Raw genomic sequence first — 102,228 nt, forward strand, 5'->3', positions numbered from 1 at the left:
GGTTCGAGACCCACTGAGTACCAAGTGGCGTATTTATTGATTTTTACTTGATAATTATTTTTATTAAAAAGAGTAAAATGCCATTTCTGTTTTATTTTATTTTATATAGTTCCCTCGTCCAGCAATACGGTACTCAGACTCCCAGTTATATATTGGGTACATACCTCTAGGGGCGACTATAAATGGTCGCCCCAGATATTCGTTCCAGCGGGGGGGGGGGGGGGGGGGGGGGGGTGGTATGTTACTCTAGGTGCAATGTACCTGTACCTCTAGGGGCGACCAGTTGATGGTCGCCTCCAGCGATACGTACCGCTGGGGGCGACTGTTGATGGTCGCCTCTAGCGGTACGTACCGCTGGGGACGACTATTGAAGGTCGTCTCTAGCGGTACGGAGCTCTGGGGGCGACTAATTGATGGTCGCCTCCAGCGGTACGTACCGCTGGGGGGGACTGTTGATGGTCGCCTCTAGCGGTATGTACCGCTGGGGGCGAGTATTGATGGTCGCCTCTAGCGGTACGTACCGCTGGGGGCGACTGTATAAAGTTATTGTGCAACAAAATCTTGGCGCGCTTGTGCTATTCTGCCAAGGTTTTTCGTAGAGGCGACCATCAATAGTTGGTACGACCATCAAAGCGGTACGTACGTACCGCTAGAGGCGATCAACAGTCGCCCCCAGCGGTACGTACCGCTGGAGGCAGTCAACAGTCGCCCCAGCGGTACGTACCGCTGGAGGCAACCATCAACAAACCTTTGCAACAGTCGCTGGGGGCCACTATTGATATTTTATATAGTACCCTGTTGATCGCCTCTAGCGGTACGTACGTACCGCTGGGGGCGACTATTGATGGTCGCCTCTAGCGGTACGGACCTCTGGGGGCGACTAGTTGATGGTCGCCTCCAGCGGTATGTACCGCTGGGGGCGACTGTTCATGGTCACCTCTAGTGGTACGTACCGCTGGGGGCGACTATTGATGGTCGCCTCTAGCGGTACCTACCGCTGGGGGCGACTATTGATGGTCGCCTCAAGCGTTACGTACCGCTGGGGGCGACTATTGATGGTCGCCTCAAGCGGTACGTACCGCTATGGGCGACTGTTGATGGTTGCCTCCAGCGGTACGTACTGCTGGGGCGACTGTTGACCGCCTCCAGCGGTACGTACCGCTGGGGGCGACTATTGATGGTCGCCTGTAGCGGTAGTACCGCTGGGGGCGACTATTGATGGTCGCCTCAAGCGGTACGTACCGCTGGGGGCGACTATTGATGCCACAAGCGGTACGTACCGCTGGGGGCGACTATTGATGGTCGCCTCAAGCGGTACGTACCGCTGGGGGCGACTGTTGATGGTTGCCTCCAGTGGTACGTACCGCTGGGGCGACTGTTGACTGCCTCTAGCGGTACGTACGTACCGCTTGGGGCGACTATTGATGGGCGCCTCTAGCAGTACGTACGTACCTCTTGGGGCGAATATTGATGGTCGCCTCTAGCGGTACGTACCGCTGGGGGCGACTGTTGATGGTCGCCTCCAGCGGTCGCCTCTAGTTGCCACGAAAAACCTTGGTAGGTTTCGAGAGGTCCGGGTTCGAGACCCACTGAGTACCAAGTGGCGTATTTTATTCATTTTTATTAAAAAGAGTAAAATGCCATTTCTATTTTATTTTATTTTATATAGTACCCTCGTCCAGCGATACGGTACTCAGACTCCCAGTTATATATTGGGTACATACCTCTAGATCGCCTCTAGCGGTACTATAAATGGTCGCCCCAGATATTCGTTCCAGCGGGGGGGGGGGGGGGGGGGGGGGGGGGTTTTACGTTACTCTAGGTGCAATGTACCTGTACCTCTAGGGGCGACCAGTTGATGGTCGTCTCCAGCGGTACGTACCGCTGGGGGCGACTGTTGATGGTCGCCTCTAGCCGTACGTACCGCTGGGGACGACTATTGATGGTCACCTCTAGCGGTACGTACCGCTGGGGGCGACTGTTGATGGTTGCCTCTAGCGGTACGTACTGCTGGGGGCGCCTATTGATGGTCGCCTGTAGCGGTACGTACCGCTGGAGGCGACTATTGATGGTCGCCTCTAGCGGTACGTACCGCTGGGGGCGACTATTGATGGTCGCCTCAAGCGGTACGTACCGCTGGGGGCGACTGTTGATGGTCGCCTCCGGCTGTACGTACCGCTGGGGCCGACTGTTGATGGTCGCCTCTAGCGGTAGGTACCGCTGGGGGCGACTGTTGATGGTCGCCTCAAGCGGTACGTACCGCTGGGGGCGACTGTTGATGGTTGCCTCCAGCGGTACGTACCGCTGGGGGCGAGTATTGATGGTCGCCTCTAGCGGTACGTACCTCTGGGGGCGACTGTTGATGGTCGCCTCTAGCGGTACGTTACTTAGGGGCGACCAAATTCCGTTTTGAATTTTTCTCTCGTGCTTTTATTGAATATTTAAGCAAGGCTAACCCATTACCACATTAAGTTTTGATGTCGAACCATTTTTGATAAAAATGCAATGCTAACACCATATTGAATCTTTGATGAAAATTGACTTTCGTGCCATTTCCTGCATTAAAAGCAAGGCTAACCCCTCACCACATGAACTTTTGATGAAAATTGACGTTCGTACCATTTTTGATTTAAAAAAATGCAATGCTAACCCCTTACCATAATGAATTTTAGATGGAAATGTACTTTCGTGCCATTTTTGATAAGGGTACTATATAAAACGAAATAAAATGGCATTTTACCCGTTTTTATAGAAATAATTATCAAGTAAAAATTATTAAAATGCGCTGCCGGGTACTCAGCGGGTCTCAAACCCGTTACCTCTCGCTTGAGCGACTACTGTGCATGTGGCGAGCCCTCTATTGAATGATTAAACCTGTGGGTACATTCTCTCTGTGCGAAAATAACAGAATTGTTTAGTTGACAAGGGTTTGGGTAAAATGGCCATGGAAAAAAAGAAACAGAGCAACATCTTTGGAATTTAGGGTTATTGCTCGAAAAGAAGTTGTGTCTTTTTTTTCCATGAACATTGCTTCATTTGAATTGTTCACGTTTAAAGCACTATTTATTGTTTCTTTCACATCAAAAGAGGTTTCGGAGTCGTTTGGAGAAAAGTTTTTTGTTGAAAAAAAAATGAAAGGTAATAAAACTCAGAAATATTTCAAATGTCACACTTAAAAAATATAGAGCTTAGTTGTTGCACTTTGCAATTTTATTAAATCCATTCATTCCAAAAACCTTTAACTAGAAAATCATTTTTAATTATAGGAAGAAATAAAACAAGACAAACAAATCCAGTGTTGACCTTGTAACAATCATTGAAAAAAAAATGCAATCATTTCCAAAAACCAGAGCGTGAATTTTGACACCAATATTAATTTGGACAAAATGAAACAATGTTTAAAAAAATTGTAATGTCACATGCAGTTCAAATTATCTTTCGTAACTTTGATTAAACATACTTGTACATACTTTGAGCAGATCTATTTATATTAAAGAGGGCAATAACGTCCGAGTTTTGCAATTTAAAAATAAGAGGGATGGCAAGTCTATTTAAATAGAGTTCTCGTCTACTGTATATTTGAAGTATAGTTTAACAATAAATTGTGGGCTTGTGATAGATATGGTAGACATTTTTGAAAAACCAATTCAAGAATGTAAATTCTGAGTTCTGAAAAGAAAAATGAATATATCTCCTTAAAAGCTTTGAAAATGGATTTTTATCATGGGGATAACGGATAATTTGAACAAAAATGTGACATAATTTTCTTTTCTTTATGAGAAAAACATGTTTTGCATTCAAATATTTTTGTTTTAGACAGTTACATACCCAGTTGAAAGAAAAGAAAGATACTTGAAGTGAAACATGATAATATTTGACACATACGTGCAGCTGAATGAGAAATTAAAGTAACTATTCAGCATTTGATTACAAGTACATGTTATTGAGAATATTTTAGAAGGAATTTCTTAAGAAAACATGATAAAGTTCAAAGAATGGAATATTGTTTTGAGAAATCATCTTTTGGGAAAATTTTATTTAAAATATATTCTTTTTTAATTCTGGCAAAAAAAATTAGATTGCTTTAAACTTGCAGGAAACTTGCCTAAGGGCAAGGCCCAAAAAAATAAGTCTTCGGTTTCTTGCCCCAAAATTGGTGCGGCAATGCGGCATTTTAAAATTTTTACTAGTTTTTTTCTTCAAATGTCGGCTGATGACTGCAAATGGTGCCCGATTAAATTTAGTGCAAAATATATGTGAGCCCAAAGGGGCAACAAAAAGTTTATACTTGATCGTAACCCCATCTAAAAACACGTTAAAATTGTGCAGCAGCAGGATTCAAACCAGTGAGTTTGGCGGTTTTGAGACAACATCTTACAATGAAAATTTATACTAATTTTGCCAATGCGCATGGCTACGATGACACGCGAGCGCATACCAGAAACCGGAGGCTTTTTTTTTGGCCTAAAGTACTCGAGACCAAATTCCAACATGATTTCAGGTCAGATATTCCATTCCACAGATAATCGCGTCAAACATGTGGGGGAAATCGCGATCACAAATGATAACTTTTTTCCCAATCAATAAACCAGTAGTTTTCGCTCAATCTTCATAATAATGGTTTTTTGAACATTGATTGAAACTCATCTTACATTGTAGGGCATTTCTGAGTCATTTGGAGGCAAGTCCTATTTTGGCAAAAATTTCATAAAAAACGTAAGGCTAACCCTTTGCAATTTGTTGAGTTTTGGTCAAAAAAACAAGATGACTTGAATCTAAAAGAGCGAGCTTTGAAGAAAGTTTAAAACTGCAATACTGCAATTTGTAATGAGTTTTGGTAAAAAAAAATACTTGAAACTAAGAGAGCGATCTTTGAAGAAAGTTTAACACTTCACCTTGAAAAAATACATTACAATACAATGGCAAAATTATCTCTAGGAATTTGGTCTTAGGGCACACAATCACCCCCTCTTGACCAACTTAGCCCCGCCCTTTATCAACTACTCCTTACTTCCCACACCAAATAAGCAATGCTTAGAATCAAGAATTGAAGGCGACGTGTTGACGCATCAATGGCGTGCATCGTTCTATGAAACGTGGGTAGAAGCAGACGTCCCTGATATGCATGCGGTTCAGGATCCAGGTCAAGAATCGTTCCAGTCCGAGACCGTAGCCTCCGTGAGGACAGGTACCGTACTTCCTCTGTGGAGGGAATAAACACAAGAAATCTTCATTACGCACAAATTTGGTTAAACTAGATAGTGAGGTACCTTAGTGAAAAAATCGTGACACAGTGGACAAAAGCACAATTTTTTCACCAAAGCATCTTCATGGTATACCTTTTCGAAAAAAAGACGGACGCAAAAAATTGGATGATGGGAAGGGCATGTATGACGTCATAATGACGTCATCAGCTAATTATTACATGAAAAAAATATAAATTTATAATAATCTTCAGAACTGCAAGCATTACAGCAACAAATATAGTATCAAATTAAAGGGGAGAGCAAGCTCTTTCATTTGAGTGGTATGTCATGGGGATGGAATATAGTTAAGGGTGATTTTGTGGGTCAAAAAAACCTTTTTTGGTCAAAAGACTAAAAGGCTAAAATCATGGAATTTGGGTAGTCACATTGACACTTTGTTTAAACATGCAAACAGTATGTGGTATTGTGAGATGTTGTTTTTAAGTTCGAGAGAAAAGTTCAAATTCTATGCCAAAAGAGTTTTTGTAATTGATTATTAGTATCATAAATATGTTTAAACTTGTTCCAGAGATAAGCAGAAAAGTGAGGCATTCTTATAGCGAGCTACATTAGTAACAAAAATGCTAAGGATCGTTACATGGTATTTAAAAGCACCATTTTTTTCACCAAAGCTTTGCCAATGTGTTACGATCAAAAATAGGGTAGGATGCAAAAAATCAGATGACAGGAAGGGTACTTCATGACGTAATAATGACGTCACAATATACTACCGAGCTTGTACAGTAATTAATTGTAGAAAATAAGGTCGTGAAGCGTTGTGATAAAATTCCAAGTAATTAATTTGACATTTTTAGGGTCAGGGAATTGAAGAGTGATATAACCAGTGACATTTAAGTAACAATAAGCTGATTTGCTGTTGCAGTGACGTCACTATTTTCAAATTTTCTTGAAAAATCTGAGCATTTTTGATCATGGACAAAAGTGCTACAATGACGGTATTTGTCACGCAGAAAATAAATTGTGTGAAATTGTGCGGCTCCTTGAATTTGGTCTTTACCACATCCATTTGTTTTGACCATTTACTATAGCTGGAAGACGTAATATTCTTATATGTGTTGTATATTACGGGTAATGAGGTATGGGTTAGGAGCCAGACAGAAAGGAAAGTGGTAACCTGAAACAGATTAACAGAGTGGCCGGAAATGGTGATGGTACGTCTTTTAACAATGTATTACAAACGGGGGCCGCCCGATAGTCCGAAGGTCCAATAGTCCGAAGGTTCTTTAGTCCCAAGGTTCGAATGCACAAAATTTCCATAAGGGGGGTTCGTTAGTCCCAAAATGAAATAAGGTTGGTTACTCCGAACATTTGATGCAATAGTCCGAAGGTTCATTAATCCGAAGGTTCATCAGTCTGAAGGTTTATGTATCCGAAGGTTCGATAGTCCGAATTTAGAATAAGGTTAATCAGTCCGAAGGTTCAATAGTCCGAAACGAAAATAAGCCCGCGGGAACGGGGGGTGCTGTGGGTGCTGCAGCACCCCCAACTTTTTGGATTGGGGTGCTGAAATATGCTTCAGCACCCTATACTCCCGGGCAAAAAATGTGTTCCAGCCAGCAGTGTTCTACGACGTTGAAATTGCGCCGCTGCGCTATACATTATGCTTGCTCTAAAAATATCTCCTTCGTTTTGTTCGTTTCTAGTTTTGCTGCGGCTAAGCGCGGCGCTTCGAACGTCTAGCACAAAGTAACACTGTAAAATATCAGGAGGAGGTATTTTTAAATTTTTTCTGGCAGTGCAGAATCGATATTTCTCTCAATGTATCTAAAATCATGACATGTCTATGATATTTCCGCCCTGATGCTTTGACCCCCCCCCCCAAATAACCTCGGCCATGACAATGGTGGCAAAGTTGATTATGCTTGCCACGATTTTTTTCATTCGATCTTTGAATAGGGGCAAAGTTCATACATTTTCCCTGAAGGTTTTTTTTTCATTTAAAAGTTGCATTGACGTTGCTAGCATTTTGTACTCAACATTAACAAATATCAAGGTTCACACACATCCCAACCTAATAGGAGTGGGACGGGCTTCCATTGAAACTAGTTCCAGTGTAGTTTCGTTTTAATAAACAAGCTATTCATGTGTTACCCTTTGCAAGTTTTTTTCTCATAAAAACTCAGTAGACCGATAAATCCTAGCCTAGCCCCAAACTTGCCAAAACATAAAGATCTGTTAGTCTTTTATATTTGCCATTCCCTGTAACAAACAAGTAACACTGCAAATATATCAAGAGCTACATCGTTTAGGCCTATGTGAATATTTTTATGAACAGAAATTCACCCGCTTCCAGTGGAACCATTTTGTTTTAACTTGAACCAAAAAACACCCTTTCGGGTTTTATAAGTTTAAGTATATACTTCAGTATATTTCAACACAGTGCATCCAGAATCCAACATTTTCAGCAACAGTATATTCTAAACAAAAAGTGAAATAAATTGTCTTTATAATCTCAAAAAAAAAAACGTTTGCTAAAAAAGTCATATGAAAGTGGCTAGGAATCGCCTCATATTGCACAACAGAGCATCCATATTCCAAAACTTTCAGGGGCCCTTTAAGCCTCGCCGTAAGGGCTTTGCGCTCCGCGTTCACATTATTTTTTCCGTCCTTCAGAAATTCCAGCACCCCTTGGCAAAAGTTTGTTCCAGCGGGCTTGAAAATAAGGTTCAATAGTCCGAAGGTTCGATAGTCCGAATTGACAATAAGGTTCGATAGTCCGAAAAGACTCTACGATGGTCCGATGGTCCGAATCGACAGTAAGGTCCGTTAGTCCGAATCAACAGTACTAAGGTCCGATAGTCCGAAGAGTCATACTGACGAACCGTATTGCCCATTGGGACAATCGAACCTTATTCTCAATTCGGACTATCGGACCTTTTTCTCAATTCGGACTATCGAACCCTATCGTCTATTCGGACTATCGAACCTTCGAATTATCGAACCTTCGGACTATTGAACCTTCGGACTAACGAACCTTTGGACTAATGACCCTTCGGACTAGAGAACCTTCGTACTATCGGGCTGTAACCATTACAAACACAATACCAGTGCAGCAAGTCATGTCCTGCAGTTTGTAAAGGTTTTGAACTATAAAGAACGGGTCTGTAATGCTGAATCCCCACAAGGATTTAGATATTTAACATCATATTGCAATCACTCTCTTGGATATATTAAAGTATCCTTCGTTGTCTCTGTTGGATATCTGCTTTAATAGCCGCTACGACTCCAACAGCAGCATTGGCTGCTTTAGGAAAACTCTAACTTTCCCTCTCAAACTCTCGAGTACTTCATCGTTTTATACCTCTATGAAATCACAACACAAAAGAAGGTCTTTATCTGAAGGGAAGACTTTGACTCACTTGACATACAATTCCAACATTGCAACTGTACATGTTGACAATAATTACCTCGCAATAATAACTGAATTCACATGGCCGAGTGCATGAGATAACACGTAAATACTTCAATTAAAGTGCGGCTAACTCACTGAGCCAATAAGACCCGGTATATGAAATAAGGGCCTTGGCTGGCCAGGATCGATTCTTATATGACATAAGATGTGTATTGAACGGTCTTTACCCTATTTTGGCAGCATATCAGAAAGAATATCTGGTGTAATTGGATCTTTCTTTGGCTTAACCAGTGTTCTTGTCAGACCTTTAGCGCGGTGTATGACACCAGAGGGTCTTTGGTTGTATCATGGTCCCCAACTAGCCATGAGATGAACCCATGACGTGGCAGCTAGAGAGTTTGTGACTGTAGGTGCATGGTGATGTTACAGAGTTCCAAAATGGATCAGGTATAAGGCTACCATGTAAGGATCTGCGGGTAGGGATGATATTCCGTGCAACTCTGCCCATTGTCGCCATCTCGTGAAGGATGATCTGTACTGCGAGACTGTTGATGGGGCTTGTGACTCGAGTAGCATGGAAGGCAGTTGACTGGCGAGACTATATCCAGCTCTTGACTTTTGGCTGATTGAGGAATCCGCTGCCTCCAATTATCGCTGTTGAAGATGAGCTTCCAAAAAGGAAAATAACAATGATTGTTACTTTAACGAGATTAAAATCATGCGTCAACTTATTAAACACTTTCTTTATTAAGGGCATTTAATTAAAAGCGCATTTCCCACTGCCTATTGCTACAACTATTATCTGAATACAAAAGAACAGCTTATTTGCCAAATCTGAATCATCATCCGCTGGGGATATCAATTGTAACGTTTACAATACCAAACATCCGCTGAGGATATCACCATATTTTGGTGTAAGTCTGCTGAGACTGTCTTGTTGGCGTTCTGAACGCATCTCGTTTTATACTTCTGTCAAAAACGACTCTGACCCTAACTTTATTGCCACGTAAACCACTAAACTCTAGTGTGGTGATACTCGTGGCTTTCATGTTAAACCAATGGGGTTATAGCCAAGATTAGGCCAAGCAATAAACTAGGCTGACCATGCATGTTTCCATAGAAGGGTTAACTTGAGGCCAATTTCACTGCATTCGATTCTCTCCGAGTCGAGCTTCTAGTCATCTCGCTATCTGACCGATGCCCAAATGTTCTATTGAATCCCTTTTGTACTGCCAGTGCGTCCAGCATCGGTGGAACAGTTTTGAAAGTGAAGGAAATTTGACTCTGAACAAGACTAGTGAACTTTGTTGAGAAACAGATGTAAATACATCAGTGAAACGGGATTCTAAATACCTTTGGACTTACGAATCTCAAGTCAAGCCTACTAGAACTAAATATTCTCTCTGGTTTTGAAGGAACTGGCAAACTCAATCTTCGTCTAAAAGACATTTTGTATTTCTACACTTCTCCACCTTCGCACTAGACAAAAACACTTTGCTAAACCAAATACATTCTCCGCTTAAGTTGAGCATGTGCTCTCCGACTTTCTGAAAGCAATTCTTATAAGATGAAATAAGATGGCAAATCTCTAAACCATCGTTAAGCAAGTCATCTATACATGACATGTATGCATAATTCTGCATTTCTCACCTTCTGAACCAACTTCCTCACCACTTCAACCCCGTTTTGCGCATTTTTGAACCAACCACTTTTGGTTTGAGCACTGTGCTCTCTAGTCTATGGCTTTCTGAAGGAAACTGGAGTGTCCCAAGCTGTCTTATAAGACAACTATCCCTTTTTTCAGCGGTCGTACTATTTTGGTACAATTTAAAGACACATATGATGGTAGGAATTGGAACAAATTGGAAAAAACAATTTCTGTGAAACCCAGGAAAACTTGATTGGTCAAACGCTCACAAGGTGATATTTAAGATTTTCAGATCAAACTTCAACGTCAATCATTACGTTGTCAAGGAACAAAGAAATATGGGCGTATCACCAAATTTGACTGATTGATGCCAGGGCTATCTACTCCCTTTTCGGACGACATTCACCAGTTGTCACTGAATTGAAACTTACAAAGGATTAATGATAAACGGCTTTATTATGGGATTCCAACAAATTGTATATGGCAGAACATCGATTTAATCTAGGGCCTATATTTCGCCTCAAACAAGTAGAGTGTGAGTTTTCTGAAATTGACCATTTTCTGGGACTGGTTACATTTTATAACAAAAGAACTAGTGTAAAAGTCCCCACAATTCACAGTGGGAAAGTAAATCGCCAGAACCCTCTTCGTTCGGAACCAGAATTCTCTCCGTTCTCAAAAAAATCTTCTGTGAATTTCAACATCTGCAACTACATTTTTGCAAATTAAAAAGATTGTAATTTAACTTGGCTTCGTAAACTGGCTTTCTGCCTTCCGATCTTCGGTCCCTCTGCTATTGACAACTGTCTTGTCTTGATTGATACCGATGTAGGGGCGAGCTCTGTTGTCAGTATAGCCTTGAATGTAATGTAGCTTCTTAAAATGAGACGTCTAATTGACTTTTGGAGAGCAAAACTGCCGTCTCTCCCATTTGCTGATATAACGCAATGGAAGTACAGCGCCACAAAAATTGTGTGTGGTCGTTGCTGCTCGCATGCGTGAATTGAAGTGATCTACCTTCAATCCAACCACGCACACATTCCTGTGCCACTCCTTATTCAAATTACCCGCCCTTAACCACTCTACCGTGTCTCATTTACATATCAATGATAAAGCAGATTTATTCTAATTCGTCCCGGTACTCAACCGAACAATCAATATTTAGTTTGGGACGTGAAAAAGACAAACAATTATCCATGATGCACAAGCACAAGCGTATTTCTCGATTAAATGCACCATCCTTGTCGTTGATGGACCGTCTATCCTATTGAAGTATCCATCAGACATCATCTTCTGTGTGACACGAGCAGAGCATCTCTGAAGGTCCACTGTGTGAGTAGTTTATCCTTTCTTGTTTCCACAAAGCTGGATTGCATGCGACTGAGATCGTGCAAATAAATAATCTTTAAAAAAGCTTCATCTGTAGTCTTGTTTATTAATGAAGTGATTTCAGTACTGCGGTGTCACAGTATGATGAAGGGAGTTCGATCCCAAACTAAATTAGGATAAGTGTGTTGGAACTTGGAGGCTATCTAGATGAATTACATAGCATCACCAGATTATATCTTCAACAATTAATGAAGAATTTATTCAATCATCAGCAGAATCAGAGTACAAAAGATCCCGTATGGTAAAGATGGATGAAAAAGATCCAGTAAAGATGGCTGAAAAAGATCCAGTAAAGATCGCTGAAAAAGATCCAGTAAAGATTGCTGAAAAAGATTCCCAGGTGCAATAAATGAAGGTCTTAGTAGACCGCGCCTACATATTGCCTACGGAAAAATAAGACGAGACAACACTACGGTCAAAATACATGTACATGGTGAATGTGTACACACACACATTCTGGAATTTGTATTCCTGTGGAGACATTTCTTTGTTCTCGTGTAGTAAAGTTTTCGAGTTTGAAATTGAAGTTTCAAATTGCTCTTATTTTAACCAGAATTAATTTCCTGGGCTGAAATTTGGACTATTCTTGTGGAGACGTATTCATCTAAAGAAATGTTCTTCTGGAGACGTATACAATCTTTTGTTCCCTATTGAGTTCATGTCTCCGTAAGGTAGTAAATTCCAGCACACACCCCCACACACAACGGGAGTTCATACGCTGTGCGCTGTGCATATAATTGTGTGTGGGAATATGCACGACTGTAGCTATGACGACGACGCTACAAATTTGGAAAGTTCGTGAGTGAAAGTGTCACAAAAACGCAAGTTTCCCGCAAAGTTATGATAAAAAGGACACTCACCACAGGTTCCAGAGGCGCCCACCTTCCCTCTCAGCACATGATTATGCTGGCAAACAGCATAGGAAAGGTGAAATCTCACCGAGGAATTCCCGGCTACAAAAATAAGTGACTGCCGTCCAAAAGTTTGAAGTCAAGCAGTGCCTGTTTCGCGCGCGCTACCGCACGATGCGGACACATCACCAAGTGTCTCTAAAATATTATTGCACCCTCAACAAATTCTGTTACGGATTAACTACACCCGTAAATGACATAATATGCTCAAAAGGAACTTACACTTACACAAAATTTCCATTCTTATACAATTATAAGAAGAAAATGTAAGAGAAACCCTCTAAAACTATGGACCTACTTGTTTCAAAAGTGAAGGGGCATTGGGTTAACAAGCGCCACATTTGCATAGGTCAGACGTAAACAACAACATGGGTCAATCTAAATATAACCTTGTATCCGGGCAGCCGCTACATGGATGGAGGTTACGTGCCCCCACATTAATTATGAGAGATTTTGGTAAAAATGAACAGAAGTCTTTGTAGAAATTGTAGATATAATTCATCTTGCGTAAAATATACCTTTGCAAGTTTACAAACTTCCAACGTATAATTGGTTTGAACATTCTACCTTTGTATTGCTTATGTGAACTGTTACTATCGTATTTCAGGACAGTCATCATGGATTGGACTGCTTGCATTATCTGCATGCAAACTACACCAGAAAAACTACGTTGTCCACAAAAAGGTTTAAATTGTAACGCCGGAGAAGTATATGCTCAACTCCTGGCTAATGTTGAAGGGTTTAGGGCAATAAATGCATTGCCAGTTGATGTAGAATACGTAGCGGAAGGGATAGTAGAAACTTTTGTGGAAAATAATGCCTCGTGGCATCATTCCTGAGGTAACATTTATGAGATAATCATGACGTAAGACATTGCATTTTAACGAATCATTGATCACAACAGGGGATAGGAGCGAGGGTCAAATGTACATGTACATACATGTTTAATTTAATACATTAAATTAGAAAAAACATCCCTCATCTTATCAAACTATTTGTATTTAAATATTTTAAAGAACTAAGAACAAAATTGGCAACTGCACTGATTTCCTTGATCTCAGAAACGTATATTAAATGTAAAAAAAACGATCAATGGCTTATTCCTAACTAATATCTCAATTTTAATGTATAAGTGTGTTATAATAAGCCGATGACGTCATAATGATGTAATAAATGGCCCTTCCCATCATCCGATTTTTGTATTCTATCTTGTTTTCGAAAAGGTAAACAATGGAGATGCTTTGGTGTGAAAATGTGCTTTTGTCCACCCGTGTCACGATTTTATCACTTAAGGTACCTCACTTTTCCACTTATCTTTGGAACAAGTTTTAAGATACATTTAAGATACTAATAATCAATTACAAAAACTCTTTTGGCATAGAATTTGAGCCTTTCTCTCTGATTTCAAAACAACATCTCACAATACCATGGACTACCCAAAATCCATGATTTTAGCCGGAAAAAAACAGGTCTTTTAACCAAAAAGGTTTTTTTGACCCACAAAATCACCCTCAACTATATTCCATCCCAATGACATACCACTCAAATCAAAGATCTTGTTGTCCCCTTTAATTCGATACCAAATTTGCTCCGCCCACTTTTCTCTCTCTCTCTCTCTCGTCTTAATGCGTTCTTGTGAGCTGCCCTTTTGAATTTATGCCGAAAACACCTCATTTTACAAGCACCAGGAATCGAGCCAGACAACCCACACATACCAGGCTAACAATAATCAACTACTGGGCATGTTCATATTCATTTTTATGTTATGTCGTTTTATTATTGACACAAGTGGGAATTTTCTGATGGTCTTGTCCGTGGACAAAGTCTGAAAACTTTCTCCACGTGATACGTTTCTCTGTGCACTGTACACGTAGCGCCACAGGGCATGTACGTGAAAGTTGCATACTGTGGCGGGGATCTCCCCGGGCCAAACCTAAGTTCGTTGGGACCAAGTCTGACACCTATTAGAGTGTAGCTGATCTTCCCGAACGCAAGCTTTCCCGAGACGAGAGACCACTCAGAGCGACCTCAAGGCCTAGGGAGCAGGTCCGTTTTGGAGGAAATATACCGCCGATTATGATGATTGTGATTACCCACTGTTAAGTGCACAATAAACCACAACAAATACACATGGACAACAGGAATGTCGGCACCACAAATATAATCGTACTTTATTATACAATAATCAAGAAATATGCAGTAGTGATTGAGTTTTGATGGGGTTGTTAATTATCAGGGTCACTTAATTACACTTGGGAGTTAACTGACAGCTTCAACCAAGCAGCAACGCGCACGCTTGAACAATGCACCCAATGTAAACAATGCACTGCTAAGTCAACAATGTACACTAATGTAAACAATGCACGGCCAAGTCAACAATGTTCACTCAGTAAACAATGTACACCAAGTAAACAATGTACACCAAGTCAGCAACGTTCACTCAGTAAACAATGTACATATGAGGAACATTTGGGGCGTCTAGCCAAAGTCTTTGAACGGCTTGAACGCTATGGTCTCAAGCTAAATGGTAAGAAGTGTCAGCTTTTCCAGACTTCTGTTCGACATCTGGGTCACATCGTCAGTAGCGATGGAGTATCAGTAGATCCGGATAAAACTGCACGCATTCGGGATTGGCCCATCCCAGCGACTGTACAGCAGCTGAGATCATTTATCGGCTTAGCCTCTTATTACAGGCGATTTGTTTCGGGATTCTCGAAGGTGGCTGAGCCCTTGCATGCCTTGACCCGTAAGGAAGAGGAAAAAGCAGGGAACACCCGTTCGGTGTTCTGTTGGTCAGATGAGGCTGATCAGGCCTTCAGGAGTTTGAAGCAGGCTCTCTGTACTGCACCCGTCTTGTGGTATCCCGACTTCAACCATGACTTTGTTCTAGAGGTTGATGCCTCGTTAATCGGTTTGGGAGCTTGTTTCTGCCAGTTAGATGACTTGGGAAAGCTTCATTCCGTGGCTTTTGCCAGCAGGAGTCTCCGAGGTGCTGAAAAGGGATATGCAGATCTCTCTAGTATTAAGTTAGAGTTTTTGGCCCTCAAGTGGGCCGTCTCTGAAAAATTCAGAGACTACTTACTTGGACGTCACACTGTCACACCATGAGTCTGTTTTTCCCATGGAGGACAGTAGTGGATAGTACTTGACAAATCAGCAGGACAGAAAGTCAAACGCAGGGCGGCAGAATTTGTATGATCAAAATAATAATTAATATTTAATTTATTCTAAGCCAACAGTTACCCCAATAAGTTAATATCTACCTACTTAAAAAAAAATATTTACACACAAAAAATTATTCTTAATCTGAGATCACGAGACTGATCTTGGAAACCTCCAAATACCGGTAAGGTGACTGCTTTTGAAGTATTCTGACCTGTACCTCAGAAGTACCACACCAGGTGTTCAAAAGGTCCGTGTCAATGCATTGACTACTTAGCTGTGGTCGCGTGTAATTGTCCACAGAAGATCAGCTCCAACAGTTGGTCTGTTCTTGGCTCCGTGTCTCACCAATCCCACATGTACTTGGAAGTCGATGGGATCTGGTCAGCCCGGCTGCTATAGGTTCAGATCACCTTGTCAGCAGGTAGGTAGGTAAGCGTCGTGCACCGACAGTCCACACAGGAATCGGTTAGTCGACTCTAGCCGACTCGCCCCACACAGGAATCGATTCGGCAATCGTGAGTCCAATCCACACAGGATTCTTGAACTCAGTTGTCCACTAAGGACCTCTGACCTTGACCTCATGAAGTTCCCTACAGGGAAAAAGCCCTTTAGAAAAAGGTTAAACATAATTCACAGTGAAAATAAGAGTGCCTACCGACTTATGATCAAATTTACATTCGCTCCATGCTCAAGCTCAACCCAAATTTCTGGAATGAAAATGGCATTTAAAATCTTCAAAAAGTCTTATAATTTATCTTACTCCATCAACTATATTAATTTTAATGAAAATAAACTTGATTACAAAAGGCAATTCTATACATCAATCTCTAAGATTAACTTCAAAATGCACCATTTCTGGACTATCACTATTCTCCCAAAATATTCATAATTTCTGTATTATGCACTTCTATTACTGAATTATAGTGTATAAAGCAGGATGAAATAAAACTTACAGTTTGCAGGATAAACTGGCTTTTAAGTCATAGGCCACGCCCTGGTACACACAGTACCACTGTATATACATGTACATGTACTCCCACAGGACTGCACACAGTGAGTCTAGAATAGCAGTGCCCTGGGGAATGCACATGGCATCCAAGACTTAACAAAATTACTCAACCAAAGCATTAATTTGCATACTGTCACTTGCATAAGAAAGATTTAGCTCTGCTGTACACTCTGGGTAGCCTCAATTCACGATGGGGGAGAATTAAATTAACTTGTGCTAAAATAAATGTACAAGTGAAAATCCCATAATTAATTAGTTGAATAAACACAATGATAAATACAAAAATTGAAACATTATTTAAAAATATAAATCACACTTTATGACACACATGGTCGTATATACTGACAACAATCCCTTAGCGCACCTTCGGACAGCTAAACTTGGTGCTGTTGGGCAGAGGTGGGCCGCTCAGCTCGCACCGTTCGACCTTGAAATTCGGTACAGATCAGGGAAGTCCAATAAATGTGCGGATGCCTTAAGCCGCTACCCTGGTGCTCAGCAGGAGGTCAAGGTCAATGTTCTTCAGTGTGTCCACCACAGTGAGTTTGACGAAGGTGTCTCGATACCCATTGCTGTGCGATCTGCTAATTGTGAGGAGCAGGGTGTGAAGAGACCAGTGGATCTTTCAGGTTCAGCACCTTCAGTTCTACCCTCTTATTCACCTGCCGAACTTGCGTCTCTGCAGCAAGAGGATGACGACCTCAAGATAGTTTGGGAGCGTTGGCGTAGTCGTTGGGAGCCTGGGCAAGACTTACCAGTTGGAGAACAACTTTCCAAAGAAGCCCGAAGTTGGATTAAGGAGTGGCCACGCATAAAAGAGAAAGGTGGTGTTTTGTACAGATGTGTGCATGATGCGGGCCTAGGAGAGGTGTTCCAGCTTCTTGATCCACGGAGGCTCAGGAGGACGATTATCGAAGGAGCCCATGACCATTGGGGGCACCAAGGGGTTGCAAGAACCTTGTCCTTCATCAACAGCGTTGTTTTTGGCCTGGTGTTTCTACTCATGTGCATAACCATATAAGGGATTGCTTCCAGTGCAGAGTGTCCAAGGCCCCCTCTCCCACTGTTCGGTCGCCGATGCGCCATCTCTTGGCTTTTCAGCCGTTGGAGCGGCTTGCGATTGATTTCGTGAAGCTAGATCGCGGCTTGGGGAACATTGAGGATGTACTGGTCCTCACTGACTCTTTTACAAAGTTTTCTGTTGCAGTACCATGTAGGGACCAAACGGCACCAACAGTAGCCCGTGTGTTGCGCGATCACTGGTTCGTCCACTATGGGATTCCAATCCAAATACACTCAGACCAGGGGCGTAATTTTGAAAGTGGGTTAATTCAGGAATTATGCAAGCTGTACAACATTAAGAAAACAAGGACGACACCTTATCACCCGCAGGGTAACGGTCAGACAGAAAGGTTTAACCGTACCCTGTGTGGTCTCATCAAGTCTCTAGACAGTGCAAGTCGCCATCGTTGGCCCGAGTTGCTCCCCCATTTGGTATACATCTACAACACTACACCCCACTCTGTGACAGGGTATGCACCATACACCTTAATGTTTGGGAGACAGTCTGTTGTCCCCTTGGATCAGTTGCTCAGCAACACACGAAACAACTGGAATGAAAATAGTATACAGAAGCAGGCTCAAATCATCCAACACACTTACAAGGTTGTTAAAGACCGGCTGACCAGAGCCGCAGAGTTGAACAAGCGCCGGTATGACAGAAAGGCCAAGGCAAGCCGTTTGGCGGTTGGTACTAGGGTCTTGTTGAGACAGTCCGCGCATACAGGTCGCCACAAGCTTGCGAACACCTTCGACGAGCGTCCGTACGTCATAGTAGATTGTGATGGGGAAAACAGTCTCTTTCTAATAAGGCCAGTTGCTGGTGGTGACAGCAGATGGGTGAACCGTAAACTACTCATTCTGGATCCGCGTAGAGAGCCGGATATGCCGGTGGGTGGGGACCCATTGAAATGTCTGCCATCCGTTGATGACGGTAACAGCTCTAACAATGAGTCAGACGATGATGATGACTTTGTCTTGTCAATTCCCCCACAGCTTTTTCATCCAGAAGAAGGTAGTGGACCACCTCAGGATCATACCGCAGAGGAAAGTAGCGGTAGGGAGGTCCCTTCGGACATTGCCCATCCAGAATGCCCAGCCAGTTAAGACATACACCCACGTAGGTCAAAGCGCCTGCAGGAAAAACGGCAGACAGGCAAGTGGCCGAGCGCAGTTACTTAAGTGTATGATACCCCATTGACTGATAGTGTAGTAAAATTTGTATTCGATAATGTATCACGTGTCGACGGATAATGTAACTACAAAATAACTGCATCCGATAATGTATCACCACGGAACAGATACTGTATCAACCGATAATGTATCAAAAATCAACCGATAACGTATAAGGTGTACACAAATGTCTGTTTTATGTCCGATTATCCCGCCCCACGTTTCGACCAGGGAGGGGGGTCTGGGCTAGTTGATCACCATCACCCCCATTATTTTGTATTTAGAAAAAAAGGCAGATTTTGAGGTATTTTTCAAACTTTCCAACCGCCGAAATGTATTAAAAAGTACTGAGAAAGGGAGAAAAAATACAAATAGCTTGAAATGCGCTGGGACGTCTGTATCATGAACAGCGCCCCCAGTGTCATGTGGTCTCCAGCAAGGCCCCCCCCCCCTGTTTGTCAGGACTTTTTGTTTTAGCTACCCCCATCCCCAAGTCCCCAGCACAGATTGACGCTACTGTTGCAGGGGCGGATCCAGGAATTTTCGCGGGGAGGGGTGGGGGGGGGGGTTCATCAGCAAAACAATCTGAAAATGTACACAGGATTTTTTTCCGGACACTTGGCCTCCGTAAAATAAAAAACTTGGGGAAGGGGGTATCATATTTCAATAGGGGACGCTGTTCAAATTTGACAATTATTAACACTGGATTACAGAATGGTGTAAAAATACCCCCTATCTAAGCTGCCTCCGTCCGTATTTTGAACAGGCGGACATTATACCAGTATTTTTTTTTTGGGGGGGGGTGTCACAGCAGAGGGGGGGGGGTGCATTATTTTTTAGGAATTTGTATGCAATTTGTTTTGGGACACAGCTGGGGGACCCCCCCCCCCTCTGGATCCGCGCCTGTGTTGGCCTAAGGAAGCGGCAGGCTCGTGACGTTTGGACTCCAAACTGTGTGGGTTGAACAAACTGGTCAGTGGGTAAATAACAAATGACGTCACATGCGAACGGTACCCCTCCCCCCCCCCTAAAAAAAGCCGGGGCATTATTTTGTATGGTACAGTAATATTGTGTACATGATTCCCGTTGAAAATATGGCACGACCCCCCCCCCTCATCGACCCCCTCTCCTCATCCCCCCTCCCCCCCATCCCCCCACTAAATGAGCAGTAATGCTGTGATTGTGCCCTTTTCAAATCTGTAAGAAAAAAATTCGACTGGGGTCGACAAGGGACCCATGAAGCTTGATCGCATCTTCGACGATTGCCGCCTAAATCCGGCAAACTTGTTACATTGTATCTTTTGTGACAGCTAAAGTTACAAGATCATTTCAGATGGTAGTTTTGCTGTACACATGCCTCGCCACTCGTATGTGTTCCCGGTTCATGCACAGCGCGTATTTTGAATGTGCAAAGTTATTGGGGGAGGGAATAGTCTGGGAGACCATCGCAAGTTAAATTGAACGTATGCGCGCGCCGACGTTGCCTGACGCTCATGCGAAGACGCTGTTGCTAATAGTAATAGCCACATTCTGGCACATTCTGGAAGTGGTGTGAAACTTTGCGCGCGAACCAGTACAGTACAGTACGCACATGCTGTATCCCGTCCATTGATCTCCATACGGAGATAACTGGGCCCGTAGTGGTAAAACGCGCCCTCTTGTGTCGCAGCACGGAGCCCATATGGAGGCCAAGTGTCCAGAGAAAAAACTTGTCCACATTTCGGTGCGGATGTGCGAGTGCGGTTACCGCCCCCCCCCCCCCCGACATCAAAAGCTGGATACGCCACTAGCTTAGGCCCACGTGGAAGTAGAGCGTCTCCAAACCAGACCATGCAACTCCCTACCTCCCGAATTAAAAAAAATATTCTTAATGATAAACTTTCTCGAGTGGGGACTTATCATAGTAAAGACACTTATTAGACTTTAATTAATTTGCAATATTTCCACCTTTTCCCAATACTGATACATTATCGGTTGATTTTTGATACATTATCGGTTGATACAGTATCCGTTCCGTGGTGATACATTATCGGATACAGTTATTTTGTAGTTACATTATCCGTCGACACGTGATACATTATCGGATAAAAATTTTACTACACTATCAGTCAATTTTTGGTACATTATCGGTTAGTGATACAATATCGGTCAATTTGTGATACATTATCGGTTGGTGATACGTTATCGGTTGGTTACTACATTATCAGTTGTAACACAGGCTGTCCCGATCTGGTCAGGTCGCACTCACAATGTTCAATCATAGATTGAGACGTTTTAACTCGCTCTTACCTCGCAGGATGCGCGCGTACCCAAGAGTGCACGTGAATCAGCAAAGACGAGTAAACTATCCTCGATACCTAGTGGATGGTTGCCATCTGACCTTTGATGGCATGCACAAATACCGTAGAAGCATTAAGGAGGTAGCTCTTCGTTACCGACGTAGGTAGATGTAAAATCTAAGCTTATTGGTTGTATTCTTGGCTCAAAGGACCCACGGGTGATGTAAAAGAAAAAAATTGTGCCTTTATTGCTAGATAGCCCAAAGTCTCTTATGCCTGATGTTGTGGTGGTAACAGTAATAACATTCAAAGTTTTGGATCAGTATTGTCCTGATTTTGTCTATTTTAAAGGATTTCCATTTGTAATCCAAATCTGGACATTCTGCAGTAAAAAAAAGTCTCTTAGCACATAAAGATTATGTAGAACAAAAGAAATTGATATTTTAGGCATTGTTTAATATAAATGCTGACCATTGACATAACATTGTATGTTGATCTGAAATCATCAATCTCTTTTTGCAAATTGTTTTGTGGACTATTTCATTTTCCACAACTCGTCTCTAGTTTTAAATGATTTATTCTCATTCTTGTGAGTAAACCTGTTTATGCTGTATAATAACACATTCAGTATCTGCAGCTCTGATTCACTATGAAGTAATAACAAAGCTCGGCTGTGTGGACGGTGAGTTGTTGCTTCCATTTTGAGGGTTAAACCTCAAGTATCCAAATTCCACATTGTTTGGTAAGGCTATTGTCTTACACGTTTAAAGGAACCTAATCAGTGTAAAAAAAATACTATTAAATCATTTTCATAAAGGTAAGAAGTTTTATAACTGCTAATTTGCTAGTTTTACCATTTGATGTTCTGACAAGTTCACTTTCATTGTGCATGTACCATGCCAGGTATTGATTCTCTCAATAGTGTTCCGCAACCACTTTTATTGTGTACAAATGTATTAAAGAAGGAATAATGTTGATAAATGGGTGAATAATTTGGACATCTTTGAAATTGTAATTGAAAGTTTGATATTTTATTAATGGAACCACTCGTGGTCGAGGGTTCTTAAGCAGGGAACTTATAGGGATCATGAATATTGATAAGCGTCTTCTGACGCTCCGCCCACTTTTCTATCTCTCTCTCTCTCTCGTCTTAATGCGTTCTTGTGAGCTGCCCTTTTGAATTTATGCCGAAAACACCTCATTTTACAAGCACCAGGAATCGAGCCAGACAACCCACACATACCAGGCTAACAATAATCAACTACTGGGTATGTTCATATTCATTTTTATGTTATGTCATTCTTATTATTGACACAAGTGGGAATTTTCTGATGGTCTTGTCCGTGGACAAAGTCTAAAAACTTTCTCCACGTGATACGTTTCTCTGTGCACTGTACACGTAGCGCCACAGGGCATGTACGTGAAAGTTGCATACGTACTGCATTGCACTGTTTCGATTTGCATGACCCTTGACCACAGCTTATCACTGTGGCGCGCGTACATATGATTCTCGCGGTACATGTATATCTTAGGGGCTCACAAAACAATAACAATAATCATTTGGGTGCTTTTTCAGATGTAATCTGTGGGTTATTTAATATCATATCATCCCCTTATATGTCATTAATATTGTATAATTTTAACATTGTATTACAGAAGCTCTGTAGCCTCCCGCACCTGAGGTTTGCATTAATAACTGCACATAGACGAGGTGCTGGGAAAGTTTTATAGCTCCGTGGCTTATCGCAGAGTGAGACTACATGTCACTGTATACGCATTCATGTTGATATAATAACTTTATTGTCAAGTGAATTCAAAACATTGTGTTTATTGTAATCACATGTATTTACAATTGTAAACACTATCATTTTCATTTAGGTTTTTAATTTGCTGGGTTTTTAATTTGCTGGGATTAATTTACTGGAACTAATTCGCCAGGATTATCTTGCTGGGATTATTTACTGGAACTGGAATAAAAGCTCAGTGAACATCAACATTTTGTACAGTCTTCCTTACCGAGGCATCAAACCTCAAACCACGTGGGCTGACTGCTCGCGTAAAACCCGAACCGACGCACACGCGTCGCTTCACTTTATTATTAATTCATATGTTTTCATGTAAAAATTAGCTGATGACGTCATAATGACGTCATACCTGCCCTTTCCATCATCCAATTTTTTGCGTCCGTCTTTTTTTCGAAAAGGTATACCATGGAGATGCTTTGGTGAAAAAATGGTGCTTTTGTCCACTGTGTAACGATCCTTAACATTATTGTTACTAATGTACCTCACTACTGGTAGTGCTGTGCATGCCTACCGGTACATGAGGATTGTGAACTTTCATCCAGTAACCCTCCATGATTTCATAGGAGTCCAAATTTCATGTGACACAGGAAAAGTATTTAAGACCAGCCAGCCGGTCTTTATCAGCCAATAAACACAGTTTGAGGAGAGTCAGTTTCAATTTCAAATTCAATTTATAGCGGCACACCAATATTGGTGCATTTTTGTGCATAAAGTTGCTCTTTTTGGTTAAAGGAGAAAAGATGGAGCAGTTGTACCTCTCGGAGAAAGGAAACGATGATTCGGTAGATGGTACACAGCAAAAACCGCTCGATACACTTCTTAAGGTAAGGATCACTTAAAGACAATCTAGCAGGATTTCCACCGCTAAGGAAAAAAGAAACCTGGAAAAGTCATGGTATTTCATTTTCAATTTCCAGGCCAGGAAAAGTCATGGAATTTGAAAAAGAGTCATGGCATTTTGTGAGGACCAATTTATTTTAAGTTGTAAACTTGGTATAATGAAACGCTGTGGTCCAATGGTTAAGGTGTTGTGGTACATGGGTTCGAATCCTGACAGGGAACATACCGGTAGTGCTTGTGTTCTTGGGCAAGACACTTTACTATGATTGCCTCTCTCCACCCTGGAGTATAAATGGGTACCTGTGAAGGTAGAGACCAAATTGCGCTGATCTCGAGCTGCTACAGGGTCTCATTCCTGATGAACAGGGATAATAATTGTGACGCGCATTTGATCATATTCCTATGGAATTTGCACAATATAAATGTATAAATTATTATTCATAATTTAGTATCGAAAATCTGATTTCTACACGTATATCCGACAAATTGCAACAAATTTCACTGATACAAGCATTTTGATATCGACAGCCATTGTTTCATTGTTTTTCAGTTTTCATGGAACAAATTCTACAGTTTTGATCTGCATTTTGATGAACTAGGTCAAGGTTTTCATAATTTAGTCATGAAATAGTAAAGGAATTATATTGTCCTTAAGGTATAGGAACCCTGACACACATGTTTAATGATCAATTCATTTGTCTTGCACAATTTCAAGCTTTTCCAGCGAGATCAGAAGAAGAAAGATGAGAAGGAAAAGAGAGAGGTAATGACTTACATGTATTAACCCTAACCATCCCAATCCTCCTAAATCCTTTTTGCAAATTGGAGGAATCTGCAGGATTGAGGTTACATGGCAAAGTGCGTTGCTGATTTCGAAGGACGCACTGTGTCAAGGTCTTGGGCCGGACCTTGTGTTGTTTATGCTCAGCTTAGCATAAATTTAGTCCTTGATTATACTTGAAGTCCTCCGCACTGCTCCAGGATGTCACTGGCTCTGCCTCAGCCTATTGACAGACATAGCTGGAGAATTTTGCAGGATTCAGGCAGTGGTCACCTCTCCACGGACCATATTCAAGAAATAATGGAGGAATTTGCAGGATTGGGGCTATATGCTATTTTTCCAGGAGGCCAATTGGAGGATTTTGCAGGATTGAGGCTACATCCTAGCAAAAAGGCCTAGGGAGTTAATTTTAGTTGGATGCATTCGAACCCGTCACCCTCAGGAATGATGTATTACAATACCTGATACATATTCACGATCGAAAGCCGAATTCTAACTGGTCCATTCACCGTCACGTGCCAGATGCTATTTTTGAGATGCGAGTATTCACGCACAGGGTTAATATGCATGCGTAGTAGATTGTCTTTACCCGTGCGACAGTCTACTACGCATGCGCTTTACAAAGCAATCGTGGAACTGTCGCATGGGTGGAGTACGCACATGCGAACATTGCCCTAGCTACACATGAAAAGATAGTTGCACACGTGTTTTCCCGAGCTCAGTGATGCCAATCTGGAGAATATTGTGGACAACAAAGATGCCTCCTGTACCCAAAAAAAGTTGTCCACAAAAAACTGCATTTACAACGAGACGACGGCTGATTTCCGTTAGTAATTCTGCATTTTCATTGGTCAATTCACAATGGGTAATGCATTATGCATGTCTACCAAATCGGTAGACAGATGTAAAGAAAATCATAAGCGTTCTCCACGAGATGGTAAAGGCCTAGAAAAACCACACGGTGCCTTTTTCAACACACCTGTGATTTTTAAATCAGAAGGACTGCAACTTAAAAGTGTATGTATAAAACAAATAATATCAATGCTAAAAATCCCCTCTTATGGTGCGTACTGCGCGATGTGACACAGAACGCTGCGGTGCCGGTGTAGTGTGAATTTAGGACTCTATAAAATATGGACTCATTGGTAGTAATGCACATGCAACCAATAAAAGGGCAAAAGGGACCGGATTTTATAGGAGTCCAAAGTTCAAGTGACACTGGGAAAGTGTTTAAGACCTGCCAACCGGTCTTTATCATCCGTTTAAGACCAGCCACGTGACTGGCTCTCGACCAATAGGAATGGGTAAAAAGCTGTCCTAGGTATTTATGAATGCAGTTTCGTTACAAACAGTGTTTGGATTTGTTGATGAGAAATGCTGTCCAAAGTTTAAGGCATAATCCAGCAATTACTTTCACTTCCCTTGACTGCATTTTTCTTTTGTCAATGCAAGTCCCTCGTCCGACAATGTGCAAACAAAAGGAGTCGGCCTTGCACAAGCGATCAGACCTCTAGTGCTGCGTCCTGCGAGAGTACATCCGGAACGGCTCCCGTGAAGATAAAGTGAAGGGGGCTCGCCTGAAACAAAGATGGACATCATCACGGCAGTGGACTCTGGATACAAAAAGGCCGATGTGGGGCGAGAGTACTGTGGCGTCCGTGCCGGTCGGCCGCCAGAGGGCACCGGCGCGGTTCCACGGTGGAGCCGCGCAGAGGAGCCCCTGGTGGCCGGCCGGGGAGGCCCGTTCTTCCGGGCGGCGCATGCCCAGTAGTATTGTTATTGCCTCGTTGCTGAAGAGAATAGTTGTGTTTTGCGGTGTACGTTTTTGTGAGGAATAAACAGCCTAGAACCAGCAGAAACGAGTATACCTGTGTTGGAGTCCTTTTTGAGTGCGTGTGAGGAACCCCAGAATTGTTCTACGCTACATTGGTGGCAGCGGCGGCACGCAGAAGGCGGAAAAACAGGTGAATTTTTCAGATATTTTCTGCAATGAATTCAGGACATCACGGAAGTCTGGCACCTAACTCGCCACACGGCGAGAAGGCAGGCTGGAGTGCGGGCTCACGGAGTGGGGGCCCGTCTAGTGGATCGGCCGGCAGTACCTTCGTCACGATAGACGAGTTGGAATCCGTTTTGCGGGATAGTCCGGGGAATTTTGGTGGGAGGAAAGGGGAAACAAGGGGGTTTCTGGGGACGGATTTTCTCATGAGGGAGGATGTGGGGATGGTAAAGTGGAATTTCGGGACTTGGGAGGGGGGTTAAGTTATTACAGTACGTCTACCCCTGCGGGGGGCGGGTGTGCTCATTACCATAAATCATCAATGACTGGTAGCCAGTCCCATGAGGGGCCGCCCCGTGCTGTAGACGGCAGCGCAGCAGACGGTTCGATCCAATGGGAACGATCCCGAATTGTGCTCGTCGATGCAGCGGGGGTGGAGCTTCGTCGGGATATACCCCATATATTCTGTAACAACACAGTATAAGCCAGGTCCCACGAGGGGCCGCCCCATGCTGTAGACGATGGCGCAACAGACGTTTCATTCCATTTGGAACAATCCCGATTTGTGCTGTCCGATGCAGCGGGGGCGGGGCTTCGTCGGGACATGCCCCAGTTTGTTGGTAATAAAGCCGCATACGCCGGGTCCCGCCAGGGGCCGCCCCGTGCTGTAGACGCTGGCGCAGTAGACGTTTTGTTCCATTCGGAACGATCCCGAGCTGTGCTGGTTGATTTGATGCAGCGGGGGCGGGGTTTCGTCCTGGGGCAACCCACAATCCCTACGCTCATGAAAATAGTGTTAGGCCCTACATGGAAGCGCCACTCGGTGCTTACATGGATACGACTGGTGTGGCCTCCCATTCGGGGCGCCCCCAGGCTGGATTTGCCCATATAGCGGGGGCGGGAAACCGTCCGAGCACGCATCAGGCGGCACAACCGGGCGCGGATCTCCCCAAGCAGTACCTTCGTCCCCACTATCGCAGTACGGCGAGTCCTGACATTCACTCGGAGCTGGCCCGCACTGCACGACTCTATGGGACAGAGCCGGTGGACTTGCTCCGCACGGGTGTCTATGAGGCAGAGCCGACAGAGTTGCTCCGCACGGGAGTTTATGGGGCGGAGCCGACAGAGTTGCTCCGCACACGAGTCAATGGAGTTGCTTTGCACGGACCTCTATGGCGCGGAGCCAGCAAGGCTGCTCCGCACGGGAGTCAGTGGGGCAGAGCTGCTCCGCACACATGTCAATGGTGCGGAGCCGACGAGGTTGCTCCACGCGGGAGTTTATGGGGCGGAGCCGACAGAGTTGCTCCGCACACGAGTCAATGGAGTGGAACCCGTGGAGTTGCTCAGCACACAAGTCAATGGGGCGGAGCCAACAGAGTTGCTCCGCACGGACGTCTATGAGGCGGAACCAGCAGGATTGCTCCGCACAGACGTCTGTGTGGTGGAGCCGGCAAGGTTGCTCCGCACGGAAGTCAATGGGGCAGAGTTGCTCCGCACACATGCCAATGGGGCGGAGCCGGCACGGTTGCTCTGCACACAAACCAACGGAGCAGAACCGACCCGGCTGCTCGGCCATAAACCACTGCAGTTGGGAGATCCCCTGGGACGTCACCACTCGGTGCTCCCAGGGGGGCCGACCCGGTTTCTGCCGATGTTTGGGCGGCCCCTAAACAGGCGGGGGGGGGGGGGGGGCGCACTCCCCAAGTGCCAGTCAAGCGGGGGACTACAATGCCTGATCACTTCGGGCCGGGGGGTTGGAGACCACTGATGCTCCCCAACAAGTTTGACGGGATCTCGTCATGGACGGATTACTTGATCCATTTTGAGAGCGTTGCAGCAGTCAATCAGTGGGGTGAGGCTGAGAGGGCGATGTTCCTTGCATCTCACCTAAAGGGCACGGCTCAGGAGGCATTGGCGGATATGGTACCGGAAATGCGGAACATGATAATACCAGCTGGTCACTAGGCGATCCTCACGGGGGAGATAAAGACTGAACCACGGGTGGGAGTCGGGATGGTTTACCCCAGCTTGGAGGCTACGGACAATTGCCGACCCTGTAACGGTCTACAAAGGCAGCCGCTTGGCTCTCTTCTCACCGATGGAGGGTCTGGATGTGATCGAGCTGGAGGACGGGCAACAAGGATCTGCCATCAACCACCTCCCTTTGGGTGACACCGGACAGAGGACGGATGCCCAGAGAGAGGTACTGCCCCTTCTGCAAGACCTCCTGGAGCGAGGAGCCGCGGAGGAACCTTGACTGTGTTGAACGTTCCTGACTGGCTGAATTGCTGACGGAATTCGCTGGAGCATTCACCGGTCCGGACGGCAAACTTGGTCAGACCGAATTGACCCGACTCACAATAAATACAGGGACAGCAATGCCTATACGTCAACCGCCGAGGAGATTGCCGATACATAAACGGCAAGAAGCCGAACGGGAGGTAAAACAGTTCAACTACCGGAAAGTCAACGAGGTGACGATGAAGGACGCCTACCCCATCCCCAGAATCGAGGACAACCTTGACGCTTTGAGCGGGGCGAAGTGGTTCAGCACCCTTGATCTGGCCAGTGGCTACTGGCAAGTCGGCATGGACCAGGGTGACCGGGAGAAGACGGCTTTTGGGATGCGAACGGCCTGTACCAGTTCACCGTTATGCCCTTTTGGCCTTTGCAACGCTCCTGCGACATTTGAGCGTCTGATGGAGCAAGTGTTGAGGGGGGTGACGTGATCGTGTGGGGGCAGACTTCAAGGAACACCACAAGCGGCTGACCACGGTCATGGAGCGATTTTGAGCCACCGGCCTGAAGCTCAAACCGAAGAAATGCGATCTCTTCAAGACGGAGATGTCCTTCTTGGGTCACCTCGTGTCGGTCGAGGGAGTAAGGACGGATCCGGAAAAGGTCGCGGCCATCAGGAACTGGCCGCAACCAGCAAACCTGACTCAAGTACGGAGTTTCCTGGGCCTCGTGTCCTACTACAGGCACTTCATTGCGAACTTTGCCGAGATTGCTCGCCTCCTCCATGCCCTTACCATCAAGAGCCAAAGGGCGTTCTCCTGGTCGAGTGCTTGTCAGTCAGCATTGGAGCACCTCTAGGACGCATTGACCACCGCACCCGTGTTGTGCTACCCGAATACGGAGCGCCGCTACGTCCTGGACACAGATGCCAGCTACTGCACCATCGGAGCAGTGCTGTCGCAGGAGGGGGACAATGCTGAACGAGTGGTCGCCTATGGCAGCCGTACCCTGTCTAAGGCCGAACGCAACTACTGTACCACTCGGAGAGAGTTGCTGACCGTGGTCCATTTCGTTCACTATTTCAAACACTACCTTCTTGGTAAACAGTTCCTGCTCCGAACGGATCACGGATCGCTGCGATGGCTGTTCAACTTCCGCGAACCCGAGGGGCAGACGGCCAGGTGGATTCAGAGGCTGGGGTGCTACGAGTTCGATGTGGAACATCGGGCGGGTAGGAAGCACACGAACGCCGACGCCGTCTCTAGAATGCCGTGTGGCCAGTGTGGGCGATCAAAAGAAGCAAGTCAAGAATGTTTTACTAAAGAAAGCCCCCTTGCTCAGCGGGACGCTGACTTGCAGCCGAGCCAGCGCGCGATGCTGGGAAGACGCAACCAGGGGAGGTGCAGGTGGAAGCCGTTACGGGAGCTGGGTAGGAAGAAGCCACCACCACAGAAGGGCTCCTGGAAGCCTGGGACCAGGAAGAACTCAAACAGGAACAACGTAGTGACCCAGAGCTGGACAAGATCGTGCAGTGGCTGGAAGACGGGGTCCCCAAACCCAGCTGGCGGGACGTCTCGGTGCTGGGTGAAGGCCCGAAGTACTGGTGGGCTAAGTGGGAGACGCTGCAGCTGTCCCAGGGCATATTGCAGGTGAAGTGGGAGCAGCCCAATGGCGAACCGCCGGAATGGAAGGTCTTGGTACCACGGGTGAAAGTCGACGACGTCTTGCGACTGGCGCATGACAATAGGACTTCAGGACATTTGGGGATTACCCGGACCGTCGCGCGGCTGAGACAGGCTCCGGTGTTCTGGAGGGGGATGCGACACCAGGCAGAAGAGTGGTGTCAAAAGTGCCACAAGTGCGGGTCAAAGAAGTCACCTCCTCGAACCCTTAAGGCCCCACTTCAACAGTGACTGGTAGGGGCTCCGATGGAGCGCCTCGCAATCGACCTTACGGGTCGATTTCCGAGGACGAGGACAGGAAATTCTAGCATCATGGTGGTGGCTGACTTGTTTACGAAGTGGGTGCAGGCGTTTCCGATCCCGGACCAGACTGCTCAGACTGTCGCCGGAGTCCTCGTCGAACAGGTCATCAAAACGATTCAGCAAAGCCGCTCAGGATGATGTTGAGGAGATGCTGCTGAATTGGTTCCGGAAGGCCTCTGCTAAAAATCTCCCCATTAATGGGCCGATTCTCTAGAAAACGGCAGAACAGCTGGCTAGAATGATGGGCCACGACAACTTCTCAGCAAATGCAGCGTGGGTTATGCGCTTCAAGAACCGACACAACATCAGGTTCAAACAGGTTAGACCCACAAAATTTAAAACAAAAATAAAAGTCTTAACGCACTTCAATATACCGGCACCCAATCTGATTTCCTGTAATCCTTATCCAAATCCAATTAAGAAAAAGCTGAAACAATTCAGTTATCTCCATAGATCAGGAACACAGAATCGTTCCAGTTAAACAGACACTTCTACAATGTACATGTGCATGAGGTCCTTCCAAATTTGCATATTAAGCCCTGCCCACCTTGCATAATGGACGCAAAATTTGCGTGTCACGGTTGTGATTGGTCAAAACGTCATGGGGCGGGGCTTGCATCGTATAATCGTTGTCTTTCCCGTACAAGGGACTGTATTAAATAATGATTAATTATGCGCCAGTATTTCTCATCAACAAACGAAAGACTACAAGACATGCTTTCTGTAACAAACCCCTTGTAGTGGACATTGGCAGATCGGGGAGGGGGGGGGAGGTCAACTGGAGCCATTTCCCCCACCCCTTCATTTTTTTCATTTTTTTTATTAATTTTCATGAAATAAATAAAAGTATGTATATGCCCCTGATTTGCCATCAGCAATACATACCTTTTAGTGTTAGTATTACAATGTGGAAATATATGGTTCAGGATCCGTCCTTGGTAGTGGCATGAGAACTGCAATACAGAAACCCCTGAGTGCGGAATAAGAACCTCAACATCTATTGTCCGTCTATTAGGAAACTCCCTCTGTTGCCATGGCGGTATGAGACACAAAACGGAGAACGCTCCGTGTAAAAATCGCAACACTGGCTTACTAAACACCGCAATGATTACGTTTTTCTACTGGACTGACTGCACGACAGAGTTTGTTCAAAACTATTAGCTGTAGGCCTAAATCAGTCTACACAATTGGGTCGACGAAAAGGCTCGTGCTAACTAATTTTTTTTTCTTGCAGGATTGTGAAAATGTTGGGACCGATCAAATAGAAACATGCCTAATATTGTAATAATGTGATTCAACTACATATACTTACATGAGTGTGATTAGAATGGTTCTGTGTTTCTGATCTGTCATGTGTCTGTGCAGCTGTTATCGGGCGTCAACTTTTCTTTATATATCAGTGCAGATTTGTAAACACAGCAAAAAAAAGTCTACGTTCAATAATTGGAGGGGTCATAGTTTTGAAATCTGATCATCTTACGATGATGTCATTTATATAGACCTTTGGGGAATGTTGTTAGCTACATTTTGATACCCTGTCTGCTACCAAAGACTAAATCGTTCAAGATTTACAACGGTTTATGAAAAATGATGCAATTTGAAAAGTCGCAAATTTAAAGATTACGCGATGAGAAATTGCTAAGCGCAAACCCACATGCCCGTAATTGGTCCCTATCGACTGCACAGTGCGCGAACAAAGGGAGGGTAAATCAAATTATGGTTTTGCCCTTCACCGACGTTTAAACACTGTACAGTGAGTTACCTCCCGAGTGAAAGTTGGAAAAAATCACTCGGGTGGGACTCGAACCCACGACTACCTGCTTTCTAGTGCAGATGTCTTACCACTCGACCACCGAGCTAACGGGATCGGTTGGCTGGTTCGAATCTGATGTACATAGCAGCGGGTACCGCATAAACTATTATAAGATGGAATTTTGCGTCGGGGTGATATAAATCAAATTAGGTTTTGCCCTTCACCGATGTATAAACACTGTATACTCAGTGTGTTAGCTCCCGAGTGAAAGTTGGGAAAAATCACTCGGGTGGGATTCTAACCCGCGACCTCCTGCTTTCTAATGCAGATGTCTTACCACTCGACCACCGAGCTAACGGGATCGATTGGCTGGCTCCAATCTGATGTACATAGCAGCGGGTACCGCATAAACTATTATAAGATGGAATTTTGAAAGCAGGAGGTCGTGGGTTCGAGTCCCACCAAGGTGATTTTTTCTAACTTTCACTCGGGAGGTAACGCACTGAGTATACAGTGTTTAAACGTCGGTGAAGGGCAAAACCTAATTTGATTTATATCACCCTGACGCAAAATTCCATCTTATAAAAGGCGGGTAATTCAATTCCGCGTGCTCCCATGCATACAAGCACTGTGCGATCGGTATTCCCTGCCGTTCGTTTTGGGCAGTGTGACATTGTCACGCAGTAATTTCCACTCGCGTACTCTTTAAATTTTCAAACAGCTTCATTTTTCATAAACCGTTGTCAATCTTGGACGATTTACAGTCGTTGGTAGCAAACGGGGTATCAAAATGTAGCTAACAACATTCCCCAAAGGTCTATATAAATGACATTATCATAAGACAATCAAAATTATGACCCCTCCAATGAGTGTGGACTTTCTTGTTTTGCGGTGTTTATTTAAAACCTTGTGTACGTAATAATGTACATGTTACATTTTCATTATAAAGCAACATCACTTTCCCAAACACGTTCAGTGCTGTGAAGTCAACTGTACATAATGAGTGAGAAAGACCAGTGCTCCACACAAGCTTTTTGGATTAGACAATTTTCTAATTCTCAACATTTTCTTGTTTTCAGGATGAAGATCGTGAAAGAAGAGAGAAAAATCTTGAGGAAGCCAAGAAGATAGTCATCGAAGAGGATCCTAGTCTGCCCAAGGCCAAGAGGGTAAGTTCTGTGGTTGCCATGGTAACAGATACCCTCTATACTAAATGGAGTACTGAAATCTGACATCATCTGTCTTTGTTCTGGTTCACGCGCTGTTTCACGTGCTCCAGCATATATGTGGCACCATTTTAAAGTTCTGTCCACGGATCACAAAATCGGAAGTGTTCTTTCAGCAAACCGAAAACAAATCACATAGGGATGTGTGTGAATAGTTTTCATTTGGCTGAAAGAACGGACACCTTTCACTTTGTGATCTGTGGACAAAACTAAAACGGTGGTTGTGTTTAAAATTCCGTAACTTGAAAAATACAGTGATTTGAATGATTCTTGTACTAAAAGAAAGCTTATGAAATAGGGTTTCATATTCTAGATTTTGAAAGTTGCTACATGCAAAACTTCAGTAAAACAATAGTCTCGACACTTGGGTTTCGGTTTTTTGGTTTTTTTTTTTTTACTCACCCAGTATAGCATAAAAAAGATGTATGGCGGTGAGGAGTGTTGAAAGTCAATAGGGACAGTACCATACATATGTCTCTGTAGTAGCTCACCTTAAAGTGGGCGGGCAAAGGAACAACTTGTCAAAAATTGGGTTTTGGAGGGGAGAATGCCCCATTCAACTCGCCCCCACCTCCACCGCACCCCCCCCCACCCCTAACGAACTTTAATCGTCCACTTGGTGTATTCACCCTAACTTATGTGTACTTTAATTGCACTCAAACCGTGACAAGTTTTATAGCCCTAACAGTCCTGAATCCTCCAATTTTAATATGATTTTGCACACACCCTAGAGAGTTATAGGATTAATTTGAAATTTTTACCTAAAATTGCAGATTCTGATCAAGGAAGGAACTGCAAACCGCGACCAGCGGGTGAAAGTCCAAGGCTGGGTGCATCGTCTACGCAGACAAGGTGAGGAATCGTCCTATGGAATGTCTTCATTTGGGGCATGGAAATACATCACTTGTTCTGGACGTGTATTTGAGCTGGATTTTTGCTGTTATATTTCATCTTTTGTCATCTGTTAACTAAAACCCTCCTTTTGTTTGATCAGTCACAGACAGTCAAAAATGCAATCCTGCTCCCCTACCACGCAGGCTAGTCACCAACAGTCAGATCATATTTCACTAAGCACCGTGACTAGTCAGATTCAGTCAACAGACAAAAGCAGGTGACTGGTTAGCCTTGACCAAGGCTATCAGCTTGTTCCCATACGAGCTTGTTCCCGCTACTGCACACCGCGCGCGCCGCGACACAATCACTAGTTGTACTATACCGTTAGCCTCAACGACCCTTGCGTGTGCTTTGTGTGCATGTACGTACGCTCCACACACACTTCCGCAAACAGCCGTACAGTATTAAGTCGAGGCGGAAGATAGCCTTGACGCAACCGCGGCGAATTCTTATGTGTTTCTTTATAGTTTCGACCGAAATCGGTCGAAAATTTCTGATGCGCATATATTACACGATATCCAATCAAAGCCCGTAAACTTTGACCCGCGACATACATATTCATGACCCGCAAATTACTGTATGCTCCACGTACATGTACATGTATGTTCACTCAAACCATGGTATGTCCAGGTATTTCAATCTCATTTTAAACCATTTCTCCAGTTTTATTACAAACAAATGAAATATGCCGCTATATGAGTGAACAATTGTTCAAAATGATACTATTTCCAATGTACGAAAAAAGTAGATGTAAATCGCACGAGATACAAGTCGTTCTCACAAGATATGTTGTGTACGACATAATCGACAAACAAGTCAAACATACGAGTTACAATTCATATTTTGTACACACGAGATATTAAGTAGTACTATATATACGACTTTGTCGTATGCGCCATATATCGTACCCTGTCGACTCGACTTATGCACGACATATATGTCGTACCGGCACCTGTCGACATTATGTCTTATGTTTGATATGTCATACCCTGTCGACATATATGTCGTACCCTGTCGATGATATTAGTCGTACCCTGTCGAAATATGTCGTACCCTGTCGATGATATTAGTGGTACATACGACATATAACTTATAAGTTGTTCATACAAGTTAAAATCAGTCTTACAGAATAAGTTTGCTGAAGGAGAAATATTTTTCCCCCATATCCCCTTGACAGCTTGGAAGAAATACCCCCCCCCCCAAAAAAAAAAGTCAGCGGTAGATATACTCAATAGTGTGAGCGCTTTTTTTGCCGCTGAACGTGAAAGCGCAGCGTGTCTCACTGCATGGCGCCAGCCGGGCCGGTGCCTACAGTGGACGGCCCCAACGTGGCCTCTGTGCATGGTGACATCGTTTTTGCCGGCGTGCAGTTTTGTACCGTTTGCCGTTTTTTGAAGGTCTAATTTTTCATCCTTTTCATTTCATTTTCGACCCAAACTATGTGTAACCTTATAAATATTATTCTACTATTATTTAAGATTTTAAGGGGGTGTTTTACAATAATTATTGTTACCACAGGCCGTCTGGTTTATAAACCTTTGGTCGTATTATGCAATTTAATAAATATTAATTTTTTTGTCAGCCGTTATCCAATGAGAGAAGACTATTTACCATAGCGCGTACTAATTATCATATTCAGCCTACACGGTTGCGTCAAGGCTATCTTCCGCCTCGACTTACTGTACGGCTGTTTGCGGAAGTGAGTGTGGGGCGTACGTACATGCACACAAAGCACACGCAAGGGTCGTTGGGGCTAACGGTATACATGTAGTACAGCATTGTGTTGCTGCGCGCGGTGTGCGGTAGAGGGAACAAGCTCATAATGGGAACAAGCTGATAGCCTTGGTCAAGGCTAGTGACTGGTAGGCACAGCTGGCTTATCAATCTCCAACAGTCGAAGCATAACTATATCAGTTTTCATAAAACTGGGGCGGGGCGGTGTGGTCCAATGGTTACGGTGTTTGACTCGTGTGCCGTGGTACACGGGTTCGAATCCTGACCGTGGGAACATGGTGTTTGTGCTCTTGAGCAAGGCACTTTACCATTATTGCTTCGTCCTTCGGATGGGACGGAAAGCCGTAGGTCCCGTGTGTTGTGTAATGCACATTAAAGAACCCAGTAACACTTGTCGCTAAGAGGAGAGGTTTGCCCCGCTGTTTTTGGCAGTGGCAGCAATTATGCGCCGCAGCACCTAGCAAAAAGGTGCTACATAATGGGTCTCATATGTTCATAAACTTCATTTACCTGGCTTTGGTTGCATTCTCCCCCAGCGCTTTGTATCCTCTGGCAAAAAGCGCTATATAAATACAGTTATTATTAATATTATTATAACAATCACAGCCTGTCAATCCTGCTTTATGAAGGCAGGGAGCACTCAACTGTTGAAAACAGTCACTTGATTTATTTGGACAGCTGGCCTTGTTGAAATTGCCAGCCAGAAAGGGAGGGTTAATCCAACTAGTCTTTTTCACTTCAAATCCCTTCAGGTTTTGATTAAAACATGTTTTGCCCTTAGAGCTGAACCCACACTTCAAGTTTGTTGAGGTAATCTTCTGTGGAGTATGGATAACACTTCAAATCCCTGCACAAGTCTTGTGCGTGGTTAAGCTCAGGGCAAGCGGGCAGATTCAGTCGTGCTTCACTGCTCTCCACAGTGCTGTATTTTGTGTGTTCAGTGACTCTCTGTGTGACACAGTTTACTTTAACACTTCATATCCCTCCACCTGAAACTGACCTGCAGGGTTTTAAAAGGTTTTTACATTTTGCTCTGAATGTTAAACATTGCTTTAACCCGAACACCCTCGGCAATTTTGCTAGAATGCAACCTTAGCCAATCCTTCAAAATCCTCCAACTGCTTATGTGTAAAAAATAGCATACAGCCTCAATCCTGCAAAATCTTCCATGTGGTTCTTGGAGGGGTGACCACTGCCTCAATCCTGTAAAATCCCCCAGCAATCACTGTCAATATGTTGAGGCAGAGCCAGTGACATCCTGGAGCAGTGCGGAGGATAACAAGTATAATCTAGGCCTATTTTATGCTTGGCTGAGCATAAACAACACAAGATCCGGCCTATGACCTTGACACAGTGCATCCTCACATTTTTGCTATAAAGCCTCAATCCCGCAAAATCCTCCACTTTACACAGAGGGGTTTGGAGGATTTGGGAAGGTTAGGGTTAATGTACAAGTTATCGTTATATACAGCTTCGTTGTTTTTTTCTCAAAACTTTTCTCTTGTAGGCAAGAATCTGATGTTTATTGTGTTGCGAGATGGAACCGGACTCATCCAATGTGTTCTGCATGACAAACTGGTACGCAACAATGGTTTACATGTATATGAGTCTCCTAAAAGAGGTGGTAATTATTAACTGTTGTGGATTTGTCGGCAAATAATTTAATCGGAATTTTAAAAGGGAATACCGTTAGTAATCCACATGCAAAATTGAAATGTTTCATCATCACTCCAGTGATCATAAATATTCTTGTAATCATACTCTTCCAACCTTTACCCCATCAGTGCATTCAATGGAGATGTAATATCCTGATGTAGTTCATGCTGAAGTTATCCACTTTGTTCAGTACTTTTTCATGTTATTTCTTGTTTTATATTGTTCACAGTGCCAGACGTACAACGCTCTCATCTTGTCGACAGAGAGTTCTGTATCACTGTATGGTGTCATCAAGGTTCTCCCAGAGGGCAAGATGGTAAGCTGTTCTCTTTCCATCATGATGTATCATTTGATTACTACAAACAGCTTGGTTTTTTTCCTGGTGGAGATGTAATAGCCTGATATAGTTATTTGCCGTTCTCTTTCCAACAGACATGAGGAGGTGATAAGTTATAGTGTGATTATTGGTGGGAACTTTTTGGTATTTCTTCCTCTGGGGATAGAGTAGCCAGTGGTATATTTGCTGTTCTCTTTCTAGGGGGCACAAGGAGGTCAATGTAATTATTGGAAACAATTTGATATTTCCCTACTCCAGAGATAAAATACCAGTAGCTGTCTTACATGTATGTGTAATTCTCATGTTATTATTGACAACAGTTTGGTGTATTTCTCCTTCTGGGGATAGAATAGCCTTTTGTATGTTTGCTGTTCTCTTTCCAACATGCACCAGGAGGTCATAAGTTATTGTGATTATTGAGAACAATTTAGTATTTCTCTCTCTGGGGATAGAATAGCCTTCTTATATATATATGTATATATGTGTGTTTGTCATTCTCTTTCCATCAGGCACCAGGAAGTCATGAGTTATCCTGTTATTATTGGGAACAATGTTGTATTTCTATCTCTGGGGATAGAATAGCCTTCTTATATGTGTTGTGTTTGCCGTTCTCTTTCCGTCAGGCACCAGGAGGCCATGAGTTATCCTGTGATTACTGGGAGCTGATTGGTGCAGCTCCGGCGGGTGGGGCTGATAATCTCGTCAACGAGGTAAACATTCTGTTAGAGATTTTTAAGCTCTGGCAGGAGCTTCTACATGTCACTTGGTGGTCAGTCAGTTGCTCGATCTCTCTGTCTGTCCCTGAAAATTGACCAAAAGTATGGTGTCCTATATATGCCATCAGCATCGCATTTTTTGGCATCACCTTTTAAGCTCTGGCAGAGATAATTTTGATCGATTTCATGCAAGACTGTCATGCGAGACTTCTTGAAACAAGGCCAGAGCTTATTGTGCACTGGCACGTGTTTTTTTTTTTAATACTGGAATTCGATTTGGAAAATAAATGTATGTGTGAATCTAGTTGTGTTTTTTTTTAGAAACCAATAGTTCTGAATCTGATTGTTGCAGGAGTCCCACATTGATGTTCAGCTGGACCAGCGGCACATGATGATGCGAGGAGAAACGGTGAGTAATAGACTGGTAAATAGGGTGACACACCCCAGGGCACATACCCAGGGGTGTGGGTGCGCTGAGGTTATTGAACGGCACGGCTGTACAGTCTTATTTTAAAGTTACCATCAGTCTAGAACAACTTGCCTTCTTAAAAAGAAAAAGTAGCTTTCATTGCTTTTAACCCTATAATTCCCAAATCCTCCAGAATCCTCTTTGCAAAACGGAGGATTTTGCATGGTTGAGGCTATATGGCAAAAATCTGTGGCTTATTTTGGAGGATGCACTGTGTCAAGGTCTTGGGCCGGACCTTGTGTTGTTTATGCCCAGCCGTACATATATTTTGGCCTAGATTATGCTTGAAATCCTCCACACTGCTCCACGATGTCACTGGCTCTGCCTCAACATACATGTATTGACAGTGATTGCCGGAGGATTTTGCAGGATTCAGGCAGTGGTCAACCCTCCATTGACCACATTCAAGAAATAGCGGAGGATTTGCAGGATTGAGGCTGGATGCTGAATGCAGTTGGAGGATTTTGTAGGATCGAAGTTGCATCCTAGCAAAAATGCCTAGGGAGTTTAAGGATTAATGTAGGTCTTTTCAGTAATTTTGCAATGTGTATACATAATTGTGAATGATTTCAATTTGTATAATTTCCTTGTATGTTTTGTTTCACAGCTTTCAAAGATTATGAGAGTCAGGTCCACTGTGGCTCAGTGGTAAGCCCAATTCTCATGAAATTGTATAAAATAACATAGTCATTACCCCATACGACAAAATAGAGCACTTTTGAAATGTCATGTTCACATTTAAGTATTTTTTCATGTTTGCTCAAATGTTGTAGATTACCATTTGCATTGATCATCAGTGAAGTTTGTTGTTTATAACTTCAAGCAAAATCATCCATTTTGCATTCGATTCCTTGTAGTTTCCGCGAACACTATTTCAACAGTGGTTACATTGAGGTATGTAGACTTTATTATTTCCAATATTGACATTTGTTTGTTTGGTAAAAAAATTGTGAGTTCTGTGTCATTTTTCACAAGCGTCAATAGTTTAGGAGATGGACTTTAATGTTGGATATGTTGTTTTAGTCAGTATGCAGTTTTGAGAAAAAGGACGCACAACGACAACGGAATCATTTGATTTTGGTTAGGATTAATAATGAAAAGACCAACTGAGGATCACAATCTGAACCACTTTGCGCCGGGATTATATTTGCTGAAAATTTCGATTCTCGCAAAATTGTTCAGCCAACTGCTGATATACAGCCAAACGCCACAAATACTGATTCGCAAGGGCCATTTCAACAGTATTTGTGTGATATTTCTTGCCGAAACCTCATATGTTTCATTACACTCCAGGATGTGCACTGGAGCCTAAATTGTAGAACAATAGGCCGTGTACAACAGTCAATTCAAGATCAACACACGGTCCGCCTCCACAGACTTCACAGACTTTGTGTGTTTGTACAAAAGGCACGAGGGATAAGCGTGTTTAGATGTCACCCGGAGGCAAGTCCAGGCAATCTTGACGTCTTAACCCATTAGCCGTGCCTGTGTATAAAAACAGCCAGTGCGTGTTATCACGTCCTCCAATGCGAACTGGTTGAAGCATCGATGGAAAAATGTTGGTCTCAGCATTTGGGTGTACAGGGCGAGTCAAAATAACGAAACCCAAATGTCGGGACTATTGTTTTGGTGAAGTTGTAGCACTTTCGAAATTAAGAATATGAAAGCTCAATTCATAAGCTTTCTTTTAGTACAAGAATCATTCAAATCACTCACGTAATTTTCAAGTTACAAAATTTTAAACACAGCCAACATTTTAAAGTTCTGTCCACGGATCACAAAAAAGGCGTGCGTTCGTTCAGCAAAACGAAAACCATTCACACACAACCCTATATGATTTGTTTTGGTTTTGCTGAAAGAACACTTTCCTGTGTGTGATCCGCAGACAGAACTGTAAAACAGTGGTTGCGTTTAAAATTCTGTAACTTGAGAAGTACATGAGTGATTCGAATGATTCTTGTACTAAAAGAAAGCTTATGAATTGGGCTCTCATATCTGAGATTTAAAAGTGCTACATGCAGAATTTTACTACAACATGTGGGTTTCGTTTTTTTTTTACTTACCCTTTATGTAGTGGATTTGGAAATTTGAAAATCCAGTGTGCCCATAGTTTTCATAGAATGTGCGTCTTTTATGATTATTTCGTCAGGTTTGCCCACCCACCACGGTCCTAACTCAATACGAAAGCGGGGCCTTCAAGTTAGACTTCTTTGGTGAACAGGTAAGTATTCCTGTTTCATGGCTATCAAGGAAAACGGCGAAAGATATTTTCCTTGTCCTTTCTGTATGTTGTCTTTTAGGAGCAATATTCATGAAACCTTACTAAGCCTAGTTGGTTACTATTTGGTATTCACGAAGCATTAATAGCGTTAGTTACATTCAAAGTTTCTTATTTAAGTTAGTGTTGATCCAGGGTGACTCCGATTCACTAGTTAGCAACTAAATCTTCTTTTTTTTGGTGCCAGAATTGGCTCTTTAGGTATGGTAGTTTTCCCCCTCCAAGGTTTCATGAATAACATTTTAGACATCTACTCCATAGTGGACTTAAGGGCATTTTTGTATCCTACTAAGCCCTAGTTGGCTGCTTAGTAAGTAAGGTTATATGAATATGGCTGCTGTCTCCTATTCTGGAGAAATTCTGAGTTGTAAAAGCGTAACGAAGCCATCCTTTTCCCCACCCTGTTTAACCAACACCTCTCCCAAAGTCATGATGACATCTCATCTCTTGTCTAGGCCTACCTGACTCGACCCTCTTAGCTCTACTTAGAGACTGCTCTACCATCGCTAGGTGACGTCTTCTATATCTCTCAATCTTACCCTTCCCCCATCCTACCCAAATCATGATGACCATCTCATATCTTGTCTAGGGCTACCCGACTCAATCCTCTTAGCTCTACTTAGAGACTGCTCTACCATCGCTAGGTGACGTCTTCTGTATTTTTCAATCTTACCCTGCCCCCATCCTACAAAATCATGCTGACCATCTCATCTCTTGTTCAGGCCTACCCGACTCAATCATCTCAGCTCTACTAAGAGACTACTCTACCATCGCTAGGTGACGTCTTCTATATCTCTCAGTCTTACCCTTCCCCCATCCTACTTTTGTCCTACCCAAATAATGATGACTATCTCATCTCTTGTCCAGGCCTACCTGACTCAATCCTCTCAGCTCTACTTAGAGACTACTCTACCATAGCTAAGGGACGTCTTCTGTATCTCTTAATCTTACCCTTCCCCATCCTACCCAAATCATGATGACCATCTCATCTCTTGTCTAGGCCTACCTAACTCAATCCTCTCTGCTCTACTTAGGGACTGCTCTAACATCGTTAGCTAGGTGACGTCTTCTGTATCTCTCAATCCCACACTTCCCCTATCCTACCCAAATCATGCTGACCATCTCATCTCTTGTCTAGGCCTACCTGACTCAATCCTCTCAGCTCTACTTAGATACTGCTCTACCATCGCTATGGATGACGTCTTCTGCATCTCTCAGTCAGCTGCTCTACTTAGAGACTGCTCTACCATCACTAGGGGACGTCTGCTATATCTCTCAATCTCATCCTTCCCCCTTCCTACCCAAATCATGATGACTATCTCTTGTCTAGGCCTACCTGTCTCAATATTCTCAGCAGACTGCTCTACCATCGCTCGGTGACGTCTTCTGTAGCTCTTAATCTTACCCTTCCCCCTTCCTACGGTGGAGAACTGGGCCGGTGGAAGGGGAGGATAGAGGAAGGAGGGGGCCAGGCACGCAGGTTCACGAGTACATGTACATGTGGCAGCCAGTGTTCTTCAGTTCTCTTCCTTCCAGAGGGTTTATTCTGCCAGTATTATAGTGGTAGTAGTCAGGCCCCGAGACCGGGGCTACCTGCAAATAGTCGGGCAGGCGGTTGTCACATTTGATCTGTAATTTTCTTATTTTGATGTGTAATTTTCTCATTTTAACAGTAATTTTGTACAAGTTGTTCCTTTAAATGACTAAAGTTCCTTTAAGAACCAGTCTGTGTCTATTTAATTCCCCAATACATTGATTGGCTAATAGTTTAGGCCTAATGAATATGTAATCAGGTCTTGCTCTCACATACTTTTCTTTTTCTCAGTTGAGTGAATGTACCTTATAAGGACAGATATGTGGTGTATGGTTGATTATATGAGTGTTGCTGGAATGTGCCTTTTGTTAAGTGCCATGGTTAGTGGAGCTTGGAATTTTTGTCAGTTTTTCTTGGGGTGCGGCCTAGTCAGTTGAGACCAGAGACCGATAGCAGAAGAGTCAATATATTGCAGGACTCTTGAATTTTGCTTTGCCAAACATATCCAGTGTGTCATTGCCTAAAAAGTGCTGAATAATTAAACAGCCTTGTGTGACAAGCAGATTCTCTGATTTATTCGAGTGAAGAAACTCCTAACCGTAAGTTTACACAAATTTTGGTTTTATTATTCATCACCATTTTCAAGTTGATTTATCTTTTATGTGAAATCTCAAAATCATTCATCAAGACAATGTAAAATTAAGGTACTTTGCAAAAACATGAAGATAAAATAATTCTGGTTTTCTTTAGGATTAAAAAATTTAAGGTTTCAATTTAGTGAATCGGATTTTGATATAATATTAATTCTTTAGATGGCACGTAATTCCGGGGTTTGAAGTTGAGCTACTTTTACACCATCTCTGTTGTGCCGAGAGCTACCTGTACTTCCCCTACCGCACTGGTTAGAAGTGACGTACCACCTGTATCTGATCTGTTGGACGGGAATCAGAGTGTGGCACTGCACATTATAGACTGGGATCACCAAGCTTAGCATCGCCAACTTCATCATCTTCCCTTATAAACTGTGACGTCCCCGGAACGTTTAGGACTGATAACATATCAAGTGTCGGGAACAATTTTGTAAATATTAAGATTTCCTGATCTAGAGGTCCAGAGATATTGAAAATACTTGTTAAAAACTTGCTAAAAACAGGAGAATGTTTATGGCATATATAACTGAAGTTGAAGGTTTTCAGAAGAGTTAGTTTCGAGGTTGACGATAGCGGATTGAGGTTAAAAGTAATATTGATTAAGGCCGGTTGGCATTGAAGATTTCAGTGGATTGTAAAAAGGTTAAATTAAAATTTTGATGTGAAAAAGGTTTTTCTGAATTGAAAACCGATTCAAAATTTTGGCTTGAAATTGGATGTGAAATATGGAAGTTGAAAACAGAAATTTAATTCACATAGATATTGGAGTTGAAGTTTATTGGATTTGAGATTGTTATTGAGGTGAATTTGGAAAATCTTGAAGTCAGTAGAAGTCTGGAGACTATATTTTGGAAGTGATTTTGAAGACAGACAATTTTCTGTTAGTTTAAGTGAGTTTCGTAAGTTTGAGAAGTATAGATTTTGAAACTCGAGTAAAATTTGAAATTTAAGTGTAGAAATTTGAAATTTAAGGTTATTGATCACATTTCGAGACAATTTTGTTTTTGGAGATTGGTTATTGATCAATGGTTTGAGACCTGAAGTTTGAAGATTGAGAATTAGTGCGAATTTATTGATAATTGAAATTCTCGTAGTTGAATTTGGAGTGATTTGTTTTTGAGAGTATTATTTCATCGAAGCGTTGAGAAATACCAAATTTGAAGAAGTTTGCAGATTGAGAATTAATTGGAAATCTGTACCTGATTTGAATAAGTCAAGTCATAGAAATTGTTTTGGACTTGTGAATTTATAATTTTGTGAAATTTGGGGATTTTGTGTAAATAAATGTGCTTGTATATTGTATATAGAATATTGAGAAGTGTCTAGTTGGTTTTCATTCATTTCATGGGAGTGTATGGCATATTTCCTAAATTCTATTTGTCCGATGGAGTCGCCAAAAGTGACTGTGTGACAGCGGTATGTTAATTTTGTTACACAGTATTCATTATCAATAAACATACACAATAAACATTAAACAATGATAACCAATTCGTGCCACACCTAACTTAAAACAACATACATGTAACTGAATAGGCATGAAGGCAGCGCCGGCTACACGGGTCAGGGACACAAGCAGACAAGTCAACCCCGCGCGCTGGCTGACCGACGATCGCACGCACACTCACCGCACACACACAAACCCTCCCCGCGTATCCAACACGGCCGCCATGCCTAAACTTGACAGCGAGCGATCCAGGGTTCTAGGTTAACTACACTTAATCCCACACATGTAAAGGTGTTACAGTTAAATTACTGATGTCACATAAAATCCAAATCTAATCCCACAATCCAATAAATTTCGTAAGTCTTGCACGTTAACCCAGGTGATGTTTTACACAATCACAACACACGTACATGTCACTATTGTCAAAAATCAACGTTAAAGTTCCAACATTACACTACCTCAAACTTCACCTAAATTCCACATTTTCAATCCAACAAAAGCCATCCCCATCCTTATTAAACCAGTCTATGATAAATTGCGGTAAAGGTAATAGGCCATCTGACCCAAAATAATGAATTTTACGCTACAAAAATGGTATTTATGGCGGTATTTATGTGCCCGTGTAGTACAGTCTAAACCCTTCGGAAATTCTTAAAGTTGATATCAGGCCGCCAAACCTCGAGAATTTACAACAAAGAGAACATTGATAAAAAATAAACAAATGTTGTTACATTTCAAGGTCCTTGGCCCGCATTTCCTATGATTAAAACTTATTATGAACTACACGTACTAAATTAAAGATCATTGCGCGATGTTTTCCGGACAACCCGTTACGAACAAAACTAAGGATGACAATGAAGGACATGAAACAAATTATAGGGGTAACATTGGTTCCTACACTACCCAAATCATGATGACTATCTCATCTCGTGTCTAGGCCTACCTGACTCAATCCTCTCAGCTCTACTTAGAGACTGCTCTACCATCGCTAGGTGACGTCTTCTGCATCTCTCAGTCCTACCGTGCCGAGATGTCCCGCACCAGGCGCCATGTAGCAGAGTAAGTCAGTCCTATTTATTTCATCGCACAAAGTTCAGTCAGTTATGACTGGTTCTTACAAAAATGAAATAAAACCCTACTAGCAAATATGTGAGGCGTTCTGGCAAAATAAAATAAGACAGAGCTGTGCTGAGGTTAAAATGAGAGTTTTTGATTGGTAAGGATATTTCAAAAGATCCTTGATATCACACTACATGAAATCTCTATGATGGACTTGATTCAAACCCACAGATTGAGCAATATTCGTTTATTCTTCAAGGGAGACATACCCACATTGAGGTAGAATGTCCACTCATCATCCCTTGGAAGATCTCTCAAGTGGGCTATAATATTTTGTTTATCCCCCAATGCGGGTATACCTTTCTGATGGGGGCAATGATATTGCTTTTATCCCCACTGCAAGTTTACTCACATTGAGGTAGAATGTCCATCACTTTAACTTAGTGTGATATAATGATTGCTTTTTATCCCCCGATGTAGGTTTACCCACATTGAGGCGGAATGTCCCTTCATCTGCTTTGATGATCTACTCACTCGATTGGAGGATCTTATCTGTGACACTGTGGACAAAGCCTTGGCGTCCCCTATCGGACCTCTCATCATGGAATTCAACCCGGTGAGATACAATGAAAAAGTCTTTTCGACAAAAAGCTGTTGTTAAATTTCCAGAACCCAATACAGTGGAACGCCGCTATACCGAACACAGCTGGACCGAACATTCGGCTGTACCGAACATCATCCTAGGCCCCCGGTTTTAATGTACAAAACGTACCGAACATTGTTATTGAAAAAAGTCAACAGATTAACAAAAACTCTACCGGTTGGACATGTATTAAACACTATTTGGGCCACTTTTTAATTCCCGAACATCAAACGACCCATAGTTACATCGTGTCTGATTGTTGAAGAGCGATAGATGGCTATTTTTTCCCCAAGGAATAAAAGGGAAACCACTCGTGATAAATGCCAGTTCACTGTTGGTCAAAAGAGGGTACCGGCTCAAAACCGCTATATCGAACGATCGTTATTACGAACACTTTCTGTGGATCCAACGATGTTCGTTATAGCGGCGTTTCACTGTACTCCCTTGTCCCCGAAAAACACCAAGGGAACACACAGTCATGTGTAAGATTATAGATAATGCCCGCGGGCAACCTATTGTGTTTTCCTTTGTCCCTGTAATACAGGGTGATTCCAAAAAAGTGAAACCCAAATGTCAGGACTATTGTTTTAGTGAAGTTCTGCATGTGTAGCACTTGCATAATCTAGGATATGAAAGCCCAATTCATAAGCTTTCCTTTAGTACAAGAATCATTCAAATCACGCATGTTCTTTTCAAGTTACGGAATTTTAAACACAACCACCGTTATCAAGTTCTGTCCGCGAATCACGAAAAGGCTATGTTCTTACAGTATAACAAAAGGAAAACAAATCACGTGGGGATCCGGATGTGCGTGAATTATTTTTATGTGATACGTAGACAGAACTTTAAAACGGTGGTTGTGTCTAAAATTCCGCAACTTGAAAAATACATGAGTGATTTGATGATTCTTCTGCTAAAAGAAAGCTTATGAATTGGGCTTCCATATCCTAAATTTGGAAAGTGCCACATGCAGAACTTCACTCAAACAATTGTCCCGACATGTGGGTGTCGTTTTTTTTACTGACCCTGTGTTTAGTGGATTTGGAAATCTAACAATGTGTGCCCATAGTTGTCATGGAATGTGCATATTTTGTGATTATTTCGTCAGGTTTGCCCACCCACCTAGATTGTGAAAGTGCTTCATGCAGAACTTCAATAGTCCCAACATTTTTTTGTATTGTTTGCTCTCCCATAGATTAAGCACATAAACGCACAATCGAGGACTGTTTTCAATAAAAATGAATGATTGAGGTCAACAAAGAATCTGTTGTTCTCTGTTTGTCTGTCTGTCGTTGGGGTGTATGTAGTGTGCGCACACCCACTCTTGTTTTACTGTACTCCTGAGGACAATGCTTTGTGTTTTCCCTTGTCCCTGTAATATAACACTCTCCTGTAGACTAAGCACACAAACCTACTACAGAGGACTGTTTTTAACAAAAGACCCAACTCCCAAGAACTGAAAGGACTTGTTGTTTTCCCTTTGTGTGTCTGTCCTCGGGGGTTATGTAAAAAAAAAACACATTCATTTCTGAATAATTATTCACTTTAAGGTTTAAAAGAACTTGTCCCTGGTCTCAATGTTTCAACTAGCCTGCTCTAGTCATCGTCAGGAGACTGAGGAGAGTTGGAGATGCTGTTCCTTAAATAAAGAACTCTTTACTACGTTTCTCTTTACTATCTTTTCAGGATTTCAAGCCTCCCAAGCGTCCGTTTAGGCGTATGGATTACAGTGAAGCCATCACGTACCTTAAAGAACACGACATCAGAAAAGATGACGGAACATTCTATGAATTTGGAGAGGTAGTCTTGACCTTCAATCTCTTTTGAGCCTGTACAAAATTTTCACAGACTTGAGTGGGTTTTTGATCATGTGACCGCCTGCTGACTCGTCTTGACCATTCAACCACTGGATTTGTCAAGCTTGGCAAAACATCCTTTTTTTCTCCAGGTGCATAGAAGGTAAAAGCACGAACCCGTATGCCTTGCTAGGCTTTGAACAAACCTTCGAAAGGTTGAGCTTAATCCAGTTACTCGAGTACTTTTTTTGGAGTACTCGTACTTGTACTCGTACTCGAATGTCAAAGTACTCGTACTCGAAATGACGGTACTCGTACTCGGGCAGCAAAGTACTCGTACTCGACATGTCGAAATTGTACTCGATCATTAAAGTACTCGTACTCGAATAGCAGTACTTGGGGGGAAAATGTTATAGCTTCACTTACCATGGCCTTATTTTATCGATTCTTTCAGTTGAAAATTGTTGATTGGCTTGTTGAGAAGTCGAGATTTCCTGATTTTCCTCTGTGCAAGTCGGACAAACACATTTAACAGCTAGCTGTGAGTGGGTCCGTATATCGGTCAACTGGGCCTAGGCCAATTACGCACAATAAACCATTTGCCGTATGGCCGTATCCGGAAATGCAAGCACTCGTACTAGTACTCGGAAGTACAAGTTCTCGTACTCGTACTCGGAAGTACAAGTACTCGTACTCGGAGTTTCGTTCTTGTACTCGGAGGTACAAATACTCGTACTCGGCAACCTAAGTACTCAGCAGTACTCGGTACTCGGAAAAAAGTACTCGACTACAACACTGGCTTAATCCCATCACAACTTTTAGTTTCAATGTTGAAAACACGAGCTGATATCAACTCAGTTTAGTACTGTGGCGCTGACTCACGGCGGATATGTTTAAGAATAATACAAAGGATCTTGAATTCAACCCGCACCGTAACCAGAAGCAAATGTAGTTCTGAGGCATGGGTGTCATATCTGCATGGCGATCCATTTTTCTACTGTTAACCAGTCGTGCAGCAGCATTCTGAATATGTTGCAATTTCTTGAACTGATAATCGTATAAACTAGAAAATAAACTGTTACAATAATCCAGTCGGGAAGTAACGAATGCATGTATTATTATCTCAGTATGTGATTGATCCCAGAGTTGTAACGACTTGAGTCAATGACTCGACTCGAGTCTGACTCGAGTCACAATTTTTGGTGACTCGACTCGACTCGAGTCCTTAAGGGTAAATGACTCAACTCGAGTCACTGCGAGCAAATGACTCGACTCGACTCGAGTCCCTCATCAGAAGACTCGACTCGACTCAAGCGAAGGTTATTAAGACTCGAACCCCAAAAATAAAAGCACAACTTTGCGAAAAGTCTTTGCAGTTGACTTACAGTGCAAAGTTTATGCTCACTTCGCAGTCATGTACAAAATACAACGTTCCACAGACTCCCACCTCATGGTTCTAGAACAAACAAAATACTATCCAGGAACCAGACTTTTAAACACTTTTTCTAATTCGCTGTTTCATCATTGGTTTTGGGCGATTTCTTATAAAGCTCTTGGATTCGAACGCTGGCTAAACTTTTGGCCTCCTTTTATAAATTTTGGTATGTAGTGTTCAAATATTCCTGACTCGAATTGACTCGAGCTAAAATATTTGACTCGACTCGACTCGACCTTTTGACCTAATGACTCGACTCGACTCGAATCGAGTCACTTCTTTAAAATGACTCGACTCAACTCGAGCCACTTCTTTAAAATGACTCGACTCGACTTGAGTCACAAAAATCAGTGACTCGTTACAACTCTGATTGATCCAAAAGATTCCTAAGTTTGCCAATCCGCCATAGTGAGTGAGACGCCACCTTACAAACACTAGAAATGTGAGCATCCATGGTTAAAAAAAAAAAGTAGGCAAAAAATGTCCAGCAAGTTAGATGGCACTTTATTAGGTAAAATTCGTCTTGACGATGACTTAGAACATGACAGTCTATCTACAATTGAAAAGATTTAGTTTTTTATGAAATCTTGTTTTTGGTTTTGGGTCGTTTGTAGGATATCCCTGAGGCACCGGAGAGGAAGATGATGGACCAAATTAATGAGGTAAAAATCAAAGAGGAATTTCATAACGTCATAATTATTATTACGAGGAATGGTACCTTAGGGGACATTCCCATAGGGTTGTGGATTGTGGATTTTTCCAACTTTAATGACCCTAGCCCCAATTTCCCTCATCTTACCCCCACGAATTCTGGAATATTTACGTTTTGGACCATAAGCAATCGATCTAGCCTATTTGCGAGAGTAAAATTTTGCCTCTAAATAGGAGTTGTGACATTAAGGAGACATTGAAATGTCTCCTTAAAACTATCTCCCTAGCATAATTTACTAGGAACCATACCCATTCAGGCAAATTCCAACACCCACATGGGAAATTGTACACACACACTGTTGGACTTAGTTTCTGGAGGTAAGCCAAACCCAATGTAAAAACCATCAGTTTAGGGGTACTGTACCTATCCCAACAGATTTCAACAAAACCTGCTGTTGGACTTGGATGGGTTGCGTTCGGCTAGGGTTAATGTCCGGTGTCTCCCTAAGGTTTAAGTATTACATGACGAAAATATCTCCTTAAGGGTACATTAACAGGAATTATAAAACTTGCTGCACTTTTACCATGCCGCAACAAGTATACTTTTGTGATGAAATGGATTACTTTTGTGGTTTTTTTTTTTTTTAAATGGATTACTTTAGTGGGTTTTTTTTGGTAACATCTTTGAATGTTCTTTCTTGATTGCAGCCCATCTTACTCTGTCGATTCCCAGCAGAGATTAAATCCTTCTACATGCAGCGTTGTCCAGAGGACCGTAGGCTGACGGAATCTGTGAGTTATCAATCTCGTATCTGGGGCCTTCTATAAATGTAGGATCCTTAAGCCCCAGTCACACATTTACAGTTTGGAGCTACGGATATCCACAGTTTAAAAGTGGTAGTGAACCGTGGGAGTACCGTACTCATCCGTAGTACCTCCGTGATTATCCGTCATCTTCCTTGGGTATTCGTGAAGGGGCTACGGTCGTTTGAAACTGTTCATAACCTCCGTGGTGAACCGTCATGAAAATTAATCTGCAGTACAACCGTGGGACATTCGTAGGACAACCGTATTCATTCGTAGTGTTATTTTGTGGCTAATCGTACGTATTCTTTGAGATTCGTAGCTCATTCGTGGTAGAAATCTCTATGAATTCGCTACGGATGTCCTAAATATGCCGTGATATGCTAGGATTCTGCGAAGGCTATACCGAACATCATCCTTGGCTCCCGGTTTTAATGAACAAAACGTACCGAACATCGTTGTTAAAAAAGTCAACAGATTAACAAAAAAACTACCGGTTGTAAACGTATTAAACACTGTTGGGCCACTTTTAATTCCCGAACACCCATGGTTACATCGTGTTTGAATGTTAAAAGCGATACATGGCTATTATTTACTCAAGGATTAAAAGGGAAAACTACCCGTTGATAAACGTTTGTGACAACTCCTCGTTCGGCCGCGGGATGTGAGAAATGCCAGTTCAGTGACTTCACTATTGGTCAAAAGAGGGTACCAGTGGTTCAAAATCGCTATACAAAACGATTGTTATTACGAACACTTTCTTTAGATCCCACGATGTTCGTTATAGCGGCATTCCACTGTAATACATAAATATGTATGCTTTATTCGTAGGAGAACCTTGGTCATCAGTGGCCCAATCGCAGACAACCGTGGCGTTAACGTCATTATTCTTATTTGATATTCTTCCACAATCTGTCCATATTTTTGACAAACCATGGTGTATTCGTAGAGAAACCTTAGAACAGTCATATCTATCCGTCCTGAAACGGAAGTGCATTCTTAGAAAGTGGATTTCTCCACGAGCCTCGACGGTTCATCGTGATGGATTGATTCTTGGTAAACCGTGGATATTCGTAGGTACAACCGTTAGTGTTTGACTGGGGCTTCAGTGTGACATTTTTCACGTCCCTGTTGCATTGGCACACTGTAATTTCATCACAGATTTTACAAAGAGCCACACTTCTGGATTTTGAAGAAAAAACATTTTTGAAATAATCGCAAGAGAAGTTCAGCCTATTTCAAAACTGCAAAAACTACTACTTTGCAACACCTTTGTGCAGTAAGAAAACATTCACATGATTCTTTGAAAGGTAAACGTTTATGTAAACCCAGTAATTAAAATCAGCACAATAGTTAATTAGCCAAACTTGATTAGTAAAGATGTGTGTCCCTTCGTGGAAACGAAAATCCATGTTTCCTACATGTAGGCCCTTTATGTTCAATTTGTTTTTCCATAGGGAAGAAGCGCGCGTAACTGATAATGTAATACAGATGTGTGGCTCTTCGTGAAAACGAAGATCTCACATGACCTACTTTTACACCTTTTCACCGAATACGTTTTGTACCCGTTCATGGGCACCTATGTTCATGTCTCTTCGTGAAAATGCAAAGTGCACTAATTGAGATGCCTGCCCCTTGCATCATTAATGTAATTGAGAAATTAATTATGTTTGCTTAATACGGAGGCATGTCAAAATGGTTAAGTACGATGTTTTAAAGCTAAATAGTAAAACTAAATAGTACAAAAAACTACAAGTCCAAAAATTATGGCCTAACAATCTGTCTGTCAGATTCTCCGACACCGTTAAGACAGAGAAAAGAGCAGTCGTGTGTCAGCAAATGTCAACGTTAACTGGTAGTTTTTCTCTGTCTGTTTGTCAGTCCGGACATCTGTGTGTCTGTTTGTTTGTCGTCTTATCATTTGTTCTTGTTCTTATCTCAGGTTGACGTTCTGATGCCCAACGTTGGCGAGATCGTTGGCGGATCTATGAGGATCTGGGATTACGATGAGCTGATGGCGGCGTATAAGTCTGCCAAGATTGATCCCACACCGTATTACTGGTACACGGACCAGGTAACATCAACTTATGTACTCCCTTTTAAAATGAATTCCATTTTTTAGGAAGGATCAGTTTTCACACTTTAACAAATTCTCGGCTGCTTTCAATTTGCATTAATCACTTCTTGAAAAATAAACCGGTATGAATGGACTTAATAAATGACCAACATTCAAAGCCAGAAGCCATCGACACAGTTGAACCAAAGCATCTTCCTGGCATTCTACTTACTTGAGATAACGCTTGTGGATTGCGGTAACTTTAGTGGTAAAAGGAGTGTTGAGTGCACCAGGGGCAAGTTCAATCTAGGACCAATGGTTAACTAGTGGTTGGTTGGCATGCGCACTGAAATTAAAGTGCGAACAACTCTAGTCATTGTACTAGCGAGTCACATGGTACTTTCTATTTTTGCTGTCTTTCAGAGGACAGTCAAAAGTACTATACCCGTAGCAACCAAAGTACTATACCATTAGCAACCCAAGTACTATACCATGGCGCGGTATTATTTTGTGTGCAAATGCATCCTGGTGTGCGCGTTGCGCATAACGCGTATTGTTCCCAAGAGAGAGTGCCTCAGAGTTGGATTCAAACGTTTTGTGAAGGGGTGGTTTGGAAGAGAGAAGTACAGTTCCCACCAATTTTGTATTGAAATAGAAGTTCATTTTAACTGTGTTCAGATTTAAATAATTTAAAATATTAAACACCAAGCAGAATCTGTGGGTGAAGTGTTATGAAACAAATATTGAATGCGTTATCTCGTGGTGAAGTAAAACTAGCATCCGTCGATGGTCGATGGAGCATTTAATTTTCCCTTGGCTTCGCCTCGGGAAAATAGAATGTCCATGGATAACCTGAGGCGGCTAAATTTACTAAACCACTCGAAGCATTCCGTCTTTGTATACTGTGATCCTTGATTGAATCTGGTTCCATTTAATGGCCTCTAGTTTAACCAAATGTGTGCGTAATGAAGAATTCTTGTGTTTATTCCCTCCACAGAGGAAGTACGGTACCTGTCCTCATGGAGGCTACGGTCTCGGACTGGAACGATTCTTGACCTGGATCCTAAACCGCATGCACATCAGGGACGTCTGCTTCTACCCACGTTTCATAGAACGATGCACGCCATAGATGCGTCAACACGTCGCCTTCAATTCCTGATTCTAAGCATTGCTTATTTGTGTGGGAAGTAAGGAGTAGTTGATAAAGGGCGGGGCTAAGTTGGTCAAGAGGGGGTGATTGTGTGCCCTAGGACCAAATTCCTAGAGATAATTTTGCCATTGTATTGTAATGTATTTCTTCAAGGTGAAGTGTTAAACTTTCTTCAAAGATCGCTCTTTTAGTTTCAAGTATTTTTTTTGTCCAAAACTCATTACAAATTGCAGTATTGCAGTTTTAAATTTTCTTCAAAGCTCGCTCTTTTAGATTCAAGTCATCTTGTTTTTTGACCAAAACTCAACAAATTGCAAAGGGTTAACCTTACATTTTTTATGAAAATTTTGCCAAAATAGGACTTGCCTCCAAATGACTCAGAAATGCCCTACAATGTAAGATGAGTTTCAATCAATGTTCAAAAAAACATTATTATGAAGATTTGAACGAAAATTACTGGTTTATTGATTGGGGACAAAAGTTATCATTTGTGACCGCGATTTCCCCCACATGTTTGACGCGATTATCTGTGGAATGGAATATCTGACCAGAAATCGTGTTGGAATTTGGTCTCAAGTACTTTAAGCCAAAAAAAAGGCTACGGTTTCTGGTATGCGCTCGCGTGTCACCGTAGCCATGCGCATCGGCAAAATAAGATGTTGTCTCAAAACCGCCAAACTCACTGGTTTGTCTGGAATCCTGCTACTGCACAATTTCAACGTGCTTTTAGATGGGCTTACAATCGAGCATAATCTTTATGTTGCCCCTTTGGGCTCACATATTTTGCACTAAATTTAATCGGGCACCATTTGCAGTCATCAGCCGATATTTGAAGGAAAAAAACAAGTAATTTTTCTGAAAATGCAGCATTGCCGCACCAATTTTGGGGCAAGCTCCATACCAGAAACCAAAGAATTATTTTTTTTGGCCGTACGCAATTTTCTTGCAAGTTTAAAGCAATATAGTTTTTTTTGCCAGAATTAAAATAGAATACGCTTTTACTAAAATTTTCCCAAAAGATGATTTCTCAAAATAATAGTCCATTCTTTGAACTTTATCATGTTTTCTTAATAAATTCCTTCTAAAATATTCTCAATAACATGTATTGTAATCAACTGCTGAATAGTTACTCTAATTTCTCATTCAGCTGCACGTATGTGTCAAATATTATCATGTATCACTTCAAGTATCTTTCTTTCCTTTCAACTGGGTATGTAACTGTCTAAAACAAATATATCAGAATGCAAAACATGTTTTTCTCATAAAGAAAATTATGTCACATTTTTGTTCAAATTGTCCGTTATTCCCACTGATAAAAATCCATGTTCAAAGCTTTTGAGGAGATATATTCTTTTTTCTTTTCAGAACTCAGAATTTACATTCTTGAATTGGTTTTTCAAAAATGTCATATCTATCACAAGCCCACAATTTATTGTTCCATTTTGCACTCTTCAACTATACTTCAAATATACAGTAGACGAGAACTCTATTTAAATATACTTGCCATCCCTCTTGTTTTTAAATTGCAAAACTTAGACGTTATTGCCCTCTTTAAAGTAAATGGATCTGCTCAAAGTATGTACAAGTATGTTTAATCAAAGTTACGAAAGGAAATTTGAACTGCATGTGACAGTACAATTTTTTGTAAACATTGTTTCAATTTGTCTAACAAATATTGGTGTCAAAATTCACGCTCTTGTTTTTGGAAATGATTGCATTTTTTTCAATGATTGGTACAAAGTCAACACTGGATTTGTTTGTCTTGTTTTATTTCTTCCTATAATTAAAATGATTTTCAAGTTTAAGGTTTTTGGAATGAATGGATTTAATAAAATTGCAAAGTGCAACAACTAAGCTCTATATTTTTTAAGTGTGACATTTAAAGTATTTCCGAGTTTTATTACCTTTCATTTTTTTTTCAACAAAAAACTTTTCTCCAAACGACTCCGAAACCTCTTTTGATGTGAAAGAAACAATAAATAGTGTTTTAAACGTGAAAAATTCAAATGAAGCAATGTTCATGGCAAAAAAAGACACAACTTCTTTTTGAGCAATAACCCTAAATTCCAAAGATGTTGCTCTGTTTCTTTTTTTTTCATGGCCATTTTACCCGAACCCTTGTCAACTAAACAATTCTGTTATTTTCGCACAGAGAGAATGTACCCACAGGTTTAATCATTCAATAGAGGGCTCGCCACATGCACAGTAGTCGCTCAAGCGAGAGGTAACGGGTTTGAGACCCGCTGAGTACCCGGCAGCGCATTTTAATTAATTTTACTTGATAAATATTTCTATAAAAACGGGTAAAATGCCATTTTATTTCGTTTTATATAGTACCCTTATCAAAAATGGCACGAAAGTACATTTCCATCTAAAATTCATTATGGTAAGGGGTTAGCATTGCATATTTTTCAATCAAAAATGGTACGAACGTCAATTTTCATCAAAAGTTCATGTGGTGAGGGGTTCAATATGGTGTTAGCATTGCATTTTTATCAAAAATGGTTCGACATCAAAACTTCATGTGGTAAGTGGTTAGCCTTGCTTAAATATTCAATAAAAGCACGAGAGAAAAATTCAAAACGGAATTTGATCGCCCCTAAGTAACGTACCACTAGAATCGACCATCAACAGTCGCCCCCAGAGGTACGTACCGCTAGAGGCGACCATCAATACTCGCCCCCAGCGGTACGTACCGCTAGAATCGACCATCAACAGTCGCCCCCAGAGGTACGTACCGCTAGAGGCGACCATCAATACTCGCCCCCAGCGGTACGTACCGCTAGAGGCGATCATCAACAGTCGCCCCCAGCGGTACGTACCGCCGGAGGCGACCATCAACAGTCGCCCCCAGCGGTACGTACCGCTTGAGGCGACCATCAATAGTCGCCCCCAGCGGTACGTACCGCTAGAGGCGATCATCAACAGTCGCCCCCATCGGTACGTACCGCCGGAGGCGACCATCAACAGTCGCCCCCAGCGGTACGTACCGCTTGAGGCGACCATCAATAGTCGCCCCCAGCGGTACGTACCGCTGGAGGCGACCATCAACGAGTCGCCCCCAGAGGTCCGTACCGCTAGAGGCGATCAACCGACGCCCCTAGCGGTACGTACCGCTGGAGGCGACCATCAACAGTCGCCCCCAGCGGTACGAGAGAAAAATTCAAAACGGAATTTGATCGCCCCTAAGTAACGTACGACTAGATTCGACCATCAACAGTCGCCCCCAGAGGTACGTACCGCTAGAGGCGACCATCAATACTCGCCCCCAGCGGTACGTACCGCTAGAGGCGATCATCAACAGTCGCCCCCAGCGGTACGTACCGCCGGAGGCGACCATCAACAGTCGCCCCCAGCGGTACGTACCGCTTGAGGCGACCATCACTAGTCGCCCCCAGCGGTACGTACCGCTAGAGGCGACCATCAATAGTCGCCCCCAGCGGTACGTACCGCTGGAGGCGACCATCAACGAGTCGCCCCCAGAGGTCCGTACCGCTAGAGGCGATCAACCGACGCCCCTAGCGGTACGTACCGCTGGAGGCGACCATCAATAGTCGCCCCCAGCGGTACGTCCTGCTAGAGGCGACCATCACTGATAGTCGCCCCCAGCAGTACGTACCGCTGGAGGCGACCATCAACTAGTCGCCCCTAGAGGTACAGGTACATTGCACCTAGAGTAACGTACCACCCCCCCCCCCCCCCCCCCCCCGCCGTAACAAATATCTGGGGCGACCATTTATAGTCGCCCCTAGAGGTATGTACCCAATATATAACTGGAAGTCTGAGTACCGTATTGCTGGACGAGGGAACTATATAAAAAAAAAAAATAGAAATGGCATTTTACTCTTTTTAATAAAAATTATTATCAAGTAAAAATGAATAAAATACACCACTTGGCGCGCGTGTGCTATTCTGCCAAGGTTTTTCAATCAATAGTCGCCCCCAGCGGTACGTACCGCCAGAGGCGACCATCAATAGTGCCCCCACCGGTACGTACCGCTTGAGGCGACCATCAATAGTCGCCCCCAGCGGTACGTACGTACCGCTAGAGGCGATCAACAGGGTACTATATAAAATATCAATAGTGGCCCCCAGCGACTGTTGCAAAGGTTTGTTGATGGTCGCCTCTAGCGGTACGTACGTACCGCTTTGATGGTCGTACCGACTATTGATGGTCGCCTCTACGAAAAACCTTGGCAGAATAGCACACGCGCGCCAAGATTTTGTTGCGCAATAACTTTATACAGTCGCCCCCCCCCCCCCCCCCCCCCCCGCGGTACGTACCGCTAGAGGCGACCATCAATAGTCGCCCCCAGCGGTACATACCGCTAGAGGCGACCATCAACAGTCGCCCCCAGCGGTACGTACCGCTGGAGGCGACCATCAACTGGTCGCCCCTAGAGGTACAGGTACATTGCACCTAATGTAACGTACCACCCCCCCCCCCCCCCCCCCCCCCCACCGGAACGAATATCTGGGGCGACCATTTACAGTCGCCCCTAGAGGTATGTACCCAATATATAACTGGGAGTCTGAGTACCGTATTGCTGGACGAGGGTACTATATAAAATAAAATAAAATAAAAATGGCATGTTACTCTTTTTAATAAAAATAATTATCAAGTAAAAATCAATAAATACGCCACTTGGTACTCAGTACCTGAGTTTGTTGGGTTCAAAATATAAAGTTATTGCGCGTGTGTGCTATTCTGCCAAGGTTTTTCGTGGGAACTGGAGGTGACCGCTGGAGGCGACCATCAACAGTCACCCCCAGCTGGGGGCGACTATTGATGGTCGCCTCTCTCTCTCAGGTTGCCTACCAGTGGGCTATTGCGCTCTGTTTGCATACCCCCCCCCCCCGCCGGAACGAATATCTGGTGCGACCATTTGTAGTCGCCCCTAGAGGTATGCACCCAATATAACTGGGAGTCTGAGTACCGTATTGCTGGGCGAGGGTACTTTATAAAATAAAATAAAATAGAAATGCCATGTTACTCTTTTTAATAAAAATAATTATCATGTAAAAATCAATAAATACGCCACTTGGTACTCAGTACCTGAGTTTGTTGGGTTCAAAATATAAAGTTATTGCGCGTGTGTGCTATTCTGCCAAGGTTTTTCGTGGGAACTGGAGGTGACCGCTGGAGGCGACCATCAACAGTCGCCCCCAGCTGGGGGCGACTATTGATGGTCGCCTCTCTCTCTCAGGTTGCCTACCAGTGGGCTATTGCGCTCTGTTTGCATACCCCCCCCCCCCCCCGCCGGAACGAATATCTGGTGCGACCATTTGTAGTCGCCCCTAGAGGTATGCACCCAATATAACTGGGAGTCTGAGTACCGTATTGCTGGGCGAGGGTACTTTATAAAATAAAATAAAATAGAAATGCCATGTTACTCTTTTTAATAAAAATAATTATCATGTAAAAATCAATAAATACGCCACTTGGTACTCAGTACCTGAGTTTGTTGGGTTCAAAATATAAAGTTATTGCGCAACAAAATCTTGGCGCGTGTGTGCTATTCTGCCAAGGTTTTTCGTGGGAACTGGAGGTGACCGCTGGAGGCAACCATCAACAGTCGCCCCCAGCGGTACGTACCGCTGGAGGCGACCATCAATATTCGCCCCCAGCGGTACGTTCGTACCGCTAGAGGCGACCATCAATAGTCGCCCCACGCGGTACGTACGTACCGCTAGTGGCGATCAACAGTCGCCCCCAGCAGTACGTACCGCTGGAGGCGGTCAACAGTCGCCCCAGCGGTACGTACCGCTGGAGGAAACCATCAACAGTCGCCCACAGCGGTACGTACCGCTGGAGGAAACCACCAACAGTCGCCCATAGCGGTACGTAACGCTTGAGGCGACACATCAATAGTCGCCCCCAGCGGTACGTAACGCTTGACATTAGAGACACACTCTCGGAAAAAATGGTTCGGATAACATTGTTAACTTATTTCTTATGATGGGACTGCGGTTTGGCCGAAGTCAATTGAGCGTGATCGGCTGACTGATAAGGTTTACGTACAAAACCCCAAGACAACGAGGTTTTTGTATAGAAAGCTGCTGGACCACATTTTGCGAGAGTGTGTCCGTAATGCTTGAAGCCTGCCGGTAATGCTGAGCCTGCATACTGCCAAAGTTACAAGTGGCATCCCTACATGATTTTCTCGTGCAAATAGGACCCATTTTGGACCCTAATTTTATCAAATCTGCTCTAAGATAATAGCCCAAAAGCTAGGGAGATGATCCTCGGCTATATTCGCACGATTCCACCGATTTTTAAACTAGACGGTCTCGTTTTTTGCAAAAAATTGTGGGGGCACTTTTTATGCAAATTTACGACGCGGACGCGTAGAAATTTTGAAACCCTAATCAAATTTATTGCGCCCGCTGTTGGTCTTATTGCGCCATTCTGATATATCTTCTAATTAGCCCCCCCCCCCCCTACAGCCACCCCCCCCCCCCCACCACCACACCGAAAAATAATGGTAATTAAATACTGTTAAAAATGTGCTCGTTTATTCAGAAATTCATGAAGCATATTCAAACTGATTGGATGTTTCCAAAGTGTCTTTCCCATTTGCAAAAGTTCTTTTTAAAAGCCCATCAACCATTAGAGACACACTCTCGGAAAAAATGGTTCGGATAACATTGTTAACTTATTTCTTATGATGGGACTGCGGTTTGGCCGAAGTCAATTGAGCGTGATCGGCTGACTGATAAGGTTTACGTACAAAACCCCAAGACAACGAGGTTTTTGTATAGAAAGCTGCTGGACCACATTTTGCGAGAGTGTGTCCGTAATGGAGGCGACCATCAATAGTCGCCCCCAGCGGTAGGAACCGCTAGAGGCGACCATCAATAGTTGATCGCCTCTAGCGGTACGTACGTACCGCTGGAGGCGACTATTGATGGTCACCTCTAGCGGTACGGACCTCTGGGGGCGACTAGTTGATGGTCGCCTCCAGCTGTACGTACCGCTGGGGGCGACTATTGATGGTTGCCTCTAGCGGTACGTACGACTATTGATGGTCGCCTATAGCGGTACGTACCGCTGGGGGCGACTATTGATGGTCACCTCTAGCGGTACGTACGACTATTGATGGTCGCCTATAGCGGTACGTACCGCTGGGGGCGACTATTGATGGTTGCCTCAAGTGGTACGTACCGCTGGGGGCGACTGTTGATGGTTTCCTCCAGCGGTACGTACCGCTGGGGCGACTGTTGAACGCCTCCAGCGGTACGTACTTCTGGGGGCGACTGTTGATCGCCTCTAGCGGTACGTACGTACCGCTGGAAGCGACTATTGATGGTCGCCTCTAGCGGTACGTACCGCTGGGGGCGACTGTTGATGGTCGCCTCCAGCGGTCGCCTACAGTTGCCACGAAAAACCTTGGCAGAATAGCACACGCGCGCCAAGATTTTGTTGCCCAATAACTTTATATTTTAAATCCAACAAATTAAGGTATGGAAACATACAGCCCAGTGGTAGGCAACCTGAGAGAGAGAGGTAGGCAACCTGGTCGGTGCTCAACCGAGAGGTCCGGGTTGGAGACCCACTGAGTACCAAGTGGCGTATTTTATTCATTTTTACTTGATAATTATTTTTATTAAAAAGAGTAAAATGCCATTTCTATTTTCTTTTCTTTTATATAGTCCTCGTCCAGCGATACGGTACTCAGACTCCCAGTTATATATTGGGTACATACCTCTAGGGGCGACTATAAATGGTCGCCCCAGATATTCGTTCCGGCGGGGGGGGGGGGGGGGGGGTACGTTACTCTAGGTGCAATGTACCTGTACCTCTAGGGGCGATGGTCGCCTCCAGCGGTACGTACCGCTGGGGGCGACTGTTGATGGTCGCCTCTAGCGGTACGTACCGCTGGGGACGACTATTGATGGTCACCTCTAGCGGTACGTACCGCTGGGGGCGACTATTGATGGTCGCCTCTAGCGGTACGTACCGCTGGGGGCGACCATCAACAGTCGCCCCCAGCGGTACGTACCGCTGGAGGCGACCATCGCCCCTAGAGGTACAGGTACATTGCACCTAGAGTCAACGTACTGTTGACTGGTCGCCTCTAGCGGTGCGGACCTCTGGGGGCGACTAGTTGATGGTCGCCTCCAGCGGTACGTACCGCTTGGGGCGACTATTGATGGTCGCCTCTAGCGGTACGTACCGCCGGGGGCGATTGTTGATGGTCGCCTCCAGCGGTACGTACCGCTAGGGGCGACGGTTGATCGCCTCTAGCGGTACGGACCTCTGGGGCGACTCGTTGATCGTCGCCTCCAGCGGTACGTACCGCTGGGGGCGACTATTGATGGTCGCCTCTAGCGGTACGTACCGCTGGGGGCGACTATTGATGGTCGCCTCAAGCGGTACGTACCGCTGGGGGCGACTGTTGATGGTCGCCTCAAGCGGTACGTACCGCTGGGGGCGACTGTTGATGGTCGCCTCTAGCGGTACGTACCGCTGGGGCGAGTATTGATGGTCGCCTCTAGCGGTACGTACCTCTGGGGGTGACTGTTGATGGTCGCCTCTAGCGGTACGTTACTTAGGGGCGACCAAATTCCGTTTTGAATTTTTTCTCTCGTGCTTTTATTGAATATTTAAGCAAGGCTAACCCCTTACCACATGAAGTTTTGATGTTGAACCATTTTTGATAAAAATGCAATGCTAACACCATATTGAATCTTTGATGACAATTGACTTTCGTGCCATTTCCTGCATTAAACGCAAGGCTTACCCCTCACCACATGATCTTTTGATGAAAATTGACGTTCGTACCATTTTTGATTTAAAAAAATGCAATGCTAACCCCTTACCATAGTGAATTTTAGATGGAAATGTACTTTCGTGCCATTTTTGATAAGGGTACTATATAAAACGAAATAAAATGGCATTTTACCCGTTTTTATAGAAATAATTATCAAGTAAAAATAATTAAAATGCGCTGCCGGGTACTCAGCGGGTCTCAAACCCGTTACCTCTCGCTTGAGCGACTACTGTGCATGTGGCGAGCCCTCTATTGAATGATTAAACCTGTGGGTACATTCTCTCTGTGCGAAAATAACAGAATTGTTTAGTTGACAAGGGTTCGGGTAAAATGGCCATGGAAAAAAAGAAACAGAGCAACATCTTTGGAATTTAGGGTTATCGCTCGAAAAGAAGTTGTCTTTTTTTGCCATGAACATTGCTTCACTTGAATTTTCACGTTTAAAACACTATTTATTGTTTCTTTCACATCAAAAGAGGTTTCAGAGTCGTTTGGAGAAAAGTTTTTTGTTGAAAAAAAAATGAAAGGTAATAAAACTCGGAAATACTTTAAATGTCACACTTAAAAAATATAGAGCTTAGTTGTTGCACTTTGCAATTTTATTAAATCCATTCATTCGAAAAACCTTAAACTAGAAAATCATTTTAATTATAGGAAGAAATAAAACAAGACAAACAAATCCAGTGTTGACCTTGTGACAATCATTGAAAAAAATGCAATCATTTCCAAAAACAAGAGCGTGAATTTTGACACCAATATTTGTTAGACAAATTGAAACAATGTTTACAAAAAATTGTACTGTCACATGCAGTTCAAATTTCCTTTCGTAACTTTGATTAAACATACTTGTACATACTTTGAGCAGATCCATTTATATTAAAGAGGGCAATAACGTCTAAGTTTTGCAATTTAAAAACAAGAGGGATGGCAAGTATATTTAAATAGAGTTCTCGTCTACTGTATATTTGAAGTATAGTTGAAGAGTGCAAAATGGAACAATAAATTGTGGGCTTGTGATAGATATGACATTTTTGAAAAACCAATTCAAGAATGTAAATTCTGAGTTCTGAAAAGAAAAAAGAATATATCTCCTCAAAAGCTTTGAACATGGATTTTTATCAGTGGGGATAACGGACAATTTAAACAAAAATGTGACATAATTTTCTTTTCTTTATGAAAAAAACATGTTTTGCATTCAAATATTTTTGTTTTAGACAGTTACATACCCAGTTGAAAGGAAAGAAAGATACTTGAAGTGATACATGATAATATTTGACACATGAATGAGAAATTAGAGTAACTATTCAGTATTTGATTACAAGTACATGTTATTGAGAATATTTTAGAAGGAATTTCTTAAGAAAACATGATAAAGTTCAAAGAATGGAATATTGTTTTGAGAAATCATCTTTTGGGAAAATTTTATTTAAAATGTATTCTTTTTAATTCTGGCAAAAAAAATGAGCTTGCTTTAAACTTGCAGGAAAATTGCCTAAGGGCAAGGCCAAAAAAATAAGTCTTCGGTTTCTTGCCCCCAAATTGGTGCAGCAACGCAGCATTTTAAAATTTTTACTAGTTTTTTTTCCAAATGTCGGCTGATGACTGCAAATGGTGCCCGATTAAATTTAGTGCAAAATATATGTGAGCGCAAATGGGCAACAAAAAGTTTATACTTGATCGTAACCCCATCTAAAAACACGTTAAAATTGTGCAGCAGCAGGATTCAAACCAGTGAGTTTGGCGGTTTTGAGACAACATCTTACAATGAAAATTTATACTAATTTTGCCAATGCGCATGGCTACGATGACACGCGAGCGCATACCAGAAACCGGAGGCTTTTTTTTTTGCCTAAAGAACTTGAGACCAAATTCCAACACGATTTCTGGTCAGATATTCCATTCAACAGATAATCGCGTCAAAAATGTAGGGGAAATCGTGGTCACAAAATATGATTTTTTTTTCCCCAATCAATAAACCAGTAATTTTTGCTCAAACCTTCATAATAATAGTTTTTTGAACATTGATTGAAACTCGTCTTACATTGTAGGGCATTTCTGAGTCATTTGGGGGCAAGTCCTGTTTTGGCAAAAATTTCATAAAAAACGTAAGGTTAACCCTTTGCAATTTGTTGAGTTTTGGTCAAAAAACAAAATGACTTGAATCTAAAAGAGCGAGCTTTGAAGAAAATTTAAAACTGCAATACTGCAATTTGTAATGAGTTTTGGTAAAAAAAAATACTTGAAACTAAAAGAGCGATCTTTGAAGAAAGTTTAACACTTCACCTTGAAGAAATACACTACAATACAATGGCAAAATTATCTCTAGGAATTTGGTCTAAGGGCACACAATCACCCCCTCTTGACCAACTTAGCCCCGCCCTTTATCAACTACTCCTTACTTCCCACACAAATAAGCAATGCTTAGAATCAGGAATTGAAGGCGACGTGTTGACGCATCTATGGCGTGCATCGTTCTATGAAACGTGGGTAGAAGCAGACGTCCCTGATATGCATGCGGTTTAGGATCCAGGTCAAGAATCGTTCCAGTCCAAGACCGTAGCCTCCGTGAGGACAGGTACCGTACTTCCTCTGTGGAGGGAATAAACACAAGAAATCTTCATTACGCACAAATTTGGTTAAACTAGAGGCCATTAGATGGAACCAGGTTCAATCAAGGACCATAGTATACAAATATAGAATGCTTCGAGTGGTGTAGTAAATCTAGCCGCCTCAGGTTATCCATGGACATTCTATTTTCCCGAGGCGAAGCCAAGGGAAAATTAAATGCTCCATGGATCATCGACGGATGCTAGTTTTACTTCACCACGAGATAAAGCATTCAATATCTGTTTCATAACACTTCACCGACAAATTCTGCTTGGTTTTTAATATTTCAAATTATTAAAATCTGAACACAGTTAAAATGAACTTCTATTTCAATACAAAATAGGTGGGAAACGTATTTCTCTCTTCCAAACGTGGTTTGAAACCACCCCTTCACAAAACGCTGGAATCCAACTCTGTGGCGCACTCTCTTGGGAACAATATGCGCTATGCGCAACGCGCACACCAGCATGCATTTGCACACAAAATAATACCGCGCCATGGTAAAGTACTTTGGTTGCTAATGGTACAGTACTTTGGTTGCTACAGGTATAGTACTTTTGGCTGTCCTCTGAAAGACAGCAAAAATAGAAAGTACCATGTGACTCGCTAGTACAATGACTAGAGTTGTTCGCACTTTAATTTCAGAGCGCATGCGCTACGTACGTCACCAACCAACCACTTGTTAACCATTGGTCCTAGGTTGAACTTGCCCCTAGGTTGAACTTGCCCCTAGGTTGAACTTGCCCCTAGGTTGAACTTGCCCCTAGGTTGAACTTGCCCCTGGTGCACTCAATACTCCTTTTACCAATAAAGTTACCGAAATCTGCAAGCGTATCTCAATTTAGTAGAATGCCAGGAAAATGCTTGTAAAAAAACAACCATGGTTCAATCACATCGATGGCTTCTGGCTTTGAATGTTGGTCATTGGATAAGTCCATTCATACCGGTTTATTTTTCAAGAAGTGATTAATGCAAATTGAAAGCAGCCGAGAATTTGTTAAAGTGTGAAAACTGATCCTTCCTAAAAAATTGGAATTCATTGGAAAAGGGAGTACATAAGCTGACGTTACCTGGTCCGTGTACCAGTAATATGGTGTGGGATCAATCTTGGCTGACTTATACGCCGCCATCAGCTCATCGTAATCCCAGATCCTCATAGATCCGCCAACGATCTCCCCGACGTTGGGCATCAGAACGTCAACCTGAGATAAGAACAAGAACAAATGATAAGACGACAAACAAACAGACACACAGATGTCTGGACTGACAAACAGACAGAGAAAAACTACCAGTTAACGATGACATTTGCTGACACATGACTGCTCTTTTCTCTGTCTTAACGGTGTCAGAGAATCTGACAGACAGATTGTTAGGCCATAATTTTTGGACTTGAAGTTTTTTTTACTATTTAGTTTTACTATTTAGCTTTAAAACATCGTACTTGACCATTTTGACATGCCTCCGTATTAAGCAAACATAATTAATTTCTCAATTACATTAATGATGCAAGGGGCAGGCATCTCAATTAGTGCATTTTGCATTTTCACGAAGAGACATGAACATAGGTGCCCATGAACGCGTACAAAACGTATTCGGTGGAAAGGTGTAAAAGTAGGTCATGTCAGATCTTCATTTTCACGAAGAGCCACACATCTTTATTACATTATCAGTTACGCGCGCTTCTTCCCTATGGAAAAACACATTGAACAGAAAGGGCCTACATGTAGGAAATATGGATTTTCGTTTCCACGAAGGGACACACATCTTGACTAATCAATTTTGGCTAATTAACTATTGTGCTGATTTTAATTACTGGGTTTACATAAACGTTTACCTTTCAAAGAATCATGTGAATGTTTTCTTACTGCATAAAGGTGTTGCGAAGTAGTAGTTTTTGCAGTTTTGAAATAGGCGGAACTTCTCTTGCGATTATCTCGAAAATGTTTTTTCTTCAAAATCCAGAAGTGTGGCTTTTTGTGAAAACGGTGATGAAATTACAGTGTGCCAATGCAACAAGGAAGTGAAAAATGTCGCACTGAAGCCCCAGTCAAACACTAACGGTTGGACCTACGAATATCCACGGTTTACCAAGAATCAATCCATCACGATGAACCATCGAGGCTCGTGGAGAAATCCACTTTCTAAGAATGCACTTCCGTTTCAGGACGGATAGCTACGACTGTTCTAAGGTTTCTCTACAAATACACCATGGTTTGTCAAAAATATGGACAGATTGTGGAAGAATATCAACGGTATTACTAAGAATAATGACGTTAACGCCACGGTTGTCTGCGATTGGGCCACTGATGACCAAGGTTCTCCTACGAATAAAGCATACATATTTGTATTACAGTGGAATGCCGCTATAACGAACATCGTGGGATCCAAAGAAAGTGTTCGTAATAACAATCGTTTGGTATAGCGATTTTGAACCGCTGGTACCCTCATTTGACCGATAGTGAAGTCACTGAACTGGCATTTCTCACATCCCGTGGCTGAACGAGGAGTTGTCACAAACGTTTAGCAACGGGCGGTTTCCCTTTAATCCTTGAGTAAATAATAGCCATGTATCGCTCTTCAACATTCAAAACATGATGTAACCATGGGTGGTTTGATGTTCGGGAATTAAAAGTGGCCCAACAGTGTTTAATACATGTACAACCGGTAGGTTTTTTTTTTTTTAAATGATGTTCGGTATGTTTTGTACATTAAAACCAGAGCCAAGGATGATGTTTGGTATAGCCGAATGTTCGGTACAGCAGTGTTCGGTATAGCGGCGTTCCACTGTACAACCTTTGCAGAATCCTAGCATATCCGGGCATATACAGGACATTCGTAGCAAATTCATAGAGATTTCTACCACGAATGAGCTAAGAATCTCCAAGAATACGTAGGAATTATGACGGTTCACCCCGAAAGTTATGAACAGTTTAAAACCTCTGTAGCCCCTCCACGAATACCCAAGGAAGATGACAGATAATCACGGAGGTACTAAGGATGAGTACGGTACTCCCACGGTTCACTACCACTTTTAAACTGTGGATATCCGTAGCTCCAAACTGTAAATGTGTGAATGGGGCTTAAGGATCCTACATTTATAGAAGGACCCAGATACGAGATTGATAACTCACAGATTCCGTCAGCCTACGGTCCTCTGGACATCGCTGCATGTAGAAGGATTTAATCTCTGCTGGGAATCGACAGAGTAAGATGGGCTGCAATCAAGAAAGAACATTCAAAGATGTTACCAAAAAAAACCCACAAAAGTAATCCATTTAAAAAAAAAACCCACAAAAGTAATCATTTCATTACAAAAGTATACTTGTTGCGGCATGGTAAAAGTGCAGCAAGTTTTATGCTGCATGTAGAAGGATTTAATCTCTGCTGGGAATCGACAGAGTAAGATGGGCTGCAATCAAGAAAGAACATTCAAAGATGTTACTGAAAAAAACCCACAAAAGTAATCCATTTAAAAAAAAAACCCACAAAAGTAATCCATTTCAGTACAAAAGTATACTTGTTGCGGCATGGTAACCGTGGAGGGATGACCACTGCCTGAATCCTGCAAAATCCTGCGGCAGTGACTGTCAATATGTTGAGACTTGGCCAGTGACATCCTGGAGCAGTACGGAGGATTTCAAGCATAATCCAGGCCTATATTTACGCATGGCTGAGCATAAACAACACACGGTCCGGCCCAAGACCTTGACAAAGATTCTTTGGCAAAGATTTTGAAGGATTCAGGGCGGTTAGGGTTAAGGAGATATTTACGTCATTACTTAGACCTTAGGGAGGCACCGGACATTAACCCTAAACAAACTCAACCCATCAAAGCCCAACAGCAGGTGTTGTCAGCAATCTATCAGAATGTCCAACAGTGTTTGTGTACGATTTCCCATGTGGGTGTTGGAATTTGCCGGAATGGGTATGGTTCCTAGTAAATTATGTAAGGGAGTTAAGGAGACATTTCAATGTCTCCCCAACGTCACAACTCCTATTTAGATGCAAAATTTTACCGACGCAAATAGGCTAGATCGATTGCTCATGGTCCAAAGCATAAATATACCAGAATTCGTGGGAGTAGGATAAGGGAAATTGGGGTTAGGGGTTATCAAAATTGGAAACATTTTGTCCACAACCCTATGGGAATGTCCCCCCAAGGCACCATTCCTCGTAATAATAATTATGACGTTATGAAATTCCTCTTTGATTTTTACCTCATTAATTTGGTCCGTCATCTTCCTTTCAGGAGCCTCGGGGATATCCTACAAACGACCGAAAACCAAAAACAAGATTTCATAAATGACTAAATCTTTTCAATTATAGATAGACTGTCATGTTTTAAGTCGTCGTCTAGACGGATTTTACCTATAGTGCCATCTCACTTGCTGGACATATTTTGTCTAATTTTTTTTTTTTTTTAACCATGGATGCTCACATGTTGTAACGAGTCACTGATTTTTGTGACTCGAGTCGAGTCGAGTCATTTTAAAGAAGTGACTCGAGTCGAGTCGAGTCATTAGGTCAAAAGGTCGAGTCGAGTCGAGTCAAATATTTTAGTTCGAGTCAATTCGAGTCTATATTTGAACACTATATACCAAAATTTATAAAAGGAGGCCATAAGTTTAGCCAACGTTCGAATCCAAGAGCTTTATAAGAAATCGCAGAAAACCAATAATGAAACAGCGAATCAGAAAATGTGTTTAAAAGTCTGGTTCCTGGATAGCATTTTGTGCGTTCTAGAACCATGAGGTGGGAGTCTGTGACATGTTGTATATTTGTACATGACTGCTATTCGCAAAGCGAAGTGAGCATAAATTTTGCACCGTAAGTCATTGCAAATACTTTTCGCAAAGTTGTGCTTTTATTTTTGGGACTCAAGTCTTATTAGCCTTCGCTCGAGCTGAGTCGAGTCTTCTGATGACGGACTCGAGTTGAGTCGAGTCATATGCTCGCAGTGACTCGAGTTGAGTCAAGTCATTTACCCTTAGGGACTCGAGTTGAGTCGAGTCTCCAAAATTGTGACTCGAGTCGGACTCGAGTCGAGTCATTGACTCGAGTCATTACAACTCTGGGATCAATCACAAACTGAGAAACTAATACATGCATTTGTTACTTCCCGATTGGATTATTGTAACAGTTTATTTTCTGGTTTACACGATTATCAGTTCAAGGAATTGCAACATATTCAGAATGCTACTGCACAACTTGTTAACAGTAGAAAGACGAATCGTCATGCAGATATGACACCCATACCTCAGAACTACATTGGCTTCCGGTTATGGTGCGGGTTGAATTCAACATCCTTTGTATTATTCTTAAACATATCCGCCGTGAGTCAGCGCCACAGTACTAAACTGAGTTGATATCAGCTCGTGTTTTCAACATTGACACTATAAATTGTGATGGGATTAAGCTCAACCTTCCTAAGGTTTGTTCAAAGCCTAGCAAGGCATACGGGTTCGTGCTTTTATCCTTCTATGCACCTACAGAGAAAAGGGATGTTTTGCCAAGCTTGACAAACCCAGTGGTTGAATGGTCAAGACGAGTCAGCAGGCGGTCACATGATCAAAACCCACTCAAGTATGTGAAGATTTTGTACAAGCTCAAAAGAGATTGAAGGTCAAGACTACCTCTCCAAATTCATAGAATGTTCCGTCATCTTTTCGGATGTCGTGTTCTTTAAGGTACGTGATGGCTTCGCTGTAATCCATCCGCCTGAACGGACGCTTGGGAGGCTTGAAATCCTGAAAAGATAAAAGTAGTAAAGACTTCTTTATTTAAGGAGCAGCATCTCCAACTCTCCTCAGTCTCCTGACGATGACTAGAGCAGGCTAGTTGAAACGTTGAGACCAAAGACAAGTTCTTTTAGAACTTAAAGGGAATAATTATTCAGAAATGAATGTGTTTTTTTGTTTACATAACCCCGAGGACAGACACACAAAGGGAAAACAACAGATCCTTTCAGTTCTTGGGAGTTGGGTCTTTTGTTAAAAACAGTCCTCTGTAGTAGGTTTGTGTACTTAGTCTACAGGAGAGTGTTATATTACAGGGACAAGGGAAAACACAAAGCATTGTCCTCGGGAGTACAGTAAAACAAGAGTGGGTGTGCGCACACTACATACACCCCAACGACAGACAGACAAACAGAGAACAACAGATTCTTTGTTGACCTCAATCATTCATTTTTATTGAAAACAGTCCTCGATGTGCGTTTATGTGCTTAATCTATGGGAGAGCAAACAATAAAAAAAAATGTTGGGACTATTGAAGTTCTGCATGCAGCACTTTCAAAATCTAGGATATGAAAGCCCAATTCATAAGATTTCTTTTAGCACAAGAATCATTCAAATCACTCATGTACTTTTCAAGTTACGGAATTTTAAACACAACCACCGTTTTAAAGTTCTGTCTACGTATCACATAAAAATAATTCACACACATGCAGATCCCCACGTGATTTGTTTTCCTTTTGTTATACTGTAAGAACATTACCTTTTCGTGATCCGTGGACAGAACTTAATAACGGTGGTTGTGTTTAAAATTCCGTAACTTGAAAAGTACATGGGTTATTTGAATGATTCTTGTACTAAAAGAAAGCTTATGAATTGGGCTTTCATATCCTAGATTATGCAAGTGCTACATGCAGAACTTCACTAAACTAAGAGTCCTGACATTTGGGTTTTACTTTTTTGGAATCACCCTGTATTACAGGGACATTGAAGGAAAACACAATAGGTTGCCCTTGGGCATTATCCTAAACACGACTGTGTTTTCTCTTGCTGTTTTTGGGGGACAAGGGAGTACAGTGGAAAGCTGCTATAACGAACAGCGTTGGATCCACAGAAAGTGTTTGTAATAATGATTGTTCGGTATAGCGATTTTGAACCGCCGGTACCCTCTTTTGACCAATAGTGAACTGGCATTTCTCACGAGTGGTTTTCCCTTTTATTCCTTGGGGAAATAATAGCCATCTATTGCTCTTCAACAGTCAAACATGATGTAACTATGGGTCGTTTGATGTTCGGGAATTCAAAAGTGGCCCAAATAGTGTTTAATACATGTACAACCGGTAGATTTTTTGTTAATCTGATGACTTTATTTCAACAACAATGTTCGGTACGTTTTGTACATTAAAACCGGGAGCCAAGGATGATGTTCGGTATAGCCGAATGTTCGGTATAGCGGTGTTCAGTATAGCAGCGTTCCACTATATTGGGTTCTGGAAATGTCAACAACAGCTTTTTGTAGAAAGCACTTTTTCATTGTATCTCACCGGGTTGAATTCCATGATGAGAGGTCCAATTGGGGAAGCCAGGGCTTTGTCCACAGTGTCACAGATAAGATCCTCCAATCGAGTGAGTAAATCATCAAAGGTGATGAAGGGACATTCCGCCTCAATGTGGGTATACCTACATCGGGGGATAGAAAGCAATCATTACATCACACTAAGTTAAAGTGATGGACATTCTACCTCAATGTGAGTAAACTTGCAGTGGGGATACAAGGAATATCATTGCACCCATCAGAAAGGTATACCTGCATTGGGGGATAAACAAAATATTATGGCCCACTTGAGAGATCTTCCAAGCGATGATGAGTGGACATTCTACCTCAATGTGGGTATACCTCCCTTGAGGAATAAACGGAATATTGCTCAATCTGTGGGTTTGAATCAGGTCCATCATAGAGATTTCATGTAGTGTGATATCAAGGATCTTTTGAAATATCCTTACCAATCAAAAACTCTCATTTCAACCTCAGCACAGCTCTGTCTTATTTTATTTTGCCAGGGTTTTATTCATTTTTGTAAGAACCAGTCATAGCTGACTCAACTTTGGCGATGAAATAAATAGGACTGACTTACTCTGCTACATGGCGCCTGGTGCGGGACAACTCGGCACGGTAGGACTGAGAGATGCAGAAGACGTCACCTAGCGATGGTAGAGCAGTCTCTAAGTAGAGCTGAGAGGATTGAGTCAGGTAGGCCTAGACAAGAGATGAGATGGTCATAATGATTTGGGTAGGAGGGGGAAGGGTAAGATTGAGAGATATAGAAGACGTCACCTAGCTATGGTAGAGTAGTCTCTAAGTAGAGCTGAGAGGATTGAGTCAGGTAGGTCTAGACAAGAGATGAGATAGTCATCATGATTTGGGTAGGAAGGGGGAAGGGTAAGATTGAGAGATGCAGAAGACGTCACCTAGCTATGGTAGAGTAGTCTCTAAATAGAGCTGAGAGCATTGAGTCAGGTAGGTCTAGACAAGAGATGAGATAGTCATCATGATTTGGTTAGGAAGGGGGAAGGGTAAGATTGAGATATGCAGAAGACGTCACCTAGCGATGGTAGAGTAGTCTCTAAGTAGAGCTGAGAGGATTAAGTCAGGTAGGCCTAGACAAGAGATGAGATAGTCATCATGATATGGGTAGGATGGGGGAAGGGTAAGATTGAGAGATACAGAATACGTCACCTAGCGATGGTAGAGCAGTCTCTAAGTAGAGCTGAGAGGATTAAGTCAGGTAGGCCTAGACAAGAGATGAGATGGTCATAATGATTTGGGTAGGAGGGGGGAAGGGTAAGATTGAGAGATACAGAAGACGTCACCTAGCGATGGTAGAGTAGTCTCTAAGTAGAGCTGAGAGGATTGAGTCAGGTAGGTCTAGACAAGAGATGAGATAGTCATCATGATTTGGGTAGGAAGGGGGAAGGGTAAGATTGAGAGATGCAGAAGACGTCACCTAGCTATGGTAGAGTAGTCTCTAAATAGAGCTGAGAGCATTGAGTCAGGTAGGTCTAGACAAGAGATGAGATAGTCATCATGATTTGGTTAGGAAGGGGGAAGGGTAAGATTGAGATATGCAGAAGACGTCACCTAGCGATGGTAGAGTAGTCTCTAAGTAGAGCTGAGAGGATTAAGTCAGGTAGGCCTAGACAAGAGATGAGATAGTCATCATGATTTGGGTAGGATGGGGGAAGGGTAAGATTGAGAGATACAGAATACGTCACCTAGCGATGGTAGAGCAGTCTCTAAGTAGAGCTGAGAGGATTAAGTCAGGTAGGCCTAGACAAGAGATGAGATGGTCATAATGATTTGGGTAGGAGGGGGGAAGGGTAAGATTGAGAGATACAGAAGACGTCACCTAGCGATGGTAGAGTAGTCTCTAAGTAGAGCTGAGAGGATTGAGTCAGGTAGGCCTAGACAAGAGATGAGATAGTCATCATGATTTCAGTGTTCTCCAACTTTGAAAATTAAAGGTTGGCGCTGGGGTCGGCGGGGACTCCTGCGAGCGCGGAGCGCGAAGCCCTTACGGCGTGGGGTCCGGGGCCCGCTTAAGGGCCCCGGGAAAATTTGGATTCTAGATGCTCTGTGGTGCAATCTGAGGCGATTCTCCAGGCCAGTTCCCCCGATTTTTTTAGCATTCAAAAATTTGCTTTTCAACCTAAAGCAGACTTCTCTCAGATCAAATGACACCTTTTTGTAATTTTGAAAAACAAAATGCGCCGTGCGATCGTCATCTTTATTTTCATGTTGCGTTTTGTCGTTGTCATCGTCATTTCCCCCCCAAATTTCCCTCTATTTATGACCTACCTGTGTGTTCTTAAATGTCGCCAACTAGTTTGGTAAGTCAAATAAATTAAAAGTGGATTTTGTTCTCTTTGGGAACCGGGCCCATACACGCTCGCCATTTATAACTTTTGACAATCGGCATGATCGGAACACCATGTACACGCGTGTCATGCCCTCGAGCTCGTTTGCCTCGTACAAAAACGCGTATTATATTGTGTACCGCGCGTGCAAGCACTGAGAAAAAGAAAGTCGGGTGGGCTGCACGTAAGATCTGCCGTACGTACTCCTGCTGGTGTGTGTGTGTACTAATACAGATATATATTTTTGCGGCGGGGTTGTCGCTACCTGAAGTATCGGCACACTCCGGAGCTGGGTATTCAGTTGTCAGTGTGTACATTGATTCAGCAAGATTTTAAGACAACCCCGATCGGGCTGGGATATTTTTGTAATGACATCGAAATACATTGTTAATGTGTGGAAAAACAACTGAAATCAATTATTTTAGTTGTAAATGTACACTGTAGAGTCAAAAAAATTAAACCTGGCGGCAGGATTTTAAAGCTTGGCGGGGACTTTTTAAACATGGCAGGCGCCGCAGAAAGCATGGCGGGGCGCCAGGTTTGTTCTACATGTTGGAGAACACTGTGATTTGGGTAGGATGGGGGACGGGTAAGATTAAGAGATACAGAAGACGTCACCTAGTGATGGTAGATCAGTCTCTAAATAGAGCTGAGAGGATTGAGTCAGGTAGGCCTAGACAAGAGATGAGATGGTCATCATGATTTGGATAGGATGGGGGACAGGTAAGATTGAGAGATACAGAAGACGTCATCTAGTGATGGTAGAGCAGTCTCTAAATAGAGCTGAGAGGATTGAGTCAGGTAGGCCTAGACAAGAGATGAGATGGTCATCATGATTTGGATAGGATGGGGGACAGGTAAGATTGAGAGATACAGAAGACGTCATCTAGTGATGGTAGAGCAGTCTCTAAGTAGAGCTGAGAGGATTGAGTCAGGTAGGCCTAGACAAGAGATGAGATGGTCATCATGATTTGGATAGGATGGGGGACAGGTAAGATTGAGAGATACAGAAGACGTCATCTAGTGATGGTAGAGCAGTCTCTAAGTAGAGCTGAGAGGATTGAGTCAGGTAGGCCAAGACAAGAGATGAGATGGTCATCATGACTTTGGGAGAGGTGTTGGTTAAACAGGGTGGGGAAAAGGATGGCTTCGTTATGCTTTACTCAACTCAGAATTTCTCCATAATAGGAGACAGTGGCCATATTCATGAAACCGTACTAATTAAGCAGCCAACTAGGGCTTAGTAGGATACAAAAAGCCCTGAAGTCTACTATGGAGTTGATGTCTAAAATGCTATTCATGAAATCTTGGAGGAGGAAAACTACCATATTTAAAGAGCCAATTCTGGCACAAACAAAAAAGATTTAGTTGCTAACTAGTGACTCAGAGTTACCCTGGATCAACACTAACTTAAGTAAGAAACTTGGAATGTAACTAATGCTATTCAAGATATAGTCCATCATTTGTAATTTGTGCGTTTTGTTCGTTTGAAGGTACGAAAGAGTTCAAAATCTAATGAAGGATACTGAACAACTAACCTGATGAAGTTTCAGCTCAGCTTCAGCTGTATATTCCGAGAAAAACAGCATTCTAGGATCTCAATTTCAAATCAAAATTTGCTGATTCATGTTTTGAATTGCAGCTATACGCGATGTTACGCACTGATCCGACGAATTATAGCAACTGCGCGCGCCTGAGCGTCATGCCAATGCTTACGCGCGCTGCGCCGAATAACAAAACGAACTACAAATTTAAATTTTCCTACGTTGGAAAGGCCTTCTTTCGTTGATTACTTCAAAATGATAGCTTGCTAGAAAGAATAATTTCACAGGGAGTTTAGTCCACTTACTATCTTTCAACCAAGTATGTTTTTCAACAATAATACGCCAGTTACTTTTTCGGATGGCTGCAAATGATGGACTATAGCTTTAATGCTTCATGAACACCAATTAGTAACCAACTAGGCTTAGTAAGGTTTCATGAATATTGCTCCTAAAAGACAACATACAGAAAGGACAAGGAAAATATCTTTTGCTGTTTTCCTTGATAGCCATGGAACAGGAATACTTACCTGTTCACCAAAGAAGTCAAACTTGAAGAGAGTGGCCCCACCTTCGCATTGAGTTTGGACCATGGTGGGTGGGCAAACCTGACGAAATAATCATAAAAATTCACATTCTATGAAAACTATGGGCACACTGGATTGTCAAATTTCCAAATCCACTACTAAATACAGGGTGAGTAAAAAAACCGAAACCCACATGTCGGGACCATTGTTTTAGTAAAATTCTGCATGTAGCACTTTTAAATCTCAGATATGAGAGCCCAATTCATTAGCTTTCTTTTAGTACAAGAATCATTCAAATCACTCATGTACTTTTCAAGTTACGGACTTTTAAACACAACCACCGTTTTAAAGTTCTGTCCACGGATCACAAAAAGGCAAGTGTTCTTTCAGCAAAACCACAACAAATCACATAGGGATGTGTGTGAATTGTTTTCGTTTTGCTGAACGCAAACCTTTTTTGTGATCCGTGGACTGAACTTTAAAACGGTGGCTGTGTTTACAATTTTGTAACTTGAAAATTACGCGAGTGATTTGAATGATTCTTGTACTAAAAGAAAGCTTATGAATTGGGCTTTCATATCCTTGATTTTGAAAGTGCTACATGCAGAACTTCACTAAAACAATAGTCCAGACATTTGGGTTTCGTTTTTTTTTATTCGCCCTGTACACCCAAATGCCGAGACCAAACATTTTTCCATCGATGCTTCAACCAGTTCGCATCGGATGACGTGATAACACGCACTGGCTGTTCTATACACAGGCACGGCTGATGGGTTAAGACGTTAAGATTGCCTCGACTCGCCTCTGGGTGATATCTAAACATGCTAAACCCTCGTGCCTTTTGTAAACACACACACAAAGTCTGTGAAGTCTGTGGAGGCTTGAATTGGCTGTTGTACACAGCCTATTGTTCTACAATTTAGGCTCCAGTGTACATCTTAGAGTGTTGAAACAAGGTTTTGGCAAGAAATATCGTACAAATACTGTTGAAATGACTCCTGCGAATCAGTATTTGTGGCGTTTGGCTGTATATCAGCAGTTGGCTGGAAAATTGTGTCTTTTGCGAGAATCAACATTTTCAGCAAAAAATTATCCCGGCGCAAAGTGGTTAAGAGTGTGATCCTCAGTTGGTCTTTTCATTATTAGTCCTAACCAAAATCAAATGATTCTGTTGTTTTGTTGTGCGTCCTTTTTTTCATAACTGCATACTAAATAAAAAAAAAATCAAACATTGCAGTCCATCTCCTAAACTATTAACGCTTGTGAAAAATGACACAGAACTCACAATTTTTTTTTACCAACAAAAAGATTTCAATATTGGAAATGATAAAGTCTACATACCTCAATGTAACCACTGTTGAAATAGTGTTCGCGGAAACTACAAGGAATCAAATGCAAAATGGATGATTTTGTTAACAACAAACTTCATTGATGATCAATGCAAACGGAAGTCTACAACATTTGAGCAAACATGAAAAAATACTTGAATATGAACACGACATTTCAAAAGTGCTCTTTTTTGTCGGATCTGGTGATGATTATGTTATTTTATACAATTTCATGAGAATTGGACTTACCACTGAGCCACAGTGGACCTGACTCTCATAATCTTTGAAAGCTGTGAAACAAATCATACAAGGAAATTATACAAATTGAAATCATTCACAATTATGTATACACATTGCAAAATTACTGAAAAGACCTACATTAATCCTTAAACTCCCTAGGCATTTTTGCTAGGATGCAACTTCGATCCTACAAAATCCTCCAACTGCATTCAGCATCCAGCCTCAATCCTGCAAAATCCTCCGCTTTTTCTTGAATGTGGTCCTTGGAGGGGTGACCACTGCCTCAATCCTGCAAAATCCTCCAGTAATCGCTGTCAAGATGTTGAGGCAGAGCCAGTGACATCCTGGAGCAGTACAGAGGATTTCAAGTATAATCTAGGCCTCAATTTATGCACTGCTGAGCATCAACAACACAAGGTCCGGCCCAAGACCTTGACACAGTGCATCCTCCAAAATCAGCCACAGATTTTTGCCATATAGCCTCAACCATGCAAAATCCTCCATTTTGCAAAGAGGATTCTGGAGAATTAGGGAACGATAGGGTTAAACAAAAGCAATGAAAGCTACTTTTTCTTTTTAAGAAGGCAAGTTGTTCTAGACTGATGGTAACTTGAAAATAACTTGAAAATAACCTTAGTGCACCCACACCCCTGGGTATGCCCCCGGGGGTGTGTCACCCTATTACTCACCGTTTCGCCTCTCATCATCATGTGCCGCTGGTCCAACTGAACATCAATGTGGGACTCCTGCAACATAAACCAGATTTAGAATTTTTGGTTTCCCAAAACAATTAGAGACACACGTAAAACTATATCTTTTTCCAAATCGAATTCCAGTGTTAAAAAATATAACACGTGCCAGTGCACAATAAGCTCTGGCCTTGTTTCAAGAAGTCTTGCATGAAAGTCTTGCATGAAATTGATCAAAATGATCCCTGACAGAGCTGAAAAATGCGACGCCGAAAAATGCGAAGGCACATATGGAACCAGTGGCGTATCCAGAGGGGGGCAGAGGGGGCACTCTGCCCCCCCCCCCCCCCACCCGGCTGATTTTTTTCAAAACATTTTTTGTTCAGCAATTATTTCAATAAATGGTTAGAGAGTTCTGACCTCAATCACAAAAAAGAAAACCCGCTCAAAAACCATTACAATGCGCCGTGAAAATGAGTATAGTTTGCAGTATACCATACTTTTGGTAAATTTTCAGGGCCGAGCAACTGACAGGCATGACAAGTGACACGTAGATGCTCCTGCCACATCTTGAAAATAGGGAGTGGTTAAAGAAACCCTTGAAATCTCCTGTTAAAAAGAACCCTAGAATGAAAAATAGGCATCATGAAACCCCTTAGGAATATTATATAACAGTTATCAGGAACCCCTAAGCTGGTAGAAAATAGGTAGTGGCAATTGGTACTCCTTAGGAGGATAGAAAAAAGTTCAAGTGCACACTTAAGCTCTGGCCGTGTTGCAAGAAGTCTTACATGACCATGATGACAGTCTTGCAGGAAATCGAACAAAACGATCTCTGCCAGAGCTTAAAAGGTGACGCCAAAAAATGCGATGCCGATGGCACATATGGAACACCATTCATTTGGTAAATTCTGTGGGACAGACAGACAGACAGACAGACTGACCGACCGACCGACCACCAAGTCACATGTAGAAGCTCTTCCCAAAGCTTAAAAATCTCTCGCAGAATTTACCTCGTTGACGAGATTATCAGCCCCACCCGCTGGAGCTGCACCAATCAGCTCCCAGTAATCACAGGATAACTCATGGCCTCCTGGTGCCTGACGGAAAGAGAACGGCAAACACAACACATATAAGAAGGCTATTCTATCCCCAGAGGTAGAAATACAACATTGTTCCCAATAATAACAGGATAACTCATGACTTCCTGGTGCCTGATGGAAAGAGAATGACAAACACATATATATAAGAAGGCTATTCTAGCCCCAGAGAGAGAAATACTAAATTGTTCTCAATAATCCACTAACTTATGACCTCCTGGTGCCTGTTGGAAAGAGAACAGCAAATATACAAAAGGCTATTCTATCCCCAGAAGGAGAAATATACTAAACTGTTCTCAATAATAACATGAGAATTACACATACATGTAAGACAGCTACCGGTATTTTATCTCTGGAGTAGGGAAATATCAAATTGTTTCCAATAATCACATTGACCTCCTTGTGCCCCCTAGAAAGTGAACAGCAAATATACCAGGATATTCTATCCCCAGAGGAAGAAATACCAAATTGTTCCCAACAATCACAGGATATCACCTCCTGGTGCCTGTTGGAAACAGAACAGCAAATAACTATATCAGGCTATTACATCTCCACCAGGAAAAACCAAGCTGTTTGTAGTAATCAAATGATAACTCATGACCCCAGGCCCCGTTGGAAAGAGAACAGCTTACCGTCTTGCCCTCTGGGAGAACCTTGATGACACCATACAGTGATACAGTACTCTCTGTCGACAAGATGAGAGCGTTGTATGTCTGACACTGTGAACAAAATAACACAAGAAATAACGTGAAAATGTAACGGACAAAGCAGATGACTTCAGAATTAAATGCGTAAATTTTAAAGAAAAAATGAAGTTAAACCCTTTGCTTAATACCATAGGGGACTTTAGTCCACCAGGTAACCACACACAGAACATCCTCAACACAGATTTATTCACTGCTTTTCAGAAAGTTGGCGTGTTGATATGTTTGGCCATCCATTAACCCTAACCCCTTGGGCTCTTTTACTAGAAAGTATCCTGAATCCACCAAAATCCATAAATTTTGCCATGCAAAAAATTGTTGGTGGCCAGTGAGTCCATCAGAATCCACCAGTTAGGCGGGAGTAAACCTGGTGAGATCCTGAATCCGCCAAAGTCCCCCAACAGCTCAATATAGAGGTATCCTGAATCCATCAAAATCCTGCAGTTCCGCTAGGCTTACAATCCTGAATCCATCAAAATCCCCCAGTTTGTATATGGAGGTATCCTGAATCCGCTGAAATCCCCGAAACAGGGGTGTGGATTTTGATGGATTCAGGTTCGTTAGGGTTAATGTTGTGCAAACCCGACCTGAAACCAACGTCAGGTCCGAGCGGGTTGGTTTGCCCATCATTTCAGTTGGTTTGGTCTGTTTCAGTCAAGTGGGTTTTTCCAGAGAGTGAATACTTACAATTCTTGTCCCCAAATTTCTAAGACACAAAGCTCACCCAGAGACCAACAAAACCATTGCAACGTACCAGTTTGTCATTCAGTACACATTGGATGAGTCCGGTCCCATCTCGCAACACGATAAACATCAGATTCTTGCCTACAACAGAAAAGGTTTGAAAACAACAAAAATGACTAGTTTGAATAGTTATCTTATGAATAGTTAATGTCGTACCCGCTGCTATGTACATCAAATTTGAACCAGCCAACCAATCCAGTTAGCTCGGTGGTCGAGTGGTAAGACGTGTGCACTAGAAAGCAGGAGGTCGTGGGTTCGAATCCCACCCGAGTGATTTTTCCCAACTTTCACTCATTGCTTTAAACGAACAAAATGCACAAATTACAAATGATGGACTATATCTTTAACCCTCCCTCTCTGGCTGGCAATTTCAACAAGGCCAGCCCAGCAGTCAAAATAAATCAAGTGACTGTTTTTAACAGTTGAGTGTGCTCCCCACCTTAATTCATAAAGCAGGATTGACTGGCTGTGATTGTTATGAAACCTGCTATAGCTATGCTTTGACCGTAGGAGATTGATAAGCCGGCTGTGCCTACCAGTCACCTGCTTTTGTCTGTTGACTGAATCTGACTAGTCACAGCGCCTATTGAAATATGATCTGACTGTTGGTGACTAGCCTACGTGGTAGGGGAACAGGATTGCATTTTGACTGTCTGTGACTGATCAAACAAAAGGAGGGTTTTAGTTAACAGATGACACAAGATGAAATATAACAGCAAAAATCCAGCTAAATACACGTCCAGCACAAGTGATATATTTCCATGCCCCAAATGAAGACATTCCATAGGACGATTCCTCACCTTGTCTGCGTAGACGATGCACCCAGCCTTGCACTTTCACCCGCTGGTCGCGGTTTGCAGTTCCTTCCTTGATCAGAATCTGCAATTTTAGGAAAAATATCAAATTAACCCTATAACTCCCTAGGGGGTGTATAAAATAATATAATAAAATTAGAGGATTCTGGACTGTTAGGGCTATAAAACTTGTCACGGTTTGAGTGCAATGAAGTACACGGAAGTTAGGGTGATTACACCAAGTGGATGATTAAAGTTCGTGGGGGGTGGGTGCTGTGGGGGTGGGGTGAGTTGAATGGGGCATTCTCCCCTCCAAACCCAATTTTTGACAAGTTATTCCTTTGCCTCCCACTTTTGGGTGCCCACTACAGAGACATACAAATGTTTGCACTGTCCCTATTGACTTTCAAAACTCCTCACCGCCATACATTTATTTATGCTATACAGGGTGAGTAAACAAAAACGAAACCCAAATGTCAGGACTATTGATAGTGAAGTTCTGCATGTAGCACTTTTAAAATCTAGAATATGAAAGCCCAATTCATAAGCTTTCTTTCATGTACTTTTCAAGTTACCGAATTTTAAACACAACCACAGTTTTCAGGTTCTGTCCACGGATCACAAAGAAACAGGTGTGCGTTCTTTCAGCAAAACAAAAACAATTTACACACACATCAAATGTGATTTGTTTTCATTTTGTTGAAAGAACACCTTTTTGTGATCCATGGACAGAACTTTAAAACAGTGGTTGTGTTCAAAATTCCGTAACTAGAAAAGTATGTGAGTGATTTGAATGATTCTTGTACTAAAAGAAAGCTTATTAATTGGGCTTTCATATCCTAGATTTGAAAGTGCTACATGCAGAACTTCACTAAAACAATAGTCCCGACATTTGGGTTTCGTTTTTTTAATCACCCTGCAGAGTACCAAAGTGCACCGAATAATTATGAATCACGGCGCATAGCTTAAGTTAGCCTTTCGCCAAGGCCACCGTGGCTTAGAGCAGCGACGCCGCGACTTCAGCGACTTCAGTACTCTGTTTAGTATAGAGGGTTTCTGTTGCCATGGCAACCACAGAACTTACCCTCTTGGCCTTGGGCAGACTAGGATCCTCTTCGATGACCGTCTTCTTGGCTTCCTCAAGATTTTTCTCTCTTCTTTCACGATCTTCAGCCTGAAAACAAACAAATCTTGAGACTTACAAAATTGTCTCATCCAAAAAGCTTGTGTGGAGCACTGGTCTTTCTCACGCATTATGTACAGCTGACTTCACAGCACTGAACGTGTTTGGGAAAGTGATGTTGCCTTATAATGAAAATGTAACACGTATATTATTACGTACACAAGGTTTTAAATAAACACCGCAAAACAAGAAAGTCCACACTCATTGGAGGGGTCGTTATTTTGATCGATCTGATCGTCTTATGATAATGTCATTTATATAGACCTTTGGGGAATGTTGTTAGCTACATTTTGATACCCCGTTTGCTACCAACAACTGTAAATTGTCCAAGCTTGACAACGGTTAATGAAAAATTATGCTGTTTGAAAATTTAAAGAGTACGCAAGTTGAAATTGCTGCATGACAATGTTACACTGCCCAAAACGAATGGCAGGGAATACTGATCACACAGCACTTGTATGGATGGGAGCACACGACATTGAATTACCCGCAATTTGTTCGAGCACTGTGCAGTTGATATGGGAACAATTACGGCATGTGTGTTTGCGCTTCGCAATTTCTCCTTGCGACTTTTCAAATTGCATCATTTTTCATAAACCGTTGTCAATCTTGAACAATTTAGTCTTTGGTAGCAGACAGGGTATCAAAATGTAGCTAACAACATTCCCCAAAGGTCTATATAAATGACGTCATTGTAAGACGATCAGATTTCAAAACTATGACCCCTCCAATTATTGAGCGTAGACTTTTTTTTGCGGCGTTTACAAATCTGCACTGATATATAAAGAAAAATTGACGTCCATGCCCGATAACAGCTGCACAGACATCACAGATCAGAAACACAGAACCATTCTAATCACACTCATGTAAGTATATGTAGTTGAATCACATTATTACAATATTAGGCATGTTTATATTTGATCGGTCCCAACATTTTCACAATCCTGCGAGAAAAAAAAAAATTGGTTAGCACGAGCTTTTCGACGACCCAATTGTCTAGACTGATTTACAGCCAATAGTTTTGAACAAACTTTGTCGTGCAGTCAGTCTAGTAGGAAAACGTAATCACTGCGGTGTTTAGTAAGCCAGTGCTGCGATTTTTACACGGAGCGTTCTCCGTTTTGTGTCTCATACCGCCATGGCAACAGAGGGAGTTTCCTAATAGACGGACAATATATGTTGTGGTTCTTTTTCTGTACTTAGGGGTTTCTGTATCGCAGTTCTCATGCCACTACCAAGGACGGATCCTGAACCATATTTTTGGCAGGGGGGAGGGGGGGGGGGCGTTGAAGAATGCTCGAGTATGTTTTTTTCAAAATGGTAATTTTGTAAATCCTGCGCTATTTCCACATTGTAATACTAACACTAAAAGGTATGTATAGCTGATGGCAAATCAGGGACATATGCATACTTTTATTTATCTCATGAAAATTAATAAAAAAAATAAAAAAATTAAGGGGTGGGGGAAATGGCTCCAGTTGACACCCCCCCCTCCCCGATCTGCCAATGTCCACTACAAGGGGTTTGTAATACAGAAAGCATGTCTTGTAGTCTTTCGTTTGTTGATGAGAAATACTGGCGCATAATTTATCGTTAATTTATCGCATAATTTATTAATACAGTCCCTTGTACGGGAAAGACAAGGATTGAACGATGCAAGCCCCGCCTCATGAAGTTTTGACTAACCACAACCTTGATATGCAAATTTTGCGGATATTATGCAAGGTGGGCGGGGCTTAATATGCAAATTTGGAAGGACCTCATGTACATGTGCATTGTAGAAGTGTCTGTTTAACTGGAATGATTCTGTGTTCCTGATCTATGGAGATAAACGTAATTGTTTCAGCTTTTTCTTAATTGGATTTGGATAAGGATTACAGGAAATCAAATTGGGGTGCCGGTATATTGAAGTGCGTTAAGACTTTTATTTTTGTTTTAAATTTTGTGGGTCTAACCTGTTTGAACCTGATGTTGTGTCGGTTCTTGAAGCGCGAAACCCATGCTGTATTTGCTGAGAAGTTGTCATGGCCCATCATTCTAGCCAGCTGTTCTGCCGTTTTCTGGAGAATCGGCCCATTAATGGGGAGATTTTTAGCGGAGGCCTTCCGGAACCAATTCAGCAGCATCTCCTCAACATCATCCTGATCAGGTTTGCGGAATCGTTTTCTCGAGGGTTCAAATTTGGAGGTTGCAAAGTTCTCAGTGATGTCTGCTCTGTTCTTTAAGATTGTCGACAGCGTGCTTGCGACAATTCCGTACTGTCGTCCGACGTCTGCTCTCTTACGGCCGGAGTCGACAGCTTTGATAATTTCCATCTTCGTCGCTGTTGAGAGTCCCTTTCTTTTGCTCTTCGCTGCCGGCACTTCCTCAACAGAAGGATCAATAGAGGTATGATCGCTTGTGCGAGACGGCTCCTTTTCGTTTGCAGGTCTTTCAGTATGGGACTTGCTCTTTGCTGCGGACGCTTCCTTGACGGGAGAATCAATAGAGGTATGATCGCTTGTGCGAGATGTCTCCTTTTCGTTTGCAGGTCTTTCAGCATGGGACTTGCTCTTCGCTGCGGATGTTTTCTCGACAGGAGAATCAATAGAGGTATGATCGCTTGTGCTAGACGGCTCCTTTTGGTTCGCAGGTCTTTCAACATGGGACTTGCTCTTTGCTGTGGATGTTTTCTCGACAGAAGAATTAATAGAGCTTTGATCACTTGTGCGAGACGGTACCTTTTCCTTCGCAGGTCTTCCAACATTGGACTTGTGGTGACAAAAAAAAATCAAGGAGGGATATTAATTCTTAATAGAACATGGACTGGATGGCTGAATAAACGATAGCATTATGTAAAAGGCCGACAATAAATTAAGCGTGATTGATATTGTTGAGAATGTACTAAAGAATTGTTTATGTTTTGGACCTTAAGATTCAAATATTATTAAAAAATTGATCTGTGGTATTTATTTAGGGAATGCAGATAATTGTTTTTGGTAATTGAAGGTTTGTTTATATGTTAAAGTTTAGGAATGTTTCATTTTTTTGGGTTTACTTTTTACTTTTTTCCTGACCTGATTGAACTTGATGATGTGTCGCTTTTGGAAGCGGCACAACCAGCCTGTACTTGCTGAGAAGTTCTCGTAGCCCATCTTTGTGGCCAGTTGATTGGCCTTCTTGCGAAGCGCAGGTCCATTCATGGGGATATTCTTAGCCTGGGCTTCCCGAACCCATTGCAGCAGGGCCTCCTCGACGTCATTATGAGTGGATTTACGGAATCTTTTTCGTGAGGGTTCATACTTGGAGGTTTCTAGGTTTTGCATGATTTCTGTTCTGCATTTCAGGATTGTTGATAGGGTGCTTGCCACAATGCCGTACTCTCGCCCCACATCGGCCTTTTTGTATCCAGAGTCCACCGCCGTGATGATGTCCATCTTTGTTTCCATGGACAGTCCTCTTCGCTTCATCTTCACGGGAGTTGTTCCAGACGTACTCTCACAGGAAGCAGCACTTGAGGTCTGATCGCTTGTGCAAGGCCGACTCCTTTTGTTTGCACGTTGTCGGACGGGGGACTTGCATTGACAAAAGAAAAATGCAGTCAAGGGACTTGACTAATTGCTGGATTATGCACTTAACTTTGGACAGCATTTCTCATCAACTAATCCAAACAATGTTTGTAACGGAACTGCATTCATTATACCGAAGACAGTTTTTTACCCATTCCTATTGGTCGAGAGCCAGTCATGTGGCTGGTCTTAAACGGGTGATAAAGACCGGTTGGCAGGTCTTAAACACTTTCCCAGTGTCACTTGAACTTTGGACTCCTATAAAATCTGGTCCCTTTCGCCCTTTTATTGGTTGCATGAGCATTACTACCGATGAGTCCATATTTTATAGAGTCCTAAATTCACACTACACCAGCACCGCAGCGTTCTGTGCCACATCGCGCAGTACGCGCAACGCTATTCTCCATATGAGGAGATTTTTAGCATTGAATTTATTTGTTTTATACATAAACTTTTAATTTGCAGTCCTTCTGATTTAAAAATCACAGGTGTGTTGAAAAAGGCACCGTGTGGTTTTTCTAGGCCTTTACCATCTCGTGGAGAACGCTTATGATTTTCTTTACATCTGTCTACTGATTTGGTAGACATGCATAATGCATTACCCGTTGTGAATTGACCAATGAAAATGCAGAATTACTAACGTAAATCAGCCGTCGTCTCGTTGTTGCAGTTTTTTGTGGACAACTTTTTTATAGGCCCTAGTACAGGAGGCATCTTTATTGTCCACAATATTCTCCAGATTGGCATCAATGAGCTCGGGAAAACACGTGTGCAACTATCTTTTCATGTGTAGCTAGGGCGATGTTCACGTGTGCGTACTCCACCCATGCGACCAAGCCTGTTCGATATCCATTTATTTTTAAATCGGCAAATCGTGAAAAAAATATCGGATATCGCGATATTATCGTGATGACGTCATTTTTCCATTCATGTAACAATGGAAAAAACCAAAAAAAAAACCAAAAAAAAAAAACCTGACCGAAGTCACGATCCACTGCCGTGAAAAAGACCCAATATGTCCTGAACAAAATCGTCAAGTTTATTTGACTAGAGTCTCATTTACTTTGCCAATTTAGGTAGAAAATAAATTCCACATTCAAACATCGAAAACAAAATAACATTGAAATGTTGGATAAAAATGTGCAAATAGAAATCCATATCGAGGAGAGAACGAAGCACTAGCACGCAATTGCACGCCGCATTGACATGATCCCCACGTGCACTCATAGTACAGCCCACACCATTGCGGCAAGGGTGTGCTTCATTGAAAACAATTTACCAGTATTTCCATCTTTTCAGAATTACAAATAATATTTTTTAATGGAGTCCGAAATATTTCCTGGTTCAGAAAAAGTTCTTCATCGTTACAAACTAACAAAATATTGTTTTTTCTAAAGATTTGTTTCGAAAAACGATGTTAACTCCAAAATGAGGGTGAAGCACCCCTTTACAAAAATTAATGGATCAGTCCAATTTCTTGTGAAGCATTTTCTGTTCTGTGAACGAAATAAAAGGCACGACTGAACAGTTGGTTTTCGACGCTTTTTGTTGCTGAAAATATGAACAGATTTCATAAGTCTGGGACAGTTTTGGCACTAAGCAAGTGTAAGTGCCCAGGCACAACCACGGAAGAGAAGGAACGAGTCAGGAAAATACGTGCAGGAAAATTTGATCTAGTTCGCCTGCGCGGAGTCGTCCCAGCCCAGCGGCAATTTTTTTTCTCTCTCCCAAACGCGTACGACATCCACAATACGCTATGGCGTTTTGGACTATACTTTTCTAAAAACATGAGAAGAAAATCAAAAAAAGAAATATAAGAAATTCGGGCTTTATTTCCCTTTTTAATAAAATCCTCCAAAGCCTCAGGTTAGAAAATAATAATAAAAAAAAATCATCTGCAATACCGTGATTCGAACCCGCAACCTCGCGGTATAAAACACAATAAATTATCGACTGAGCTGTCACATTGCTCGCTTCAAAATTGGAAAACTAGGCCTAATAAATATATAATGCCCACGTATCATAAAAGTATCGTAGAGGGCGCTTTACGTGCGTATGCGGATGTCGTTTGGTGCTGGAAAAAGAAAATTTGCGGGCTCGGCGTGGTCTCCTCTAGCCGCGTGCCGAAACGAAACATTCACTTCTCAACGTCCTAATCTACAATTCAAGCACATGTATTTGTGGTGTTTTGTCTGTACAACTTCACATTTCCGTCAAAACAAAACAGGCACCGTATTTTCTTTGCGAAATGTCAGAGACTTTGTTTCCCTTCGGTTAACTCCACGCACGTGATTACGATTTTGGCACTTGGTATGTGGGGTGAAATTGTGGTGTTTGTACTGCACCACGTGCAGTGTGGAAGACGCAAAATCCAATACACGTGACGTTAGTCAGTTGGTTCCGCCCCTGAATAGGTAAGACCTCGCGGTACATACAATGCGGTAACAGTGAATTTGTGGTTTGCGGTTTTTCATGGGAGCGCTTTAGCGACGGTTTGAAACTGAGAGGGATTGACTTTGGTTACAAAAGCGGTACCTCAAAAGAATATCGCGGTATTTTTCGGCATATCGAATTTCACGATGTGCCGATTTTTTTTTATGAGATCGATACGATTTCCGATATGAAAATTTAATCGAAATATCGTGAAATATCGTCATACCGAACAGGCTTGCATGCGACAGTTCCACGATTGCTTTGTAAAGCGCATGCGTAGTAGACTGTCGCACGGGTAAAGACAGTCTTCTACGCATGCGTATTAACCCTGTGCGTGAATACTTGCGTGCGCGCTTGGTAAACAGCAAAAATAGCATCTGGCACGTGACGGTGAATGGACCAGTGAGAATTCGGCTTTCGATCATGAATATGTATGAGGTATAGTAATACATCATTCCTGAGGGTGACAGGTTCGAATGCATCCAACTTCAATTAACCCTAACTCCCTTGGCCTTATTGCTAGGATGTAGCCTCAATCCTGCAAAATCCTCCAATTGGCCTCATGGAAAAATAGCATATAGCCTCAATCCTGCAAATTCCTCCATTATTTCTTGAATATGGTCCATGGAGGGATGACCACTGCCTGAATCCTGCAGAATCCTCCTGCTATGTCTGTCAATAGGCTGAGGCAGAGCCAGTGACATCCTGGAACAGTGCGGAGGTCTTCAAGTATAATCAAGGACTAAATTTATGCATGGCTGAGCATAAACAACACAAGGTCCGGCCCAAGACCTTGACACAGTGCGTCCTCCGAAATCAGCAAAGCACTTTTGCCATGTAACCTCAATCCTGCAGATTCCTCCAATTTGCAAAAAGGATTTTGGAGGATTGGGATGGTTAGGGTTAATAAGTCATTACCTCTCTCTTTTCCTTCTCATCGTTCTTCTTCTGATCTCGCTGGAAAAGCTTGAAGACTTTCTTGCGCTGAGCTTGGGACACCTCTTCCCATTGCTGAAATGAAACAGTAAAAAAACATCATTCAACTATGGAATCAGCCCTGTGTTTTTCTCGCATTTCACCCGCACTGCTTCTAAACGCCAGCCGCTGCCTCAAACCAGAGCAGTAATTGGCAGAAGATTTTGGAGGATTGAGGCAGTGGTCACCCTCCACAGACTAAATTCAGGAAATAACGGATGATTCTGGAGGATTGAGGCTGAATCCAATTTTTTTTCTGAGAGTTTGTCTGAGAGTTTGGGTTAAAGGCGCATTACGGCCTGAAATCCCCGAAAATTTCATGTTTTGGATTATTAACTATTTTAAAGTTTTCTGTTTTAGCCTCTGAAGAAGAACTTGCTAAGTTCGCAACGTCAGGCCACATTAATTTTAAGATTTTAAAGGTCCAGTTGAAAGGAAACTAATCTAATGTCTTACCATTCCCGAGAAAAGACACGACGGAGTAAGCATACGTTTTTCCTGTCGTTTTCCTTCAATGTACGATACACGTTGTGTGCATCACATAACTCACACACAGCACCAATGCACAAATGTGGTTTCTTACACGTCCGCAGAAAGTGAACACTTTACGGCTGGAATCACAACTAGCACTGAACAGCCCGATATTTGGGGGTGAAAACGTGGACCCCAAAATTGGTTCTTGCACGAACACAAGAATAACACAAAAACACCCAATTTTTAAAGGATAGTTGTGTGGATGTTTCTATCCTACTTTTAAATGTTCTTTCTGATTAACATAATTTCGTTCAAAATGCGTTTTGTAGCCCAATTGAGGGTATTCCAGGCCCTTAATCTTGTTATGTAAACTTGGTCCAAGTTTCTATGGTCAAAAAGTTCAAAAACAGATTGACCTTTGACCTCACCTTGTCTTTTTCCTTTGCATCGCACAAGAATTTGGGGAAGGGTTCACCACCAGCAAATTGCATCGCCTGCAAACGAAAAGGATACAAATTGATTCAACCTGTCAAGAAAATTGTGCAAGACAAATAAATTGATCATTAACCCTAACCCTCAGGGGAATGTTGGCTAGAAACCCGGTGTCACGGTCTCACTACTCCGGCATGCTGGATTCTCCGGGTGAATGCGGCGGATAATTGAGCACGTTACATGAGCACGATTCATGCTTATGTGTCCGCTGTGCTTACTTTTCCTCGGGCTGTGTTATGGAGTCTACCAAGTCCATAACACAGTGAGGGAACCCAAGAATGTGTTATGTAACACTTCCTGTGGGTCAAGCTTAGACTCCGAGAGGAGTGCAACAGCGTCGTATACATGGGTGTGTGTGTGTGTGTGTTCATGGAAGAATAATTGAGAACGAACTCCTTGGTCTGTGCATGGAGGAATTCTTATTCCTCCATGGTCTGTGTAAGGTCTGTGTTCCTTGCTCGTTCATGGTTGTCTTTATTTTTGCATCCATGTGTATCCTTCACATCTTGACATGTATTGGGAGTTACGCGCGCCACGAAAATTCTGGATTCGACTGGTACCTTGTAACGTATACATTTGTACATATACAAATATCCCAAGATCTCACGTGCACCAGTACAACCTCAAAGAACTCAGCACACAATAAAGTTGGCGAAATGTACACTACTGCGCAATTTGCGCATGCGTGTTGAGGCGAAATTTCCCTCTGCGGAGAAGCTACCGTAGCACGCCGGAGAAGTGAGACCGTGACACCTGCCAAACGCAGCAACATGCAACACTTGTCTAAGTGACAAGCCTGCCCAAAGTAGCAAGATCCATCAGGTCAAAAGTCCCAAGGCCAAACTGCCTCAGAGTCTGTGGTCACCGAATGCAGCAGGATACAACTCTTGGCATTGTTCAATGGGACTAGCCTTCATCGTCTCAGAAGTGGCTGTTTATGCACTGTTGTTCGTACATAGCTGAATGCATGAAGTGCACCAGACTTTTCCACCTGATGCACTGTGTTGCGTCTGGCAGGGTTAGGGTTTACATGTGTGTCACGGTTCCTACACCTTTAGGACAATACAATTCCTTGACTTTTTCATGATTATGAAAACCCATGACCTAAATTATGAAAACCCATGACCTAGTTCATCAAAATGCAGATCAAAACTGTAAAATTTGTAAAACTGAAAAACGGAAAGATTTCCATATAAGAAGTTCACTCAACACCCTGTGTACAAACCCTATGAGAGTGGACTGAAAAATTCTAAGTGTTTTCTAAGAAAATGCTTGTATTTTCTCACTGCTCAAATGGACTTTGATGACATGAAATTGCTATCTGGGGGCTTGTTAGTCAATACAGAGGAAAATTAGTGAACTTCTTATATGGAAATCTTTCCCTGAAAAACAACAAAACAATGGCTGTCAATATCAAAATGCTTGTATCAGCGAAACTTGTTGCAATTTGTCAGAAATTAGATTTCTGATGCTAAATTATGAATAATAATTTATAATAATAATTTATACATTTATATTGTGCAAATTCCATAAGAATATGATCAAATGCGCGTCACAATTATTATCCCTGTTCATCAGGAATGAGACCCTGCAGCAGCTTGAGATTCGCGCAATATGGTCTCTACCTTCACAGGTACCCATTTGTACTCCTCAGTGGAGAGAGGCAATTGTAGTAAAGTGCCTTGCCCAAGAATACAAGCACCATGTTCCGTATCAGGTTTCGAACCCATACCACGGCGCACGAATCAAACACCGTAACCATTGGACCACAGTGTCCCACTATACACATTTTAAAATTCAAAATATATTGGTCCTCACAAAATGCCATGACTCTTTTTCAAATTCCATGACTTTTCCTGGCCTGGAAATTGAAAATGACATTCCATGACTTTTCCCGGCCTGGAAATTGAAAATGACATTCCATGACTTTTCCTGGCCTGGGAATTGAAAATGACATTCCATGACTTTTCCATTTTTTTTCTTCAAAATATATTGGTCCTCACAAAATGCCATGACTCTTTTTCAAATTCCATGACTTTTCCTGGCCTGGGAATTGAAAATGAAATTCCATGACTATTCCTGGCCTGGGAATTGAAAATGAAATTCCATGACTATTCCTGGCCTGGAAATTGAAAATGAAATTCCATGACTATTCCTGGCCTGGGAATTGAAAATGAAATTCCATGACTATTCCTGGCCTGGGAATTGAAAATGACATTCCATGACTTTTCCTGGCCTGGAAATTGAAAATGAAATTCCATGACTTTTCCTGGCCTGGAAATTGAAAATGAAATTCCATGACTTTTCCTGGCCTGGAAATTGAAAATAAAATTCCATGACTTTTCCAGGTTTTTTTTCCCCTGGCGTTGGGAATGCTGCTAGATTGTCTTTAAGTGATCCTTACCTTAAGAAGTGTCTTGAGTGGTTTTTGCTGTGTTCCATCTCCCGACTCATCGTTTCCTTTCTCCGAGATGTACAACTGCTCCATCTTTTCTCCTTTAACCAAAAAGAGCAAAGTTATGCAAAAAATGCGCTATTGGTGTGCTGCTATCAATTGAATTTGAAATTGAAACTGACTCCTCAAAACTGTGTTTATATGTCCCCATACAGATCACTTTTATAAACTACACGATGCAACATGAAGTAATGGTACACGTACAATGTACATGTACATGTACATGTAAAATGTAGATGATGTAACATCATATACCTTAATAATATTACAGTAATGGTTTAGTTTAGGACACCTCCCTTTTACATGTTTCCTTCAAAAACAACTTTTGGAACGGACTGTCAAATTTTCCCAAAGTGACTTTTTGCAGGCTCTTAGCAGTCTTTTTTTTATTTACAATTCATATTACAGACGGTTTACCCATTACTATTGGTTGAGAGCCCAACACGTGGCTGGTCTTAAATGGTTGATAAAGACATGGCTAGCTGGTCTTAAACACTTTTCCTGTGTCACATGAAATTTGGACTCCTATGAAATCATGGAGGATTAAACCAAGTGCCTTTTAAAGTTTTAGGCCTACTGGTTGAACGTTCACAATCCTCATGTAGGCATGCGCAGCACTACCAGTACCACCAGCATGTGTCCCTTCTCTATGGTACCAGTGAGTCAGTATTTCCATAGAGAAAGGACACATGGTATTTCATAGTCCTAAATTCACACTTCACCGGCACAGCTGCGTTCTGCGCCACAGTGCAGCATGCGCGACGCATGCGCCAACCGCCATATAAAAGGAGTTGCTTACGACTTTTGGCGAGATGGACATTCCATAATATAGCTAGAGGAGGGGTGTTTAAAAAAACATGAAGTAAAATTGTGGAAATGTACGTGTATAGGTAGTCAAATACATGTAGTATAATAATAATAATAATAATAATAATCGACATTTAAGAACACTCTTATTAGTAAACTAAATCACAGCGCTTACAGTATTATTATTACCCCTGATCATTGGGCCAATTAATCATTCCAAATACCATCTCAGCTCCCTGGGGAGTATACAGCTGGATGCTGCCTGTTAGGGTGCAAGCAAGCTAATTCAATCACAATAACCATCTCTGCCCTCACAGCTAGGTACCCATTTACTCCTGGGTGGAGAGAAGCAATGAGTGACAAAGTGCCTTGCTCAAGGGCACACGCACCATGACCCCGGCTGGACTCAAACCAACAACCCGCAGCTTTACCCACAGACCACGAATCCAGTGTCCTTAACCACGAGGCCACAGCACTCCACACTCCATAATGTTTGACTTGTTTTGACTTAAATTGGTCTGAAAAGTTTTGATATTGAAAAGATTTTTCCCTTCAGTGACTTAAGTATCAGCCATCAGAAAGTGATATAAAAAGGGCGATCGTGTATCTACGGGCCCGGTTCCTTAGTTTTTTTTTAGGGAACAAAATCCACTTTAAATACACTGTTATAATTACTGGACCTACCAAACTAATTGGCAACATTAAGAACATACAGGTATGTCATAGATAAAGGGCAGGGTTTCGAATTTTTGAGGGGAATTTGGGGGTAAAATTACGATGACGACAAAAGTTAACACGAAAATAAAGATGGCGATCACTCACGCAAACATGCAAGTCGATGTACCGTGAGCGCGGAACCAACGGGCCCGTAAACCGCGTAGGAAATTCATAATTTCTATTCTACCCCAAGAAACTATTCAAAAATTACCAAAAAGGTGTCATTGAGGGAAGTCTGCTTTAGGTCAGTACGGGCGCACGTGAAAAATCGCGGAATGTCCCCCGATCCGCGGAAGTCCCCATATTCGCGGACAAATTCTGTCCCTCGATCGAGGGAATGTCTCCCCATTCGGGGACAAAAAAAAATTCACAAGCTATGCGGCCTCAGGGGGTGCTCTGCGGTCTCTGAAACCGTCAAAAATCGATTCTACGTGAAAAGACCCCCTAAGTTACTGTCCAACTAACGCTGGTTTACTGTCTACTTTTTGCGCTACGAACCGATTTATGTTCAGAATACCAGTCGATCAAGCTGCGATGCCGTTCGAGCGACAGTATCGATACCAAGTAACCGATTATTATATCGATACTAAAATTGTACATGTAAGGCATAGGCTTATATATTCGATACCATAATTACGATACCTACCTTGGCAAAGCAATATTGATGGCAGAAGATTGCTCGAGTTTTATAACTTTTCGAGCATGTTTGCGAGTGAAATCGGTCCTCAACTCGCAGATCCTTCCATTTTATCATGATGGATGCAGTATCAAAGCTACTGTTTGTAAATTATATTAGTTTTAACAACTTTTCTCTCATTTTTAAGAGCAAAACTGAAACTGTACATGCACATTTTGGCTTTCATCATGGAGTCGGAGGGTAATCATCGTGCCGCGCCGGTAAGACCATGGACGTACGTAAACTGAATTTATGTAAAAGTGTTTTAATTTTGATTATAATTAACTACGTACGCTGTATAAAGCCGCCAAACCATATTTGTTTTTCTTATAACTATTACTTTGGCCCATTACATGTATTTTTTTGGTACATTTTCTGAACTGTTTTTTTTCTGTATTTTTTTCAGGTACGTGTTGGGAAGACCGTTGATTGAAGAAAGGAAGAATCATGTTGATCATGCTGATTAGATAGTAGATTGCAGAAGGCGTTTGATTAGATTTTTTTTAATATGGGAAATACAAGAAAAAAACGACTTTTTGGTACCTTTTAAAAAAAAATTGGTCAGAAAAAAAGAAAAGAAAAAAGTAGCAACTAAAGTAGATGAATGTTGTTTTTGTTATTGAAAGAAAGATGCTGGAAGACAGCTTCCTTGCAATATTTTCTGCAAACTTTATTCCATACCTACCTTGGCCAATCGTCCGATAGAACCAAGGAAACAAAGCCTTTCTAGATGTCTCTTTCCATTATCACTTTACGAAATCTCTGTTGGTGACTTCAGACCAGTGTCTCTTGGAAGATTTACCTGCCCCCCGGCCTGGATTCAGCTCAGATGACAATTATGTTGGCTGCCACATTATTTCATGATGTCAATCGCCAAAATACGGTTCATATGACATCAGCGTATATCATATTTACGATATGGATTTGTATACAAGTTATATATTTTTCATACATTTAAACATGTAAAAGTTGTGATGCCCTTTGTAATTAATACAATTCCTGTCATTCAACCTTTTGTGTAAATTTCTTTTTGGTATTTACTCTTACCTTGATTTTAACTGAAAGGCTAGGATTGTTTAACTTTTGAAATTATGATAATGTTAATGTCCAATTATAATGACTGCCACTTCTCATGTAATATTTTCTCATGTAAAAGATTGTTTGGATAAAGTAGTTTGTATTCAAAGCATTTTGGAGCCGTTTGAGGATTTAATTCTACAAAACTACTACTAATAATTATTGGTCACTTAAAATTTCAGTTTAATTCAATTCTTAAACTGACACTGTCCTCATCAGCAAATTAAAATGAGTATTTTCTCTGAAGACCAAACACTGGCTAGAAGCTTAAACGTTGATGTCAAGTTTACTGGCATCAAGGGAGAACCAGAAGGAAGGGTTGCAGTCCTAAAATAGAAAAGAAAAGAGGTAAGTCATGACAAAGGATAAATTATTACATTTTACAAATCTAAGAAAGAAATTAAAAAAAGTTTATTCAACTTGAACACCTACCAGCGATGACTATCACCAGGAAGCTATATTTCGATCGAGTTTCCATTTTATGAAGTTGCCAGAATATTTTTTTTGTGGTGCCACTAGCCTTACTTTCCTTTTTTTTCTTAATGCGGCTGAAAACATTAGGGTATTTTAATAACAAATTTTATATTAAAGGGAATATACAACATTTGCAAACTTCGAAAAATAAAATTACCAAGTTTTTACGAAATACCTTAATAGGATGTTGGTAAATGACAGTCTAAATCATCCTGTAAAATTATGGCACCTGGTATACTGTCATTTTCAAGAAAAGTGGTATTTTTGTATCAATTTCCAACGCTGATCGGCCGATCAGCGTTGGAAACAACTGGCTTTTTTTCAAATACTGGCCCCAATTGACCATCGCACTTGTTTGCAATCGATTACAAATCTATGAACGGGTACGAGCCAGCTAGACTGGTTCCCTGACCTTACAATTCCCCAATGTATGCAAACTGCTCTGTTTCTTCTTATATGGAGTCAGGGAACCAGACTACAGGAAAATGATCGCTTTTCTTGGTTTTATAGCATTTTCGAACCCAAAACCTCCAAAAAGTCAGTGTAACTATATTTGCTTTATATTTCCAACCCCCCGATTCCATCCATTTCTGAAAATTACAGCAAAAGCAAATGATGTATATTCCCTTTAAATTAAAATGACCAACTCGTGAATAAACTAAAGCCTTTGATCATTCACCTACAAATTTCTTGAATTAAAAATAAAAAATAAATAAGGCCCCAAAACCGGAGCCATTCGCATCGAGTCCAGAAAATTGTCCATGCAAAATTCTTTATCCAAATGAATTCCAGAAATGTATTTGTTATACTAAAACCAATCATGTACTTACCACTGCCAATACCAGAGATCGCTACCAAAACACAAGCATCAGAAAAGAAATATCCAAAACTGTAAGATCATTAAAAAAATGATTAAACTTTGATTAAACAATGATAAAAAAAAATACTAGAACACGGAACACTGCACGTACATGTACTTGCAACGTATACAACACGGGAAAACAACACACAAAAACGTGCAGTAAGTAGTTCTCCTGACTCTAAATTGAGCCCGTGGGGAAATTATGTAATGAGTCAGGCAGCCAGACTCGAAAGGTTTGTCCCCCGATCGGGGGACAGTCTCCGATTTGGGAGACAGCGCTGCTGAAAAAAAAATCTGTGGGCCGGCTGTCTCCGAATACGGGGACAGTCTCCAGGAACGGGGATTGTCCGCGATTATTCACGTGCGCCCGTACTGTAGGTTGACAACACGGCCAATGTCATTTTACTTATAACAAAAAAAAAATATTCTAATTTAGGCCTATTCTAATTTGATCGTGTAGTGAAGGGCCCCCACTACACGATCGCCCTAAAAGGTCAAAATTAGCAGGGAAAATATTGAAGTATTTACTGAGAAAACACTTAAAATTTTTCAGACCAATCTTAGGTTAGGGTTTGTGCACAGGTAGCCCCATAAATGTGGCCTATTTACTGGACTGCCTCCGTAAACATAGGCCACACATCCACATGCTGACATGTACAAAAATCGTGTCGACTTTGCCAAATTTTGATTTTCACATTTAGGCTTAGTTTGTAGGATTTTTTTGCTTTAGAAGCATACTCACCCTCTTTATAGGCTAGTCAGAAAGTGCTGCCTTTTTCAGATGTCTAATTTTTGTGAAATTTTATGTTGAAATTTTGATACGCAAATGTGTAAAAATGAATCTGGAAATTTCACGAAAAATGTACATCTGAAAAAGGCAGCACTTTCTGATTAGCCTATAAAGAGGATGAGTATGCTTCTAAAGCAAAAAAACCCTACAAACTAAGCCTAAATGTGAACATCAAAATTTGGCAAAGTCGACACGATTTTTGTACATGTGGATGTGTGGCCTATGTTTACGGAGGCAGTCCAGTAAATAGGCCACATTTATGGGGCTAGTGCACAGGCAGACACTGGGTGACAAGTGATGGCCAGATGGGAATCTTGCGTTCTTTCTTTCGTCATCCATCTTGCGTTCTTTCTGTACGCACCGCATGAAGTTAGAAATAAAAACACAACCGGGATACCTAAAATCACAGTTTCTTTTGAAATTCTTACCCCCAAATCAGCTACAGTATTCACTAAAAGCTTGACAAATCCTTACCTAATCCAGCCATTTTCCCAGAAGACAGGTATTTTGTGAGTAAGCCGTTAAAAACCACGCCTCGTTTTCTCGTCAAAAGCAGCGCAGTTCTCCCTAACATCGCATATTGTGCAAAATGCACACGTGTGTGATGTGCGTCCTTGACGTAAATTCTAAAAATGTACATATACTGGGGGCCGTTATGTGATCCGCACAGTCAGTAGGAAATAAACCAACAATAATAAGATGGCTAAGAAATTGAAAAGTGTTGCATCATCTTGTGACAATTATTTGTTTTATTGCATTAGATTAATTCTTGATCCTTTATTAAACTAGATTTTTCTTAAACGAACTATTGTTGAATCTTTATACTTGCTTGATGAGTAATACTGATGATTCCCTCGTTTTCAAAGCATATTTGTACTGCATTCACAAAAAAATCCATCATATGTGGCCCTCCATCTCCATGTTGTCTTCATGCACTGTTTCATTTTAGGAGTAAAAACAAAAAACGAATATCTGTGTGGTATGATTCTTGGGTACAAACTTCTTCTTTGAGAAATCAAAAATATTCAAATATGATAAAAAAAGAAAAAAAGAAAAAATTATGGCGTAGTCGGCAGGATTCGAACCTGCGCGGGGAGACCCCAATAGATTTCTAGTCTATCGCCTTAACCGCTCGGCCACGACTACTTGCTTCAATGGGTGAATTCAACGCTTATAAACTCTGCATACAAATTTCTTTCAATAAAGTCTTCAAAAATCGGTTAATATTTATTAATTTATTTCTGATATTACCATAAATATAATAAAAGTTACTAAACAAACGATTTTTCCACACCACACAATCTAATTTTTTACTCAATCTTGAAAAATACTGTTCTTACTCCGTCTAGCGCCCTCTACGTCACCCTTTTATTTGCAGTTCCAAT

At 42.2% G+C, this 102,228-nt stretch overlaps 2 protein-coding genes, 2 long non-coding RNA genes and 1 other non-coding gene across 9 annotated transcripts; 2 read left to right on the plus strand and 3 right to left on the minus strand.

The window, feature by feature from the left end:
- Window positions 1-8,892: 8,892 nt before the first annotated feature.
- On the minus strand, window positions 8,893-10,405 carry LOC119737829. Its single transcript, XR_005272409.1, has 2 exons — window positions 10,270-10,405; window positions 8,893-9,287 (listed from the first exon to the last, which is right to left on the minus strand). It is a non-coding gene; the product is annotated as an uncharacterized LOC119737829 (long non-coding RNA).
- A 13,389-nt stretch (window positions 10,406-23,794) lies between these two features.
- Window positions 23,795-57,047, plus strand: LOC119737834 (asparagine--tRNA ligase, cytoplasmic-like). 2 transcript variants are annotated; one of them, XM_038212457.1, is made up of 18 exons: window positions 23,795-23,881; window positions 24,613-24,660; window positions 33,733-33,822; window positions 34,653-34,731; window positions 38,015-38,085; window positions 38,393-38,479; window positions 39,124-39,210; window positions 39,569-39,625; window positions 40,293-40,333; window positions 40,543-40,579; window positions 41,835-41,906; window positions 46,529-46,650; window positions 47,131-47,266; window positions 48,980-49,093; window positions 51,139-51,186; window positions 51,884-51,967; window positions 53,922-54,053; window positions 55,033-57,047. In XM_038212457.1, the coding sequence occupies exons 1-18, from the start codon at window positions 23,798-23,800 to the stop codon at window positions 55,162-55,164; spliced, it is 1,521 nt and encodes a 506-aa protein (XP_038068385.1). In that variant the 5' UTR covers window positions 23,795-23,797; the 3' UTR covers window positions 55,165-57,047. The 2 variants fall into 2 exon arrangements, with proteins under 2 accessions (XP_038068385.1, XP_038068392.1); XM_038212464.1 differs by lacking the exons at window positions 23,795-23,881; window positions 24,613-24,660 and adding an exon at window positions 31,026-31,219 and having other exon boundaries at window positions 55,033-55,164.
- Window positions 43,973-45,456, plus strand: LOC119737848. Its single transcript, XR_005272412.1, has 2 exons — window positions 43,973-44,096; window positions 44,310-45,456. It is a non-coding gene; the product is annotated as an uncharacterized LOC119737848 (long non-coding RNA).
- A 7,483-nt stretch (window positions 57,048-64,530) lies between the features above and the next one.
- Window positions 64,531-101,482, minus strand: LOC119737852 (asparagine--tRNA ligase, cytoplasmic-like). 4 transcript variants are annotated; one of them, XM_038212484.1, is made up of 23 exons: window positions 101,318-101,478; window positions 95,390-95,481; window positions 92,922-92,987; window positions 91,963-92,055; window positions 88,120-88,617; window positions 87,019-87,813; window positions 84,965-85,054; window positions 83,887-83,965; window positions 83,097-83,167; window positions 82,271-82,357; window positions 81,552-81,638; window positions 80,539-80,595; window positions 79,859-79,899; window positions 79,623-79,659; window positions 78,285-78,362; window positions 74,434-74,555; window positions 73,843-73,978; window positions 72,200-72,313; window positions 70,784-70,831; window positions 69,931-69,975; window positions 69,698-69,736; window positions 67,637-67,768; window positions 64,531-66,548 (listed from the first exon to the last, which is right to left on the minus strand). In XM_038212484.1, exons 1-23 carry the CDS (start codon window positions 101,415-101,417, stop codon window positions 66,417-66,419), a joined length of 3,039 nt encoding a protein of 1,012 aa, XP_038068412.1. In that variant the 5' UTR covers window positions 101,418-101,478; the 3' UTR covers window positions 64,531-66,416. The 4 variants fall into 4 exon arrangements, with proteins under 4 accessions (XP_038068412.1, XP_038068420.1, XP_038068436.1 ...); XM_038212492.1 differs by lacking the exon at window positions 69,931-69,975 and having other exon boundaries at window positions 69,698-69,781; XM_038212508.1 differs by lacking the exons at window positions 69,931-69,975; window positions 87,019-87,813; window positions 88,120-88,617 and having other exon boundaries at window positions 69,698-69,781; window positions 101,318-101,473.
- A 425-nt stretch (window positions 101,483-101,907) lies between these two features.
- Window positions 101,908-101,989, minus strand: Trnas-aga. The gene has a single exon. It is a non-coding gene; the product is annotated as a tRNA-Ser (tRNA).
- Window positions 101,990-102,228: the final 239 nt, after the last annotated feature.

This window comes from Patiria miniata, unplaced genomic scaffold (genome assembly GCF_015706575.1).
Source record: "Patiria miniata isolate m_02_andy unplaced genomic scaffold, ASM1570657v1 HiC_scaffold_10, whole genome shotgun sequence".
In the NCBI taxonomy this organism is placed as follows: Eukaryota; Metazoa; Echinodermata; class Asteroidea; order Valvatida; family Asterinidae; genus Patiria; species Patiria miniata.

Bases quoted from the DNA above. Each gene is read 5' to 3' on its own strand.
- LOC119737834 (XM_038212457.1), top strand. From the start codon at position 23,798: ATGGAGCAGTTGTACCTCTCGGAGAAAGGAAACGATGATTCGGTAGAT. The intron at 39,211-39,568 runs GTAAACATTCTG...TGATTGTTGCAG, and splicing joins CTGATAATCTCGTCAACGAG to GAGTCCCACATTGATGTTCA. The intron at 54,054-55,032 runs GTAACATCAACT...TTCCCTCCACAG, and splicing joins ATTACTGGTACACGGACCAG to AGGAAGTACGGTACCTGTCC.
- LOC119737852 (XM_038212492.1), bottom strand. From the start codon at position 101,417: ATGTTAGGGAGAACTGCGCTGCTTTTGACGAGAAAACGAGGCGTGGTT. The intron at 74,556-78,284 runs GTAAGTATTCCT...TCTCTTGTCTAG, and splicing joins TTGACTTCTTTGGTGAACAG to GCCTACCTGACTCAATCCTC. The intron at 70,832-72,199 runs GTAGTCTTGACC...GGTCGTTTGTAG, and splicing joins CATTCTATGAATTTGGAGAG to GATATCCCCGAGGCTCCTGA.